Here is a 144,179-nt window from a genome sequence, read left to right on the forward strand (position 1 = left end):
AAAAGGAGCAAGCACTTGAGGTGGGTCATTCACACTGGACATAGCTGGCGGAGCGGGTGGATGTTCTGTGGTCATTCCTACATCCCCAGTGAAGGATGTGATTAATCGAGCCTCTTCCAGTTCTCTTCGGACTTTCCGTAGTCGTCGCTGTAGAGTAAGAGACCGGGTCATCCTCTCTCTCTCCTTCAAAGCTTCTTGTGCTCGCCTATCCAGTTCTTGTGCCCGTTCATCTATAGCTTGTTCCTCCTCAATCTGACGCTGTATCTCCTGCAGTTCTCCAAGTTTCCTCCTCTCATCGACCATGGCCGCCTGTTGTGGGGTGAGCTCCACCTGTTGGCTCCTGCGTGAGCTTCGGGAGCTTCCACTAGCATAAGTGGAGCTAGAAGAGAAGGCCGTCTTCGACCTTGGTGGTGGCTCACGCTTGTCGCTCTTGCCCCTGGATCTGCCAGGTCTCACATCTCTCAGGTGGATCGGAGCAGATGCTGGCTGTGTAGCTGGCTGTGGAGCGGGCAGTGGAGCGGGCAGGGGAGCGGGCAGTGGAGCGGGCTGAAGAGCTGCTGATTCAAGCTGGACATAGTCGTGGGTAACTTCATAGTCCTCTTCTTCTTCCTCCTCGACTGTCGTCTCTTCCTCCTCCACTCCTCGTTCCTCAGCGGCTGTGTTCTCTCTCAGCGTCTGATCAGGGTTTTCATGGTCATCCGCCTGGACATCAACAGCACCTGGGGGTGGAGGCGGCAGTACGGCTGCTTGGCTGTGACGAGGGAGGCTTTTGGGCTGGCTGGAGAGTTTCCCATCAGGATCCAGGAAGCCATAGCGGTCAGGTGGACGTCTCTCTCGTGTAGGTCTGGATACCGTCCCCTCACTTCTGGTTCCAGCTTGGGGGGCCTTCTCTGGCAACGTCAACTCTCTTGACTCCTTACCGTTGCCTGCCATGGTATCACTCACTCAGTATCCGGCTCGAAGGACCATTGAAGGAACTGTAGGGGTGATTTGGTTCAGGGAGAGTGAGTGTGGCGAGCAGACAGGGTCTCGGTCAGAAGACCCAAAGGGCAAGGATGCAATGAGGCAAGGAGAAGGCAGGGTTTAATGCAAGAACCAGTATTTATTTTCCCTTTTGGTCTTGATTATTTTGTGTGCTGCATGAGAAAACAAAGAAACAATACAACTACAATTAAATAACGAAGTGGTCAATCAAACAGAGAAACCAACAATCATGTGCAAATACACAATTCAGAACTAAACAGCAAAGGCAACGAACAAGCAACAATCATGTGTGAATACGCAATCCACAACTAAACAGCAAAGTAACAAACAATTCCCACATGGCTCCTAGCACATGTCTGAGAACAAAGGGATCAGCAAAACTACCACAAAGGCATACAAATGAAACAATAAACAATGAATTGACCACTCACGTTAACTTGAAGACGCACACTTCAGGATATGTGGAGGAAACTCAGGACACAGGGTTAAATTGGTGTGCTGGCAGGGAGTGCAAAGGATGAACTAAAGGGTGAGCAGGCTATTTATAGTCTCCGCCCCTTAGCTGGCAGGTGGAGTGGGATTCAGTTTGGCAGATTCACCATATTAGAAAGATAACTGAAAAAAAAGGACGAAAATCCAGGGAGTCTTTTCAAGCCCCTTCATCACCTATGGCTGGCACAAATGGCCTCTGCCGTTGATGCAATCCACCTTGATTTGACACCCTAGTGCCCCTAGGCGATTTTGTAATTTGATCGCTCTGATGGCGATATGAGATTCCAGTATACCATGTGTCTCCTTCTCTCATCTGATCTGCTGATAATGATGCTGAATCTTTATCTTTATCTCAACCTTAAGTTTAATGCATTACAGTACTTTGGAGAAGTTAAGTGTTGAAGGAGTTCAGGGAACTGGACAGAATCTGAATTTGCACAGCCTCATTTGTGAGAAACACATGTAGGGATTTTAAAGATGTGCATCTGATTTGAATCGGTATGTGTATGAAATGCAATCACAAGAGTCTTAAGTGCTTGAGCAGACACTATGAAAGCCATAATATGCATGTCACATTGGGGATGTACTCTTTTCTCTACAAATTAAGTAAATCAAGCTCTAAGTGTTAAACATGTAGTTGAATAATTTGATGTTATTTCCTCCTGCTTAAAAATTCATGTCCAATTTATTCTGCATGTTGACATTGGTCCATTAGTATTTGCTTCTTCAGTGGACTATTTTATTTACAGCTGGTGAACGATTACATGTCATTGAGTCAACGACTTATTCCATCCATTCTATAATTATTATACTGACTGTCTGTGTCACAAACAATGGCAAACTGATGTAAATATTTGTACATGTTAAGGTTTAGGTAACTGTCTCTACTTAAAGAAATCAAGAATGTCCACAGGAAACTGTCCAAAATAACAACAAAAATCTGACCACTGACTAAGAGAAAATAATTTAGAGAGGTAATTATCTAATACGAATTAGCACTGGGGATTTAGCTGGGGTTCTTACAGCAAGCAGACCAAGCAGGGTTAAATAAAAAAGGGATGAAGGGTGATTAGCGACAGGTGAAACTGATCAAAACAGAGCAGGTAATCACAAAGGGAGGAAACACGGCGACAATACAACCTGAAAAAGTTACTGGTGAGCATCTTACTCATGGAGACCAATAACTTTTTTGCCATCTCATTTTGCACGTAGTTTTTTTTATGGTGAGTTGCATCTCCATTAAGCAATGATGTATTAATATCCTGAAAGACTTACCAATTTATTATTTGAAAGCAGACAATAACCCGCCATCCCTGCCATGTTAGCATAGGCGGAGCCGCAAATTTCCGTCTCGTAAACGGTCGTCGCCTTTCAGAACGGTCGATGCCATTATGAACGGTCGATGGCATTATGAACGGTCGATGCCATTTTGAATGGTCGGTGCCTTATCCGAGCGACCGATCTTGAATTCCTAATGCTCGTGAAGTTTTCGTAACTTCTTGGAATTCTTAGAATTATGGGTATTCACATTTCTCGAAGAAGACAATCAACATGGCATATCTGCACTTTCCTTGTGGTTCGGAGTTTGATTCTCTATGTTTATTGCACTTATTGTAAGTCGCTTTGGATAAACGCCTCAGCCAAATGAAATGTAATGATGTTTTTTGTCTTCTTTATCACCCCATAATTAGTTTATATTGAAAGTGTTGTCTTGTACTGCGATGATCTCAGACTGTAGGGTTTTCTTAAATGATTGGCTGTAGCTGTATTGTGTGGCTGTGTCTCCAGGGATCACGTGAAAGTACCCTTTTTAATCACTCAAGTGAAACAAACTGGAGGGAAATGATGAAGAAATGCAAAAACATGACAGTAACACCAGTGCCTGCAGACATATGATTTCAACCAAAAAAAGAACATAATATGCCCTTGGCGGGGTGCCATCTGCATCCAAGGACAAGAGTTCCCTCCTGGGAGAAGCCTTTCTGCCGCAGCCTGCCCCTGTCCCCTCATTCATTACAAACTGTCAAAACAGCGCAGTGGAGGGGGGGTGGGGGGTTACATTTTAAAAGGAAAGAAGGATCTGACTGATGAGTGGAGATCGAAATCATGGTATTTCTTACAGAAAATACATTTGAATTTCTAACCTTCCTGTTTTTCACATCAACATTACTAGTCGTGAGGAGAGCATACCTCTATGCAACCTTTGAAAAGGATTGTATCATGTCCTATGTATGCTATATGATAACATAAAGATTTCTGCTCGGCAAATACAGGATCTGGTGCAGAGTCCAGAGATCAGATTCAATGATTGATGATAGGAAAAGCATCTGCAAGCTCCAATATGTGCAGCATTAATCCATCATAGCAATGCATACGTCTATACATAAATAAGAAAATCACAGATCACAGGCTATCAGAATACACATAGCAAAACAAATGTTAAACAAACTGGGCCATGGAGTTTGCCATGTTGGGGAATTTATTTGCTAAATTCTTAAAATACTCATTACATATTGCTCATTGAGAGAATAATAACATATCATTACTTAATCCTACACAATGCCCCATTTTGTCACCACCATTTTTTTAATTTTGAAAAATGTGAGACTTTGTTTGCACTGGGGACTGGAAAGTCACCAGTTCAAGTCCCCGAAAGACCAAGTGCTACCGTGGTGTCCCAAGGTGACCAAGGCACCGTTCCCTTCACTGCTCCCCGGGCAGCCCACTGCTCCTAACAATAGGATGCTCAAATGCAGAATTCTCGAATTTCCCCTCGAGGATTAATAAAAGTACATTACTTTCTTTATCTGAATAAAGGGTCCCCAGCACCTTTTTTATATGAAATTGATTGCCCATATTAGAGACAAACAAATTGATAGAGCATAGAAAGTTAAAGCTCAGATGGACCAGCAGCAAACATTGTATATTGTTTGTCATTGCTGATCTGTCTAAATCAGCATAGGTCTTTGGTAACGGCAATATTATGTATACAGTGTGTTATATTCATTGTTATATAATTATTTATTTTGAATTGTTTGTCCTTTGTCATTTGCAGATTAATAAGAATAAAGAGTATATTTGTCACCTGTGTGTACAAACTGTGCATGCTCTATCTGAAAAGACCACATCACATAAAGGCTAGCATGTTAGCTAGTTATACTGCTTAGACAGGAAATGACATACAAAAACAGAGGGTCAACCTAACAAACACATGACAAATGTCTCTCTTTGACTATTAATACCAAACCAAATAAAGCCATCTTCATTTATTGCAGGTCCACACTTACAAAGAGAGACAGAAGAGGATTCAAACAGCGGGAGAAACAAGCGGATATCAAGGCTTGTTCACTTCCGTCAGGTAAAAAATCAAGTACATTTATTTTTAAAAAGTCAATGTATTTGCAGTTTGATTCCAATAAATGGCAATACATCGTATACCGTTGGAAAGCCTGTTCATTTACCTTTGAAATGGTGCAACATTTGTGAAGAACATGCTTTTGTCGGATGAGCATGAGTATGTGGGTTGCGACCATGAAAGAATTGACAATCCCACAGCAGTGTGTGACCGGGTTGGTGACCAGCATGGGGAGGAGGTGCCAGGCTGTTGTGGCTGTGGATGGTTATGTCTGACACTACTGAGGCTGTTTGTTAAATGAATACATTGTTCAATTTCGAATATGTCTTGTTTCATCAGACTTCAATCATCCAATCAACCAAGAGTCAAAAGCAAAAACAGGCTGTTTGGCATATGCAGAGAGGTTTGCACATTTTTCATGGGCGTACTCCACATACTCAGCTCTGCTGCTCCTCCCACACATGCATGTTCCCCACAAATGGGGCACCATTTAAAATGGGAAATAAACACTCTTTCCAACGGTAAAAGATTTATTGCCAAAAACTATTCTTACAACAAAGAAATAATCTACCAAACATAAATGACTTTTGTATGTTTAGTCTTGCTGATTTGACATAAAACCACAGCGAAAAGACACAAGGTGAGACAGTACTCTGAAGAGGAGGGTGTATGTGAGCCCAAAGTTTCTTGTTGCTGCTGTTCTGTAAATCTGACTCTGAATGAGTCAGTGCCTCAACAGCCATGAACCTCCCCACTCATCACTGACTTCAGTCCGTGTGGGTATTTTATGTCATCACTTTGATATATTTAACACTGAGTTAAAAAGCAATCTTTAGTATCATGGATTGGGGATTTGCTCTAGTTATCACTTTTTCCACATCATGTTGAACTTTGAGAAGTTTGTTTGTGCCATTGAATTACAGCAAGCGCTCTACAGTAAACAGTTCTTACCTATTGGGAAATCATAGCTCATTAGCGATGTTTCACAATCCACTTTTATTTAGCTCTGTTTGTCTTTATTATAAACTGAACATGGATATGATTAACAATGAGACAAGACTCAGTGGAACAAATACATCTTTTTAAATACACTGTGTAACATTATTGTCCCCTTAGGGACGAGATAAAAGACTTGCTAGCTGGCAGTTAGCGTGTTTACAGCCTGGAGATATTCTCTCAGTCTTCTCATCTTGTCCCACATCCCAACTCTGGGCTTTACAGGAATGCTTGGATAAACTTCACTGTCCCACATTCAGTTTGACCAGGGCCTCGCATCACTGTTCACTCACCCATAAATAATTGCTCACTACTTCCTATCCTGATGACCAAATCAAAGATGTGTGTTACAAATAGCGGCATCAAATACAGTATATGCTTTATAAATTACATTCAAAACAAATGAGTAAAAGTTTTACAAAGGAAACTGTGTGTGTGTGTGTGTGTGTGTGTGTGTGTGTGTGTGTGTGTGTGTGTGTGTGTGTGTGTGTGTGTGTGTGTGTGTGTGTGTGTGTGTGTGTGTGTGTGTGTGTGTGTGTGTGCAAATTATATATATAAATTACAATAAAAAACAAGAAGCGTACTCACAGCAGTGCACTCATGTCACACCGATAATCTTGACATAGAAATGTTATATTTGGAGCCTTTAGCAATCACAAACACACACATAATTTTCTTGCACCATTAAACCACCCTCTCTGTGTCCCCTGACACACACACACATGCGTGTGCGCACACACACACACACACACACACACACACACACACACACACACACACACACACACACACACACACACACACACACACACACACAAACTATCTGATAAAGCCCACCATGTGTTTGAGGGATTAAGTTGTGGATCTCTCAAGGGGCCTGCCATACCATCTGTGCAAGAGCTGCCAGAGAACAACACACATACACAAACACACACAGTCACACACACATATATATTTATATATTTGCACTGTCAGTCCACTCATAATCACTTGATCCTTGACCACTTTAATTTACTTTGTGGGGACAAAACAACATCAGGTTGCATGTTGAATGCCCAACATCTACATTACTGTACATGTGCACATGTACTGAAAACTGCTCAGAAACACACACACACAGCAAGTACTTTTGTGTGTGTGTGTGTGTGTGTGTGTGTGTGTGTGTGTGTGTGTGTGTGTGTGTGTGTGTGTGTGTGTGTGTGTGTGTGTGTGTGTGTGTGTGTGTGTTGGGTGTGTGTGTGTGTGTGTGTGTGTGTGTGTGTGTGTGTGTGTGTGTGTGTGTGTGTGGTTTGACCTCAAGGCTGCTCTCAATTTATTTGTGCTGATGAAGGGGGGAGAGTGCATTTGATTTATTAATGCCTTTAAGAGAAATATTACATCTCTACCAGCAGAGCGCCAACTGTCCTGTAGCATAAATGAATGACTTGTGTGTGCCTTTATGTTAATGTGTGTGTTTTCATAAAAATACAGTTTATCATTCTTAGACAGGCACTATCCCATAGCCCACTGGATAGGACTTAATTAAGATGAGGGATTACTCTTTATTAGAAATAAAAACAGTGTAGACTGCACAACTATAAACTCAGAAACACGGATTTCCCTCGGACATCTGATTCCATAATTGCTGTTTATTGTGTGAGTTGTTTTAAAGAGTTGTGTCCTTACCCAAATGCTAGTTTTAATGTAACAATTTTTATGTTTCCTTTATTATATGCACCAAGTTGTCAAATTCTACAAAGCAAGCACTGTGATTCTCTGTTGATTTCAGAAGAGGGAGAGTGCCTGAATATTACCTTTACAGTATTTATTTTCTTCTTATAATTGACCTTTACCTGCATTTTGACCCCAATCCCCTAATTCCTGTCTAAGCTCCTGGTCCGCCAAAACATGGCTGGGACGTGACAAGGTGACATTACTTGGTAACCTGGTAAGGAGAAGTTGCACTGCTTATTGGCCGAGGGTTACAAACCCACATGGGGCCAAATGGCTCTATGTTGAAGTCCAGAAACGTCCTGAACATAGCAACATAAGAATTAAAGAATGTGTGTCTCTGCAGAGACGAACAGTTGAGTGAGTTAGGGAAAGAAAGGGTTTAATTTTAATTTTCTATATTTAGGTTTAAATATTATAGGCTATGATGATAAAAACACCAACCCTCGGATTGGTCCGTCTACATCTTGAGCCACAGCCGGTCAAAAAAACTAAAAATGCAGCAAAAAATATCACCATTCAGGTCAAACAGGATCTGGGACTGTTGTGTTTCATGATCGGACTCAGAGTCAATGTGCCATACAAACATCCACCAGCCATACTTCCACCCGCTTACCTTGACCACGCTTCAACTGGCCATCTGTGAGTTCTGGAGAATCAGAATTGGTTTTATTACCAAGTAGGTTTACACGTACAAGGAACTTGCTTTGGTATATATGGTGCATACAAAGACACAGAAAGAAGAATGCTTAGCACATAAATAATAAAAATATAACTATTATGAAAGCAATTTAAAAAAAAGTTTTTAAGACTATTATAACAAATGAAAAATAAAGACAATATTTACACAAAATCTAATTATGTGAGGTATAGTAAAATGTAAAAAAAGTAGGACCAACACTATATTCAAAGTGGAGAGCTTTGCATATTAAATAAAACGAGGTAGTGGAGGAGAAATGTGCAACATGTTGTGTAGGATTAACAATATTAAATAGAAACAAGATACTGTTTGCATGATGTGCATTAATGTAATGCATAATGTTTGGGGGTTGGATAAAATCAGTGTCAGTGGAATCACAGATCGGCCGGTAGTCCAAGGTGGCTGCCGATGACTTTATACATTCCTTTTATTTAGCATCATCATTTAAGTTGCTCACTTAGAGATGACAGTGCTTATCCAAACATTTGTTTCTTACTCGCCTAGTAAAGCTATCTTTGATAATACTCTACGAGATCAGATCAAGAGGTTGTGATACTGCTTTCCATGACTAGTGCTGCCGGAGCTCAACAAAACGACCCTCCTGAGGAAAAACAATATTTGCATTTCACAAGAGATATACACATTCTGCGTTTTATCTACATAATCAAGTCCACGTCAATGTACACGCCCCTTTTGGAACTACAGCTGGGCTCAGAGTCCGAAATAGACTATCTTTCACCCAGTGCCCTATCAAAAAAGCAGAATGAAGTATTAACAGAGCATATGATGTGTGTGGAGTTCAGAGTGGCTATACTGTAGCAGCAGCTGTGAATAAACAGCACCGCGTTCAGAGGCTCATAGGCTGCAGGTTCATCATTCTTTCTGCCTTCACATACTGCAGGGATTTCATGAAGTGAAGAAGCTTCCATACTTTAAAGCAGCTGTGGGCAGAACATGCTGTTAGAATCCCTCACATTCAGTCATAGATTAATGAAGACTGGTTTTACAAACTGTCCTGCTGTGCTGAATCTGACTGGAGAGTGTTTGAAACATTTGAAACCAGGCAAAACCGTGCCTGTGAGGTAACCACAGTGCTCCTTCAATGAGATAAAGAAAGACAGGAAGAAAGTCGGACAAGGATTAGGTTTGTACGGCAGGCTTTGGGAGAAACAGACATAATACATTATGCTTTTCAGGGTTTTTCCTTTGCTGTTGTCATGGGTCCTCACTCTTGACTCATGTATGCCTAGTTTGATGTGTTTTTTTATTTGTTTTTCTGCTTTCAGTATGAATGATGAGTGCTTGGTGTGTTGTTTGGGTTTTGTCTGTTTCCCCCCTTCCCCCCTCCTGTCTTCCATCCAGCTTCCACTCACCTGGTCCTAATCAACAATCAGCACACCTGCCCAGCAATCAAGACAGCTCCAGTATGTAAGCCTGCCGCAACAGCCAGTCTCTGCCGGATCGTTGCCATACATGGTTTGTTGTTACTAGTCCATTTGCCTTTTTGCCTTTTGCCTGCCTGCCTGCTGTATTTTCTAACACCAGCTCTCCGTGTTTTGTAGGGGAATCTGACAACCTGTTCCCTGCCTCCCTACAATTTACATCAGCCCACCTTTTGTTGAATAAAACCACTTACCATCCCACCATCTGCGTTTCCCAGTGTCTTCATCTTGTGTTCAGTTCAGAAGCCTGACACCTGTACTGGGTATAAGAGGTTTTAGTGCATGTAAATGGTCTGCAAAGGTTAAAATCCCTGTGTTCCCTCCAGAGGAAGTTTCTCTACAACACACTCCCTGCCTGAAACGCCTCCTTTGGAATCCTTTGGAATCTTGATAATCCCAAAGTAACATAACATTTATATTGGGTTACTGATTATGATTTTTTACAGGTCACTAGTAATTGTAATGGAATTCCTTTTGTAAGGAAACCCTCCCAGCCCTGGGAACACACACGCTCAGAAACACAGTATCACATGTTGAGTGTGTAATTGGTTAAGATAGGAGCTGGATGAGGGTCTTTGTGGCACCAGAGACCCCTGTAGCGAAAGCTTTCAGAAAGGGGAGGGGGGTGGCACTAATCCCCAATTTAGTCTTTGTACGTGTGTGGGTGTGGGTGTGTGTGTGCCCATGTGTGTTCACCTGCTGCATGTGTGGCCGTTAATTAATGTCACGTCTGTGTTTTTAAAAGGCCTACTGCTTACAAGTCATACATATTAAAGTTATCCTGTGTTTGTGTGTATGTTCATGCACATTTGTTTGTGTGTGTGTGTGTGTGTGTGTGTGTGTGTGTGTGTGTGTGTGTGTGTGTGTGTGTGTGTGTGTGTGTGTGTGTGTGTGTGTGTGTGTGTGTGTGTGTGTGTGTGTGTGTGTGTGTGTGTGTGTGTGTGCATGCGTGCGTTCGTGTGCAAGAGAGCCGTGTTGAGAAGCCCAGGGGAGCTGCAGTCAGATAGCGTCGTTGCTACAATACAACAAAACAAAAACAGCAGATAAAGCGTTTGCCTGGATTCTTCTCGACTGAAACATTGTCAACAGCTCTGAACTATCTATACCTCCAGGGATGGCCGGGGGGAGGCGGGGGGTATGGGGAATAAAATAAATAGAGAGGAAGAGGCTCTGCAAGATAAACATATGAGAACTTTGGTTTCAATTCCAACAGAGGGAATGAGAAACACAGAGAATAGGTCGCATTAATATTTAATTTACATTTTTGACAATATTGCTCTCAACTATTTGTTTTTCTTCCCTCACAGAAAATCTATCATTATTGTTAACTGTGTCTGGACGTGGTTAGCTAAGCATGAGATGGCTCCAACTTTATGGCTTAGCAGTAAAAGAATATATATATATATATATATATATATATATATATACACTTATGTAACTTTGTGATTTTAGTGTATTGCTGCCATAGTCATCATTTTCTATATCTTTTGTTGGTAAAACATTTTTTATATAGTTATGACTCATTATTTTAAATAACTAATATTTGACATCATTTAAATTTCCTTTTGTTTCGATTATTCGATTATTCTTGCTTTATGTTGCATTCAATTGCAAAACATTAGCATTTGTTCTCATGGCAGGCGAATGAAAATGCATACCAATATAACAGTACTGACTATTCAAAATGGCCTAACTACATACATATCATATTCATCTATAGTAGCAGATATGCTATGTAAGCTAAGTAAATAGTGTGGCTACAAGGCTAGCAATAGGGTAACCATCTACTAAGGATGCATGCCCTCCCCCCACCCCCAGGTGGATCAGTGGGGGTTAATCACTTCTTACTACTCTGCCCTCTGCCAACATGATGTGAATGAAGCATTAACAGGATTACAGGAGATCACTGTAAATGTTTTCATCTCACTGCTGTAAAGAAAGCAGATTTGATTTCTTTAAAGTTAGGAACCATTTTACTCTGTGATTTACCCTTAAATACATTCAGTATATAACAGGGTGTTGCAGTGATGACGTATTTTTTCTATATTGTGCAGGAAGTTCTGTGGCAAACACAAGTTTACTAACATGTTTTTTCAGCAGAATAATCTCCACATATTAACATTACTTGTGATTTTTGAACCGCAAATGCAGAAATAAAAAGCTAAAACTAGGCTATAAAACTAGTTCAACGGTCACATGACTGTGCATGGACACCGCCAAGCTAAAGGTTGCTAATGTTCGGCATGATGACGTTTAGTGTCATCACGCCGAATTGGTCACTTACCCTAACAAACCCCATTTTTATGACACATAGAAGCTTTGGACATTCCCAGATTTCATGGCGTATTTTATGTCGTATAACAAATCGTAACATTCTCGTAAACTAACTAACGTCAGACCTTATTTCAGGATTATAACTAAAACATGTTCAAGAGAAAAGGGAACCTTAAGTGCTAAAATGCTAAATAATTTCCGGGTTCTAGGATTCATTCCCGCATCTCTCTGTTAAATTCCAGCCAATGTATCAAATTGGAAATTTTGCGATCAAACCAAGTTAAAGACAAAGAGGACATTATCGGGAGAGGGTTGGATAAAAGTGCTGTGAGGGAGGGAGGGGGTGACGGAGGGGGTGAAGGGATGTATGAGAGGGATAGAGGCTGAGAGAAGGAGGGACTTAGTAGGGGAAAAAGATAAAGAGAGCTCAGAGGATACACACAGAAGAGAATGGAAGAGAGGGAAAAGGGCAGCTTAGAGCGTGCTTTGGTCAGACATGTGGAACTAACAGAGGGAGAAGTCACCGCGGAGAGACAGAAAGGAAATATTTGGACGTAGTCTCCTCAGCAGCAGCTCGAGGGACACTGAGCATCTGTGTGAGTAACTGTTCGGCTTTACACTGCTCTCACTGCTTGTTTGTGAGAAACTGAACAAAAGAGTACCAGAGTTCTTTAAACAGAGTGTCTGGCGTACTTGTGTGTTGCTTTGTTTCAAGTGTAGCCAAGTATCAAGGGTGTTCCTGAAGCGTGGGAGGTGGGACAGTAAGCCGGAGGGGGTTGGGGAGCGTCTCAGCGGCTCTCTTAAATCGATTAAAGAAGTGACAGCTAAAGAAGCAAGAGCTGCAACCGGGACATGCTGTGCATTCCTGAGCAGAAAGCCACATCTCTGTGTGGTTTTCTTTCATCACTTGATTGTGGAGCTTGATTGCAGGAAGTTCAGGCTTCATTGAGCTGTTAGGGTTAGTGGACAGGTGTAGTTAGAAAGGAGTGTGGCAGATTGTTGAACACACAAGTGAAGCAATCCTTTAATAGGGGAACTTTTACAAGAGGTCAATGACATATTTTTTTATTAAAACCTAAAAAGAGCATATGGTGTTTGTATTAAAGGATCAGATGTTCTCTCTCCTCTGTCAGCTGTTCTGTTCTGTAGGCTAATACTTTCAGAGTGAATCTATAGCCTACTGCCTGAATCTGCTTCATGGTTCCACTTTCTTTGGTTCATTTGTTCTGTTTTTAATTCAGCAGGTGAACCTATATGTTCATAAAATAGTGTGTGTGAGTTTAACTGTGTGTGTTCAACTAAAGCAGAGCATTCTCTGTCAGCTCAGATTGTATTCCTGCTTTTTAAACTGTAGTATGTGGTCTGTGTTTCAGTGTTGGTGTAAAGGCTGCTGACTGGATATGCTTTATGTAAGATATACAATCAATTTGGCTCCTAAATATCTTGGTTTCTTCTTTTCTAGGGTTTATTAACGAGCTAGTAGTTGAAACAGAATACAATTTAAAAGTAACTTTCCAAACCCTAATGATTACCGTTACTTACCATTAATGTAACAACCCTTTTCCTTTCATCCCACAGTCATTTACATTATTTGGAGAACTGAAGGGTGTAGCTTATCGGATTGCATTGCAATCATCATTATATTGATAACTATGGGTGTACAGTTTATGAGACTGATGGTTGCATAACATTACTTTTTTAATCACACACATGCCAGATGAGGAATTTTAATCTCCTTGCAGAAACATTGTGATTATCAGACAGTGTAACATTCACATTGTTCAGAGAGCGCTGTTCTGGATATTAATGCTGGAGTGGAGTTTGTCATTATGACATAACTCAATGATAAGAAAAATTGGATGAAACAATAAGGAACACAATGAATGAGTTGGCGGAAGAACAATATTTTATGATAATGTTAGATAAGGATGAGTGACTTTGAAAAATAACTCATTAGAATTTTTGTGACGGATATTGGAACTGTGATTCATAATATTAGATGGAATGATCATTGTTGAAACATTTTTCATATTATCATTGAATAAAAACAAAAACGATGACTGTGATTTATAAACAGGATCTGTGCCATAGAAGGAGTTCTCTATTTATTGAGTGTGTAGAATACTGTTTGTAGACTGGGACTTTTCTATTGCTCCACAATATTTGACTCAAATATTTTAACAAATCTCTTTAACAAATATGTGAATAATACACTAGTCTACTACTTTAATTATGGCACCTGATTAAGATTGGGTTGATTAAGCCTGCATCGCATATGTATTTATACTCATATGATAACATAATCCACAACATGGGATAACTATTACAGTGTTACAATACATACTAAAAAAATAAAGATGATTTAGGCAGCTTTTCTTTATAATATCTTTTTTTTTCCTATTAAGTTACATTGTTCCGTTTCATACATGGTTCATTTGAGTAAAAAACTGCCTTTTCTCTTATATTTATTTGCATTTCATTTGATATTCAGGTTTCCAAAACTAACAAAGTAGTTTAAACTAGTAAGTGCTAACTTTGATCACAGTGTTATATATTGAGGTAAAACCATTTGTATTGTTTTATTGAGTTGAACGGAAGTTTTCACAGTGTTAAGAATTCAGATCTATCATCAAACATCAACAAACCATAACGACAGCATTCGACTGAGCATTACAACTATGGTTAGGGACCCTAGTTGTATACTTAGCCGAATGCTGTCGATATGGTATTTTAAAAGAAATGACCCATAACTATGCAGGGTCACATATAAAAGACTTATGCTGGGATGCCTCCCTATTGACTGCTGCCATGATGGAGTCTAACGTAGCTTCCACATTGTGTTTGAATGTGTGTTCAGTAGAAGTCTCTCTTGGATTATACGGTATGCAGTTACACCTTTGACAAACAAGGTTGCACACTGAAGAAATGTCTCTTGCCTGAAAGTCTACTTCATAAAACCTCAGAACTGGAGCGTGGTGTAGATGGACAACATTAACAATTTGAAACTTCTTTAATCTGAATGGAGTTACATATCAAATACATATCAAGTGGCTCTGCCCTGATCTCTAACAGCAGCTGGTCTTAGGTAAAGGATTTAGGTATCGGAGGATTGACCTCATTAGATAACCTTACTATGATTAAAGCTACGTGTAGATGTTGTTCACCGAGGCGGACTGGATATCAAATGTATTCGACTATATTTCAGAAATGCTGTTTTTTTAACAAACATTATGCCATATGGGATTGTTGGACATGTGCATACATTCAGCCCAATACTGTGACAGCCTGTACCATAATCAGATAAAGCAAGTCCTCTTGGTTTAGCAATCAAGGTACGTTTCCATTCATCATGAGCAAATGGAGTTAGCTTAGCGGTCATTGAAGTAGATCTGCTCCTACAGACAGATCCACTATCATCGTCATCGTTGATCCCATCATTTGGGATTTGTTAATCAAACTACCATTTCCAAAGTCACAAATGTTAAGCTAATACACACTCACAGTGGGAGCATGATAGCTGTCTTGAGTAATGAATCAATGCTAATGTGATAAATGGCATGCACAGGCTCAGGAATTACAAATGAAAAGCAGGCTGTTCAAATCAACACATGTAAATTGAAAGTCACCTGCCAGGTTTTCAATTAGTATTGTCATGTCTATCTGATAAATCATTACTTCTGATGCTCTTCTGTAACTATTACAAGTATTAGAATGTTTACTTTTGTTTATTGACATAAGTCATGATATCATCTGCATAGGAGTTACATTGTAATGTGCCGTCGGAAAGTAGATCAGGGTTGAAATCAGGGTTGCGGTCAAACCCATGTCTTTACCTTATCACTATAACTTAACCTCAGTAAGCTGTTAAAAGGTGAACAACAGTGAAAAAATATCCTTCATAACCGAGGTTAATGGAATTCAAAGAAAATGTAATAGTGTCTCCTAATGGTTGCTTGAAATCATCCCCCTCCTGTCCACTTGTATTAATCAACATGAATCCCAATACAATAAATAAAACGTTATGCAATATGTACATAATCTATCACTGTGCAAATCACCATTCAAACATGTAAAGAATTAAGAAGCACAACACATGTCAATAGTAACCACTGTAAAATGTTGACCTTATTTGATCCTCTTACAGTAATCAAAATTGAGAATTTGAACGCTACCCTGGTCTCTGCAGGTGAGGTATATGTATAGCTCATGCTTTGAACATAAGGGTATCATGTTAAAACGAGACACACTTTGCTGACATGAAGCTGGAATAACACATTTCCCATTATGGGATGCAACTATTGGTCTTACATTCAAAGAACTAACACATAAATGTGAGTCTCCATCTGGAATGGACAGAAATAAAAGTACAACTGCATTTCGCTTCTGATTCAAATGTAGACGCATGGGAAGTGCCTCGGTTTTCTCTCTTTAAGATCGCTGCTACGGTAACTTCCGTGTCGTGTCAATCCTGGTGAGGAATTCATGCTGCAATGACCAGAAACATCTTATCTTTGCCTCAAATCTGTCCTCGAAATGTCTGCATACATACATTCATGATGCATACTAAATCATTAATTATGCAGTTTATTCTGTACAGTGCTAATGGCCACCAGAGAGAAAGTTAGACACAATAATAAACTGTGGGTCAAAAGATGTATGTGCTCCATAACGTACACTCTGATAAAATACAGTACATTGTGTATCTTATTATCTAGAGTACTCTCTTGTATTGTAAATACCCTGGTCACTTCATGCTCCGGTGGAGCATCCAGATGTGAACAGCAGTGATGTTGCTGCTAATACAGCAGTGTTTGCCCTCAGCAAAAGAGGAACACAGATGCGGTCATTCATAATGGATTCGAGGGTAAAATCTTACCTAATCCCCTCTCAAAGCACACCTCTAAGCACATGTCTAATCACTATTCCACACGCCAATGAAAGTTAAGTAAAGCGCACACAAACGCAACAATCCTTTTTTTCCATGCTAAAGAACCAGTAGGGTTTTAATTTGACAGTTCATTTTGGATAACAGTATTGCAAAAACAATAAAAAAGGAAATGTGTTTTTATTGTCCCTTTTCATCTGGTATCAGCAGATTCCCTGTCCACAGGGGCTGTGGAAGGATACAGATTAACGTAATAAAAGTTACAATAGATAATGTGCAGCGAGGCAGCCATTTATGAAAAAAATAGGACTGCCCGATGGCAGAACTGATCAAGGTTTTCTGTAACTCTCCAAGTCTGTTCACATTGTCTTTTCCATGAATCAGTCTTTAAACACTGCCAGAGCCCATACCCTGTTCCTGTTAGTGTTTACTTCCTGTCTGTCTTCTTCTCTGATGTCCAGCGCTCTGTCTTTAAACCTCTTTTGTTTTCTTGACTGGGGACGGTTTAGCCATCATGAATTCAACGTTTTGTGAAAGAAATAGCAGACAACTTCATGTCGAAATTAAGCAGTCAGGATAGAGTGTTCAACAGGTCCTGTTTCTAAATCTCACGGAAAGTGCATACGTGTTATTATACAATTGTAATGAAACTAGAATGGCATTTTGAGAGCACAGACCTCCCTTAAGCCCGATGGTGTGTTTCTCAAATTGGAAAGTTGATGATCTGCCTGTGCTGTGTTCATGAGCTGTTAGTCCTGATGCAGATTATGCTATAAAGATGTGTTGTATCCTACTCGATTGTTCTGAGCGTGCAAACAACAAATGGAAAGTGGCCTCTTAGTTGTAGTTGTTCCAACCTGAGGGATGTTACTTGCTGGCAGATGTGGAAGAAGTACTCAGATTATTAACTTAAGTAAAAGCAGCAATACTATTGTGTAAACATACTCAGTTACAAATCCTGCAATCACAATTATACTTAAGTAAAAATACAAAAGAATAAGCAGGAAAATATACTCTAAGTACCAAGTGTAAAAGTAGTCATTATGCAGAATTATCTTAATGGTGCACTTGGGATTTGGGATGTTGCAGTGGGGTTTATTTGAATTACTTTATACACTACTGGGTAGCTTAACCTATAATTATATATGATCATTTATTTATATGTTGTAAACTGAAAACAGGTGAAAAATAAAAATACCCAAGTAGAAAAAAGGCCCCTATATTTTCACTTTAAGAACAGTATTTGAGTAAATATACCTGGATACATTTCACAATCTCTGGGTGGCAAACACAAAGGTAGAACATTGTTCAAGTTTTAAGACACCTTCTGAATTGAATTAAAGAAAAGGTGTGAACACATACCATATCAGGAGGTGTTTTTGATTTGAGGCCCCAGGATTATCATTTTGAGTTGTTGCTGCCACACAATGTTTGGGAAAAAAGGACAATAAAGAAATAAAGATGTGTTGAATTACTCTTGCTATCGTTAAATACAGGATGGTAAAACATTGGCAGAGTTTCTGTGCAGCTCCGACTGGAGCCGCTCTTCTTGTTCCACCTCAGTGGATGATTGATGACTTCTGGGTTCTGGGATTTGCACCTGTCTCCCCCTGCTGTCTCCGTGTCTCCCCCGTCCTTCCCTCTGCATGCTCTGCTTTCCCTCCTTCTGTTCAGTTGCTTTATTGTCTTTATTAAATATTGATGAAATTACATTATCAGTGCAATGTATCAAAATTAGATTTCCAAGTTTGAACGTAATGACTTCTGTAGGTTCCACCAGCAAGATAACTCCCTACTATTGTAACAGTATGTTGGTGTGAAGATGTCAAAGAATACACAGTTTGTTCTAAAACATTAGTTGTGTGCCCAGCAGTTTTGTGGATGTGGAGGCACTGGCTAGTATCAGAGACAGATTTGATGGGATATGAACCCCATAGAGCTAGCTTAAATTCGCCACTCAATTGGGAGCTTTCACAATTACAAGCCCATTGGTTCGGCTTTGTGACGGTTCATATTTCCAGGCCCATTAACGGTTAAAATGCAAATTCATTTACACAATTTTTACTTATTAAAAACTTGTGAAAATACATTTTGCATGGTCTTACCCTTACTTTGAAAATGAAGTCCAGTGGCTTATCCCTGTGGAAAAAGATATCTGTGACGTTATTGTGGAAGTATTCTTTATTCTTAGAGAGTAACACCATGCTCTTGTTTCCTGCACTCTGTACAGTTTTATGACATTTTCCAATACTTGGCCTTTAAATATTTTATTAGAGAGAGGACAAACTTATTGTAGGATAGAACAAATAGAGTGTAAAGAGGTAAAGAGCCGGGTCTTGGACTCAGACTATCTGCCCGGCCTCTCCCGGAATATGACATTTTTGCACACACTTCACTGATTTACAGTTATTCCTTTGTGGTTTAACTACTGTCGTCTTGATCGGTGTGTTAACAATAAAAAACACTTTTTAAACCGTATTAAACACCTGTCCTCAAACACACACACGTACACACACAAACCATATATCTTTACGGTATACAGTATACAATATCTGGCCTTCTGACAATGACTAGCTTTTCCTTGGACACAATCACTGCCAACTGCAGTCTCAGTGAACTACCATTGCACCCCATTAATGTAATCAATATTTATTTTATTTTATTTGATATGTTCGTATGTAGTCTATGATGATGCATTTTGTGGACTTCAAATTATTTAAAAAATGTAAATTATTATTCTGGTTTCAAGTTTCAGGTTGTGTATTTCTCTGTTTCTCAAGCTAATTACTGTTTCATTTACATTAGTATATTTGTTATATAAGATATACAAAAGTAATGACACAGAAATTAATAAATATTTTCACCATATGTTGTCATGCATTTAAAGACTACTTCATTACTTTTAGCAAATTATTTAAACATAATCTGCATAATCACAATACTGCAGTTTGATCAATATTAGCCATTTCCACTACTGATGTTTGTTTTACTTGGAGAAAGAATCTGTTTATGGTATGGTGTTCCCAGGGTCTGTCTAATATTGTATTCATGAATTATGTATTAGCTTTCTTCAAAACAAGATAAGCTCCTTTAATCAGATTATTCCAATTCAATTAACCAATAAAAACAGGTTTCCTCTTCACTGGGTAATTTCCTGAAAACACAATTGGAAAATAATAACTATATGCCGTATCTTCAGTCTTTATAAGAGCCTGTGAAAGGGTGAAGACATATTTTTACCGTCAACCTGTCCAGAAAACATCATGTATTTGATGGCCTGGGCAAAATATTAAACCGTGTCTCTGAATACATTTTTTCTGTGTGGCCCTGCAAGTGAGCGTGAGGAGAAATCATGGCAGACATACAGAGCTGTGTTCAATGGCCACAACCCCTGAATGCCAAGCATGGTCCACTGGGAGAAACCGCGCTGGTGACTGCAGTCGTGTCTGCACGTTTGCCTTTTGTCTCTTTTTGTTTGAATTTTTTCCAGGAGTCTCTTTCCATCCATCATGTCTCCTGTTGGCACTTCACACCCGTACAGCTCCTGTTGAGTCGTTTTTGAGCTGAATTATTAATATAACCATATGTTAATATCTTTAACGATTAGACCTTTGTTTTGTTAGCTTTATGTGTATTTTATATTAGAATGCCCTCTCATCATGGGCAACGTAAGAGGACTGGCTAATGAAATGGACAAGCTAGCAGAGTTGGCTAGGAATCAGACAGACAAGCTAACGGTGTTAGCAAGGAGTCGTATGCAATATCTGGAGTGTATTTTAGTGTGCTTAACAATGAACCTGAGTCTTCATCAAATCTTCAATATGAGCCTATGAATTAATAAGTATTTTTGATTGATTGATTGATAGCAACCACGCTCAGTCCGCCCACAACATTGATGCTGCATCCAATTATCTCTAAACTCCCTACAGTAAGTGTCTGTTCACTGTTGTCTGAGGTACATGGGTGCTGTCGGAGATGTTGGCCATACCAAACTGAAAAACACAGTTTGAATAATTTAATATGATGGCCATAACACAAACCTAGGATTGCTGAATTATCCATGAAACTATTGTGTTTCTATGTCGAGGAACATTGAGCAGAATAAGAGAATACAACTTTGAAATGAAAATCAACAGAAGAGGCAACATCTTCTGAGACAAACCGTTGTGGACTGGAAGTCTAAATGCTTCAATCATGTAAAAACATACTACTCATGCACAAGGTACTTCATGCTATGGTGACCATGTTTAGGTATTTATAAGATGTATAGGTTGTGAAACATTGAGCAGTTGTCGGAATGTACCGTGTGTGATGGTGCTCTGAAACATAATATAAAATATAAATATAGACTGGAATGAAATAACAAAAATATACAGAGTGTCTTCTCAGGTGTATACACTCGTTTTTTTCTGGAGCTCTCACACACACAAACACACACACACACACACACACACACACACACACACACACACACACACACACACACACACACACACACACACACACACACACACTTTACTATTTTTTGTGCTGTGTCTTAGCTAAAAAGTTCTAAATTGCTGCCATGGTTTCGTGTGCGGCTGCTCATCCTGAATCAGTGTGACGCTGTCTGGATCTTTAAATATCACAGCAAAGAAACTGGGCCTAAATACCCCTGCTACTATAGCACCACACACAGACACACACACACAGTGTACGCTAGCTTAGCTAACTGAGTTATTAGTCTTATAATTTGTTACAGTCTATCGTGTGTTAAGTAAAACTTACTTTTATATAAATCATGCAACAATGTTAACAGGGTTGGGAGGGTTGCTTTAAAAATGTATTCTGTTACAACTACTAGTAACCTGTGAACAAATGTAATCAGTAACCTACTATAAATAAATAACAATAAGATGTTTTCATGACAACAAACAATGTTAGTTAAAAACGCCCTATTAAACTTTTTGGGGTTTTCCCTTCCTGTAGTGTGTTAGGTTTATATGTTTCTGTGCATCTAAATAGTTTGCAAAGGCTTTAATCCCTGTGTTTCCTCCAGAGGGAGCTTCCCCCCCCCCTTTTTGAAACACCTCCATTGGACCCCTTTGTTTACTTCCGTAACATAGTGCCATCACTACGTAACACTCCATGCTTCTAGTAGCTAGTGCGTTAATATGTTATACGTGATAGGCTAAGGGGCGGGACATCTCTAAGCGGTTGACCAATCACAACAGAGCCGGCCAGCTAACCAATCAGAGCAGATTGGGCTCTGGTTTCAGACAGAGGGTGAAAAGAGTTGCTGCAGCACAGGCAGTATGAGAAACATAAAGAGCTTTCTGAACATTAAAGCATGGAGACATGTCCATGGCACATTTATTACTATAAGCTCTCAAAGTGATCCTCACTTGACCAACTTTGTAATATTTTTATTTTGATAATGTCAAAATCTGACTGTTTTAACTTTTAATGTTAACTAAAAATCTAAACTTGACCTTAAAAAAAGTTGGCATTTTACTTGTGGAAATGGCACCAACTCTTAAAAATCTTCATTATAAACTGCTAATGTCCTCCCTGTGGGCCTGGGATTATTCCATCATAATTTCCTCAGTAGAGTGAACAGGCTCCTCGGCTCCTGGTGTCTCCTGGATGTGTGATTGGCAGGATCATTAATTAGCTTCTTAGTGTTAAGTGGTGCATGGAATATTACCGCAGACACCTGTCCATTTGGAAACAGTTTCCCCATAAAAAGTCCAAGCAGCTCATCCCAAGTGACAATTTCATCACAATCAAATATATTAGGTTGACTGTTTTGGGTTCCTCACGTTTGTATGGTTTAAAATAGTTTTGTGGTTTTTAATTTGATTTGTATATTTACCATGAATGGATAAACATTGGGTGGATGAATGACTTAATTCTGCTCAAAGGGAGCATAGGCATGTCTTTATAGAGCACATTGTTGTAAATACATGCATATTTTCTCTGATAAAATGCAAGACACACTTAATTATATCATAATACAAATATTTGCTTGGAAGCCAGTAGAACAACCTGCCTGAAAGTTCTAGGACATCGAAATTTGCAAGTAGGTTATCCACTCTGAAGTACTCCTCCACTCGCATTGTCCTTTAAAATGATTTTATTACTGTGTGAGGTTATTCGCCTGACTAGGTTAAAGGCTCTGTGGAGAACACACACACAGACACAGACATACACACACACACACACACACACACACACACACACACACACACACACACACACACACACACACACACACACACACACACACACACACACACACACACACACACACACACAGGCAGTTTCACCGTCTCTTGTTCCAAGGAGCACTGATCCATGATGTTCTGCCTGTGTGATGCTGTAAGGGGCAGCAGAGCACACAAAGTTCCTCCATGACCTTACACACAGCAGTGAAGATTCTTCACGACAGCTTTCTGTCTTTTTTTCTGTACTAATCTTTGATTTGAAGAAATCAGAAATGTTTTATTTCGCTGTGGGGAAATTTCAATTTGTACAGCAAAGAGTAAAGTGCAGATTAAGACAAAATTAAACATAATAGACCCACATATGTTAAAGAAATGCAATAACATGTTAATTAAAGGGGTCCTGGGACATGTCTCCATGCTTTAGAGTTCAGAAAGCTCTTTATGTTTCTCATACTGCCTGTGCTGCAGCACCTCTTTTCACCCTCCGTCTGAAACCAGAGCCCAGTCTGCTCTGATTGGTTTGCTGGCCAGCTCTGTTGTGATTGGTCAATCGCTGAGAGATGTCCTGTCCCCTCAGCCTCTAATGGAAGCCAATAGAAGGGCGAGTGTTATGTAGTAATGTCACAATGTTACAGAAGTAAACAAAGCAGTCCAGTGGAGTCCTCAAAACACTCATTGTCAAAAACCCGGTATACAGTAGGACCCATTTAATGCTTTAAACATGTTGTTATATTCTGTAAAGTATTTCATATTCCCTGGTGTTGGGATCTATTGAATAAATAAACTTGCCATATCTTCAGAGGTAGATCGTTGTTGAAAACATTTTTCTTTGAAATATTTGTGTTCTTTTTTTTTGTTGTAATTTAAATGAAACCAAACAATTTCCCAAGTAGATATCTACTCTTGGCCCTCAAAAGGTCCATGAACAGTTGTTCCTATGAAAAGGAGCCAGCAAAGATCCAGTCTGTGGCCAGATTACAGATAATATTGATGTTTCTGTTGATAAAAAGTGCTCACTTTGAATCTTTGTTCATGTGATAAGATTTCTTTGTCCCAAGGTCAATTATGAACTTTCACATTCAACATTGTCTTCTCTTCAACTTTAGGTGTCTGAGCTCAGGACTGAGAAGACAAGGTGCTTATCTGGGTTTCACAAGAACAAACCAAAGACGTTTGACTTCAAACACAAGTACATCAACTCCTTACTCCGACTTATCGCTTCAGCAAGGACGATGTAACAACAGATCCCTTTCAACAAATTGGGTCGGACTGGAATTGAAGCACTTCGTTAATGCCAACCTTCAGAACATATCCACTTTTGGATGCATGTCCATTTCTATGCTCGAAGTAGCCAGATTTTTAAAGATTTTACTAGCTTTTTTACCTGTGATATTCCCTGATGATCACAAGGGAATATGTCTTCCTGTTTCTGGTGGGCTACTGTTTCCTGTTGGACTACAGCTCCCCAACCCCCATGCAAGCTGCGCTCCAGAGCAGAACTAAGCCTGGAGCGATGTCAGCTAGGTGGGGTGACGGAGGTAAGAGAGTGAGGGCATCTTTGAGGGACGTTCCATCTCTGGAAGACATGACCAGGCTGAGGAGACATGGGAGGTGGAAGCTCCAGCGGAACAAGAGAGGATGGGTGTGGAACCAGTTCTTCATACTGGAGGAGTACATGGGGTCTGACCCACAGTATGTTGGAAAGGTAAGTGCAATTTGTACTTTTTAACATGTGGTGTTTTTTCTAACAGCCTTGATTTGAGTGGGACTTGAAAACTGAAGGGATCATTTAGGTAGAGGATAATGTGCAGTGAGCAGTCATTAATCAAAAAGACCACCGACCGGGTGATCAGGAACCCGACATGAAGCATGCATCGTGCTACTCAACTGCTTATCACACGGTTACATACTAAATCAACCAACGACTCCACGCACAATGTTGATTTAAATTGATTTTATTTCTTCTGGTAAGAAAACAAATGGTCCATTCCACTTCACAGTGTCTTTTCCATCAACCAGTCTTTAAACACTGCCAGAGCCCATACCGTGTTCCTGTTAGATTTGACTTCCAGTCCGTCTTCTTCTGTTGATTCCTCTGATGTCCAGCGCCCTGTCATTTAACCTCTTTCCTTTTCTTGCGCTTTCAGTTTTTTCTTTTCTGGGGACAATTTAGCAGCAGACGTTAAATTTACCAGACCTCTTTCTCTGAATTGATATGACTATACATACTTCCTTGAACCTCCCTAGCAACGGTTTGCCTCCCTTGCAGCGGTCTGTTTCTGAAAAGTCCAAATTGGCAAATCAGAATCTAGTATTCAGCTAAGCCGTTTAATAAAGGTGGATATTAGTAGAGATTTAAGATGATTACCAAGACAAACCATCCTACATATTGTAGTAACACACCTGAAAGGAAACTCTTTAGTGGGAATAATGTCAGAGTATCATACTGTCATAGGACTAAACTAATACACTGTAAAATAAACTGATGGTTGATTGAGAATGGCATAAATGAGAATCTGTGCTATACCAGTGGTGCAGTGACAGATTAGATTCAATTTAATTGTCATTGCACAACAAAATGCAGTTTGCATCCAACCAGAAACTGCACAGCGTACATCAAATGCATGAGGTTACAGTATATTCACATATCAGGTTCACAGTAGCAAAAGGGGGGCAATACACAGACACATTTCTATAAATAAAGCCTATATAGATAGGGTGCAGGAGTATGAAATTAGTGGTGGGCAAGTGCTGTAGTTCCAAGGTCATGGCTGGGGTTACTGTGGGGTGGAAAACACTTTCCTGAGCTTGCTGGTGTGGCATCCGAGGCTCCTTCAATTTTGTATTTCAAGAACTTTATTGTCATTGTAAAGGTTCAACATGTTTCTGTGCTGCTGGTCCCGTAGGTGCAACATACTGGATATACATTTAAAATTACAAATAGGACAAAAGGAATGAAACAACCCTTAAATGCTAGTAATAGAGAGACATAACAAGATGAGAATACATCAATATTTACAGCTCCTCCCTGATGGAAGGAAGGCAAACAGTCTGTAGTTGGGTTGTGAAGGGTCCTTGATGATGTCACAGACCGGGTACACGATGGCAGGAAGCGGTTAACCAATAATGTGTTGGGCGGTTTTCAGCAGCCGTTGCAGGTCTTTCCTGTCAGCTACCAAATCACAGCGAGATACGTTGGTGAGAATGCTCTCGATGGTGCAGCGAGAAAAAGTTGTTCAGGATATGAGGAAAGATGGGGTTTTCTTTAGCCTCCTCAGAAGGTGATGTTGTTCATTTTCAACCAGACAGGAGGTGTTGAGGGACCAAGGAAGATCCTCAGAGATATGAACGCCAAGGAATAGAGACCTGTTTCACCAGTCCCATTTATGTGCAGTAAAATGTTGGAGGATTGACCTGATTGTGAATATTCATAATTGAATAACTTGCCTAGCAGCTCTGTCTGTAAGAGTCTGAATTTGGTCTGAGGGAAGATTAATGACTGATCTGTCATTGTTATGGTTTGGTGGAAGGTTCCTAAAGTGGCTCTGGCCGATTGTAGAAACTTTCTGATGTTCTGATCCAGAAGGGTGGTGTTACCTCGTTCACTGTCGTTGAGGCAGAATAATAATATCCCTTTATGAAGTTCAGGAGATGTTGGGGTGTTGTTCCTGATTATATGGATGGCATGGAGTGAGTTAACCCCCAGGTAGCTGTCAACCTGAACTTGTTTGTCCTGAATTGGTGGAAGGCGGGGGATGTTAGAGTCCCCACAATAAGGATTTGGTCAAAAAGACCAATTTACTATTTTGTCTCCCTGATGTTCATGGCGTGTGAATAATTTGGTGGGTGGGAGGTTGAAATCCTCTATTGTCAAGGATCTGGAGCGTCCTGGGTTGGATTCTTGGTTGTTGACTTTTAAATTTGAGTCTCCGTTTGCTTCTCTGTTGTCTTCTGGTCTGGTGTTGGTTGAGTTTCTGGTGGTTCTATATGGCAGTAGGGAGGGTAGGTGGGTTCGGGTCTTGGGACAGTGTTTATGTTGGTGAGCAGTACCCAGGGTGGAGCATTAGGTAACAGCATTAGGTAATTTATGGACCACTGCTAGTGAGACCCTTATCCTTAATCAGCCAGGACAGAAGCATTTTTTTCTGATCATTTAACCAGAAATTAGAAGGAAAATTTGTATTTAATTTTATAACTTTTATTTGTGCAGAGCTGCTGCTGATCAATAAAGGCACTCTCTGCCAAAAAAAATATCTTCAAAAAAAGAGGGATATCGGCACACTAATAGAAACAGCATAACTCCTACCTCAGTGTCTGGCAGCCATGTGACCAGGCCAGAACTGGCCATCAGGAGGTTAGGTGGCCCGCTGGCCTGAGGATTCTTTTTTGTTAGGTCTTGTGTCTGATATGATGTGACGGTCCTGCCAACCGATCATACATTAAAGCCCTTGAAAATAATATGATACAGTACAGTACCGGTACTTTTTGTCTCTGTGTGTCATTCAAGTTTGGCACGATGTGTGTGTGGTGTGTGAGAGAGAGAGCACACGATTAAGGGATTGAGACTCAAACATTTGCAAGGCACACCTTATTATGATTATTAAAGTTAGAAAAAATAACAGAATAAATAGAACCAGTATGAAATCATTCCAATGTACATTATAGGAGAGTAAAACAAAATACAGTTTAAAGGATGAGTTGTTAGTGAAATGAGATTGGATGAAAAGAAAACCATTTAATTTGGTTAAATGAGATAAGACAGACTTTAAAACTTGTTTACTGCTGCCTCAGAGAGGAGCAGGGGGAGAGAGGAGGGAGAGAGGAGAGGAGGGAGAGGAGGGAGAGAGAGGAGAGAGAGGAGGTAGAGAAGAGAGGTTAGGAGAAACATTGAGGATCCCAGACACACTCACAACTCTAACTGTGTGATAAATAAACACGTTTATGTAATTCAATGTAATGTTCATGTATTATTGTCTATAGTACAGTATGTTATTGATTATGGCCATATTCAAACAATTGTTTGATTATTGCAGATCTTTTCATATGGGTGTTTAGAGGTGTACCCCGTAGAGCTAGTCTCTTAATTTTGCCCTCAAAGTGCACCAGATTGACGCATTTAACTCCTGGGGGTTCATGCCCCCACCTAAAACATGTTCACATGGATCGGATACTAAATCCATTTGCACACCTTTTTTATATATTAATTTATGTCAATATGTTTTTATTTTGGTAGTAGAACCAAGGACCAGCACAGGGAGACTGGCAGGTAAAAGGCAAACAGTAGGGCAAGTTATTGAGTGAGATTTGAATATTGTAGGGCTACCACTATGGGCATCAACACTGTAATTATTGAAGATTCAACCAGCAAAACACCCAAAAAGCTGGTATTGGCCTGGCTGGGTTCATAATCCCCATCCTGACTTGATGTCCCAGAGAGGTCACTGAGAGGAGACGGAGAGACTTCTGTTAGGTCAATGAACACTGTTAAGAGTTAGCTCTGAAAAAGAAACAACAGCTAAACTAATACTTCAGGAAGCTTCATTGGATTGCTTCTATTTTGACTGCAATCCTTTCTCAGTTCTTCACTGTTGGTGCTTTATTCAGGTCAGGACCTGGAGCCAGACTTCACGTGGTGAGCCTCACACATCAATATTTTAATCAACACCAGACCAGAAGTGTCCTGTATGATCATGAGATGAGTCTTATGGATTGAAAAAAATCGTGTATAACTGCCCATGTGAGTCATAGGTTAAAGTGATTGAGCTGCTTATCCAGGCATGAGTCCAACATGAAAAACCACCCTCAGATTATTATATTGGTATATTTGTGTGTCTGAACTATACCAAACCAACATACCAATGTTACCTGTGATGAGAGTGGAGTTGTCCGTGGTGCTGAAACTTGGGAAAAGTACCCCTTTTCCCCAGAAATCTGTTCAGTTATGGTTCAGTGCTGGGGCTAGCTTGGTTCTGAATTGAATAAACTTGCTAACCGCTTAGGAACGAGTTTGCTTTTCCACTGACCGGAGCCCTGTAGGAGCCATCCCATGACATCATCATTAATGTTGCAACGCCAGCGGGAATATCGCTCACAATAACAACGATGGCGGACTGAGTCGGAGTGACGTGGCTGATTGTTAGCCACTATGATTTAGCTGCATTTACAGACTGCTGGAGTGGGAGGTCACTTGTGTTCCAATGGTGTATATCTTACTGTCTCCTAACAGTCACTGCCACTGGATGTCCCACCAGTCATGTGATATTATGTGATATAATGGTATTTCAGCATAAATTGACAATATTGGGCAACATGGTGCCGTTTCTAAAGGCTAACAGCGCTGAAACCACTTTGGTTGAAAAGGGATTCAAGGGATGGATAAAAAGCTCTGATTTAAGATGATGGGGACTTTCACTGAAAGAGACTTACTTTTTCATGAGGCAATAAATAATAAAGTGTGTGCCTATCTGACCTCCTCAGTCTCAGATCATGATGCTGCTTTCTCACATCAGTGTGTGACATCACCGTACATTTAGCTCTAGTAGCTTTCGTGTCATTGTACATTACGCTCACAGTTACATCGTCATTATGAATCAATAATGAATTAATACTCAGTACATGCTTGTCCCAGCTTATCATTTTGTAGCTATTGCTAATAATGTTCCATGTGGTGGATCAGCTCCTTGTCACTGTGATATCAAACTGGGAGAGAATCCTCCCATAATGTGATTGGGAAACTGTAAAACTGACACGTAGAAATATCTGTCACAAACTTCCACAATTGTGCAGATTGAGGCAGCAGAGATTATCTGTTGTTACTCCTAAGGAAGAACCAGGCTCTGGAAATCAATAAGAAGGACAATTCTGGGGTTGTGTCCACATGTTTAAATGCACTTATTGTGGTTTTATATTAAAGTACCAACTAATAAAATGTAATCTAATGCTCCATGCTTCCTATAATGCAACATGAAAGCATCATTTAATACATAAGTATTAGTGGTGAAAGGTTATTAAGTATATTTAATCAAACACTGTATTTAAAGAGGCCTTTTATGACCATTTTTCAGTCTTATTTGCAAAAAAAGGGCCCCTTTAAGTACAGTGACTTGTACTCTACTTGAGTATTTCCATTTTATGCTACTGATCTCCTTCCTTTTTATTTAATATTAACAATATCAGTTCCTTGGGATGATTATGTTATTATTAAAAACTATAAATCACGTGATACCTACCAGTACAAAAGTTCTAAAAGTTAGCTCCAACTTTACTAGATGCTGTTTAAAATGATGAACACATTAATGCATCACTCATTTTAATCCAGTGATATAGTAAATAATACTTCATAAATCGACATTTTTCCGAAAAAGTTCTCCAAGATTTGATATTTGAAGTTCATTTACCAATTTAAAAAATCATTTTTACTTTTCAAATGTTAAATGCAGCACTTTGACTTGTAACAGAATATTTCTACACTAAAGTTTTACTACTTTTACTTAGGCCAAAGTACTTGGTTAGTAGTAATTTCTACAACAAACATCTCTGAGCTCCCTGGTGCTACCACAGACTCGTGAAAGGCTGTCAGACGTAGTAAACTAGCTCCACCCTGCACCCAGGGTAATCTGCTGCTGGTGCTAATAGAAAAGCTCACAGCTTGATGAGAAGCGGGGGGGCTACGTGGAAGAAGGGTGGCAGGAGAATAAGATGACCTTCCTCAACTCTGGGTTTTCGTGCTTAAACCTCTGTTGGACCTGAGGAGGCAGCTGGTTCAGAAGATTATGGACTCAACACATCAAGTCCTATCAATTACCCATTTCCTGTATCAGGCAAACAGGCCACCCGAGGTGATCCACTGCCCCGCTCCACCTGGAGCTCAATCTGTCTGAGATGATGGAGTGATGCAGGGTTTTCAATTAGATTTTAGAATATTGCAGAAAATAAGCTCCGTGGCAAACACAGGTGTATGATACTGACATGTTTTATTCAAAAAGATATTATATTAACACCACGTTATGAGTTTTTGAAGCGTAAATTGCCAGAAGTGAAAAGCTAACTTTTGGCTATAAGGGAAATGCATCATGGTGGCATTGCTGCGAGTCACCAACGCTAAGCCAAAGGCGGCTAATGTTTGTTGGGTGACGTTTAGTTTGTTAAGTCACCCTTTGAGTATAGTTGATATATATAGACACAAACACATAGGCCCGGCCCTGACCAATGTGCTGCCCTAGGCAAGATTTTAATCATGTCCCGTCACTACCCCCCAGAGGTTGAGGTGGAACCTCCCTGGATTTCTCTCCTCACTGGTCATCTGTCACAATAAAAGGTTATTCTTTTAGCAGAATGCAGCAAGCAGGAAAGAGTGTGTGTGTGTGTGTGTGTGTGTGTGTGTGTGTGTGTGTGTGTGTGTGTGTGTGTGTGTGTGTGTGTGTGTGTGTGTGTGTGTGTGTGTGTGTGTGTGTGTGTGTGTGTGTGTGTGTGTGTGTGTGTGATCCGTGTTCTCCTGCCCAAAATGAAATTCCTATCCTTGATCAGTTTTGTTCAAGGTAAGATTTGGCATTATTTCTCAGTAAGGTTTAAAGTAAATGATGTGTGTGTGTGTTGTGTTTCCACTTGTGTGTGTGTATTATTATATATATATATATATATATATATATATATATATAAAACAACTTAAAATGGAATAAATCTCTCATTTTTCTTTCTTTATATAATCAGCCTATAAAGTCTTCTTTGCCTTGCAGATACATCTTTTGCCGCTATGGTTCTCTGAAGAGTCTTTAGCAAAGACAACAGATGCTGCAAATTACAATAATTCATTTTGAACTTATCAAAGCTTTAAAGGCCTACTGAAGTGCAGCACTACACACCACGCAGTCGAATAGTACATATACAACTGAATAACATATATCATTGCAACCCGTGTCATTGCGGTCGAATTAACAGAGTAATTAATTATTTAAAATTGCGTGTCAGGAAATCCCTGAAAATGTTCTTGTCTGAGACCCTTGGGGGCGGAGCTCCGTCCTGACCTCACAAGTGTAACTACAAGTTTGGCGTCCATTGTTGCCGGTGTGTTTCGTCGTGATTTGCTTTGTCCATTCTAGGCTAAAATGACGAAAATCGTGAGTGGGAATCGATGCATTGTGGCCTTCTGCAGCTAATATTCATTTAATCCACATGTGTCTAATCTATATATATCTATAATTGACTGTTGTATTGGTCATTGACATTATTATTACTATTTGTTAATAAATGGACTCCTTTCAGTTTCACTATGCCAATGGCACGATTGTCTACTGGTTGTGCATTATCGTGGGTCCCAAAGGGTATAACAACTTAGCAATACGTATTTGATTGGTTTAAACAACGTTTCTACACATGATGCTGTTTGGGCGCTGTATCTCGCCCCAGGCAGGCTGCAGTGCTTAGGACTCTTAGGGCTGGGAGGCAGTTTAGAATCTTGGTGACTGATGTCGCCCAAGGCAGTAGACGGGTTAAAGAAAACAATAACAATAACAGGCCAGGGTCAAAAGGAATACTCATTACCATTCTGTATTTTGTAGGCGATCTATATCGTGGTCTATCCCTCCACCGGCTCCATCGTCCTCACCACTGTCGCTGTCACTCCCAGCGTCTGACACTGCTGGCTCAAACATATATGGTTGGACCCCCAGTGGCTCTACCACGTCGATTTCTCCATCTGATGACGGCTCAGGGGCATCAGAGAGCTCACTGATGCTTTCATCGTGTTCAGCACCAACAGAAACAGACACATTTTCGCTGAAATCACTGGTACTGCTAGCCATGGTTGCAACACCGGTACAGACTGTTTTGAGAAGGTCCTCACCGGCTGATAAAAATCGTTTTTTCGTGTCAATTATTCTGCTTGTACGTGCTCCCCAAAAATAAAAGAAATGTCACCAAACGATCAAGTAATATACATAGAACTGAACTGCTATCCCCATGTAAGTAAAAGAAAAAGGTTTCAGTAGGCCTTTAAATAAACAACATATGTTCTATTTTGAAATGAGTATATAGTAGTTGATGTTTTATTGTAACTGGTTTCTGCTGTATTTGGAGCGTTAGAAGCTACATGATTTATTGTCTGTCCTTCTCTGTTTTTCCCCTGCTGCAGCTCCACTCAGACATGGACCATGGAGACAGCGCAGTGAAGTACACTCTGTCAGGAGAGGGAGCGGGGAACATCTTCACCATTGATCAGATCACAGGAGATATACATGCCCTGGTGGGGCTGGACAGGTCAGTACCAGTCTATAATGATAACAATGCAGTAATCATGTAGGAAATGAAGTGGGGCAGTAATGAGTGTCAAACCAAGAAATGAGTCAGCATTTAACCACCTCTGGTTCCCTCATCTCAAAGTCAATGGTTTTTGAAAGTGGTTAAACTGAAGTAATGTTCGTGTTTTGTTCTACGACATAAAATATTCTGTAATTACTCCACTTGTCAATGTTCAAATTTTCCATGTGTCATACTGTACAAACAGTGGCTTAATGACACTACTACATCATCACGCCAAACATGAGCTTCCTTTAGCTTGGCGGTGGTTACATGAAGTCATCTCACAGTGATGTATAGCCTAACTTTAGCTATTTACATATGCAGATTGCATTTGTGCTTAAAAAATCACTAAGTGGTGTTAATAAGAGGAGTTTCTGCTAATCATAACGTGTAAAATATCATATCAACATGTGTTGCGCACTTACCATTTCCCACGATCCAATGGAAAAAGACCACTGTTTTTTGTCAGGGTCGTCCTTTTTTTAATTTTCAAATTGTATTATACATACTGAAAGACAAGGATATGGGTCACACACATCACATACAGAACAGGACAATAACATGAGGGGTACAGGGGTACATTTCATGCAAGCACATGGCGTTGTATTAATACATGATTTACTTCATAAAATAGATATACTTTCATTATTTCATCATTATTATATTATTATTATAAAAGAAAACAATTATAAAAAATAAACAGAAAATATTTTCTATTTAATTCACCTACTCATTAATTTTATTTTATTTCATTTTTTATTGAAGAATATAAAACAGAACCCTTGTGATCCTAACATCAGGGTCCGCCTTCAAAAATAAATCATCACTGCACCACTCCATGCTGTACCTATGGAGAGGTCCCTTTTACAACCCTGCTTCAAACATACAAACTATCCCTTTAATTCAAGCAGACCATCATCATCGGAACGTTATTGCTCCGAATAAAGAGAACGCTGTCTAGAAGAGAGAAGTGTTACTTATTTATAAGTTATATTACTTATAAACGTTTGAACAGAATGGGAACTGTGTCATTGCCATCTTCCCCTTGTAGTCATATATTTTCTCTTGACTACAGAGATCAACAATAGGTGGAAATATTATTTACACACACAAAAGAAAACTGTATCCAATATAATGTACAAGATCTATGTTAGCACTTTGGGAAAAAAAAACGTTCCATAATTCACGCAAACATAGCACTCCGTATCATCCGTCAGAAAGCTGCATCTGCTTCAACGTCTTTTCACCCAGCAACGTCCTGCATTGGCCAATCAGATGTGTGCAAGTACACTTTCCTAGTACATCACTTATGTATTGTAATGTAAAAGCAGAGTTGAACAGTTACCTTACGCATTTCGCTGAATTTGCTTTCCAAAATTGTGTTAGTTTCACAAAATGTTTTAGTTAGTCGTCAGTGTCAATGCTATACCATTTTCTGCAGGTCAAGCATTACATATGCAGAATAAAACATAGGAACAAAGTATTTGCCCTTCTTTCTCACTTTTTGTGTCCTATACTGTAACATAAACTATATTTATTGCAGCTCATTAATTAAAGTCTGTCTATCTATCTATCTATCTATCTATGGCAGTATGCTGAAATTAAACTCATGCTCCATTTAAGTGGGCTGAATAATATGTGATACCGGTAACATGACGTCTCTGTGTGTTATTAATAACATGTCAGTGGAGCCTCTGCACGGCCCTGTGACCTGCTGTATATGAACGAGTCTCTATGGCAGTGTTAGCTCACCTTGTTATTGGTGTGTTAACGGGGATTTGCTGACAAGCTTTCTAAAAGCCGGCGATTCCACAGAGGACAGAGGCTGCAGATCTCCAACACTCTGCCACGAGTCTCTCAACTTCTCAGGGTTCAAGCAGCAGACCCAGAGAAAGTGACCTTCTGTTGCTTTGTCCTGCGCGCACTCCTGTCTTTCTCTGTTCCTTTCTCTGAGCCTGCAGCTCTGCATTGTGAGCCTGCAGCTCTGCATTGTGAGCCTGCAGCTCTGCATTCTGATCCTGCAGCTCTGCATTGTGAGCCTGCAGCTCTGCATTGTGAATCTGTTCCTGCAGCCCTCTTAACCAATAGTTAACAGGCTTACTGAGTTACTATTCTACCCTCACAATTGTTTCTCTGGTGTCGGAATGTCTTGTGATGTTTGTGAATTCTTAGAAACAAAACACCACATCATTTCGGGTTAAAATGTGTTGTAACTGCGTTACTGAGAATTGTAACAGGTATTATATTACCCACATTTCAGAAGTAATAATGCGTTACTGTAACTCTGTTACTTTTGTAACGCATTACACCCAACACTGGTGACTAGCATGTGTATGATGTATAGCTCACCTTGCCATTTTTCACATTGAGGTCATTTAGCCAGCTGGTTTAGTAAAGCTAACATCAGCACTTGTTAATAGAGCATTCTTTGGTGTAATAACTGTCGACAGCTGCTGCATAATTTATGATCAGGAGTAGAGGCAGCAAACGCACACAGTGCATTCTCAAATGACCAAGTCATCTCTTGTCAGTTTCCTTAATTACTGTTTTAAAGGGTTGAAATTAAAGTCCCGACACACACATGGGTAACAATAATTACATTTCGGTAACGTAAGTGTGTTACATGGGTAATTATTGTTACCCATGTGTGTGTTAGTGGCGTTAGTTTTTAGTGCTCAAAGTCTGTCTATTCGACATGTCAACACTGGTGCATTAATGAAATATGTGATATTTCACAGGGAGGATAAGTCCTACTACACACTGAAGGCCCAGGCTGTTGACATGCACACAGGCCTCCCTCTGGAGCCACAGTCCGAGTTCATCATCAAGGTGCAGGATATCAATGACAACGAGCCACGGTTCACCGACGGTCCCTACAGCGCCAGTGTCCCCGAGATGTCTCCAACAGGTGGGACATGAAGCGTCTCTTAACATATGTTACCTAATCATCTGCATAAAAAGACAATTAATGATGTGAGTCAATGTCAAAATGGAAGGAGTGTAACTAACTGCTCTTACTGGGTATAGCAACCAAGCTTCAAATAAATGATGTCGCTTGGAGGGTAAACATGGCTCATTACTGTGGTGTGTTCCAGAAAATAGACTGTGCCACTGTTAATGTTTCACTATTTTAAAGTTACCAATTACAAATGTGTGGGGTGTGAGCCTCTGAAATGTCTGTTGTCCTCTGCTGTTATCGTTTGTGTTTACTTCCTGTCTTCTGTTGATTTCTCTGACATCCTTTACTGGGGACAGTTTAGCCATCATGAATCCAATGTGTCGTACTCTCCACAAATACACAAATGAATATTTAATGAGTATCCCACTGTGTTTTCTGTTGTCCACAGCTGATGTTAAATTAACCAGACCTCTTTCTGGGGTTTGATATGACTAAGCATAGTGCAGCCATCTGCTAAGGAGGAAATAACAGACCTCTGGATTGTCCACATTGACCAATCAGAATCAAGTATTCAACTTAGATGTGCAACAAGCTAAATGATTCCAGTAAGTTATTGAGAGTAAATCATGTTGACCGTTTTCTCAAATCTGACTCGCAGATTTCTTTATTAAACACTAAAATCAAAAGTGGCCTGGAGAAATTCAAAAAGTACCAAAACACATTAGCATTCATGTCCTGGGGCCAGCAAATGTCCACAGAGACTTTCATAGAAATCTGAACATCGCTGTGCAAACGTAAAAAAACATTTGACACTAGAGGAAGTGGAAGCTTTAGCTGTTGTCAGCATACATTTTTGCAATAGTAGCATTAGATTAAAGGTAAGAGGGTCACCATGAGCATTAGAGTTTATTCCTTGAGTCATGAATAGAATACACGTCATGGAATCTGGCGGGTATTAGTTGTGGTATAATACTTTAGAATGTGTTAGATGGAATAAAGAGATGACATCATCATCCTTAGGGATCAACATTGTGAACAATGAAAAATTGGTACCACTTTACAATAAGACTACTCTCAGAAAGGATTCATAAAGGTTTTATAATTAGGTTATTTATTAGGTTGTAAACACTTTATTAATTATTAAGAACCATTTATAACATAGTTTTCACACATCAACACTAAGCCTTATATTGGCTACCTAGCTTACTCCGTCTTCTTCATCAGCCAGCATCCTGTATCTGTTGCTCACTGAGTTGATTCTCCCCCCAAGCTTATTAATGATTTATAAAGTGTTCACAGCCTACTAAATAAATAAATTAAAAACTATTCGTAAACCCTTTATAAGGGTAGTCTAGTAGTAGTAGTAGTGGTACTGAAAAATCTAATTGCACAACATTTGAAAATGGATGGAATTTTTCATTTTAGAAGTGTAATTAAATTATTAAAGAACATTAGTAATAATTACATGTTGAAACAAACTGTAATCTGAGCAATTGTTAAAAAGTGAAAAGATTAAAAAAAAGAAATGTCAATCTGAATTTGGTTTGTTCGACAAAAAATCATAGGACAGAATTGTACTTCCTTAGGGTTAGGGTTACTAGTTAAAGAGGGTGAATTAAGTTATATCTGCTACACACACACACACACACACACACACACACACACACACACACACACACACACACACACACACACACACACACACACACACACACACACACACACACACACACACAGTGCACTAAGCCAGACTTAGTGGTCCATCTGTCTGCTAAATGCCATTACTGAGAGGTAATTTAACAGTCAATGTCTTTAGGCTCTAAGCTGTTAATGCTTCAGCTGAGACCCAAAGTGCTCTAAGAGAACAGAGTGTCACCCCAGTGTGTCTCTGTTGCAGTAACATACAGCAACAAACTTTATACCGGATTAGCTAAGGTAGCAAACAGAACACATATCCATAAAATAGAAAACATAATCCGATGAGGAAACCTCTGTTAAGAGATGCAGACAGCCATATTTCTCTTTTCCTGACCAGTAAAGACATCATGAACACAAGGTATTTTTGCTAGTAATAATTAAAAAGATCTGCCAATAGTGAAAATTTGCTTGGTAAGATTTATGAGGATACTGAGATGAATTAGCGGAGAAAACTTATGTTGAACTATTTTTTTTTCCAGGATCAGGAAATGTTGCGTTAGAAAATAAGCACAAATGCTCAAAGGTTTTCTGATGTTAGTTGGGGGTTTTGCAATAAATATGTAAAGGAAAAAATGTTTCTTCTGATGAACAACTGAAAATAAGAGCCTTTAACAAGATACATAACATACATTGTCCAGAAACAAGACCCTATATCTCACTGCATTGTTACTTCTTAAGGTATTATGTCTTATATCAAGTGTAAAGACATATTCTGACTAGATATTACACAAATACAATTGGCAAGTTTTCAAGTTTCTGTTATATTATATATATTTTAATATTTTATAATGAGCCTCATGCTGCACAGGTTCAATTATTTTGTTTGTGTCAAAGGCTGATGCATTTGGAAAATCCTACAGTATGCTAGCTGTAGCTACAGCTCTATGCTGTTTCTTAAAAAAACAGCCAACCAATTAAAAGATAATAATATTGATAAACCCAGTGAAGCTTTGTACAGATGCTCCTGCAGTATATTTGTTAATGTGTGTCTGTCATGTCCAGAAAGACTATTTAAGTTCTATCAGTTAAATTACTTTTTGTCCTGTCTTGTCCCATGTCTTGTTTTGAAAAGTAAGTCTCCCTCTCGTTTCAGGTCGCTGTGCTCCCTGCCTCGGTGTGTCACCTGCGCTTGTGATTGTCTGCCCCGCCCTGATTGTTTCCACCTGTGTCCCCCTATCTTATCTTATCTGTTTGATGCCTACGCACCAGCGTATTCCACGTCCCAGTAGCCTTTTGCAGTGGCTTGCATTTATTTCTAGTTCTCCTCGAAAAAGTGATTTTGTTTTGTGATCCAGTTTAGTTTGGAGTGATTTTGAGTTCTTTTACTGTGTTCAGTAAAATACTTTTTTCTTGAAGACCTACCGTGTCCGAGTTTTGCATTTGGGTTCATGCCTCAGAGTTCGCTCCTTGACAGTGTCAGTCTGATTCCATAATTAAGGCTTAATTATTGAAAACCTGTATGCTAATATACTCAAGTTTCTTTGGTGTTATTAAAGTTTGAAATGAGTTTGAAGATCACAGGAGCCCTGTAAAGATGGCATTTACTTTGTGCTTTACTAAAAGGAACTCATTATCTTTAAATAGCAATAATTGTAGGTGTTATGAATTAAAAATAGAAAAAAAACTTTTGCTTTTTCTCATGAAAATAAGAAACATATTTTCTGATCTCGTAAAATAGTTTCCCTGAGATTATAACCTTGTTTTCTCGTGTTTCATTACAAAGATGTATTTGTCTGTTCTGTTAAAAATGGAAACATATGAGTGTGTCTGTGTGTGTGCTTGTAGGAACCTATGTGACACAGGTGACAGCCACAGATGCCGATGACCCCACGTATGGTAACAGTGCCCGCATCGTGTACAGCATCCTTCATGGCCAGCCTTACTTCGCTGTGGACCCTAAGACAGGTAAGAGATGTTAACACTTGGACATTCAATTTTCATGACAAACCCGGTTAGTCAAACAGTTGTGTAACAGATATGTGACTTGAGCGTGAACCCACAGCTCACACTCTCAGCTGTCAAAGCATAGACACCCCGGGTCAGGGTGCTGAGAGGGGCTCCCAATTCTAAAACACGTTCAGAAGTGCACACTTATATAATATTTAAATCCTTATAGGCTAACATTTGTAGAAGTTGCTATAAGCAGAAACCAGAGCTATTTCCCTCTCCATTCATTTGACGGAGCCCAGACCGGCCATGATGGGAGTCATGCTAACTGGCCTATATCCATCCGTCCGTCCGTCCATCCATCCATCCATCCATTCATCCATCCATTCACAACCGCCTATCTGGAACGGGGTATGGAGGTAGCAGTTCCAGCAGGGGGTCCCAAACTTCCCTTTCCCTGGCTACGTTAACCAGCTCTGACTTGGGGATTCCAAGGTGGTCCCAGGCCAGAGTGGAGATGTATTCCCCCCACCTGGTCCTCGTTAAGTCATTAAGTGTTTGTGATGTTGTCAGTTTCCAACCACTGCTCCTCCAGAGAGATTTTCCAAACTTTCTTTCGCTAAACACCGAACAACTTAAACTCAGCTAGCTTCAACCCTTGTGCCGGGACTCTCTGAGCAGCACTGCTGGGTCCAACCTCTGTAACAGCAGAAAGAGAAAGTTCTGATGGTCCAGGATTAGCAAATACATGGTATAGAAAAGGTCCCAGTGCCCCAATAACACTGAGCTTGGACCCCCCTGATAATGTCATGTGTGATACAGTTGCAGTAAAGATGGCTTTAACTTGAGCCGCAGTTTACAATAATGTGTTTTGTCTAGTTTTAAATAATATCTTAACCTGGGTCTAAAGGATATTTCCCTTTCAGATGGATTTCTGACTTGATATAGTTATCCACATTTAATCAAGTTCAAAACTAGAAAATGTAAAGCACCACAGTTCACCTTTCTAACAACTGAATCAAAGCAAGGTATCTTTCCTATAAACTTTTCCAAGTCCTTCACCTTGCTTTGAATACTTAAGGACACTATCAGTTGTCTGCCCTTCATCTGTATATTTAACCGTCCTTGCCTTAATCACACCATTCTTTTACTCTTCAAATGACTTCTCCTGATTGTGGGACTCCATGGCAGTTTAGTCCTGATCAAAGGCTGCGAATAGAGAGGCAGGGGGCATTTAAGCCTAATTAGAGCTTGATTAAACAAAGTATAACACTGTGTCCTAATGAAGGTCAGAATCCAAAGTGTATGTCTATCCTTCTATATGGAAGGCCACTTCATCATAACAATCATAAGGTGTACTCGTTTTAAACCTCTCCTCTTCCTCCAGGAGTGATCAGGACATCTCTTGCCAACATGGACCGGGAGGTGAAAGGGGAGTACCAGGTTCTCCTCCAGGCCAAGGACATGGGAGGTCAGCTGGGGGGGCTGGCCTCCACTACCACCATCAACGTCACCCTTGGCGACGTCAACGACAACCCGCCTCGCTTCGCTAAGAGTAAGAGCCTCTGAACATGAGTCTGATGGTTGGCTGTTAGGTGGATGAAAGGTCGATGATTGTTGTGTCTGATTAGATGATTGAATCAAATCAGACTTCAGGTTCTTTCTTGAGTAGGTCTTAATTTATTTTTCACCCTTTCCCCTCTCTTCTTCCATCTCCTCAGGTATTTTCCACCTGCGGGTGCCAGAGTCTGCGTCAGTTGGCTCAGCAGTCGGAGGGATTCGAGCCTATGATCAGGATGCTGGTGCCAATGCAGAGGTGGATTATACCATTGTTCCAGGAGAAGAGGGCAACATGTTTGACATCATCTCTAGTGGCCAAAGTCAAGAGGGAATTGTGGTCTTGAAAAAGGTACTTTTGTTTTTTTGTCATTGACTGTACATTAGCTGCTTTTGAAACAAATACATTTTACCAAAAACCTTAAATAATGTTTATTTCCAAATCACTAATACCATATGGACACCTCAGTAGCACTTGGTCTTTCAGGGACTTGAACCAGTGACCTTTCGGTTCCCAAGCCAAGTCCCTATGGACTTCACCACCACTGCCCACAATACCCACATTGTTGCCAAACATTGTCAGTTTTTCAGATAATATACATCAGGGGATAGTACTTGTGCGACAGTGGATAACTACTTACGACTACTACAGCTGGTACACGTTAGGCTAAATGTAGGTAGATGAGCGGTGTACATCTCCAGCTCCTGGCAAATGCCACTGAAACGCAGTGGCAAACAATTAACCATGTCACTCTGGAGAACAGTGTAAAGTTGGAGAAGTTGTTCTTCAAGGAAATCATGCTCGCAAGAATAAGATCTACATGAGCACAGCTCCGGACAAAGGGAATGGTACAGAGGTAGAGCATCCTCCATGATATACACGATATACATGATACGCAGTATGCACACCTTATATTTATACATCAAATACATAGTTCATCATATCATTGCTTCATTTTTGTGTTTTGAATTATTTGAAAGGGTGGAACTCTTCAGCACTTCAAGTCGCCGCCACAAAGGGGCCCCATACTTTCATGTAAATATCTATTCTATCCCTCATCTTATAACATACTCTTTCATAGGAGGAGATTTTTGCTATTTCATCCATCCATTCCTTAAGGGATATATCCCCTTTATTTTCCAGTGTCGCAACACTATCCTACATCCAGTAATAAGGGCTATTCTGCACCATGAGATCTGGTAGGCATTCAGACCACTTTCCTACAGTACCATACCTAGCATGCAAAGCATTGGTCCCTGTACCAGAGAGGAAGCCATCACCGTATTAATGAAGGCAATAATCTTTGACCATAAGATATCAATCATGGGGCATGAGTACAACATGTGTAGGAGAGTGCCACATACAGCATCACATCTCCAACACAAGTCTGAGTCTCTGAGTCCTATCCGTGCCATTTTACTTGGGGTCCAGTATGTTCTATTGATGATTTTATAATTAAGCAGACGTGTCTGCATTTCCCTTGAAACTTTAAACCATGACCCGATAATTTCCCCCCATGTTTCACCAGTTATCTCTTCCCCTATGTCCTTCTCCGAGCATCTCTTAAGGCCTGCAAATTTGGGTGCATGAGACTCTCTCAGAAGGTTATAAAAGCATGATGTTTTAGTTGTTAAGTGCCAACCTCTTTCTAGCCTGTCCTGTATCTCTGTTTTTGAAATAAGTGGTAATTGTCTAAGGCGTGTCAGGATACAACTCCGTAGCTGCAGATACTTCCAAAAATCCCTACTTGGGAGTCTATACTTTTTCCTTAATAGTTCGAAGGACATATATTGATCTCCATCAAATAGATCCCCAATATAAACAATTCCCAACTTCAACCACCCAGGTATTTTAAAATGTGTGTTATGCCACAATGATGTTTTATAAGTAAAAGCAGGGTTTGAGCCCGTGATCTTGTGTGCGGTTCTCCATGTTTCCTGTGAAAGGGCGAGAACTGGGTTATCATAAGGGGTGACCCCATTTATTTGCGTAATAAAAGCATGGATAGGGTGAGGGTTTAAAATAGGGCTGAACGATTATTTTGGCTTTAAAAAGGAAGATGCTGCGCAACGTCAGGTATTGTGCAGATTCACGATTGTAATCACGATTGATTTATTGCTTGTCTTTGTTGAAAAATACATGAGAAGAGGACCTTGAAAAAATAATCGCATATTAAATCACAATTGCAATATTGAGTAAAAAAATCGCAATTAGTTCAGAAAAAAAATCGTTCAGCCGTAGTTTAAAAGGTGTCTCTCAATTAGGGCTGAACGATTTTGGAAAATGGAAAATTGCGATTTTTTTCCTCAATATTGCAATTGTGATTTAATATGCGACTATAGGCTGATATAGCCAGGCTACCGACATCCTTCCTCCAAGCTTCTCCACCGTGCTCTGTAGTTCTTCCAGACCCAGTTTCATACTGCTCACATCTGCTGCAATCCCTCTTGGGAGGCGGTTGATGCTAGCAAGTTCAGATTTGGTGTCGTCGGCACGTGTTGCCTGTCCGCCTACTTGAGCTTCCATCTCTGTCGGGCTCTTCTTTACATTTGTTGATGGTCGAGGTGGATTTTGCTTCGGTTCCTGCGACATCCTGGCTTATGACACTATCTGAAACTGTTTTAGCAAAATTTGGTCAAGTGTTATAACTGGCATGGGGGCAGAGTAGCTCAGCGGAGCCGAGCAAAGGGCTAAGCAGCCATGTTGGTCACTCTCTTCACCGGAAGTCATCATAAACATGACTTAGCTACAGAGCTTATTTTTAAAGATATGCCAGAATCCAATGGCAAAATCCCATTGTTTTTTATGGAGGGAGGCCTTGAGCTGTTACCTCTCAGGTTGGCCTAGGAATACGTTATCCCTGCACTACTCTTATGTAAACACTGACGTCATGACGTAGCTACTATTATTCAGTAAAAAAGGCTATCTGGGTCTTAAGTGGTTCAGAAAATGAACCAACTGCAACAAAACGAGCACCAGCAAGAAGTTAGAAAGCAACTTATTTCAGTGGCAAAGGGCTAAACGGTAATCAATTACAAAACTGACATTGTTTGATGGATGTGTCGTGTGTTTTCTACCCTGATAAATATGTCACCAAATAGCAAACAAGAACCAAAGTCAACTTTTGCAAACACCAGCATTTGGTTACTGATCTGAGGATTTGGAGGAATGTGCTGATGTGGCTGTGATCCCATTCTTCCTCTTAGCCTTCCATTTTACCAAGCGTTTATGATAAATAACGCCTTATACAGTCATGCATGTAAACATAAAAACGTCTTTATTTTCAGCCATTGGAATTTCAGGCTGTTATAAGTAGGAAGAAAAAGGAAGGGAAAAGAAAGAGAGGGAGTAGAGGGGCATTAGAAGGAAAACAAAGAAAGGGGGAAATAATTTGGCTTTTTTTTCCTAAACTGGAACATATGACACTTGCCCCAGGAGGATCACAGCAGTTTAAAAACAAAATCAGAACTCTCGTTCTGTCAAAAGGAGTCAACTGAGTACTGAAGAAAACTTTATCGTAGCTAATACTTCGTCCAGAGGGAAACCACGTCTCACTTACCCACACACACACACGTCACATCAAATCAAACACTTCAACATAGAGAGGAGAGGCTTTTTATCTCAGACTGTCCTCTAAATCAGACTGACACCTCCGAGTCTGTCTCAGCACAATACTGCTAACTGCTTTTCTTATTTTTGAAATCCATGAATCTGTAGTTCTCAGTACATTTTGTGTCTGCCCATTGTTTGAAACAAAGAGGCATCTGTCAAGGTTAAGTTCCTTAAAATTAGACGTGCTGAATAATATATGTGCTAAGCTAGCACACGTTGCCTTCAGACAGTGATGGTGGTAGTGTATAAAAACAGTCGGTTCAACTTCGCATTCAGTATCATTTCTCGTGTGTATGAGCAAAGTGAGGGGGAATGTTTAAAGTCAAGCCTTTGGATGAGATGCTGTTCCTCTGAATGCATGATTACATTTCTGACAGGGTAGACTAGGGACAAGGATGAGCATATTAAACATAAGCTAAAGTTATTTGACTAACTCGGTTAAGCCTTCATGTGATCCGCAATTTGGTGAGAACAGCTAGTTAGCTTTTTCAAGGGTTATCTCCTCTGCCAGCTTGCGCTGTTTCATACAGCTGTTATCTGATTGGTTGCGCAACAAAAGGTCAATGTCAATTAAGGTCAAAGATTAAGTAATTTGATGATTGAGTGTAGTAATTTGTGGTGATTTCCATTGGTTCTCGACGCTGTCTCCTCAGAAACACACCGGAGATGTCAGCACAGAGCAGATTGACTGGTCATATGAAGGCAGCTTTAGTCTCTCTGTCTCAGCAGGATTAATGAAACCTTTTGAGAGATATTCATGGAACCTGATGAAAGAATTAAGGAAGGACCAATTAAAATGTGGAAACAGATCTGATTTGTGGCGGCGGGGGCTGGCTGCACTCAAACTGTGTTTGGATTTTGTGAACACTGCAACTTTGTGTCGGGGTTGGGCAATTTAGCCGAATATCCAATCTCTTTAACAAATTTAAAACAGCCTGAACCCAATTCATCCTTTGAAATGTTATACAAATCCAACTAACTAACCAGCCAACTTCATCTCTTAAACATTTAGAAGATTAGTTTACTTGGTTATTTAAGACTTTGTTTAGAGAAACCATATGTCATTAAAGAGCCAGCTTGTTTTATTTAAATATCTAGCTCTACTGTTTGGACTTCATTGGCATGAAATGATTTACCCTTTACAGGTTCTGTACTTGAACTCCTCCTACAGATTTAATCTGACCGCCTCTTGAGACCTTTAAGATCAAAAGCGAGGGGGGGGCTGCTGGAGCTCAAATTGCTGAATCAGTTAATGCTGGTTCTGTTAGAAAGCTGTCAGAAAACACAGAGCTCCACAGTTTGTTCCGTATGGGAGACCGGTCAGGGTGCCCATGCTGACCCCTTCATGGAGATGGTATTCCCTGATGGCAGTGGCCTCTCTCAGCAGGTTGAGGAACACAACAACGAGTTCAAGGTGTTGACTTGGCCTCCAAATTCCCCGGATCTCAATCCATTGAGCATCTGTGAGATGTGCTGTTTAAACAAGTTTGAGGACTTACAGGATCTGCTTCTAACGTCCTGGTGCCAGATACCACAGCACACCTTCAGAGGTCTAGTGGAGTCCATGCCTCGATGGGTCAGGGCTGTTTTGGTAGGGATACCTACGCAATATTAGGAAGGTGGTCATAGTGTTTTGGCTGATCGGTGTATGCTACCTACTTGCAACACAAAGTGTTGATAAATCCTTACAAATGCTATAGAATGTAGTATCCATATGCTTATTGTTGATACGTGTTTCCAGTACTTGTAACATCATCATATTCAACTCATTAATGTTCATATATTTGCATGTTTTGTGCTCCCAAATACATATCCTCCAAACATTTGTGCAAGCTTCCATACAAAAGTGTAGGGTCTTCAGGAAGACATGCACACATGCTAGTTATTTCTACATTATCTGTCAGTAGAGGCGGTTGAAAGAGGGGTGTTTGTGGGAAACTACAATATGTGTGTTTCCCACAGGGCTGCTAGGAGTGGATGAAAGGCTGAGTCATGTGTGTTTGTGTGGGCTGCAGACGTGTTGGAAATGATTTATTTTGTCTCTCTGGTAGAATACCTTGCAATACAAAAGCCTGGTGCTTGCCTTATAGTGAATTCCTCCACTTTAAGTAGAAGCGTCAGTAAATCCAGGAGATCCACATGCTCGTATGTTTGGTAAACTATGTGCGTAGGTTTGAGTATCATGAGACAAACTGAGTGTGATATGTGTATGAATGTCTTTGTACATTTGGCAGCTACATTTACATATCAAAGTGTCTCCTGCATGTTTCTCCTGTGCACTCACACAGAGAATTCATGAGGAAGAATGGAAATCAACTTCCGTGTGTCCAAATCAAATAGTGTACTTGGACATCAATAACCAACACTGCCTTTTGATGTGTCTTCTGGGAGGGCTTAATATGTGAAGATGCAGTCATGGTTGCTATGCAGGAATAAGGCAGGATATCCAAGACTAATGCTTGAAATGCAGGAATAAATATATGGTTATGGTGTGTCGATGAGTAGAATTCTTCGATGGTGTCTTGAGGCCTTTTTGTCAACATTTTGTTTTACTTACAGATGGTTAGATTTAATTTTCTATAACTATCGTTTTGTCATCATTGCATTATCTTTTTTATCGATTTTTGGCCGGAAAAGAGCCTGGTTGTTCAAAAGGTCATCCCTGTGGACAAACAACGTCTATCTCAGATGTGCTCTGTGTATGTTTGTGCCTCAATATTCACATTTTTCATTTAGAATTCAAGATGGTTAGCAATACTGTCACTTATTTGTGAAACTCGTACACCTTTTCTCATAACCCCTAGTAAACCATGTAATGTGTAAAATGATTCCACATATTCCTCATATATTTTCCAAAATCAGACTTTTATTAAAGATATTACAGTTAAAAGGGTGGGGTTTTCTTTTTTGTTTGGCAAAATTCTCTATGTGGGGCACTGTTTCACTTCACACTTTGACTTTTTTTTTTATACTTGGATATAAAAAAACATGGTATATTTGACTGACTGTATATTGAATATTTTACATAAATGTATCTGTATTCTCTGTAATTTTGGAGTAACCTGGCAAAAAGAATTTCCTTCGGAATGAATAAAGTTCTATCTAAACTAATCTAATCTATATCCACATTATACTGTATATGCAGCAACATTATCTAAAATCGAGTGCTTGCTTCAGTCCTCCATTTGTGTCTACACAGGATCTGTTCAGCACGGTATTGATTGTGGCTCCCACACATTTGTCTGCTCTCATAGCCCAACAGAGTGATTGTAGCAACATGCATACAGATGAAGAAAATAAACTTAAAAGGTAAAAAAAAAAGTGTAAAGGATGAGTAAAACACACGGCATTGACAGCTGGATTCTGTTTGTGTTTCTGCAGACTCTTGACTTTGAGACCAAGAAGTCCTACACCTTCAAGGTGGAGGCGTCCAACGCACAGCTGGACCCCCGTTTCCTCCACCTGGGGCCCTTCAGGGACTCGGCGACAGTCAAGGTGAATGTCCTGGACGTGGATGAGCCTCCTGTGTTCATCCAGCCATCCTACTCTCTGGAGGCTTACGAGGACACTCCTCCAGGAACCATCATCGGGTCGGTGACGGCTCAGGACCTGGACGCCAGCAGCAGTGCCGTCAGGTAATAAACAAGTACACAAGAAAACAAAAACAGGGTCACATTAAGAGGATTTACATTCAGTATTATGTGAAGCGGGCCAATCAATTGAAAAAAATAATGATTTAATTGCAATAATAATCTCTGATTGATCATGATTAATCACAAGTTTAAGTACTAGTATTTACTTGTATTTTTGGGGATAATAAACTTTATTTTTTTGTATTCTTTCAAAACATAATTACATGGGCTTTCACATAAAACAGATCACTGTTAAAATCATACACTGGTATAAAACAACACAAAGAGCAATTTACCTCAAACTTAACTGAACTGAACAACAAGATCTAAACGTAAAAACACAGTACAACAGATAACAGAAAGACAATACAAAAAAGAGATGAAATGTTAAAAAAGATACATTAAAAAAATCACATAATAGCATTTAAAAAAAGTTAGTTTTATACAGTAATAATTATTAATGTCTGTTGTGCTGTTGTTGTGTAAATAATCTTAAAATAAACAGATGTTCAACCTGGTTTTTAATATACAAAATATACAACAGTGCTTTAATTAATGTCTTTGATGTGCTTTTACCTTCACTTTCAAAGCAGACATCTAGAAGTCAAACACAGTCTCATCACAGGGTTTGAAAAGTCTGGGAACTATTCACTCTCAGTACTAACATTTACAAATCCTTGAGAACTTTGTCTACTGAATACTTTCATGATCAAAGGCTCCAGAACAAATACTAAATGACAAAGTAATCTGAAAATCAATTGACTGTCTACAAAGGTTGCAGCAGAGAATGTCTTCAAGGACGGTTCTTCAATGTTGGTTACCCACGTTCAGAGGCCAATACACAACCTGTAACCGGTGTGTAAGGGGGATGAAAACACACCTGGAGCCTTAAAGAATGCTTTGGTTTTGCAACTGTATTGTATTTCTCAAGTTAAAGTTTGATAAAATGTGGGTCAGTTACGGCCATTAGTACTACAGATAGCTGTAATAAGCGTTCACAAGTGGATAAAAGCACCAACCAACACTGCCTTTTGATGTGTCTTCTGTGAGGGCTTAATATGTGAAGATGCAGTCATGGTTGCTATGCAGGAATAAGGCAGGATATCCAAGACTAATGCTTGAAATGCAGGAATAAATATATGGTTATGGTGTGTCGATGAGTAGAATTCTTCGATGGTGTCTTGAGGCCTTTTTGTCAACATTTTGTTTTACTTACAGATGGTTAGATTTAATTTTCTATAACTATCGTTTTGTCATCATTGCATTATCTTTTTTATCGATATTTGGCCGGAAAAGAGCCTGGTTGTTCAAAAGGTCATCCCTGTGGACAAACAACGTCTATCTCAGATGTGCTCTGTGTATGTTTGTGCCTCAATATTCACATTTAAAAGCACCAAACAGTCTATGTTTATCCCGTTGGGGTTGATTGTTTAAAAAAGTGACTAGAATTTCCAAATTCGCCACCATCTTCCAAGATGGCCACCATTTGCAGTCAAGTAAAACAGTATTTTAACCACCGGATCAATTTTGCTGATTTTGGTATCTAGTTTTATGTTATAGACTATGGGGAAGTCAAATGTACCATTGAGACACTTTTCCAGAGCTTTTCTTGTGTCATTTTAAACACAACATGTAAAAATGAAAACCCAACACACTGGATTATTGCAAAAAACATATTATAATGATTTTTAAACTCCTACAGGAAATTGTTTTTCTGTGTATGATCACACAGTATGATCCTTTATTCACATTAAATCTTAAATCATTTGTTAAAAGTCAAATTCAGTGCACCAACTGCATTGCATTTCTTCTAAATTATCTGCAGCACTAAGTTCAAAACTGAAACACAGAACAGCTGATGTGTTCATTTGTTGATTAAAGTCACTGTGCCCCACTGTAGGAGTGAGAGCATTTCTCTAATGCTGGCCCGTAATTCCTCTCCTGTTTCTTTTCCTGTTTCCCTTCCCTGGTTCCTTTCCCCTCTGCAGGTATTCCTTGGAGTGGCAGACAGAGTCCGACAGCTGTTTTGACATTGACACTGTCGAGGGAACCATTTCCACCAATGACAATCTTGACAGAGAGACAGCGGCTCAGCACATTATCACTGTAGTGGCCACCAAAGTCAGTAAGTATTCCACAGTACAAACATCCTGTATCTGACACAGCACCAGCTGCCAGAGCTCATCGTCCACAGAGGAAACCATGTGTTGTGTGACATGACATTATTCACTTTTTTTACATTAGCAGCACAATTTACCCTGGACTTCTCCATATGGGCCCGATAGAGTTTCACCTCTTATATTAGAGGTTGTATTATTTTAAAAGAAACTCACATGCAGTCTGAGAATTTAAATTCATACTTTGTGCTCTGAAGTGAGAGTTTAAAGAGGCCCTCGTTTGATGAACACTGGAAGAGAATACCAGGACAAGCGTAATGCATGCAGCATGAATCTTTAGCTTTCCCTCTTTAAAGAGACCCTTTTTATGTTATTTTCAGGTTTTCCATTTCCTGTTGTGTGCTATATAGGTTTGTGTGCATGTAATTGGTCTGTAAAGGCTAAACTCCCTGTGTTACCTCCAGAGGTGTCCTTTGTTCACTTCTGTAACAAAGTGACATCACTATGTAACCCTGCACTTCTACTTGCTATCCAACACATTGTAAGTGGCAGGGCATTTCCGTCACATCTCTAAGGGTTGCCCAATCCCATCAGAGCAGACCAGCTAACCAATCAGAGCAGACTGGGCTCTGGTTTCAGACAGAGGGAGAAAAGAGCTGCTGCAGCACAGGAAGTATGAGAAACATAAAGAGCTTTCTGAACATTAAAGCATGGAGACATGTCCCAGTAGAGACACTACATACTGATATGAACCTGAAAATGAGCACAATATGTCTTTTGTAATAGAATCGGTTAATATTTCATTATGTTTACCAAAAGTCTGATTTGAAACAGTTGAGTGATGTCACTGTTACTCAGACTTGTACATGAAGCAAAAGGTTTTACCTGTTTGTGAAGGCTTTATCTTTAGACATGAACATATTATTGCTAGACTGACAATTGTGTCTGATTTGTTCTATTCTATCTATTGTTCTATAAGTGGATGGAACATCATTGGAAAATACAGTCGTCAGAGTCCACAACACGGTCTTTTTAAATTTAGATTAAGGCTCCATGCACTTCAGGAAGGGGCTGGAATGACCTATAAACCAAGCTCTTTTGTGAACTTATATTACTGTATATTGTCAGTTTACATTTGATGTCTGATTAGTTTCTGGCTCCATCTAGTGGCCAGAACTGATGTTTGAAATGTAATGAGTGTGTTTGTCATATTCTGATAAATATATATATATAACCCTAACCCTAACTGAAACATTTCAAAAGGAATTTTAAGATTGTGTTCAGAAACTAGTGCCAGAACAGATGGGGCTGGAAGTAAAACAAAATGTCTTCATACAATTATGAGACGAACAAGATATTTTCGTCTTCCACTTGTGTAAAGTGTGTTTTTAGAATGTCAGGAAAAGCTTGTGCGTGGACCAAACTATTTCATTTAATATTTTTTGAAAATGTATCAAAATCATCGAAGCTGTTTTAAAAACAAAAAGATCCATCCTCTGGAGGGATGTGGATTTCGAGAGAAACAAACCATGTATCCATTTTCAAAAGTTAACATACTCATAACGCAGGTCAAATGTTATTGTTATATCATAGTATGTATTTCTTATCTCTGCTTACACTAATGAACATGTAAGCAGAAATTTGACACAGCTATTTGTGAACGAGCATATTTAAAGTGTTTTAAGGTATTTGGTGAGGCAATGATGCATGATGTTTTATGGTGTCATTATAGAGGAGGTTTTCAAAATATTAATCTCCAAAGTAACTTAGTTTTCAACTGCCAAATAAATGTAGTGGAGCAGAGGTACGATGTAGACATGCGAAAAAAAAACAACAATAACTAACACATTTATTCTTCAGAGTGAAATAATAATGTGCTGTTATTTATATGAGTAAGACTCTTGAGGCAGGCATTCATGTTATAATACTTCCTGTCATCATCTCCACACACACACACACACACACACACACACACACACACACACACACACACACACACACACACACACACACACACACACACACACACACACACACACACAGAGTAGTTTATATTTGCATTAGGAACCTTACAGACAGACTGGGTTTTAATTGCAGTGGGGACCGATTTAAACATCATCGCTTACTGGGACCTCCCTTTCTCACACACACACACACACACACACACACACACACACACACACACACACACACACACACACCCTCTCTGTAGCGTTTACTTGTGGATGAATGTGTGTCACTGACTCTGTACGCCCCCTGTTGCCCTCACAGGTAACCCCACGCTGTCCACTAAAATCCCGGTGACAGTGAACGTGCTGGACGTGAACGAGTTCCCTCCAGAGCTGGCCCTCCCCTCAAAGACATTTGTATGTGAAGACTCCAGAGTGGGACAGGTAAACTGCTGATAGACACACATGTGTTTATTGTTTGATAGTGAGGTGATATAGTCATAGTCTAGGTGTACATAACGGAATTGTATATCAAAACTTGACAACATCGACTTGTGTCAGCTGAGTGTGATGCAGCATGTTGTGTGTGAGCAGGTGATCCAGACGCTGAGCGCTTTGGACAGAGACCGGCCCCCCGTAGGACAGAGGTTCTTCTTCAAGGCCCCCAAAGAGCTGCGCAACAGGAACTTCACAGTGCGAGACTTTGGAAGTAAGTAAAAGTGTATTAATATTAAATGTAGTCATACATATATAATATATAAAGCATTCCAAAGGACTTTACATTAAAAGTCAGCATTCACCCATTCACCAGGGTTGGGAGGGGTACTTTAAAAATATAGTCCGTTAATAATAATAGTTACCTAGTAACCTAATGTACGGATCACTATATGAAAGTAATGCAACTTTTCATTATTTTTGCATTACTTCAATATAAAATGCAATCCAGATTAACAAGAGAAAATAAAAATCAGCAAGATGCTTTTAACTGTGTTATTTAAGACAACAGAACCATGTAACCTTAAAAAGTGTTTATTATATTTGTGTCTTATTATAAACTTTAATACATAATATATATTTAAACATTTTTAACTTGTGTAATGCTTGACACTGCTGCTGGAACAAAAATAAGTTCCCAATTTTAGGATAAATAAAGAATGTATCTAACTATCTCTAATATGTTGTTTTAGTTTAGCACATGATCTAAAAACTAATACAGTTTTCTTTTTTTTGTTTATGTAAGAAATCAGGTGTCCACATACTGCATAAATAAATATATGCAATCCTGTTAGTAATCCCGATTTTTTTTAACGTACCACTGATGTGTTTACGTCTTTTTCTTATGTAACTTTAATTACACTAACATAACCCAGTGTCCATGTAATCCATTACTCCCTGACCCTCTGCAGCGTGGTTATTTAAGGAATTAAGAGTCAGTGTCACGCGGCCCTGGGCCTTGTTCCTGCCTTGCCTGGTTAATTTGAGGTGTAGAAACCCCCGGTATAGTTTATTTCAATTAAACTCAGAGTCCTGCTTTTTCTCTGTCATGATAACAGAGATGTTACTGCAGAAACCAAAAGGAAAAACTTGGTGATCTTTAACATTTCCCCCATGCCCACTGGATGTGTTTCTGTTGCTCTGGCGCTGACATTTTCTGGTCCCCTGCAACACCTCACCAACAGGCACTGTTATATTTGTGATATTTGTGTGTGTTTGTACGTATACAGTCAGCATCATGTCTGATAGAGTCAGACACACCAGCCTGCAGCCACCAAGGGAACTGGAGTGTGTGTGTGTGTGTGTGTGTGTGTGTGTGTCTGTGTGTCTGTGTGGTGTGTGTGTGTGTGTGTGAGAGACAGGAACAAGGTGCCCTAATGGTCTCTACCTTGTCAGGCTGCATCTCCGTCCAGCGGGGTGCAGAATGTATCTTTTGTGACGGGTAAACACGCGCAATCTGTAGTTTGGAAAATAGAATCCTCTTTAAGGACCAAGTTCTCTGTTGTCATCATACAGGCTCCTGTATGTGTGTGGGTGGAGAGGGGGTGATCGTAATGCCATTAAAGAAGCTCCTTTATGTCACACAATGGTAGTATTTATAATTGCTTGCTGTGAAACTGCTACTGTCAAAGGTTTTTCTGAAGACAGATAAATTACACAGAAGCTGTTCACGAAACAGCATGTTTAATCAGATCCTCCAACTTCTCGCCTTTTATTTCCTCAGCTTTTATCGTGTCAATATAGAATTTTAACATTCTTAGTACTAAGGATGGCCAACAGCACAGAGTATAGCATTTTATTTTATACTGGCTCCTTGAACCCCGTGGAACAAGAGGCAGTGAGGGTAAACTTACATACAAATCCTGTAAATATGCCTTTTGGAGTCATTTTTGGGATTAAGTATCTTAACCAAGGCTTCAACATGTTGACTGCAGGGGCTGGGATCAACCGCTGACCCTTGATTGATAGTGCTCATTCGACCTCTAAGCCACATTTACTTCTGATGAAGCAATATGCCAAACCTGCTAACCACATTTCTTTTAGTCAGCACATTCTCAGTCATCTTAACATCTTCATAACCTTCATGCACACTCTGAGTGTGTGTTGACTGCTGGGAGGCATCAGCCTGACATTGAAACGGCGGAAAGTCAGTGAGGGGGAGTATTGACTTTCAGCTCTGAGAACCTTCTTTTAACCCCCAACTCACAGCCTGGCTCCTATAAATAATGTTTCTTATTACTGAATTGTTATAGGTGCATTATTAATCTCTCAATGATGTTTAACGGTGCCCTTTTGTGCTGATCTTCAGGTTCATATTTGTATTGTGTGCCTCTAGTTTGACATGTTTCCATGCTTTTATTTTCATAGAGGTCTTAATTTCAAATGTTCTGCACCTTAGCCAATCACGTACAATGTTTTGGAGAGGTAGCCAATAAAGGCACGAGTGATACAGAGTGATGTCACTGTAACTAAAGTAAACAAATTAGTCTAATGGAAGTGTTTCAGGCATTGGGGGAGAAACTCCCTCTGGAGGAAACTCAGTGATTTTAGCCTTTGTAGACCGTTAACATGAACTAAAACCGATGGAACACACTACAGGAGAGGGAAAACCCCCAAAAGCAAAATAGGGCCCCTTTAAATTGAACATGCTAGATGATCAGATATGCTACACCCATTAAGTTTCTCCTGGTATTCTCTTCCGGAGTTCATCAGATTTTTCAGATTTGGTGCTATCAGGGAACATGATGTGACATTCCCCTCTGTTGGTTTCCAGACAACACCGCTGGCATCGTGACTCGACGCACGGGCTTCCAGCGGCGGCTGCAGGAGGTTTATGTTCTCCCCGTGGTGGTGGAGGACAGCGGGTACCCTGCCCAGAGCAGCACCACCACCCTCACCATCCGAGTGTGCTCCTGCGGGGCCGGGGGCTCACTGCTCACCTGCTCCGCTGAGGCCGTCTTCCTGCCTGCGGGGCTCAGCACCGGAGCTCTGATGGCCATTCTGCTGTGTGTGGCTTTGCTGATTGGTAAGCTGAATTTATACTCTCACCTCATCAAAACTAAACACAAAAACACTGTCCATGTTGCTTAAACCAGCACATTATGTCACATATTTGACCATTTATCGCCAGCCCAGGATCAGTCTCTGATTTTGATGAGATGTATAATGTGCTTCTTTTGGGTCATTAATATTGTGTAACCCATATTTTGGTTGTAGTTGCTGACTGCTCCTTAAACTAAATGTAGTGTGTGCACAATACCTATATACAGAAGCATTATAATTTACTATCATAATTTACTTTCTAGTAAAACTGCTATGTGGATGATAGCTTTTTCAGTCATATTCAGGGTGCAAGGCCTTTTAAAAATAAAACATGTCTCTGTTTCTCAAAAACAAGTTCAGAGTTAAAGCACTCCAGAGGAAGTTGCCTGGTTTTCCAGCCAATACCTTGTATTCAGTTTGTACCAAGAAACTTGTATTATTTACCATTTGCCAAAGTTTTTCCACTTGAAGCGTGGTTTCTGTTTTATTTAGTTGTTTTTTGTATTTATGTGTTGAGTCGTTGCATTTGAGTCCCAGCCATTGTGTCACCATACTGAGTTGTAATTGTCGCTGATTAAGGCCCATATTGGTGGTTGTGGTTCCTTCAGTATCATGACCTGTCCTCAGCTTGGTCTTTCTGCAGACTTGACCAGAAGATGAATGGCTACAATGAGCAGGGAACTAATATGTTTCACCCGTTGATAAACCCCATCTGTAGCCTTCTAATCTGTTGAGTTATCCTCAACAGTGAACCTTATTTTGATCTTGTCAAAGAAGCCCTGCAATATTTGTCCAATTTTTTTCTGGTAGGTAGTGTCTCCACTTCGTTGTGGTGATTTACCTGAATAGGAAACACTAACATTTATGATGACCCTGCCTGTGTCTTTCTAAGGATGTGTAACACCTTTGCCAGATCAGGTTCTGACTATTCAAACTCAGCTTTTGGTAACAAAGAGTACTTCTCTTGCTATGCTTTGCGTCTTGCTCGGTTGTTGTGTACTTCTTCCCTACAACTGCAGTTGTCTCCTTTCTTTTCACCCATCAACTTAAGACACTTCAGGGGCACCCTCTGTCTCCTGGTCCTGTGGTGGTTTTCTACATTTCTTAGGCTGCATAACTTCTGTTGTAATGTTTCTCCCAACCTTTGTAACTCTGTGCTTTCCTGCTTCTGTTACATTTTTAGGTTTACTGCTGCCATCTCTTTCTCCTGTCAACTTGAGCACTTGAGAATATAATTCATATGTATTAATAGTTTCACCTTCTTTATATGGGCCTCAAATCTTTACAGCCCTAAGGTGTGAGCTTCTTCACCATAGGCCCAGCTTGAGTTGTTTGCAGGTACCATATCCAGGTCATGGTCTTACTGCGTCCAGCTGTATTGTCCTTGCTTTCCTTTTCCTCCTGGTTGCTCTCTGGCCACCTATTTGAGCTGTTCATCCTCTGTGAACTCTGTGTTGGAGTCTTCAAAAATTTGGTTTGATTTCTGGTTGTTCTTCCCTATCACCAAGGTCTTGCGATGTGAGTGTTGCCTGTATTTAGGTCATAGGTTATTTTTATCTTAATGTTTATTTCTAAAATTCACTAATAGCTTCACACTTTTAGATTAAATCATTAAACACATATTGTGTGCACTGTGTTGAGATTGTATTTTTATGTAACTTCCCCTGCAGTATTAGGGTTACTGAATAAATGCACATGATGAAACACTAGAGGGGGCCAACAACCAATCACACGCCTCTAATTATCAAAGGAAGGTGAGGAATTACAGTAATTTACTTTCGTCCTGCTATTACTGTTTCATTTTTTTGTTTGTTTTTCTGCCTCTGTTATGGGAAATTTAGTTACATAACAAGCTGTTCAACCACAGTGAAAACACACAGGGCCACGTATGCACAGCTCTCATTGTGTGTCTGCATTTGTTTCACATTTTGTGTGTGTGTTACAGTTCTTTATTCTGCTCGCACAACTGATTCACTGCAAGATGAAAGACGCATGTAGGTCTCTGCGTCAGTGTGTGTGTTTGTGTGTGTGTGTGTACTGACTGATAGCATGTCAGAAAAGAATCACCCCCCCCCCCCCCCCCCCCCCCCGCCCCCGTCCCCGAGGACATTTTGCTTTCTTTATTGCTGTCCTCTGTATTCAGGCAGGAAGGCTGAAAGGGGGCATAAAGGAGGATGGGCTAATAGCTGCTAACACATAACCATCCACCTTTTTCTCCTGCCTGACAGAGAGATTTCCTCACATTAATCAGGATGGCAATAGAGTGGTGCAGTAAGTCCTAACACCTGGAAATTAGTTAGCATTTTGACAATTACGGTTCCCTCGTCTCAAAGTCAATTTCTTTTTTTACTTGTGTGTTGTTAGAAGCCAGAAAGAAATTCTTTGGTTTTCACAAGCTGGAGAGTTTTCACATTTACGAAATATAAAACGAAAGTAAAATCTTCACTAATGATATCTTAGCTTCTGTGTCATAAAAACTGCCTTTACTAACAAGTGACCCAATAAACTACTAAATGTCATCACGCTGAAATGAGTCCACCTTTAGCGTGATACCATGCAACCTTGATGTAGTTGGTTTGTAGCATTACGTTAGCTTTTTAATTGAGGTTACGCTGAAAAAAAAAACACAAAGTGGTGTTGATATTATCCTGCTGAACAAACATTTATTTTCTGCAATTTACCAAAATCCATTGGAAATCCGATTGCTTTAGTCGAGACCTTGCGATATTACATTCCTACTACAAAAATACATCATCACTGAACCACTCTATAGAGCAGCATTTGTGTAATTACCCTAATGTGTGACTTAAATGAGAAATGCCAAAGCAGGTCGATGGAAAAGGTCCAAATGAACACGAAAAAAAAGAAACATTTTATTTTATACAACTTTGTGTCCGCCTGGGGAAAGACACCTCCTGTTTTATTAGCTTCATGTTAGCTTTGGTTACCTTCAGGACAAAAACACAAGAGCAGCAAAAAAACAAAAACATTTGCAGTGGTGTTTTAATATTTAATAGAGGAACATCAAAGCCAGACTGAAGCAATGTGTCTGTTAGTTTCATTAAAGATCACCTGTGGTTTATTTCTTAGTTATCAATACATTTTTTAGTCAAGGAGGAATTGTAATGCTCATTTCCATGCTTTAATGTTCAAAAAGCTCTTTATTTTTCTCATACTGTCTGTGCTGCAGCACCTCTTTTGTCCCTCTGTCTGAAACCAGAGCCCAGTCTGCTCTGATTGGTTAGCTGGCTGACTCTGCTGTGGTTGTTGAACCGCTTAGAGATGTCCCGCCCCTTTGCCTATCACGTACAATGTGTTGGAGCGCTAGTCAATAAGAGCACAATTCTTACATACTGATATCAATATTGTGATGGAAGTAAACACAGGAGTCCAATGGAGGCGTTTCAGGCAGTGTGTGGAAGAGAAACTCCGCAGGGATTTTTGCCTTTGCAGACCATTTACATGCACAAAAACCTGTAGAACACACTTCAGGAAAGAGAAACCCCAAAAGTATAATAGGGACTCTTTAATTAAATATAATAGATTTGTGGAAAATTACCACCATGATTCCCTTGATCCCAAACGTATATCTTAAAATGTGTTATTTTCGGTAATTAACATTTAAAAAACCCAAACATATTCAGCACAAAGTGATACAACAGAGAAAAAAAGCAGCAACTCCCCACATTGGGGAGGCTGGGATCAGCTGGGATCAGTGAAATGCCATTTGTGCTTAATAAATGACCTCAACAAATTGATCAATTCTCAAAATGCTTGTGAATTTACTGCACATTCAAGTAACATCAAGCATGAAGAAGAGACTAAAATAGCAGGCTACAGTTGTAAATCCACGACAGTTAAAACAGAATAAATTAAACTTGGACAGAAATGAAAGAGAAAAATGTAAAAGAGTTTTTAAAGCAGGGATTTAAAAGATGACTGGATGAATGTGGGCAGGCAGTTAAAGCTGATTAATTCATCTTTGGTTTTCTTTCAGGATTTTGACAAAGCTAGAAAGATCTTCTCTATGACTATATGGCAACGTTAAGGCTTATAAAGGCTCAAAGGGTTGAGGCCAGACTTGGCTGACCCTAAAAGACTTGTAATATGGCCATTAAAACCAATCCTTAAGTTAACAGGAGGCCAGTTTCTGGCCCTTAGTGTTAGTTAGAAGCTCTGCAGCTCTTTGGGTGACAGAGTTACAATAATCCAAGCGTAAAGAACTGAGCCAGACATGACCTTTTTCCAAACAATAGAGGAGGCAATGTTGATGTTGAGGTCCTAAGGGAAACATTACTGAAAAACCCTCTTACCTAACATTTAAAGATAGAATAGAATCAAATAGTATTTCAAAGACAATCTTATTAAACTTATACTTCTCCTTCTTCACCTACTAGGACTCTTTCACATTGCTGTATTATGTGTTGGTATTTCCTGTTAAAGCATTAATACTATGTTTATGCATAGCGTAGTCTGGTTTATTGAGCTTTACTTGTCCAATAAATAGTTTTCTGAGCTTTTAAATCAAGTGTTTTTAAGTTATTACAATGTGTAAGGCAAGCAACTGACATTTCCATTGCAAATGTGTGAATACTTTATTAAAAAAAACATATATTTGAATATTTACAGCAATGTTTGGAGCTGTGAGCTTGCTGGCTGTATGAAAGTGCCAGGTGTGCTAAAAAAAGACATTAAAAAATGTCCAAACTGCAAGTCTAACCATAGGGTGTTAAACAATCATTCCAATTTAAATGATGAGAGCCACAAATGTGTCGATAGCTAGGTAATTAGCTACCTTTCACTAGCTTCTTCGTTAAATAGGTAGCTAATGTAAGCTAGGTAACTAGGTAAATCGATTATGAACATTAGACAGACAGACAGACAGACAGACAGACAGACAGACAGACGCATTAGTATGCGGACTAGCTTATGTTTTGGTACTTTCGTAGCTCCTCAGAAGGGGCCATCTACACCAAGACATTAGAGAGTTATTAATATAAATGTCCTTATAAAATATATTAGGCCATTGTCCTATGTCATCATGCCTGTCACTAACAAAATATGGATATGTTACTGTAAAACCATCCAATCCCCGCAGTGTAGCTTACAATGGTCTTGGAAAAAAATGGTTGGTTACAACGTTCCTATTGCTAAACCGAAAGAACTTATACATAAGCATGTGAACACAGAAGTGGGAACAGGTTCAGGGTTACATAAAGAGAATCATGACTTACAGTATATAACCCCTCTGATTTTAATCGTACCAGGGCAATTACATTCTTGTACAAAACAAAACAACAAGCATTTAAAAAGTTAATTTAGGCATTATAACTAATTCACCAGCACAATGGTATGATTTGCTGGAAGTGAATATATCTGCACTTTTGTTGTTCAGAGTTTGAATCCTTATGGGTTTTGCACCTATTGTAAGTCGCTTTGGATAAAAGCTTCAGCCAAGTGAAATGTAATGTAATAATGAAAAAAGGATAGAAGATTAAACCGGCAATCCTCTGAATTTCAAGTTTGTTGTCACCTGTAAAAGTAAGATGAAGTAAAGCCTCTACTTTATTGTATAATTCCCTCCAGCTTTCCCAAATGTTCTCTTTTGTATTATGCACATCAAGAGAAAGATTATCTCCTATAGGCCCTCTTATTGTTGTTGCTTATTTGTCCAATCACTTGGCTGTTGTTCGTAAACATTATGAAACTATTGTCTTCAATCTTGGAAGCACAGCTCTGTGTTAACACGCTGTATAATCCAAAGAGTTATTGTAGATGAGTTTGTATTAGCTATACCCTCAGTCTGGGGCTCAGCTGATCAGAGTAGCTTGTTGCAAGACGCTATAGTACATATTCATTCTGTAGCTATCATTTCAGTCAGTAATTACACCATTGTACCTGCCAGCAATTGCAGTTATCCAGGATGGTGAAATTGCTGTAATGGTACAATGGTTAGCAGCCATCAGAGCAACAGATTACCCAGACTATCTGAAGCATTTCTTTAGTAACTGTGATGGATGATTGCAACACAGGGAGGAATCTGTTCTACTCTTCACCTTCCTCCCTGTGGCGTTTGTTTTACCAGCTGGTTAATTGCGTCTTTTAGAATCCTCCATGGGACTTCTTATTAAGATTGTGTTTCCTGATCACAACAATTAACTGAAATCATCCTACAATTCCTTTTTGCTGAGGTTGATGATGGTTAAAAGTGATATCCCAGTTCATACAGTATTAACCATATTAGATATATTATAGATAGATGTTTTTAAGGATAATAGAGGTGAAAGAAAATGTGTTCCCTGGGTATTTTAGACACTGTGGTCTTGAGGGACTGTGGTCATCTAGCATTTTGAACATTGTGGGTTTGACCCCAAACCTACAGTCAACATGCCAATGTATCCTTGAGCAAAAATATTTAATGCCAAATTACACCTGATGGCAAACAGTGTGTGTGTGTGGGGGTTTTCCTTTAAAAGATGTCCCCTTTGATGGCAGCCTTTGCCTCTGCTTGTATGTGTGTGTGTGTGTGTGTGTGTGTGTGTGTGTGTGTGTGTGTGTGTGTGTGTGTGTGTGTGTGTGTGTGTGTGTGTGTGTGTGTGTGTGTGTGTGTGTGTGTGTGTGTGTGTGTGTGACAGGAACAAGGTGCCTTAATGGTCTCTACCTTGTCAGGCTGCATCTCCGTCCAGCGGGGTGCAGAATGTATCTTTGGTGACGGGTAAACACGTGCAATCTGTAGTTTGGAAAATAGAATCCTCTTTAAGGACCAAGTTCTCTGTTGTCATCATACAGGCTCCTGTATGTGTGTGAGTGGAGAGGGGGTGATCGTAATGCCATTAAAGAAGCTCCTTTATGTCACACAATGGTAGTATTTATAATTGCTTGCTGTGAAACTGCTACTGTCAAAGGTTTTTCTGAAGACAGATAAATTACACAGAAGCTGTTCACGAAACAGCATGTTTAATCTGATCCTCCAACTTCTCGCCTTTTATTTCCTCAGCTTTTATCGTGTAAATATAGAATTTTAACATTCTTAGTACTAAGGATGGCCAACAGCCAGAGTATAGCATTTTATTTTATACTGGCTCCTTGAACCCTTGGAACAAGAGGCAGTGAGGGTAAACTTACATACAAATCCTGTAAATATGCCTTTTGGAGTCATTTTTGGGATTAAGCATCTTAACCAAGGCTTTACGGTTACGGTTTACGAATAGTTTATAATTAAATTATAATTAGGTTGTGAACACTTTAGAAATCATTAATAAGCTTTTATAAGACATGAGATGCCAAGAAACATCAAGATGGATGGGGGGAGAATCCGCTCAGTGAGCAACAGATACAGGATGCTGGCTGATGAAGAAGACGGAGAAAGCTAGGTAGCCAATATAAGGCTTAGTCATCTTGCCAAATAGTGAGCCTGTGTTGATGTATAAAAACTATGTTAGAACTGGTTTATAAATGTTTGTTAATGATTAATAAAGTGTTTACAGCCTCATTAATAACCTCATTACAAACCCCTTGAAACCTAATGATAAACCCTTTGAATCCTTTATAAGGGTAGTCTTATTGTAAAGTGGTACCATAAAATGTCTTGGTCGGAAACAGGAACTTGAAAAATTGAACCAGTGGTGCATATTAATGTCCAAAATAAGAGGTCTAATTCAAAAGAGACCTGAGATCTGTCAGTCTTTAAGATATTTATAAATGTAAAACATGTTTCAAGAAGAGCAGCAATACATGTGTTTTTCCTGAAGAGCACAGTTCAAAGTAATTAACAGCTCAGTCGAAAAAACACTTTATCACATTACAGATCACATGACAAGAGATTTTATTCAATAAGCTTATATATAGAGATGGCATCATTGGAACCCTTCAGACTGGAGGTTCAGGTCTCTGACAGCCCCATGCTTGGGAAGTAATAGATTACCTGTAACAGGATAACGTTATTAGGATACAATAAAAAGTGAACTGTATACCCTTACACTAACATAAAATAGAACGTGATCAGAATACTGTTCCTGTTTGGTTCATTTGTTCTTTTTTTTATTCAGTCCCCATATGTTCATAAAATTGTGTGTGTGAGCTTCACTGTATTTATTAAACTGAAATGGATCATTTTTTCTTAGCTCAGAATTGATTTCTGCTTTCTTGAAATGTAGTATCTGCTCATGTGGTTATCCCTTCTCATATCTTTTCTCATTGCATTTGATATTGAGGTTATTCAAAATAAACAGAAAGTAATCAGGTTAAATCATTCAGGTCACTTATTGTGCACAGAATTCTGAATGCAGCTTTACAAACGTAATGACTTACAAAGCTTATTTCAAATTTATATTTATTAAATTGAATGCAGTCTGTTGCTCAATCTAAAAGAGGCATCTTAGGACTTTACCTTGGGAAATCTTTACCGCATTTTTTTATTACATTCTGTTCTGATGCTTTATGACTAAATTACATATCACTATTTACAGGAATCGTAAAAAACATCAACAGACAAACAATATAAAAACCATGCAGCCCTTGTTCTTTTTATGGTGAGCTGTTTGGGGCCAGATGTATTCTGTTTCATATCTGCTTTGACTTTGAGTTGCAGCTGTATGTTTGTCTGCACAGCCTGGAGACATTTTTACCAAGCCAACAACTCTACTGCTCTCGAACATGAAATACCTCTCTTGATAAAACAGCGTTATTCTCCCATCTGCTGCTGATCCTGCTGAAGCTAACTAATGTATCATCTTATATTATCCTGGCCTTTTTATTTTACAGTATTTTTGTTTGTGAAGTTCTCTAGGAGGTGCTTTTTCATTTGCATTTTCATAACGAGAAATGTGCTGCTGTTCCAAAAACTATGCAAATATAAACACACAAATGTGCCAAAACACATACAAATGACAACTTCACAACATATAATTTAGCAGCATTGAGAAGCAGCTGATAGCACTGCATAAGCAGAATACTGCAAATTAAAAATGCGGCAGGAAGCTCATAACACAACAGAAACCAGGGGACACTAAAAAGTGATGCACATGACTGGATTGATGTTGATGTTTGGGGATTATAAAGTTGGCAAACTGTCACTGACATTTACCGGCTTATTTTAGCAATGTGATAGCATCATTCCTTTCGATATTAGTAGTTTACTGTATCTAGGTTTGCTAGCCCCGAATGTCAACAAGCGCTTTGGTCCCTGTCCAAGATATGTGCATCACATTTCATGTCCCCTGGGTTCTGTTGTGTTAAGAGCTTGCAGTGTTTTTTATTTTGAGCATTTCATTTATGAAGCATTTGAGTAAATGCTGCGCATGTTTATTCAAGTTGGTGAACATGTTTTTTCTTATGCTTGTGTATTTGTGTTTTTATATTTGCATTGTTTTGGAAGCTTCAGAGAGTTTCTCCTGATGGAAATGTTTCGGGCTGTTAAAGCGAGTTTGCACATGAGTATAATTGGCTTTTACCTGTGTCACAGAGGAAACAGTGCACAGATTTCCATTACGCAGACTGTGTCTTCTCATCTGAATTCCCCTCTGACCTGCTACAGGGCTTCTGTTATTAATTCTGGAACCGCATTCATTCCCTTTTACAATCCTCGGGTGTCCCATAGTATACATTTTTTCTTTCCTCAAGCAGCATGCTTCACAGAAAAGCCCTGATGCATGCACAACACAGTTTTCTATTAAGTCTCCCAAAGAGCTAAACATGCTGGAATGTCAATATACTCTAGTACATAACGGAAGCTTCCATTAACCCAGCTCCTAGTCTGCGCTATGACCTTGTTTGGTTTCTTTAGCGCACAACCCGAGGGGATGTTGTTGTGTTTCCTTCTCTGTGCACTGATCTGCCTCACAGATCGGATGACTGCTTTTATAATGGAGGGCAGAGGGGGGATGGACCTGTGTGGTGGAACTTGTTGTTGAATGTGAAGATATTCAAGTTAGACTTCAGTGAAAGATCGTTTGTATCACGCATTCTACTTTTCTGCAGTCCAATACACACTTTTCTAAAGATTATGTAAGACAGCAGAACAATTTGACCTTAGCAAAGAAGAAACCAAGATATTTGGAATAAAAAATGTGTCCTCTGCTCAGAGATTTTATTGATAGGAAAAGAGGGCTTTCATGAAGCATTTCCAGGCAGTAGCCTATACACCAACACTGAAACACATGAGCACATACTACATTTTAAGAAAGCAGAAATCAAATCTGAGCTAAGAAAAAATTATCCATTTCAGTTTAATAAACACAGTTAAGCTCACACACGATATGTTATGAACATATAGGTTCACCTGCTGAATTAAAAACAGAACAAATGAACCAAAGAAAGTGGAACCATGAAGCAGATTCAGGCAGTAGGCTATAGATTCACTCTGAAAGTATTAGCCTACAGAACAGAACAGCTGACAGAGGAGAGAGAACATCTGATCCTTTACTACAAACACTATATGATCATTTCAGTTCCAAATGCTTTGGAAATGTAACAGTAATCTCATTGCATTTTGTTTTATGCAACTGTATGGGATTACATTTACCTTTTTTCATACCCTGATGACTTGTACTGTTATATGTAATCGGTTTCTACACAAGCCTTATTATGATCCACAGTAAGGGCCCCCGTATTCTTTTGAGAAGTAGAGGGATCACAAAAAGCTACATTTAGAATTTGGAACATAACTTGACCTAACTTAACACAATACACTGCCTCATGGGAAATGTGGGCCATCACATTTTGGCTAGCGCTGACGACAAGTGCATCCAGCGTGTTTTCAGCTCCGCTTGTTGGAGCTCCAAATAAATTAAATCCTGGAGCTGTGGACTCAAGGAAGCCAAACACTAAGCTACAGAAGACAGTATATCTTAACAGCACACTCCAATACACTGTTTGCAGAATACACACAAATATTATTTAGTGCCTTTTTTTGGGTATCCTCTTGCATTAAGCACTTATTGCCAAAAATAAATAAATAATAATATAAATAAAGCAGCACGGAGGAAAGAGCACAGAGCCAAAGTATTTTTTACCACCCCTTTAGGTCTAAAACCTAGAATGACACTTTTTTTAGGACGTTTACTGTTAAACTTTTCACTGGCAGAAAAATAATGTAATCTAGTCAAATCTTGGTGCCTGATGTCTACCATAATAGAGTGGCAAAGTGTTTGGCCCCGTCCCTATTCCAATTTTTCGTTAAATAGGCTTTCCTGTATCGTGCAATATAGGTTTGTGTGCATGTAAATGGTCTGTAAAAGCTAAAATCCCTGTGTTCCCTCCAGAGTGAGTTTTCACTCCCACACATTACCACACATGCATTTCTATTGGCTAGCGCTCTATCACATTGTACGTGATAGGCTAAGGTGTGGGACATCTCTCAGCAGTTGACCAATCAAAACAGAGCCGGCCAGCTAACCAATCCTAGCAGACTGGGCTCTGGTTTCAGACAGAGGGTGAAAAGATGTGCTTGCAACACAGGCAGTATGAGAAAAATAGAGCTTTTTGAACATTAAAGCATCAAAACATGACCCAGTGGTGCAAAATTCAGATATGAACCTTAAAACGAACAAATGTCCTCTTTAATGTTATCCTTGATCTTTATAAACATGTTTACAAAATGACCTCCATTAATAATGATTTTAACGAGTTTTCAGATGAATAAGGTTTTGAATCAGAGCTGTCGTGTGAATTCATTGTGCTTTGTTGTTAAATCTTGGAACCAAAGCAATGTTTTGTTTGATTGAAAAGTTCTCTAAAGCCTCTACTGGAGTTGGCAGACATAAACAACAACTGGAGAGACTTGCTTAATTTTTGGCATGTATTTAAATGCTAAAACAAAATCCGAATGACTTTTACAAGATATGTGTTGGTATAATAGGTTCATCTTGGGAGATATGGAGAAACGTATTCAAGTTGTCAGAAATATTTGGAATTACCCCATCATATGATATCTTCCCTTATAGGGTTGTGTATTGATGTCAAAATGTGATGAAATGCATTAACAGGTAAGTTCAGAAACACAGCAGAACTTCACAGAATTCTAGGATGAAAGTGTTATCAATGTTTGGCCCCTGTGAGGAACTGAGAGACCTAAGACAGCAGAAGGGCCTTCTCTTCTTAACATCTTCAAAGCTGTTCACACTCACCTTAGGCTGTTTGTATCCTTAACATTTGGACTCCAACTGAGAGCAGACGAAATGATCCTGGATCTGTTGTGTCTTCTGGGGTTGAATAAATGTATAAATTGACCGTATAAATTCTGGAGCTTCTGGAAATTCTGGACGAGATATTTCCCAAAACCTTAAATACAGATATAGTACATATTTTACATCACTTCCTGTTATTGACTCCTAAGACAGTGTGTTGTTTTAACGAAATTAAACAATGGTTATACAACTGTACTGTTTTGATATCTGCAGCCAGTGTTTTTATCATGTTCTCAAATTTCCTTCAAGCTATTATCCCAAATCCCAAGTGAGGTTTTCAAAAATGTAACTTGTGATACAAAGAGATGCATACTCAATATATCTCAATATGATATATTCATATACATTCATACTGGCCATGTCAGGGGCACTTCAAAGTGTAAGTATGCTATAGCTGTAGGACCCACTGAACCCACCAAAGTCAGAAGTAGAACATTTTGAATTGAATAGAAATCGGGATGAAATTTGCCATGAATCTCTGTGACATATATAGGAAAAGGTTAAAAAAAATAGTCCCCACACACTATATATTGTGGATGAAAAAGTTTACTGCTCATGACGAACTGGAATAAGTTACCCATCGTCCTTTGAAGAGAATATGCAGAAGCATTTATTTGTTTATCATGGAGATGACAGACTGTGTAGCATGGGGATTACGCTGTGATAGTCTTTAATGTACATGTTTCACAATAAGTTTTATTCATACCATCTTTTGGGTATTGTACTAAACTGTATGTCAAATATTAACTACCTTTGATATGTATTGTTGTGTTTTGCAGTCATGGCAGCATTATACATGGGCCAGAGACGCCGCAAAGAGAAAGAGACTCTGATGACATCAAAAGAGGACATCCGCGATAATGTCATTCACTATGATGACGAAGGCGGCGGCGAGGCTGATACTCACGCATATGACATGGGCACTCTGCGCAACACACACTCACAGCGCACAAGCGCTCACAGCAGCATCTCCAAGAAGGAGAAGAGCGGCTACGGAGACGGGGTCCTGATGCATCTCAGCAGCCGCTGCGACAATGTACGGTCACCTGACATCCATCGTCAAACAGCCAGTGTCATCGCTGCTGTGAACAAGGCACCGCTCCCTCCCCGCGGCAAAGTGACTGCAGGCAATGCTGAAATGATCCGGGAGTTCATCGCACAGCGGTTGGAGGAGAGTGAGCAGGGTTACGCCGCCCCTCCTTATGATTCGCTGGCGACATACGCCTACGAAGGTAACGGCTCGGTGGCTGGCTCACTCAGCTCCATAGAAGAGTCCTGGGTTATTGACGATTCAGGGGAATTTAGCTCCCTTGGTGACTGGGCACAGCCGTTTAAAAACCTGGCTAGCATCATGGACACGCAGCCTTCTACTCTGACTGAGGAGAGTTGAGAGGAAGCTGCACAGCAAAGACAATTTGGGAGGCGGTGTGGGAATTAGCTTTCTTTTTTAAACGTGTTTTTTACTGTGACAGGCACTGTATTTATAGAATCTGTCTATACAAAGTTGTTGACTGGTTAGTTCGAGAATCTAGCTACAGGTGGGTGATAAGGTAAATGTGATAGCTCCTCAAAGTGCCTGAGGTACTATTTGTTTACATGTGTTAATTTATGTTACTTAATAAAAAACCTTCTGACGTTGGGATTTCAACATCAGATCATGAGGTCTCTTCATAACATTTCCTAACAATGATTGAATCAGAAACTCAAATGCAATGTTGGTCTTTGGTGATACCCTCAACACTTTCAACAACACCTCAATGAGGTTATTTGGGTTTCCCAATGAAATATAAACTTAACACAAAAAGGTTGGTAGCTTATTTCTTTGTTGTAACAATGCTTCTTTGCAATACATCTTATACTGTTGGAAAGCTCACCTGCTCACACACTGCTGTGGGACGGCATCCCATTTTTCAACCAGTATTTGTCCCAAGTCAGCCAACGTGGTTGTGTTGGTCACTCTGGCACGGACAGTGCGCCCCAGCTGATACACAAGTGTTCGATGGGGTTGAGGTCAGGACTACAGGCCCTTCCCTTCTCTCCACTCCTACTCTATCGGTGCAGCAATCAGTAAAGAGTTCTCCGCGTCTTCTCCAAACTGTGACCCTATGATTCAAGTTCCGTAAGCAGAATCTGGACTCATCGCTGAAGATAATGTTCCTCCACATGTTGAGGTTCCAGTAAGTGGGCCTGACAGTGAAGGGCAGTCAAGGCAGGCCTCCTGGCAGCCGTATGAGACCAGTGATTGGCTGCTGTTTGACATTGGCAGAGGATATTTGTCAAACTTTTCTTGGGGCCACATTCTCAGCTCTGCTACTCCTCCCACAAATGCATGTTCCTCACAAATGTGGCACCATTTGAAAGAAGAAAAAACTGGCTTTCCAACGGTATAAGATGTATTGCCAAAAAGCATTGTTTCATCAAAGAAATAAGCTACCAAATATTTCCTTACTTTTTGTGTTAAGTTTAGTTGTGCAGTGAGGATGTATTTTGGTAGACTGACCCAGAATTGAACAAAAAAGCAATGGGATTTGTCCATTAGATTTCGGTATACTGCAGGAAATAAGCAATGTGGCCAACAGTTGCTTATGGTACTCAACATATTTTGTTCAGCAGGATAATTTCCATATATCAACACCACTTTGTGAAGCATCAATGCACTTGGCCAGAAGTAAAAAGCTATCATGAGGCTATTAAAAAACTACATCAAGGTCGCTAGACTACACGTCACCACACCTAAGCGAAAGTGGGCTAATATTTAGTTACGTTTAGTAGTTATTTGTTTCACAACCGCCGTTTTAATGACTCATAGAAGCTTTGGACATTAACCATTGGGAGATTAACAGAAACATTTGTGTATCAAAAAGCTTGTGTTAACCACAGACCTTCATAAGTCATCTAACTACAAGGAATTCTGTTTGGAAAGGAGACAGGCAGAGAGTTCTTGCTGCGTCACATTGGTTGCACATTGGTCCTGATACTGAGCCACGTGTAGGTTTAAAAGGAATCTCAGACTCATGTCTGTAGGAGTTATTTCAATTATAAATGTCCACATACAGTACCATGTATTGCTTTTACAAGGCTGTACTCCTGTATATGGGAGAAATACCTTTGCTTCTTCTAACATATCAGGTCGTTAATGGTTAGCAAATGGTACAAAGGAAGATACAGTATACTTAAACTATGTGACTACATGAATGTGAGAATTCATGCTCACCCTAAAGATTGAAATGACCTAAGAAGCACAGTTTTGTGCAAAAACTAAACAAATGTAATTTCCCAACCAGCCTTCCAGATGCAAATTGAAGAAAAAACATTCAAGTAGTCCACAGTCCCTGAAAGGTTGTTAATGGCCAAGCAAGTCCTCCTCTCAGGACCCAGCTTACAGTTTCGTCTATCACAGGTAAGTAAAACACTATGATTACTGCATAACAGTAGTAACAATGTGAAACTATTTTTTTCAGTGCTGGGCAATGACTAACATTTTTAATGATTTTCTGCCATTGATTGCATTTTCATCCGCAAAATTCAGTAAGGAATTAGAAAGTTGTGTATTACACTTTAACCAAATGAGGTAGTTTTTAACAGCAGTAGTTTTTAACAGCAGTATTCCCTTAGCAGTTAAAATGTTTCTTGTTAATCAACTTAACCATTAATCAATGTAATCAAATCAAATCTAAAACCAAAGCTATCTGTCACTGCCAGGGCATTAACGTTTTATGAAGATTGTTATAGAAAAACAAGTGACCCTCAGTGATGAGAGAATTCAACTTTGCAGTGGTTACAGATAACTCTAGTTCTATCAACTCTTTAAAATGAGTTTAAAATGTCCATGTTAGAGTTGGGTACCTTTCTCCATGTTTCTGTCCCTGCCAGTTCTTCACTGTTTCGGTTCATGTAAGTGCTGCAGCAGTATTAGGCCCGCCCCAAATGCTCTCATTGGTTGAGATGCGTAATGACGCCCATCCTAAGCCAATACTGATCAACATCCCGCCCCTCCTGTGACCCATGGTTCGTCTGTATGTTAATGCATGATGCGTGAATACTTGTTGGCGTTGATGAATTAATGTGTTAATGCGATAATAATGCGCTAACTGGCCCAGCCCTTGTTTTTTTTCTTTAAGTAGTTGTATAGGAAGGTTTTAATTTCGAAAATTTGTATTTAGAGGAAACCACAGCTAGTTGCTGTTACTGTTCTACACTCATAATATAACGTTAAAGTAAGCGAAGACACATAAACTGACACTTCAAAAACAGGATCCGCAGTTAGATTAAAAATACAGTAGATGTTTTGTGTTGCCTAACTGCTCTGATTCAACACAATCAGATTGAAATAATTAGTTAGTTATTTGAGATAAATTCATACTTTTCTCTCTTGTACTCAAGTTTACAGATATCTAGATGCTTGTACCTTTCATGACTGTGAAAAGGTCTGTCAGGAGGATCTATTTGTGCTTAAGGAGTGTTTAAAACTCCCACCAGGGCCAAGACAGATAAAAAGAGTTTAACAGTTGGGAGACCGTGTTTGTCCTTCGGAAATTGGAAAATCAATATCTGTCTATGTGCATCAAATCCATCTTCTCCTCCTCGGCAGCTGTGATGGAAAATAGATTTTGTTGATTGCTACGGCGTAACACACAGCCTCAGACAGTAGAGCTGACCTTCACTTTATCAAGTCCTGATCCTGACTCTGACACTAGACAACAGAGGGGGCGTGGCGGGAAGGGGCCAATTCACACCCGGCTTCATTTGGATTTGGAAGGTAAATTACAATCGTTCCAATCAGAACAGCCAGGATGGGAAGACGTTGATATATGGCACGTGAGATCCCTCTTGATTGATATTGAATTTGGGAAATCCATTCACTTAATTGAGGAGTAACAGACGCACGAGGCACCCAGCTGCCCTCTGATGAGAAGGAGCTGTTCGGATTTGCCAGATATATGGGAGCTCTGGAATAATTATTTCTCCATTCTTAGGGAAAGATCTAAAAATAATTCCCCCGCTTTTGGTTTTGTGCTTATTGAGCAATCTCTTTCATGATGTGAAATGCTGCTGCAGAGCTTTAAGATGCACAAAAATAACCTTAGTTTACCTGAAAAGCAGGTCTTCCAGAAAGCACTACTTCACAGAAAGCAAAGTTCACAGAAGTTACGAATCAATGACTACCTCATTGATTCGTAACTCCTGTGAAGTACCTCAAACTAATTGCTGGAAACTTTGATCATGGCAACATCACTAAAAAGCAAGGCCGAATCAGTACCTTTTGGGACCCCTGGGCACTGAAAGCTCATGGGCAAAATAAACTATGTTATTAAAGCAAGAAGATGTTTTCCATCATAACAATCTACAGTATTATATTTCCAGAGCATAACACTTTTAAAATAGGAAATACTGTAACTGTAGGGCCATACCATTTTATCAAAAAAGAAGAAAAAAAGAAAAAGGAAATCTCTTGTCACTGAGGGCCCCCTTTTGTTCAACGGCCCCTGAGCACTTGCCCTGGTTGCCCATATGGTAGATCCAGCCCTGCTAAAAAGAAGGATGGTTTCAAAAAAAAATACACAAGCAGTCAGAGAAGGTGGAAAAAAACACCAATGTTTCAAATAACTCAACATTTCAAAGTTCTTGTGATCTTATTTGCAGTATAGACTATGAACAATCATAGGTCCACATGAAACACCGTTCAATAAGGGACAGGAGGGTTTGCCGATACTGTCACAGACCCCTTGCACAAGTATTTTGTATTTCGAGTCACGAGCTTCATTCGGAGTTATTGTGAAGAAGGGAATGGGAGGGAGTGCTAAGGGATGAGTGGAAGAGGTACACTATGAAGGAATTTGGGCTAATGAACAAAGGATGAGTAACAGATGTAGGGCACACATACAAAGATGATGGTGCCTGAGGGAGGAAGAGAAGGGAGCTCAGAAGGAGCGGGCAAGGACAGAACCCCCCCCCCCCCCCCCCATTTTTAGGGCTTGTAATAAAATTGTTTCAAAATATAGAAAAAACATGAATGAAATAAATTGATGACATACTTAGTTCAAGAGAGCTTCAAACACTTCATGGTTTAATATCAGCGATTTGATTGATCATCTGTACCCACACACACATTTAACAGATGGAACATTTTCATTTAGTTTCAGGTCCTGTTGTAAAACTTTAATTGCAATTATAGATTTATAATACCAAAGGTATTTTTTACAGTTTCAGAAATCCCTTGCTGTAGATGTGCTCAACAGATCATATCAGATGACATCATTACTCTTAATGGATCATAAGAAACATTGGGACATAATACCAGCAAACCAGACAGATGTCATCAGAATCTCAATCAGAATTCCTTTATTCATCAAATGTATGTTGTTACAGAAAAGAGGAGAACACAGTAATAAAGACATCTTTAAAACTGAATATAAGGTCTCTGTACCTTAAAGGTTAGGGTGAAGACCTGTCCTGTTTCTCAATTTGGACAATGCTCTTAGAACATTACATGCACACGTACTCAGTGCTTGAATTTCAACTTTTGCAGTGTTTCAAAAGCGTTAGCAAAATGACTGGAAGTAACAATCGAAATAAGATAAGATAAGATAAGATGTACCTTTATTAATCCCTGTGGGGAGATTCAAGTGTTTATGCAGCAACAGAGAAGAGGAAACAGTACAGGTTCACACAGGGATATGAAACACACATTTAAAATTGAAAAAGGAAAATTCTAAAAAAATATATACAGATAAACGGTTTTAAAACAAACTGTTAGAACAGAGAATGATAAGCGATGTGGGCATATACACATTTGAAGTCCTTATTGTTAAACATATACACATGTATGTGTGCAGAAGAAAAGTGCAGGCTTGATGTGCAGTCCGGGTTACTGTCAGTGGGTCACATGGTTAACCCCTTGTTGTGCAGCCTGATGGCTACAGGCACAAAGGAGTTTCCCAGGCGCTTAGTGCTGTGCCGAGGAGGGATGAGTCTGTGGCTGAACTTACTCCTCATCTTCACTAGCTCTGCATGGAGGGGGTGGGAGGGGTTATCCAGGATACTGTCCGGTTTCCTCCTCATCCTCCCCTCAGCCACCTCCTCCAGATTGTCCAGTTTAACTCCAACAAAAGAGCTAGCCTTCCTCATGAGCTCGTTCAGCCTGTCAGCATCCCTTTTGTTGGTGTTTCCCCCCCATGACATTACGGCAAAGAAGAGCACACTGGCCCCCACAGACTGGTAGAACGTCTGCAGCAGCCTCCTGCACACGTTGAAGGACCTGAGCCTCCTCAGGAAGAACAGCTTGCTAGAGGGTCAAGGGAGTCACATACAAGATCTTTGTGAGGCTGCAGGATCAGTCTCTCAAAGACCTTCATGACATGAGAAGTCAGAGCTACATGTTATTTTTTGTGGTGGCAAATCATAACATACTGTCACAGAGACACCTTTTAAAAATTGATGGTTTCTTTTCAACACCAGTGTAGTGATAATTGATCAAATTCAAGAAAAAAAACATACCTTTTTTATTTTTATGGTGCTGTGTTTACAGCAGCAATCACGGCTGGTTGCGTCACTTCTGTTAAGTGGCCAAGATGGCAATAGTTGAGTGTGAGCAGTATCTATAGTTTCACACTCAACCTTTTGATTTGATCGTTATGAGCACCCTGCTCCCCGATTACCTAATTGCCTAATTACCTACTTTGCATTAGGATGCACTTATGCACTCCAAGCAGCAAGTGTAAGTACAGAAGTATGCAAATTGAGACACAGCACTAGGCTTTATGTTATCTGTCCTAAAATAACTTCTGTTACAATTCTGTGCGCTAATTAAAATAGATTTCAGTTGACCAGTTTATATATTGGGATCTGATCTTGATGCAAGTTCAATTAAGATAATAAGAACTGACATTAATATTCATGTTGCTTTAAAGACTCCTAAAGATTTTATTGTAGGTACTAAACCATCATTTTTTTCAATAACATACTGTATCTCTGAAATAATTGATTTAGGCAGAGAGCGGAAGCTGTGTGGCTTATCATTTTTTTGTCTTAGTCAATATCAAGCCACAGTTATTGATTTTACTTTTTTATTTGAATTGTATAATGTCAGTCTTTTTTGCAAGAGAGGGGGGGCTCAGAATACTGGAATCGGTATTTTTGTATTCATTTTTCTCAACAATCAGACACAATTATCCTTGTTTTTGTATATTTGTTAAATCTTATAATGTCAGACTTTTTTGCTGTCCGTAAGGAAGAGAGTCGGAGTACATCAGGACACCAGGAACTGTATTTTTTTTACCTGTTTCTTTTCGTTTCATTTCAATTTAATATAGCAACTTCTAGGTAGACCAGTTTGAATAGGTATTTTCCTCCCCTGTAGGAGCCTCCCCTCCCTCTAGCTCTCTCAGAGTCTAATCCTCTTCATCTCTCCCACTCTGCTCTTCATCCCTCACATTCCCCACGTTTCTCACTCATTGGGCATCTTCTACCTCTTCTTTCTCAATTACCCTCCCTGCTTCTCACGCTGCTCTCCTTCTCTATCTTTCATCCACTTCTCACTCCTTATTTTAGTGAAGACACTGTAAATGTTTAAGCCTTCAATTTGATTAAATCCTCACAGTATCTGGGTTATTCTGGCCTGTAGTACTCAGGTGTAAATTTAACATGTAATGAGCTTTACACACAGTCAGTGAAGTGGGCATGTTTTAAATCTGATCCTTTGAAATAGTATTGTTTTATTTGGACACTGGTAACTGCTAACATTTGATAGTAATGGCATGGAACTAAAGATGCATCTTTTAATTCAAATTCAGATATTTGTCTGTTCTGGGAGCAGAAGCACACTATCCTGAGAATCATGGGAAATTCACTAAAGTAGAACCTCAGCTTATGCAGCACTGAACCTTTAAGGTTCCCTACCTGAATGCTTGACTGTATTATTTGGTGTATTCAGTATTCATTAGAGAAAACACCATTTATAACTCTACCCCCTTTTACTCCAAAATTTTAAATTTTGTGAAATACAACCTATGCAGTCTCTTCATTTCGTTATTCCAAACTATCCCAAGATTTGCAGTCAGGTTTGATGTCGTTTAGGACTTTGATATACCTGTATTGATCAGCCTAGATCAAAACTTGTTTTGCCTTTATTATATTTATCTGCAAACAGGTGGCTTGGTATTATATTCCCCAGAAAGCAGATTTCTGGTAGTACACCTTACAAGGAGTTTCCATTTCATGCATTCCTAACCTAACTCCTAATTGTTAAAACAGTTTTAAGATGGGGTAAGTGACTTAGAGCTTTGATTAATGTTTAACTTGTCTCTGGTGCTGGGTCCTGAGCCTTGTAATATACAACTATTCTTTCCAAGTATTTAGTAGGTAACATATATCCAATGTAATATAATTATTCCATTTTCATTTTAACTGCAGTATATAGCTGTTGCAAAGTTTATTTCTATAGTCGAATATCACACATTTTACATTTGTCTCAGTGGACTTTGTACAGAATATGAATACGACACCCTCTGTCCTTAGAGCCTCACATCAGACAAGGAAAAACTTCCAAAGAAACCCTACAGTTAATGGAGGACAATCTAAGTAACCTCGAGTAGAGCAACAGAGGAGGATCCCTCTCCCAGGACGGACAGACGTGCAATAGATCTCGTATGTAAATTAAAAAGATAATACATTTACAGCATAGGTAGTCCAAATGCTAGAAAATGCATCCGTCTATAAATAAGAAGACGATGGGTCCAGGTGGATGTCAACAATCCTGTGGGTGCCATTAAAGAAGTAGTAAGGTGAGCATCAGGCAGGACCACAGCAACAGGCACAGCAACAGGCACAGCCACGTTCATTTTTATTATTATTAATTTACAACATGTTCTTATGAACATTATGTGGTCATAACAGAAATGTGGGCTGACTTTACATTGAACTTGTGTGAGGCCAGCAGCAGCTAGTTCATTTAAAGCTGCAGTCACAGAATCAGCACTTCAGGAACAGGGCTGAAATAGAGGGGGATGAGGCATGCTACAATGGGGGATCTGTTTGGTATTTTGAGCAAAACACTTCAGAGATATGTTTTGTAGAGATATAGCCCTACAATATATGTTCAAATATAGTTTAATACGGGACCGTTAAGCATTTGTTTTAAATGATATGAGGCTGTGGTGTCCTCTGTCTCCGTCCTTGTGAGCATGTCTTGGTTTCGCTGTTGGCGTTTATTTATTGCCGTGTTTGTATATCTATTTATTAGCCTTTTTTTCTGTCTCAGGAGCCGCTTGTCCAATTACCGTGACAGCGTACTCAGCATACAATCTGAATCCACAGAGCAATGCCTCCCAGACGGACGTACAGTATCCTGCTGCTTCAGCAACAACAAGAACAATTGTGTTTGGCATAATGTACCCAATGATCTGAAAGGATGGTAAACGGATGGGAAATGGTGTTCAGCACTCCTTGCTGATTAGAAAATATGCATTTTATGTTTTTTGTAGCACTTCCACAGAGCTGAGGTGGACTGTGTGTGTGTGTGTGTGTGTGTGTGTGTGCGTGCGTGCGTGCGTGCGCGCGCGTGCGTGTGTGTGTGTCCGTTGAGTATGAGAGCTAAGGATGCTCCTATAAGTTGTAGACCCAGTGAAAACAGCTTTGAAACACAAATTATATCAAAGCGTTGGCGGACAGAGTGCTGATAGAGGATAATTCTACAAAGCCCCAGGCTACATTCAATAAGGGCATTCAATTAATTATTTATTCCTATAATATCTAGATCTCAAGGTTAGGGGAAACACTCCTACACATCTATGCTTCACATCCTTACTCTGCACCTTGACACCCCATTATAAAGGGCTCAAGACTTCCTGCATCACTGAACATTGGTAGTGGATTAAATAATGCACTGCAGAATCATCAAGTAAGACCATAATTGCTCGAGATTTTTATAATTCTTGACTGTTCACAAATTAGCTTCCAGGATTCGATTTCTGGAAACAAATCATGTGATGGTTTTACGCACGCCATCCGTTCTCTAAATTGAAACAGTGTCACAGCGGTGGGTAAGAAAGGCAACCCGGATGCTACACAAAAGAGGAAGGCAGGTAGCCTATAAACAACCAAAAATAAATGAAATTAAGAGGAGCAGGGAAGGTAAAACAAAAGAAAACAAAACAGTGAAACAAAACTAAGAATAAACCACATCGCGAAATTGACAACGAACTGATAGAGAACACAAGGGAAGACAGGTGTACTGTACAGTATATAAACCCAGCACTAATCACAAAGAAAGACACCGCTGGAGAGGGCAGGCAAAAAGAAAGGGGTAGCAGGTCAAAGTGTACAATCAAATAGGACAGGTGAAAATAAGTTTAAAAATAAAACAGGAAGCAAAATAACTCCAGGAGCATGACACACAGCTGATCTCCCATGACAATAAAAAAAGGACTGAATCACAAATAACAAAATGTTAAAAAGGCTCTTCCTTTCCTGTAGTGTGTTATATGGGTTTTGGTGCATGTAAATGGTCTGCAAAGACTAAAATCCCTGTGTTCCCTCCAGAGGGAGTTTCTCTCCAACATACTCCCCCCCTGCCTGAAACACCTCCATTGGACTCCTTTGTTTACTACCATTGCATAGTGACATCGCTATGTAACACTAGTGCCTCCACACCGAAAAACTGAAACGTTGACTTTAATTAAATGTATTATGTCAACATATTTCACGTAACTGTGTTAGGTTAGTTGAAAGCAATAATATTAGGTGTAATATAAATATTAAGTTCAATTTAATGTTTTTACTCTCAATTACCGAATCACATTATGTAAAATGGTTACTTTATAGGCTAAGGGGTGGGCTATCTCTAAGCAGTTGCCCAATCAGAGCAGAGCAAGCCAGCTAACCAATCAGAGCAGACTGGGCTCTGGTTTTAGGCAGAGGGTGAAAGGAGGTGAAAATTAGAGCTTGTAAACATGTCACAGTAGAGGCAAATAACACAAATATGAACCTGAAAATAAGTAGTACCTTCAATAAAGATAAGGCAGGGGTATTCAATTAGACCACAAAGACGGAACGTTTTCTCACCCAACGTTTCAGAATATTGTAATAACTTCTGATATGATTCAGAGGTTTGTATATCAAAGCAGCCAGTATTTGTGTCAATGTCTTTATGTAATGCAGTGCCTGCTGGGTATCTATCATTGCTGGGATGTAAAAGATACACATAAGAAAATGGTGGAAAAGCAAGGTCATGAAACAGTTATTTTCATGCCGGAGAACAGATGCTTCGTTATCTGGTAGTTACGCCACCCACATAGCTAAGGCACGAGTCCAATTACTCTCAGAGCGTCCTTTCATCTGTTGTGTTGAACTGACGGAAAGTGGCAAACAATGCATACTCCTCTGCAGAAGCAGCTGCAGCATGGTCATTAGATTCAGGTGGGTCTTCCTTCAACTGCAACCATGGCATATTCATTTTCCCTTCCTGGCAGATACAATATTCTGTGCTGCAGCAACTCTGCTTCATATGGACTGAAGTCTGTCAGGCTCCTGTAGGAAGTTATGAGATGAAATTTCTGGTGCAAAATTCAAGGTGATAATGTTGGGAAATGTTGGAATGAGGGAAACACATCTGCATAATCCTGTGGGCTTTCAGGCCATATGTCAAATGCTCATCCAGTTAATAATGAATGTTGCTCAGCCACCTTGAAATGAAAATACATTGGATTACAGAGGCCATTTGACTGGCTGTCTGTGGGTGTAGGTACAGACTCATAGTGTCAGCCATTCAATATTTCCTTATATCATTACAGGGCTCCTATAGCTCAAGGAAAGTTTGATTTAAGACGTTTAAAGAACTTTCTAATGCCACTCAGAATCACCATTTTTAACCAAATTGCAATATCCCAAAAATTGAATCCGCTCATGGCCACAAACAGTGTGGGTTCCATGATCCTGATCTGATGATTATTGCGAAAGGCATTCAGTAGATAATGAAACAATGTTACCTATGATCTTGAAATTTAAATTCCATCGCAGAAGACAAATGCCTTAACCTGTTCGTCCCAAAGCTTGTGGCTGTATCGACAACCACCACCGGGAAGAAAAGGGAGCTTCGTTCAGCTGCGAGTGAGACTACAAATGGAGTTCACTCCCTCGCGGTGTGGGAGTGGGTAGGGTGTGGTTTAGAATTGGGGCTTTATCTGGCATTAGCTCCTAACTGGCCCTGTAACTGCTTTGGTGGGAAAGGGGCAACACTTGAGGGGTTAACAGGAAGGAACTGTTAGGCACTAACACAAAAGATTCTCCACATTTGTGTTAGTTGGAAAGCCTTTACTTGTGAGTACTGTAACTTTTTTATCTGACTGAACAAATGCGCACGTGAATTAATACGTTTGGTTTAAAAACAGGTAAAAGCTGAGCCAAGCAAAATTTGTCTTTGTGCTTTGGTTTGTGCATATCAGAATCAGAATCAGAATACCTTTAATAGTCCCACAGAGGGGACATTTGCATTGTTACAGCAGAAAGAGCCAAAGACAGCTTGATGTTACAACCAAGACACATATATCATAGATGATATCATAGATGATATATGTAAGCAACATTTATCATCAAGATGTATGTGTGCTGTATATTTGGAGCAATCTGTAACTGAAGCATTTTTACTTTGTATTTTTTGGTTCACAATAATGAAATGGATGGAAAGAGAAGATTAAGAAGGACAAATTGAAACTTCCAAATGTCCCTCTCTGGTTTGATTCTTTAAATGTTGATTGTTAGCCATCTGTCAATGTATGCTTACATGGAACACACGCCCCAGGGAAGGACTAATTACCCATAATTAATTTAGTCACAGTGACGACCCCAGAGCCTGCTGGCTGTTGCCTGTGTGTGTGTGTGTGTGTGTGTGTGTGTGTGCGTGTGTGTGTGTGTGTGTGTGTGTGTGTGTGTGTGTGTGTGTGTGTGTGTGTGTGTGTGTGTGTGTGTGTGTGTGTGTGTGTGTGTGTGTGTGTGTGTGTGTGTTGCAAGTCCTTGGATGGGGTGGAGCTGAGGAGGCCAATCAGCCTAACTGGGGACACCTGGCCAGTGCCCCAGTATCTACTTAAGCCCAGCTGCCAGGAGTCACAGTGGCTCCATGACTCTCTCCCTGACTCTCACTTGGACACTCTCTCCTTCCCCTCACCCAGCCTGGGTCATTTTAAGTTTAATTTACGACTTTTAAAACAGCCAATAGCTACTTTCCTTACTATGGAGTTGGCAACACTGTCAGTGTTTGAGCCGTTTGAGGAGGCTTATTCTTCTTTAAGTAACAGTAATTGTTTGAGATATGATTTGGTGAAATATGCCTTTCTCAAGGCACATGAGCTGGTGCCTGAAGCGTATCTTCAACATTTTAGGAGTTGGATAAGAGGTTAGAAATCTCACCTGGAGTTTGCTGTGGATATTTCTACACATCTTGATCGTTAGTGTGCTGCAACTGAGGTTGACTCACATGAGGCTTTGAGGGAATTATTTATTCTGGAGTAATTCAAAAACTCTGTACCAGGGCACATCGCAGTCTATATCAGTGAGCGCAGTCACGCTGAAGTGCGGAGTACTATGTTTTGATGCATGGAGGGGGATATGCTGCTTTTCCAGGAGGAGGTACTGCAATGGGCTGCTTGATTCCTGCTGGTGGTTCAATACTTTTGTAATCTAATTCTAATTTGAGTAGTTATTTTACTATAACCTATTCTTGAGTAGTTTTTACAAAGTAGCTGTACTTTTACTTACACCATTTCTACTCAAGTGCTGGTGCTGGTCCCCATGCGAGCCCACCCAACAACAGCATGCAGGACAGATGTTGATGTGCGCTGACACAGAGTGTGTCTTCCCACCACTTTAGACATTTCTGGGCGCTGGCTGTCCGCCTGATCAGATGTCTCAATGACAGGAACCACAGTTGGAAAATTCTAATTCATTTTTTAAGCTTCACTAGCAAGGACCACGCCACAACAATATGAAGTTGCAGTAGATATGGTATGTAAGGGAAAGGGATGGCTGTGGCTCAGTGTGTTCAGATCATGGGAGCACGGTTATATCCCACCTTGACACCACAGCAGTCAATGAGGATAAGGCACTTAAGCCCTAAAGGCTCCTGTGGGGATTGTCCACAGTATTGAGTGTGATTTGTTTTGGGTAAAAGCGTTTAAAAAGTAAGAACTGAAGTCCAGGTAAAGGGAGACTGAGGGTGGGGGTTTCATCTGAGGCGCGTTTCTGGCCAATCTAAATAAAAGCCCCCCAGACAGGGTAGTATGCACCAGATTAAAAAGAAAGAGGTAAGGGAAGACAGAAAGAGAGGATATAGGGATGTAGTTATGAAGGGCAAGCACACCCTACACCATACCCCTAAACACTTTCACTCCTTTTGTGTGTTCGCTTTGAGGGTTCGCATCATAAAGTGCTGTTCCAAACCAACAAGTGGGAAGGGAGAGTGGGTTATCAAGCCCACTAACAGCAAGTCTGGATCAATCCTGAATTCACCTCCTGTAGTACCTGACACATTTTCTGTTAAACTGCACAAAACAAGATATATTTAGTATCATCACTCCAATGTTAACAACTTCATGGTTACCTTGTATTTATTTTACTTAGGATCAAAAACCTGTGTCTAGTCTAACAGGTAAACGTGTGCATTTTACGCCCATCGTTAAGCTATGAGTGTGACTACAGAAGGAGGTCATGGAGTGGGTAGGGGGAAGTTCGGAATTGGGCCGTAGGGTCCAAGGTAGGGAGGAAGGGATGTGGTAAGAGGGATGTACGGAGGTAGGGCTGAAAGGATTAGGTAGGGAGAAATGAATGGATAAAAGAAGGGAGTCGGATCGAAGGGATGTATGGTGGGAGGAATGAATGGATAGAAGGGTGGAATAAAGGGTTGTAGGGATGGGGGTAGGGAGGGATGAAGAGAAGCTGGGAGGCATATAGGGATGGGGGAAGGGAGGGATGAAGAGAAGCTGGGAGGGATGTAGGGAAGAAGGGACGAATGGATAAAAGAAGGGATGAAAGAAAGGGTCCAAAAGATCTAGGAAAGAAGGGATGAAGAAACATTTAGAGGGATTTAGGGAGGAAGGATGTGTGGGAAGGGGAATGGACGAAATTAAGGGAAAGGGAGAAATAGTTAACGTAATTTGTTTGGTTTTATTGATAGTAAATGGCAGCTTGAATTTTGAGATGACAATAAACTCAGTAATAAAACATTATATGAAAGCAATTATTTTTACTGTTAACAAATGGCATGCATCAATAAATTCCTGAATTAATTTTTAAAACATATCTTGTATTTTATCAGTGGTCATGTTGCTGAAATTCATGATATGTAAAATGGTAAAGTCATGCATGACACACCAGTCATGCAAGTTACTTAAAATAAGTTCTCGTAACGCTGTCATCAGGAACCATTGTTGCAAATGCTAAAGAGGAAGGAAAAACAATAGGTAATCAGATCTTTTCTTTTGTTTCTTCTTAAGTAGCTCACCAGTTTTTGGAGGACATATTTTAAATCTCTTCATGCTGGGCCTTCTCTGCTCTAAATTATATCTATGCCAGTCATGTTTGTTCCCACAATTAATTGATGTCAGACGGCAAAAAACCCCTCTTATTTAACCATTATTTTATCAACTTGCCCTACATGTATAGTCATTGTCACAGTTAATAAGCAGCTTTCATGATAAAATCTATTTGGGCTGGAATCTTTTTTCAAGTTTTGAGTTAAATTATTCAAGTAGCACAATACTAGGAAAGAAAATGAAATGTGGAGAAGGGACGTCAAGTTTGTGCAACACCCAAAGTGTCAGTTTGTAATTCAACTGACATGCCATCACATTAAAGCAGTGCGAAGAGTGACAGTTCATGGAAGGGAATGTTACAGGAGCGTTTCCATGTTCATAGGGTCCTATTTTCCCCCTGTTCAATATTGTGTTCAAGTTGGGTTTTTTTGGGTTAGGGTTAGTATTTATTCATCCTTCATTCCTCATTTCCATGTAATTTTACAACTAAAATCTGAATCATGATTATTAAAGATTATATACCTTACCAAGAGAAATACATAGTATTATTATTATACAATTGGATTTGTTGGATCTATAATCTTATATAATGTTAACCATGTTAGTATGTACCTACTGCTTATTATAGTCCATAATAAAGGTTTTCTTGACTGTCAGTCTGGAGTGGCAACACTGTTGCTCTCTTCAGGAAGGGAAAGAGCTAGCTGTCCCTGCCCTATGAGCCCAGTGTGCTCTGATTGGCCAGCTCGCCCACTCTGTTCTGATTGGTCAACAACCAGAGAGGCTCCGCCCCTGTCTAACAGAGTGTTTTCCCAGCCTTCCGGTTACAGCTGAGCATCACTTTATGTGTTACAATGACGGCGGTGCAGCCATATGTTTGAACCGGAGTCCGATCCTGGAAATGACACAGACCAACGTGATGGACCTGATCCACCATCCCACAGTAGACTGGAGCAGGCGGTTTCACAGTGGAAAGTTTTTATTTTGTATCGCTCTTTCATTTCAAATGTAATGTTAGAACTGAAAAAAAGGAGGAACAGCCTCGTCCTTCAGTACTGCACGCCTTGCATATCAGCATCAACCTGTGCAAGGTTTTTGAAGCTGTCGTCCGTGAAATGCCTGGCACACAGTACAGTATTTCGAACCGTTGAAGGAACAGTGTTCAAATTTTATTTCAACCACTGACTTTTTCGTGGTACTGCCTTCGGTAAGGCAAACAGAGGACATTTCCCCTCACATTTCAGGGCACAGTATTTTCTTTTCAGCCTTCCAAAATTAAATGGTCGGTTGGCAGGGGGTGTGCCTATTGGTCTATAGCTATGGGCGTGCCAACTTGCCGATTGGTGTCCAGATTTTGTGACGTCAATGGCTCCCGGAAGAAAAAATGGAAAAAGAAAAACCTACAACGAGGCGTGGGAGGGCAGCATAGACACGTCTTTTCTGCTTTCGAGTTTTACTCGCTACAGCGTGTACTTTGAGGGTTTGTGCCTTTGCAGACCGTTAACATGCAGAAAAAGCTACATAACACACGAAAGGACGGGTTATAACCGGAAAAGCATAATAGGGGACCTTTAACATAGTGGTCAAGAAATTCCACTATCTAGTAACTGCTGCAGTCGGATACAATTGGTCTTCCTGGAGTATTAAGAGGGGAACTGGCCATGAGTCAGGGGCCTAGTGGACCTTGGGTAGGAAGTAGAAATGTAATACAATAAACTATAAATACAAAAACTGAGATCCTAACAGTTCTTCCGGTAGGTAAAACTTGGTTCCCAGGTTAATGGTTTACGAATTGGGGGAGTATCTTTCTGCATTTTAATCTAGAAAAAGGTCAGGAGCTTTAATCGGCAGTGGTAGTTGGCGAGATCAGCCTGGAGTGTTTCCCTTTTGGTTGTTGAATGTGTTTGGGGTTGGGATGAAGGAAATACCTTTCTGGAAGAGTCTGAATTTAGTTAGTCCTAGTTGGAAGGTTGAGGAAAGATGAATGACTGATTTGCCATTTTGTCGAATAAGGATTTCTTGACTAGGTTTGAAAGACCAATTCACTTGTTTGTCCCCCTAATGTTCATGGCGTGTGAATAAATTGTGTGGTTGGGAGGTTTGAAATCCTCTATTGTCAAGGGTCTGGAGCTGCCCAGGTTGGATTCTTGGTTGTTATATTTGAGAGTCTGTTTGCTTCTCTGTTGTCTCCTGGTCGTGTGTTGGTTGAGTTTCCAGTAGTTCTATATGGTAGTAGGGAGCTGGGTTCAGTTCTTGGGAAGGTGATTATGTTGGTGAGTAGTATCCTGGGTAGTATAGCTGTAAGTTTCAGTCCGTGCCATTTTCCATGGCGACTTCGATTGGTATGAACTCTATTGGAGCATTGTCCATTTGATTGAGGTTGAGCAAAGGTGAAAGCGGGCTAGAGTTTTGAGAAATCTGATCCAGGTCTTGTCGAGATTTGTCAGTTACCGGGTGTTCAGTTTGAAGGGTTTCAAGATTCCTTCAAGACCATGGTTTGGCCCTATAGGACTGGTCGGTGATGGATGAGGTTTGTGGAATCAGAAGAGGTAATATGGGTCTGGTGTGGGGGGAAGAAGGCTGTCTGTGGGTTGAAGATTGGATGTATCTGGGCTGATCATAGGATGAGGAGACTATTTTGAACCTTTTGTAGGATCGTTTGCGGTTGTGAGGGTTTCTTGGTGGTCTTATAGGGAGAAGTTCTATTATGGATCTTCTGGGTTTGTGTGTGGTGATTGTTGGTGGAAGGTTGTTCTAGCTGAATGAGGATGAGGTGGTGCTGGAAGTGTTTTTCTTAATTCCCTGTGGGAAGTGTTCTGGTTGAAGGTTGATGGAGAGATTTGAATGCCTGGTTGGCCACGATCCTTTGCTACCTATTTGAAAGCTTGATCATGAATGTGTGGATACTTGGATATTATGCATTGGGTCACCACATTCCAGGCAACGTACCAATCCTCCTTGGTGAGTGTTGCCAGGATTTTCTTGATATCTGTGGTGGTTTGCTGATTATGTCTGTCCATGATTTGTAAGCCTGTTTGTAACCAGTTGGTCGCATTTCCAGCCAGGAGGTAGGAGATGTGATCCATCGAGTTGTATGGTCTGACCCTGCGATCCAGTTGTATTGTTTGAGTAAGAGATCTTGGAGTAGGCGCAATTGCTCTGATGGTTCGCTTGATATGTCCCCATAGATAGTGGGTACGTAAGAGCTTGAAGATCGCTCTAGTAAATTCCTTTTCCTGTTCCATAGTTTAAATGCAACTACATGTAGCTTTACCTTGTATTTTTTCTAAGTATACATTGTTCATGTTCAATGGCAAAATACCAACAATTAGTTGAGGTCAGCTATGCTAACGTTCTAGCAGCGGTTAGCCGTGGCTAATTTAGCATCTATCTAATAAAAAACACATTTTAATTTTATAATTTTACATAAAACTCTCCAAAAGTGTCTTTGAAAACCGTGGCAAAGAAAGTCACTTTTAGTATTATTTTTTCTAAATAATTTATAAACAGCTCCTCTGCAGAGTCTCTCTTGAAAAAACTGCACTGTCACTTCCTGCTAGACGGTAAAACCCAAGGGAGGGGCTTGACCTGGATTTGCCAGTTTAGTAAGCACTTAAGATGGACAGGTGATTTAACTTATCATACTAGTTTAAATACGTTCATGAAGAATAGTCTAAATCAAAATATCCTATATTGTCTAATGTTTATCTATATTTTGATTATTTAAGTGACTAATTATTAGATATTTAATTATGAATCATTGTTAATAAAACAAAATAATTATTTCTATTGTGTATTTAAACAAGGGAGTTAGTTACTCACTTATTAATACTTATTTACTACATTAAGTTTAGTCTTATTTCACAGTGTCTTAGAAACAGGGGGTTCCAGTTTGGTTTGATGAGACTTTTATCAGCAAATCAAACCAGGTGTTCTAAAACTGACCAAAAATAATTGTTTTAATCAAATTATAAACAAACTAGCTACTTGGAAACAAAAAACTATTTCATTAAATTAAATACTGAAGTCATACTGTATCATGCTATGTTTATTTTAAAACAGATGTTAGGTGGTATAGGCGTTACAAAATTATACAGTATATAGTGAGCAAGATTTCACCTAATGAAGCATTCAAGAGCGGATCTCATCCACCCCCGGGGCTTTGCCACTGTGGAGCTGTTTAACTACCTCAGTGACTTCCCCCCATGAGATTGGTATTGATCCCCCTTCATACTCCAGCTCCGCCTCTAACATAGAGGGCGGAGTTGTCGGCTTCAGGAGTTCCTCAAAGTGTTCCTTCCACCGCCCTAACACACTATCAGTTGAGGTTAACAGCGTCCCATCCTTAATGTACACAGCTTGGATGGTTCCCTGCTTCCCCCTCCTGAGGTGTCGGACGGTTTTCCAGAACAACTTTGGTGCCGACCGAAAGTCCTTCTCCATGGCTTCTCCGAACTTCTCCCACACACGCTGCTTTGCGTCGGCCATGGCTGAGGATGCTGTCCTTCGGGCCTGTCGATACCTTGCAAATGCGTCAGGAGTACCCAGGGATAAAATATCCCGGAAGGCCTCCTTCTTCAGTCGGACGGCTTTTTCGGGTTGTGCCCTGCCGGGCTCCGTGGCAAGCCCGGCACCAGGCCGCTCTCGAGAGTCAGCCTCTGGGCCTGGCTCCAGAAGGGGACCCCGGGCTTCCTCCGGGCTGGGTATCGTCGCTTTCATGTTTGTTTTTCATGAGGTCTGTTGAACCAATCTTAGTCTGGCCCCTTACCCGAGACCAATTTGCCATGGGAGACCCTACCAGGAACACAAGGTTCCAGACAACACAGCCCCCAGGTTCATCGGGGCACACAAACCTCTCCACCACGATAAGGTGCTGGTTCTCGGAAATTGTATGTATTCCACTAAACTTAAGTGGCTACATAATACCCTTCAGTAAAATGTCATTTAGTTTGATGAATTCTTGAGATGTGGCAAGTGTTTACATAATATGTTTCTATGGTAACAGTGGCTGGTGTTGTGACAGTGATTCTGCAGCACTGTTTTCCTGATCCGGAAACTTCCTATTATATATTTGTATTTATCTGGAAACCGCACGTGAAGCTGAGGAAAAACTTCTGACCCCCGGACCATCAGCACAGGTTCCCCTCAAGGCTGCGTTCATTCCCTCTTCTCTTCTCGGGTGACAACACCCTCGTCGGACTCATCTCTGGTGGTGACGAGTCCTCCCACATTCGGGAGATTGAACTTCTGGTGACTTGTGCAGCCAAAACTACTTGATGTGAAGAACCAACATAAACAAATGATGGTGTAATTTCAAGAGAATATACTACTTGTAATTATTTTTTGTATATTTCTATTATCTTGCTACATTCTTTTTCAACATTTGTGTTGTCTTCCCATCAACTGTACAACTCTTGTCCTGGTATGACTGTTAACAATTCCCCAAATCTTGGTAACACCTTTTAAGCCAACTTAATTCAAACTGTCAAAAACCTAATTACACAACTTTAAAAATAAGTTTAACTACAGAAATGTGTTGGATTTTCACAGACTGGTGAAATTGTAGTTGGGTTCTGTTTTAAAAACATAAAAAATGTTATAGGAAGCACATAATTACACCAGATGCTATTATTTTTAAATAAAACACATCATTAAATGAAAGTTGTGATCATAATGCTATTTTTGTGGCAATAAGATGAAATAACACCTTGTTCTGACAGAAACATTTTTTAGGAATGTGTCAAATTTGACCCAAAGACAACAGGAAGTTTAACCTAATTCTTCATGTTTTAATAGTTTTCATCGTATTGATCTTTGTTCAAAATAAATTCCTCCTACTTTGTACGCCACTTCTTTGTGTAAACCCAGTTGCATTTAACGTTATTCTGATTGTTTTTGTGAGAAAAAGCTGTGCCTCTTTATTTCATAGTTATAATTTAATGTTTGATTTAATAATGATTAGCTGTCACTGACAGCAAACACACAGCACGTCCCATAGTGAGCAACACAATAAAAATATCTTTTGACATCTAGTTTTTCTCTGTCAGCTGATCAATAGCCAAACTGCATGCCCCAGACTTTAAAGTTTATCTGTGCCTTCCAAAAATATTTTACATTTGCTGACCTTCCACCACTATGTTTTAAGATGTCACTTAAAGGTCTCGTATTATGCTCTTTTATGGCATATATTATAGGTCTCAAATATATATATATTTTTAAAACTGTTCGCTATCCCTCTGTTTCAGCCCCGTTTTCGAAAATGCTGACTGACTTTTCCTTTCATGCAAATGAGCTGAAGCTGGCCACGCCCCTTTGGAGCACATGCATATCTCTGATTAAACTCCATATTATGTTCCAAACCAGATCAAGCATTATTTCTGGAACACTTCTCAGTGTTTACCACTAGAACAGTGACACATTATATGTATAAAAAAAAAATCCCAGCCTAATCTGGATCATCTCGTTTGTACCCCCGTTTTTAGAAATGTGGGTAAGGAAGAAAAGAGAGAGGGTTGTATATTCTGACACTTTGTGAGTCTCCTTACACACAGGGGACACATATTTATTTATAAAAGACATCATAATAGGGGACCTTTAAGCCCAAACACACCTTGTATAGGGTGAGACTAAGGGCAGGTGATGGTCATAGTCAGAGGTGGAAGAAGTACTCAGATCTTGTACTTGAGTAAAGTAAAAGTACCAGAGTGTAGGAATACTCTGTCACAGTAAAAGTCCTGCATTGTAAATGTTCCTCCAGTGAAAGTAGAAAGTATTCTCATCTAAATGTACTTAAAGTAGAGACAGTAAAAGTAGTCATTGTTTGATTGGTCCATTTCAGAATAATATCTCTGATATGTTTTATAATGATTGATCATTAAAGTGTTCTCAGAGCTGGTAAAGGTGCAGCTAGTTTGAATGGCTTTGTATACTGCAGGGTAGCTGCTGGATTTACTGCAGGTGACCTGAAGTCTGATTTAAGTGACTTTGTGACTCCAAAAGACACGAACACCAGAAGAATTAAAGTGCTGAATATATTGCTGTCAGTCACTAGAATGTTTCCTCCCCACAGAGCTCATGATAACACATTGATAATGCAGGATAACAATTAATAAAACTGTCCAATGGATGTGTGTGACTCAATAACTAGTCAGTGTGTCACCAGGAGTGGGAAACCATTTTTAAAAAAAATAATTGTAATTGCAAAAGGCCATGTTTTATATTGTTTATTTATACTGTATATGTTAACATGCTTGCGTGTTTCGTAATACTTTTAATATATATATATATAAAATAGATTTGTCTTCTGTTCATCATTTATCACAACAGCTGCATCTGAGGCATGTATCCAAAATACATTGTTATAAAACATGTGCTATGAAAGGGCCATTGAAGATTTATATAGATAAATAGGTAGTCAATCATAAGATAAAGTAATGCTACAATTCACATTATCTACCTCCATCTACCTTCAACAATGTATCTGTGTCTGTGTGTGTTTCCATACAGTACATGTTTATCTGTGTTTATGCTTCTTAGTGTGTCCCTCTGCTCAGGGAAGAAAACGGTTACACTGGATGAGCATTACTAGCAGAAAAAATGCTTCGTGCCACACGTGGTAAGAGGCGTTGTGTCATTTTGTAGATATGTGATATATCGTGAAAATGTGAAAGTGTGAGCAAATCCTTTTCAATCCGGGGCCAGGAGGAGGGCAGATCCATGTTTTTTCTCTTTCCAGTTTATATTCTCCCAAATGCATTTGAAAGCCTGTGTTTGCCTCTCTGATTGTACTGCTGTGATGCTTGTATGAAGAATAAAGCCAACAGGCATCACCAGGAGCACCTTGGATAACATTGTTGATTCCAAAAAATGTTTGCTGAAACAAAGTGATCTCTGCACAATTCATGAATTACACTACAAATCCATTCAGAGAGGAATAAAGGGGAACATGAGCGAGACTCTGGAGACTTGATTCATGCAGATCTCTGACACAGATAACCAGTGTTTGCTAAAGAGTCCGTCAACCACTACATGCATTTAATGATGTTCTCTGTGCTGCATGCTCTTAGAATATTTCATATTTAACACATTGTGCTGTTCGTTCAGTTTACAACACATGAGCGCCATACTGTTCTCACCCGCAGTTCACAGGGATCCTATTCTCTGCCCGGTGACTATGCAAGCATTTCGATACAAAAATGATATCCATTTCCAGTATTATTTCATGTTTTGAAGATCATATACTAACTCATCTTCGAGTTTAAAGAGGCCCTATTATGCCTTTTGGGGGTTCCCTTTCCTGTAGTGTGTTCTATAGCTTTTTGTGCCTGTAAATGGTCTGCAAAGGCTAAAATCCCTGTGTTCCCTCCAGAGGGAGTTTCTCTCCCAGTAACCCCCCCACTGCCTGAAACACCTCCCTTGTCTCCTTCCGTAACATAGTGACATCACTATGTAACACATTGTACGTGATAGACAAAGGGACATCTCTAAGTGGTTGAGCAATCACAACAGAGTCGGCCAGCTAACCAATCAGAGCAGACTGGGCTCTGGTTTCAGACAGAGGGTGAAAAGAGGTGCTGCAGCACAGGCAGTATGAGAAAAATAAAGAGCTTCTTGAACATTAAAGCATGGAGACATGTCCCAGTAGAGTCAATGATGACCTAAAAATGAAAATAATAAGGCACTTTCTTATTTGTAAGCCTTACTTGTTCTGAGCAATTATTTGTTTAGTATAATGATACCAAATAGGACATCAGTGAGAAATAAATTGTGTTAAAAAAGATTATGCTTAAGCTACCCTTTATTTATAGAGATAAAGAGAGAGAGATGAGGATAAACAGAGAGAGAGAGTGTAAGCAAACTGCAGAAATAAGTGTACAGCCAATCACACCTTGCGTGTTTGTGTGTGTGTATGGCAACAGCAGCCAATCGAGGCAGGGTCTGCAAACTGGCAGAGAGAGAAAAAATATACATACAGGGAGAGGGTTCGAGAGGAAATTCAACAAAATAGCTGAATGGGAAGAGAGGAAGATAGGAGATGGAACAGAGGAGGAGGAGGAATGAAGAGAGAGGTGTTGGCAGAGTGAACAGAGGAGGGCTTTTATTCTCCATGCTACAGCACAGAGAGAGTCACAGAGAGGGAGGGAGACTCTAGCTTTCTGTCTCTCGCGAGCCGGGATCCAGAGCGAGGGAAACACAGACAGATGAGAGTAACACAGCGTGGGGAGGGGGAACATCCATCTGCACGAGGTAAAGACCATCACTCCTTCACCTTCTTTTCTCCCTCTTTCACATGTGCTTCAATGCTGAGACAATGCTATTTAGCTTCTGCAGATGTTTCTGTTTGTGTGAGAGGAAAAGTGTCTGCATATGTTAATGGTATACTTGTGTGTGTGTGAGGGAGATATGTGTTCATTTAATATGCATCATTTGCCTGTGTGTGTGTGTGTGTGTGTGTGTGTGTGTGTGTGTGTGTGTGTGTGTGTGTGTGTGTGTGTGTGTGTGTGTGTGTGTGTGTGTGTGTGTGTGTGTGTGTGTGTGTGGAGAATAATTAGTCAAGTGCTCTATGTGAAGAGGATATTCCTTATATGATTGCATTTCTTTATTACACACACACACACACACACACACGCACACAGAAACATACGGCCAGTGTTTGGCTGGTGTTTGACTCAGGGGAGCGCAGAGCTTAACAGATATCATTTTCATAGAGGACTGTGATCAATTCTCTGCAGTCTTGCATGCTGACCAGCAGCCAGATGAATGCAGATCATTTTTAAACATCCATCCTAATCTGTGGGTTAATTTAAGCCCATAAGTGTGATATTTTAAGCTTTTCGACAGAGATGGACGTTCCTCTGTGATGCAGAGGGAGTTAAATTGTGTAAATCCCTAAGCAGCTAATGTAGCCCAAATTAAAAGTTTAATAGAGCTGAGTTCATTTGATCATTATCTCAATTTGATGTTTGTTTCACTTCCAGCCTTTTGATCATGCTTTTGGTCATTTAACTGCTTTCTGAGAGATCATTGATCTGTCAAACCGTGTTGTTTATCAAGATTTTTATCTAGAATTCTTATGCAACACCTTTGGAATGATCGATTTTCTCATGGTGGCACTGTTCTCTGAGTTTGTTCAGCCATGAAGTGTGTCACTGGCACTTACTGGAAATTCTCACGCTGTGTTAATGGCCTTTGTTTTCCTCACCTGCAGAGAGAGCTAGCTATAATACACCTTGTTCGCAAGTAAATGTCGAAACGTTCTCCAAATGTACCGGTTATAACGAGAAATTGGCTGGTGTGTTTATTTCAGCACTCACATCAATACAACAGTCCTAATCCTCGCCCGTTAACAGCTTTCACTTTCTCTTTCCAACACAAATCCTAATTTCACTTAACAATTTGCCATCCCATTAGTATTGAGGCCTTCAGGTTGGAGTGTACTTTAAAGGTGAAGGTTTATACAATGCAATGTTCGCCTTGGGGTGTCAGTAAGAACTCTCAAGATTCCTCTTCACTGATTTTCATTTCAACACAACATCACAGTATTACAGCTTATTAGGCGTGTGTATGTGTGTGGTCTAGAGCAAAGAGTAACAGGTCATATCTTAATTAAATATCTAATTATAGACAATAAGAATCAATTTTCTATTAGCTTATGCTACAACTATTTTTTGCATATTAGGCTAATCAGGTTAGCAGAAAAGTTGTAATAAACAGGTAAAAATATACAGGACAGACATAACACAGATTGTAAAGAGGCAATTTAAGAGGCTTATTGTCATCTAAACATAACATATTGGAAAGTAAGCAGTTTAACTAGAGAAAACTACAGCTGAAAGTGTGCTAACATTTGCATATTTACCCTAGCTTAGTCTGTACAACCGCCTTAGGTAGCAAACTAAAAGGCCATTGAGCGGGGTCCCGCTTCCAACGGTGTATCCACCTCTCTTCATACACCAATTATATTCCTGATTTCGAACTGCGCAGTTTCATGTTCTTACTTGCCCAGATGAGCTTTCTGCCAGGATAGGGCATGTTTTCCCATGTCAACAGCCTTTCCAACACTGAGTATTAAGTTATCTTCTGTGAAACATAAACTTCTTTCGTGCTTTTAACTCCAAAAGTCTCCCAGTCTTGTCTTTGTCAGTCGTGTTTTTTCGAGAAAATTCGACAATACTTGCAAGACCAGGTGAACATTCCAGTTCTGAAATCTAGTGGTTCGATTTGCAAAAACATGTCTTATCCTCATAGGATTACTCCCGCTTACCTTAGTGGTTTGTGGTTTTACACGAATGTTCTGACATGAACTTGATAAAGGTGATCACTCAACATTAAATCTTGTGCCAATATCAGTTAAAGTTCTAATTTGACCAATAATCTGTTTCATGACTGAATAACTTCCTTACCATTTATGTGACATTTGCAACAAATGCTTCCAAGACTAATACATCAGAATAATAAGTCACTGATTTGGCTAAGTCTATGCTAAAACAATGCTAAGCCTACAGCCATGCTAGCAGCTCTGAGGCTGTTTACGTACTGGACACACAGTGCTGATTTGAGCAAAATGCTAACATTATGCTCACATGGCATTATGCTCACAATTACAATGCTAATGTACTTGGCTGATAACAATTGTTCACATTACCTAACTGAGCCTGATTTGATAATATTGCTGGTCCTAATATATGTTGGTGAGCAGTGCTAAAAAAGGTACAGCTGAGGCTGATTGGAATCTTTTAAAATTGTTTAACAAAGCACTGAACGGAGTGAAATCCTGACCTGTTGGTGGCACTGTTCTTTGGAATTAAGTAATTGTGATACATCTTTTAGGTGACAACCCTCCCATCCACACACTTTTCAGATGGCACAGTGTCAAACACATTACTTTTTATATTATTAATATTTTAACTATTTAACCCTTACAACACCTCCTAAAAATGGAGATCGTTATCTCCATATTAAAAAAATACCAAGGTCAAACACTGTTGGCTGGACTACTTATTCCATGGCCTGGTCCTTAAGATACATCCTCTCGGAGCAATGAATGGCATTCCAATCAATATCTGATTAAATATCTCAGTGGTGGACTAAAACAGAGATTTTGCCTTCCAAGGAGCCATGCTGCCAGCTTTTGGGATATTAGATTCATTAGTGAAAGATATAATGACATAAACTGTACTTAGATTCTAATATTGATACCACTGCTACAGAAAAACAAATGTGTGAAACCATATTGAAACATGTTTAGCATCTCAATGAGATAAAGCACGAAAATAAAAACCATAAATGTCTCAGAGCAGACCCAGAGTGAGCTGTTGGACTTGTCTGTTTCCATCAGAGGTCTTACAGATATAAAAAGAGTGCAATGACAGAAAGTGTCATGTGGTCTCCATCCGGCTCAGATTGTGTTGCCCGGTGGACACAGCAGCATTGAATAAACATGTCAGCCCTGACGCATACATTCAGAGCATATAAGTTTTGTAATGGCATATGTGCTCATAGGGTTTCTTTACTTATGAATTGATTGATTTTTTTTTTTATTACATGGACTTGCTGACTGATTTTTACAAATTGATATGTACAATTAAGAGCCAGAGCAGTCGGACTATTGTTAACATGTCTCTTCATTTCAGCCTATCATAAAGAACAATTTTATGCATTTGAACTCCAATTGAATAAATTCACCACTTTATTGACCATCGACAGAATATTTTAACACATCACATCAGTCATATTTTGACTATGTTGAAGTTAGCCCAACATTAATCAAGATTGTAAAGAGATGTTAAGTACTTTAGGAAAAAATACCAATTATAAATGGATTCTTGACCTGGTCTTTGGCATTAAATGCCATTTCTTTATCCTGAAATAAATAAATAACTCTGAACTCCTAAACATTGTCCTCTATGCCCTTGTGGTACAAGGCAATGTCACATTCACATCGATGGGGACAAAGCCCCGCTATCAAGACGTGAAAAAATATATATATCAATCCTCGACAATTCTCTTTTATCTTCACCACCACACATGTGGAAATTCCAAGTCCTTCAAAGAGCTGCCCTTTCAGAACAATACAGAATCGTTTTCAGAAAAAAAAACAAAAAACGTTTTTTAAAAGGATAACCAACTGTGTGCCCTCCAAAACTGTTACGAAGAATGTATCCCATTTGTGATATGACAGCACTCTGGTATTTTGGTTCGGTTTAGGCATTAAAATGCTGTTTGGTTTAGAAAAGCATCAAGGTTTCGTAAAAGTAAACATATTGTCGAAGATATTGTCGATTAGACAATTCACTTGCTGTACCTACTTGATTTGTGCAGAGGAAATGTACATAACACTATATTTATCAAGACAACAGAAAAACACGGAGAAAGTGTTGAGTCAGCAGTTACAGCAAACAGCATGCACGCCTCTTATTGAAATAACATAGAACAGGGGAAATTAGAAGTCCAGTTCTTATTTATTCTTTGTTATATTGTGTATTATTTTATATAACCTTATTGTCACAGGAAAGTGGAGCAGGGTGGACCCAAATGCAGGAGAAGGGTGGAACAGAAAATGCCTTTTATATCAGGTTATCCAGGCAAGGCAAACTGAACCTCACTTCCTGTTGCATGACATACAACGATATACTATAATCTGATAAAGACTAGCAGAAAACCAAATGGCAGTTGAAGTAATGAGGGAATAAAGTCCAGGTGTAGAGGAGGTCAGCTGGTTTCAGTGCAAATGGAGACCAGGTGGAACTAATGAGGCCAGGACTGACAATCAAACAGGCGGGAAAACACAGTTGAGTAGTTCAGGGAGGTCTTCTTTTACGCTGACTCTGGAAGGTGGCTTTAAAAGGGCTTCCTCTCCAGAAAGCCAATGGTTTTTCAATTGGATTTTGTACAGTGATGGGCAAGTTACTTCCAAAATGTAAGACAGTACGTATAACTTATGACTGTCTTTTTAAAGTAATAAGATACATTACATTATTCCTGTCTCTGAACTGTACCACTTTTGTGTTACTTTGAGTTACTTTCTCCAAAATAACTGCTAAAGCATGGCTTTAAATGCTAAAATGTAATTTATTGTAGCTCATTAATTAAAGATATCTATCTATCTGGCAGTATGCTGAAATTAAACTCATGCTCCGTTTAAGTGGGCTGAATAATATGTGATACCGGTAACATGACGTCTCTGTGTGTTATTAATAACATGTTAGTGGAGCCTCTGCACGGCCCTGTGACCTGCTGTATATGAACGAGTCTCTGTGGCAACGTTAGCTCACCTTGTCATTGGTGTGTGAACGGGGATTTGGCTGACGGTTTCTAAAAGCCGGCGATTCCACAGAGGACTGAGGCTGCAGATCTTCAACACTCTGCCACGAGTCTCTCAACTTCTCAGGGTTCAAGCAGCTGACCGAGAGAAAGTTACCTTCTGTTGCTTTGTCCTGCGCGCACTCCTGTCTTTCTTTGTTCTTTTCTCTGAGCGTGCAGCTCTGCATTGTGAGCCTGCAGCTCTGCATTGTGAATCTGTTCCTGCAGCCCTCTTAACCAACAGTAAACAGGCTTACTGAGTTACTATTCTACTGTAGTGAAGGTAATATACATAATTCACCTCCTTCTTAAGTGTGGTTCTACACACTGTTGTTTCATGCCTGTAAGTATGACCGTTGGTTTATGCTTGAAAGTACAACTGTAAAAAGGGATCGTGGTCCCTTTAATTAATCTGTGTTTACGATGACGTGGAGCCCCATGCTTGTTGGTTTACAGGACAGCGCCATCTTGTTTTGTTATAACTTTGACTGTGTGATTAAACGAGACACGCATTCGTGTGCTCAACTGTAATGAACGTCTCCTGCGTTTCAATACGATCTCCACACTACCCTCATAATTATTTCTCTGGTGTCGGAATGTGTCGCGATGTTTGTCAATTCTTAGAAACAAAACACCAAATCATTTCGGGTTAAAATGTGTTGTTACTGCGTTACTGGGAATTGTAACGGGTATTATATTACCCACATTTCAGAAGTAATGCGTTATATTACTGCGTTACAGCTAAAGGTAATACATTACTGTAACTGTTACTTTTGTAACGCGTTACACCCAACACTGATTTTGTAATATTACTGAAAATAAGCTCTGTCGCGAACCAACATTTATTATACTTGCAGATTTTGTTCAACAGGATAATCTCCACATATTCACACCACTGTTATAATTGCCAAAGCGTAACTGCAATCACTAGAGGTAAAACGCTAAGCTATAAACTAAATACATCGCGGTTGCTAAGGCTAATGGTGGCTAATGTCTCAACGGGCTCATTTTTAGCAACCATCGTATTTAAGACATTAAGAAACTTCAGACATTGGGGTATTTACTAACATATTTATGTTGTGGAACAAATGGTTAACATCTCTTAGGCTTGTGTTTACCACAGATCTTATTTCAGGCATGAATAATTCTGCGTAACAGGCGTAATGAAAGTGCTATTATGCTAACCCATTTCAGGGTTTTTTTCGATTAGCGATAACGTGTGACAAATGATACTTTGATTCTTTTGTATTCTATCAGGGACACATTTTGTTTTTCAATGTTAGATGATCAGCAAGTACCAAACGAAAATACACAGAGGCTTCATTTGAGCTGCTACTGCCTCACGTTGAAGGCTCATTTTAGCATATTTTCATAAGCCATTTACCCATCATTCATTGCAGAGAGTTTGTTGAGAAGTAATTATGGATGATGCACATGTCATTTGGTGGTTCATGAAGCTAGCTAATAATATCCTAGACTTCTGATCTGTAGTCAGATGTGTCATAGTCTATTACCTATAAATGTGCTTTGGCTGCAGCTTTTAAAACTGCGGGGAAAAAGGAGTATGTTTAAAGAACAACATCAAAGCAGCTCAGCACTGCTGCTGTGACCCGGATTAAAACATGGGTTTCTGCAGCCACAATGCAGAGCACTAACTCCTATACTGTATGGTCATGGCTAATTTGCTTACTGAGTTCTTAAAGTAAAGCAAGATGCAGATTGAGAAAACTTCATAATGAAACAGGAAAAAAATTAACTAAAAACTATCAGGGGTTTGTGTATGGGTAGAATAATAAAGGTTTACAATGACTTCTGCTCAAATGCATGTGTAGTATCTGTGGACGATTTAACGGCCAATAAGGATAGTTGAAATGTTCACTTACTGTGAAAGTGTGTAATCCTGGAACAGAGGGCATTAGTGGCCCCTGTAGGTTTCAATCTCTGAGGTAAAGACTGCAAAATAGTTTTGCCTGGAAGAGTGGGGTTATGACTGAAAGCTCACAAAACTCACTTGGCAGACCTATCAGACCTACATTGCACTTCTGCAACTTGAAGTAGTGTTCCCCCTGGCAACAAAGTGAACTATTTAACCTAACCCTCTGTGCTGCTAAGACTTGGCATTTGCAGTGATATACTCGCCTTGAACTGAATGTCACACATTCCCGTTCTAGTGGTTGTTTTGCTACATTGGGCATCATCAGAATGTTAAATCCGTCTCATGACCTATGTGCTGTCAAACCCAGCATCCCTTTTATTCTATGCGAATTGTGAAAGAGAGTAAAACTGTGGAAGAGATACTGGGATCTGTATGCACTATTCTGCATTATTTCAAAATCAGACAGTTTCGGACAGTTCTACTGCTTTAGTTGACTACCATCCAACCCTTAATCCCTCAACCATTCTAGCCATGTATCTCTCCATCCGTCTCTTCTAAGGAAGGTCTTTAATGCTGAAATAGCAGCACTGTGCTGTACATTCCCTTCCTAAAGAACATATACTCTTATTGATGAAGAAAAAGTACAGTCTACTGCTACATTGACAAATGACAAAATGTCAGGAGGCATTCAATCTAGCAGGAGACATATTTACACTCAGTAATTGCTCAAGGAAATTGTCAGAGCCAACTTCATACTTCCTCTAATGGCATATTGTTTGTTATATGGAACATTGCCTGAGGAAATTCTTTTATTTAGCAAGTTTACATAACACCAACAAGTTGAATGATTACATTAATACACTGAATTAATTCCCCTTGTGTGCTGCTACAACCTTATTTGGTTTGGTTTGACCAGTAGCTAATAGTGGCTAATATAGATAGTATTAGCTAATTAGTATAAATGTGCAATCGCCCTTTAACTCTTGTCTTGATTCAAAGTTGTTTAATTTGTCTTTAAAGGCATTAAGTGTCAATTATAGTGTATTGATGAATGAAAGTTATTATGAAATGTGATGGACAAAAAAGCACAAATGCATTCTATGTCACAGTAACTTTTTGAAAGGGCCACCAGCCTGATACAGCCCGGCTTTCCTCTGTAACATTGTACAGGCACTTTGCATTTTATAACTAAGAGCTTAGGGGCTTAAAGACCACTTCTTACTCCAAGCATTCTGTTGGAATCAGATAAAGGTTAAGTAGCACACAAGCAATGATGACTATTGTGTTGTAGCTGTGCAATGAGTTCCTGTACTGCTGTGCCATTTATAGAAAACACAGCAGGACCTCAGATGATAAGAATTTTTCCAGAGCTGTATAGCAATACTAGACATAATTTATTTAATAAAATAAAATAATATGTTAATGGTTCCCTGAGTGAACGGCAGAATAAATGACCCTGTAATTTATAAATAGAAAGCACATGAAATAGAAGTTAACCCGTGTGTACAATGTCAGCTTTGAATTGAAATTGTATGCTTTCCAGTCCGTGTACCTCAAAATGTTCCTTCACAAACATAAGCAGCAGAAAGATATGGCTATACATAGACATTGAAAAGGTGAATATATAAAATTGCAATTTATGTGAAAGAAGATAATTAAAAAAGCACAATACGAAGGCTATATTATTTTAAAAGTTGTTTCACTAAAATATATAAGTCTTAAAGTGCATCAATTAGATCTGCATTTGTTGTTATAAGTTTTATAATATGTTATTCATTTCATTTTTTTAAATTTCATTTGACATTTTACTTATTTCTCTTATTTTATTTTTTTATTGCTCATTCTAACTGTTTATGTTTATATAATGCACTACATTTTACTTTATCTCTATCATTTTTTGATTCATTCTACAATGGAACAATTGTCACAAAAAAAAAAAAGTTCTAGCTGGGAGTATTAGAGTATTTCTGATTCAGATTCTTATCTAATTGTTCATAATAGGCCGATATGACTCAATGTTCAAATTATTAAATAACCCGAAAGAGAGAATTGGAACATTTCAAGTAATATTAGTCACACTGTTGTTGAGAGCACAATAAAAATAAATACAGAAAAAGTCAATAAATAACAATTAAATGCAATTAAAAAAGTTACTGCTGTCATGATCTCAGTTTGGGTTTGTTGTTTTATTTTGAAATGTATTTTGTCCTTGTGTCTTTACTTCTGTCCTCTCTGTATACTTTCCTGTTTTATTGTCCAACTCTTTACATCTGCTAACCCCTCTGTGTTGCATGCCCTCCCCAGCTGTGTCTTTTCTTGGTGATTAGTCGTGTGTGTTCTGGCAGTTTGTCGTCATCGTTTCCTCGGTTTGGTTCCTGGTTTCCTGTATTATTCTTGTTTATTCCCTCGTCTGCCATCCTGTGTCCTCCAAGTCCTCGTTGCTTGTTTTTGTTTGCTACTTTTCCTTTAGTTTGACCTTGCCTGCTCCTCTAATTTTGAATGATTGGTTATTAAGGATTCAAACAGACCAATGGATGGGAATGTAGTGAGTTTTTGAGTATGTTCAACATATAAGTGGAACAGAAGCTACAAGCGCATCACAAGTTCAGCCAACTTCCACGTGAGCCAAACATTAGAGTGAATCTGATAATATCCAGATATCACCAACATCATCAACACGATGGACACGACAAACATTTGCATAATAGCAACAACATTATTTCTGGGATTTACATACATCATCGAGCAAAAATAGTGCAAGAAAGAGATGATGGACATAACATAATGGCAAGTCAGTATTCAAGTCACAGCCAATGCCTTCCTTCAGAGGTCTGCAGTGTATTCCTCTCCAATTACCATCATAATTAGCAACATTGGATGCTAATCCATGGCTAATTGGTCTTGATAGATATCCAGAAACCAAAAGAAATTGTAGCTACAGCCTCTGCCCTTGGACTGGAGCATGAGGGCAGCTAGTTACTTCCATTATATCTGAGTGTTTAAAGTATTTAGTCAATGGAACACATCCCTTCAGAAGAAGTTTGTTGTTTCAAGTACAGTCAAACTCAAATAGGTCACAAAACAGTTTTATTTGATTTCACTCAATTTAATTAGTTATTCCCTTTAAGTGTTACTATAAATAACATCCGGCTTTGTTAGAAGCATAGAAGGTATCAAATTATGTGGCATGCGGGATAATTGGATGATTTCCAATCAGAGGTTCTACGGTTTGATTCCCGCCATCTGCAGTCAACATGTCTGAGTGTCTTTGGGCAACATACTTAACCCTGAAATGATCCTGCATGTCTACAGTTTTTAAGTGTTGTTTTTTTAAATAACAAGTAATGTAGGGCGTGGCTATGGCGCGGATCTGAGCGGTCGCATATATTCTTTCTCCGTCAAAATCGGTTAAATTGACCAGTATCCTGTGTAAAAAGCGAACAAACGCCTTTATTAACCCAAGTTAAGTGTATCTTAGACCGTGATATGCCGACCAGACAACCTAAAACAGCCTCGGGCCACCAGAAAAAGTCTCAGAACAAGGCCGACCGACCTGAAGAAACAGAGGATGATGCTAACAAGCTAGCTACCCGTACTCTGGAGGCGGTGGACATTCTGGAAGCATCACAGCTCTGAAGGACGACTTCGGCACCAAATTTGACGGGGTTATGACTGCAATAAACGGGATCAAATCGGATATCAAAGACTTCTCAGGGAGACTGGGACAGGCAGAAGATCGGATTGGTGAGGTAGAAGACGATATCGCTGTCCATAATACTAAAATAGCCGCGCTGGAGAAACAGGTGTCTGAACTCACCTACAAAATGGATGACCTGGAAAATAGGAACCGCCGCTCAAATCTCAGGCTGGTGAATCTCCCGGAGAAAGTTGAAAAGGGCAACCCAGTTGCTTTTCTGGAAAAGTGGCTACCTGAAGCCCTGGGCCCGGACACTTTTCCGACTCCGCTGAATATTGAAAGGGCTCACAGGCTACCGGGCGCGCCGCGCTCCTCCGCTCTCCGAGTCATGCAGGCCGCCAGGAACAAGGGCAGGATCATGTACGAAGACCACCATGTCATGCTTTTTCAAGACCTGTCTACAGATCTTCACAAGAAAAGGAGGCTCTTCGATGATGTTAAACAACGCCTGAGAGCTCTGAAGATCGATTACGGATTTATCTACCCCGCCAAATTCAGAGTGTTTCACGAGGGTAAACCCCACCTGTTCGCTGACCCTTCAAGCGTGGACTCGTTTATAAAGAAGCTGGACACATAGCTGGCTGGTCACCTTGTGTGTGATGAACAGTCTCGGTGACGACAGCAGAGGATGTGGACACTCGACCTGAACTGAACTTTGATTTGGAGCTATCATAAATAAGGGAAGGTAAAGTACTTTGTTTTATGTAGGCTGTAACGCTGCTTTCCTATGGCTTTTGCCGATGTTTTTGTTTGTTATGATGGCGGGTTGCGTCCCGATTTACTTTTACTTTTATTTTATTGTCGGAGACTTGTACATATATTTACAATAATTTAAATCATTGTACACCTGGCTCCGTGCGAAAGGCGGTGCAGGTGATCACCGGGTCGCAGCCTTAACTGTATCACCCTCTGCTGAGTCACTGTAAACTAACGTGGTCTTATACCCACACAACAGCCAGATACACATGCACACTTTATTGTTCGTTTATCGCCTTATACCGATTATATCCGGAGGGCTGGTTTATTTTGTGACACGCCGGTTCCTGTCTGCTCCTCTTTATTAGTGGATCAGTGAGCTCCTAGTTCGCTCCCAATGTTGCGAGGGAAGACTCGTCGTGCCGTTTGGGGAGACTACTCGGGGATTAATTTAAGGGTTATAAATGTAACGTTACATTATTTTCCAAGACATCAGATAACCACATGCGTTCTATTAAAAACAGGCACATCAGTGTTTATTTCTATCCCGTCTATGACGGGGCTTGTACCACCAGGGCTGGACTGGCATCTGAAAAGGGCCCGGGCACTTTTGATCACCCAAGGGCCAAGCGCCATTTTTATATATATATATATATATATATATATATATACAGAGAGAGAGAGAGGCCTATATACGATGTCTGGAAGCATATACTAAAGAAGATTGTATGTTTGTGCAGTTTCAACAATTGAAATGAAGTGCATCAGCCTACATTAAAGAGCCCACATGAAAAAATTCACTACTCACAAAAACCTTCTTATTGGGGGAGATGGTCACCGTGTCAAAATGTCCGTTTCATGAAGTGTTTGACAAAGAAACGCTGCTAGAGATGTATTTTTTATGGTTTATTGAAATATATACTATATACACAATTAGAAATAAGACTTACGGTGTCAGAGAGAGAGAGAGAGAGGGAGAGAGAGAGAGAGAAAGAGAGAGAGAGAGATGCAAAGACAGGCAAAGGAAAGAAAGAGAACTGCAATTGGTGCTCTGATGATACCCAGAGGGAGACAGAAAGCAGAGGCGAGGTCAGATATGCTAGATCCATTGCGTACTCCATTTGAAATACAATAAGCTAATATAGAAAACTAGTAAACCCACAAAGGAAAAAGGAGAAAATGGGAACTCCATATCAGGTTAAGGCAACTCTTCAAATAATGTATTTGGCCCTTCATTCATCATTTTATGACATTGACTTGCTGTTGCATTTTCTGCAGTAAAACCCCCATACAGTGTATAGAGCTCCTGCAGATGATGTCATATATGCTGGTCACGTGACGAGATACGACAGGGGCAGCCATTTTGGCAGTCATCGCGGCAGTAAATTGACAGGCACTGGCAGACTGTCAAGGATGGTGGATAACTGCTGTGCACCAGGTTGCACAAATAGGCGTGGGAAAAAGAAAGGTGTATCGTATTATCGCATTCCTAAAGACGCGGAGAGGAGGGAGAAGTGGATTGGAGCGATTAAAAGAGCCAGGAGCCTTCAGAAAAAGACTGAAAGATGGGACCCCCCGGCCGTTGGCTTTCGCTTATGCAGTGATCACTTCATATCAGGTGGGTGAAGGAATACAGTACAATGCTACAAAAAGTTTCTGGTCAGTTTAATTAAATTTAATTAGTTTAATTTAAGAAGTAGCACCCAGTTATTATAGCTAACGGACACTGTGATGTCCCTTTTTAACTCAACAAGTGTGGCTCTGGCGCAGCCTAGCCAGTTAGCAAGTTAGCTTGTAGCAAGCTAGTGGTAAACAAATAAAGGTAAAAAACGCCAGCCACTTTGGTTGAGTACGATCAAAAATACAAACTAGCAAGTTACAGATGCACTGCAGTAGCTATCCAAGCTAAAAAACATGCTAACGTGACACTTCCGTAGCTAGCCAAGCTAATAAACAAACAATGCTAACGTGACACTGCCTATCAAACTGGAATAATTTAATACTTACCCTTGCAGTGATGATGCCGAAGTTTTTGGATGTAAGACTCCACAGTTGAATGTTGTTTACGAAGCCGGACTGACACCATTTGTAAGCCTCCAAGCTTTTGTACGCTCTGAGGGAGTCTCCTGAGTACACTGATGGAAAGCTTACAAGATAGCTGTGGATGTCTGCGTAGCGCAAGTCGGGTACATCGTCTTCAGAGCAGGAGGTTATGCTCTTGAAAAGCACACCGGGTGAATTATATGGGTCGCTTATATTTAATCTCTCTAATTTTGTACTATAAAGCCGAATTTCACTTGAATTAAAATGAGAAGTATACTCGCTCGGTAAGAAAACACTGGCACCGGTGGTCATGTTGACTGCCAAAATGGTGGCTCCCAACCAAAAGTCACGTGACCGCAGGAGCTCTATATGGTTATTATTGACAAAAACAGAGTAGTGCTCACAACATTTATGCATGTTGGAGCTGTGGCTGTGAATAAACATGAATGATTTTATTTAGCACACTGTAGAGGGCTGTTTGCTGTTGAGATGTGTAACACTTACAGATGCTTGTGAAATCCACACCACTCGGAACACACCAACTGGAACATCCCTTAGGAAAAGGGCAGCCTTAAAGAGAAATGTTTGGACAAACATTAACATGAGTGATACTAATAGCAGTATAACAGGAATAATGACCAAAAGAAATAGTTACACAACAGTCTTATATACATACCGCTTAAGACACTGCTGAATGGCCCTCTGATGATCCTCAAGAACAAACACAGCTAGGCAACTGAAACTGAAGATCATGAACTGGACCAACTGTGAGCAGCAAGGGCATTCTGAGGGGAGAGTAAAACAATTATCAGATTATTTTAGATCAAGAATTGATGAGATCAACTATTTTAATAATATATATTATTTTATTATAAATCTTACCTTACAAAAGCATTTTCTTCATCAATTCACTTTTCTCTGCAACTCTGTCAATCACTGAATCAGTGTCAAGCGACACAAGGACATCCTTCTCAGTGGCCATCAGCATGAAGGCTTCCAGTTTACTGGTAGACAGACTGTTCCTCAGTCTGTTTTTGATGTAGCGGAGAGTTGAAAAAGAGCGCTCACAGGCTACCTGAGTTACTGACAGGGTTAGTAAAAATTTGTATGCCAACCCAAGAAGGGGGTATGCGCGAGTCAACATGTTGAACCTGAGAAGGATTTTGTAGCAGCACACAGGGCACTCTTTGCAAGAAACACATGTTTTGCTTCTTATGTCCAGCTCTTCTTGTTCATCGGATGGAATCTCCTCAACTGTTCTGGCTGAGTATTCATCTAAGGGTGATTGTACCAGCCTGTCCCATTGCTGTGCCAAGTTTCTTAACTCAACTTGTAGATTGGCTACTGTTGCTGCGCTGTTATGAACAACTAGGCATTTGCTGAGCTCTGTGAGTGCAGATTCAGGGAGAGTGCTGGTGTGGATCAGGTGGAAGTTTTTTGGGTGTAGAAGAGATAAATCTGCATACATCGTTCCATGGGTCAAGAACCTTCTGTGTAGGACCTCAATGGTTGAATCCAAAATCTGATTATGGACATTGACCTCGTAAGCCTTCTCCGAGTCACTAAGGCTTTCATCTTGGGCCATCTCACCTGGTAAGACCTTCTTGCGTCTCATCCTTTTCTAGGGCAGTGCGGCCTCCATTTCCAAATCTAGCTCCTCTAGCTTCTCCAACTGTTCATTTGCCCAGTGCACAAAAGTGTCAGCTGCATCTTTCACAGCAGAAAAATCTCTGGCAATCTTTTTCATGGCATCTTGGGTTGTGGTGACCATTCTGTGTGCAGAGAGGATGTCCATTCCCTCTGTCTGTAGGTATTTGGAGAGGGGTGAGGTGAGCTCAAATATTCGGAGAAACAACTGAGCTGTTAGCACTGTTTCATAGCGCAGCAAACCGTCTCGGTATCCTCTGGCTTTGTTTCGCGCATTTGATGGAAGTGTCTTGAGATCCATTATGCCAGCGAGTGTGGACACCACTTCAACAAAAAGGCTGTCATCGGGTCTTTGAAAGTTTCCAAAAACCTTCTTCAGGGCATCGTGTTTGGCCCACCATCTTGTCTGTCCAATTGGGGAAATTCGTTTGTGCCTCTTGTCCTGGCTCTGCTTCTCCCACACACTCACTCGTGTGTATGACTCCCTAATGAACACACCAATGTCATTTAGGAGCTCAAAAAGTGAACCACTTTCAATGACAGATTGTGTGGTGTCGCACAACACGAGGTTCAAGACATGAGCATAGCACCACACATGTTGATGCGCTGGGTATGAAGAAGCCATTAATGCTGAGAAGCCTCTGTATTTGCCCTGCATATTAGAGGCTCCATCGGTTGAGTTGCCGATGCACAGGCCCATGTCCACTTTCAGACGCTGAAGAACTTCGGTCAGCAGAGTCACAAATGACTGTCCAGTTGTTGAGCTGCATGGTACGACAGCAACAAGCCTTTCGTGGACAGTGTCTGTGACATATCTCAATATCACAGAGCACTGTTCTTTTCCAGAGACATCTTGGGTGGTGTCAAGCTGCACAGAAAACATCCCAGCTTTTGTGATGTCTGCGGAAATCTTCTCCTCAATTAAATTCTTGATAGCATCAATTACAGAATTCACTGTCGTTTTGGACAGGAGGGTTACTAAAGCGCCTCTGCCTTGGGTGCCGGAAGCATGGATCTGCTTGCTTTTGTTGATAATGTTGCTGAGGTGCTCTTTTAAGCAAACATCATATTTCCCCAACAATATGATCAGCTCTAGAAAATTGCCATGGTCGAGACTGTCCATGCCCAAGAGATAAGCCGCCTCATTGTGCTCACTCCTGCAGCTGAGCCCTCTCTTCCCAATTATCTTCACGACCTCCACCACACGCTCCAACACCTGGCGTCTCTTCTTGACCAGCTCGCAGTGTCCTGCCAGTTGACTTCCCTCAAGAAGGTGGCCGATGTTCGCTCTAGAGCAGTTCAACAGATATGCCTCTGCACACTGCCGATGGGCCATGCTTCTCTCGTGCTCCTCCGCTCTTATGCCTCCAGTCGGTCATGCCTCGAATAAAGACACTGGGGTCATTTGGCTTGCTATAAGCAAGGCAAACAAAACCAAAAAGACTATGGCGTTGGGCACAGTAGGTCAGCCACTTCCATGCCTTGTCGTCTGTTCGATTGAAGAGCCTCTGAACAAGAGGGTTTGTGGCATTCTGTTGAGGGTGGAATTCAAAAAATTCCTGCATCTTTGAAAAATGAGGGCGGCGAAAGAAGTCTGTCGCTTGCTCATCTCCCTGGGACTCTTCCACTCCCATTTCAACGTTCTGATTTGGCTTTAAACACAACAATATAAGTTGGAAACCAAATCTAGTCAGAGCGATATTTGACACCAAAGCTAAGGCACCACACACACACACACACACACACACTACTGTATGTTTTAAGTCTTACTGAATAAAATTAAACCTGTAGTAATAATTTCCTTGGTTAAATGTTTTTATACTTTCAGCTTAAAATTGCTCCAATCCACATACTGTTAGTGAGCTTACTGAATGGAATGTTAACACACACACACACCCCCCCCCCACCAAAACGTTTCTAGTTGTCTAGGCATAAACTGTAATGCAACTTGAGACAGATCAAAAGAGCGTAAGCTAGTCATTATGTCTAACAGTGGGTTTTTTTCGGACACTCGTCATTTTTTTCACCACAGCAAAACCAAGTGACCGCTTCTTATTGCTTAGGCTTCCAACACAACTTGTTAAAGTTCCGTGTACAATACGCCTTGAAACATCCAACTGCGTTGTCTCAACCATGAAGAAATTGAAACATCCATTGCTTTAATGCTTTCCAGAACACAACGTGGTGAATGGTAGGATAGCCTATCCATGACCACCACAGGAAAATGCAACTCATAAAGACACGATTAAAATATCAGATACACATTGCCAACAACAAAGCTAATATTAATACCATGTTTTTACATGTCATGCAAATTGGAGTGAGCGCGTAGCTATCAGCTATCAGCTATTCCTAAACAGTAGCACGGCTAGTCAGCTTCTTACCTATCCATCTACCGTGCAAATAGGCAGAAAACTTAAGATAATACGAGATGTCTTGATAATGACGTGGCATGCCATTACAAAAATACATTTTGTATAAAATCACAGTTGCACAAGACACGACAAGCAGTAGAGTAGAAATAAGATATTGGTTGGATTTGAGAAAGTGAAAGGGGGGATGCCATAACTAACACGCACTAGCAATTACAAGACACAGCACATGTCGTCCTTGTGACAGCTGACAGCTCAAGACAAATGGAAGATTTCTATAAGCTGTCAAAACAATACAAGAAAGGTGTACGAAAATAAATCGGTACATATTTGTGACTGATTTGAGAGAGTGGGGGCGACACATTTAGTCTTAGTTTCAGGCAATAAATGGGAAAAACGCCGAAGCAGTGAATAGCTAATCTGCCTAGCTAGCTAGGGTATTTCTAGACGGGACGGCACTAGCATAACTTCAAACACATCACATGACCTTGTAACAGCTCGACAAATGGAAGATTTATATATGCTGGCGCAACATTACAAGAGAAGTGCATGAAAATATATCAAATGGGTACATGTTTGTGACTGATTTGATAAAGTCAGGATGACAACTTGGTCTCGGTTTCAGGCAATAAATGGGAAACGAAACGCCGAAGCGGTGAATAGCTACACTGCATTGGCTAGTATAGCTAGCGGGTGTGTTGAGCTGAATTCTAACCTCAATCTCTCCCTGCTGGGTCACGTCTCGTGACTCTCGTCTCTCCGTCTCCTCCTCCTCTGGTTCCCCGGCTCGAACCACCATCTCCTCCGCCTCCTCCTCCTCTACATTCTCCACCACCTGTGCGCTCGTTGTCGTTGTACCGGCGGCCCCACCGCCCGAACCCGAGGTTGAGCTGCCTGGTTCCCCATCATCTCCCACGGCCCCAGCAGCAGCCCCACTACCCGAACCTGAAGTCGAGCTTGTGCTTTTGAATAAGTCGGTGATTTTTGCACATTTTGCTGCGTCGTCTTTACGTTTTTTGACAGGGTGGAGTGGAGTTACTTACTTGATGTGCTTTCTCGATTTGGGTTTGGCAACTACTTCCGAAAATGGTTGAAATACTGTATACTGACCCTATGGCAGAAGTCGCAACCAACTATATAGTATCACCTCCTTTCAAGCTCTCCAGAGGTACCCGTCAGGGGTGCCCTCTTTCACCAATGCTGTTTGTCGTGGCCATGGAACCTTTCGCTATAGCGGTGAGATCACACCCCTCAATATCAGGTATCAAAGTAGTGGACTTAGAACATCGCATCTCAATGTATGCCGATGATACCCTTCTGTTTCTAACAGACCTAAAGAATTGAATTCGCAATCTAACTAATTTAATCGACACTTTTGGAAAGTTCTCAGGCTTTAAAGTAAACAAAACAAAATCTTCTATCATGTTTGTGAATAAGCAGGAGAGATTAAATCCAGTCATAAACCATCCTTTTAATAATGCGGTGAATGGATTCAAATATCTTGGTATTAATGTTACCCCAACCACAGTGGACTTAGTATCCTGTAACTATGAACCTATGATGACTTTGATAACTGAATCTATGAATAGTTGGTCATCTATGCCAATCTCTCTTTTGGGACGTATAAATGTGATCAAGATAAGTGTACTCCCTAAATTTCTATATCTTTTTCAAGCTGTCCCTCTACCCCCACCACCACAGTTCTTTTTAAAAATGAAGCAACTATTTACAAAGTTTATTTGGAACAATAGACGGTCAAGGCTGCGATTCTCACTCCTCTATTTGCCATATGAGAGAGGAGGGTTACAATTACCCAATTTACAATGGTATTTTTGGGCTGCCCAGGTTAGGGCAGCAATGTTCTGGTTCTCAGCTGAGCCTATGTCACCATGGGTACAAATTGAAAGTACTTGTACAAAGGGCTTGCTGCATGACACTTATTTATACTCTGCGCCTGTCAAAAAATTAAAAAAAGCTCACTGATAACCCGGTTGTGAGAAACACAATTAGTATCTGGCATGAAGTACAATTATTTCTAGGTGAAACAGCTTTTCTTTCATGTTTTTCACCAATATGGGGAAACGACAGCTTTTCTCCCTGCAAAAATGACCTGGGCTTTAAATTGTGGGCAACAAAGGGCATTTATAAAATCCTGAATCTATACAGTGATAACAAACTTTTGTCATTTGAAGAACTTAAAAATAAATATGACATACCTCAGAAACAATAATTAATATTTACAGCTACGAAGCTTCATTTATACGCAGACACATTCTGATGTACAACCTCCTTTATCCATATTAGAACATGTGTCGGTGAATAACGGTATCGGCAGGGGTCAAATATCCTTACTTAATAACATACTGGTGAAAAACCATAAAGACTCCACTGAACATAAGAGAGCTCAATGGATAGGAGACTTGCAAGAAGATATCTCTGAGGGGGAATGGGGTGAGGTATGTTCAAGTGCTCATCTCCTAACAATAAATACTCATCTCAAACTGATTCAGTACAACTGGATTATGAGGGTTTACATTACTCCAGTTAGACTGAATAAGACGAATCCAAATATTCCCGATATCTGTGTCAAATGCAATTTAGAAAAAGGCACTTTATTTCACTGCCAGTGGAGTTGTCCTGAGATACAAAAGTTCTGGAATGAAATCATAAGAATGATTTCTAAAATTACCTTAAATCCAATCCCCAATTGCCCTAAACTTTGTATTCTGAATCTGTACCCAAAGGACTGTTTGTTAAACAGCAAAGAGAAGAAAATGACAGATTTATGTCTATTACAAGCAAGACGTTTGATCTCTCTCTGTTGGAAGGATGTAAAGAGCCCTTCTGTTGGCCGCTGGCTTAAAGAGTTGTCTGCATGCCTTGTCCTTGAAAAATTAACATACACAGTGAAAAAGAAATCAGCCAAATTCTATGAGGTTTGGACTCCCTTTCTTACATTCCTGGAGAATTGTGATCTTGGGGAAGTTTTGGAGACTTGAGAGTGGTATATCCATAGTGAATACTGAATGTATAATAACTTTGATGTCTACACACAACCATATTGTGTCCAGCACCTATCTTATGTCTTTTGTGTAATGTTATAAGCCTGTATGTGCGTTGCATTTTTTATCTTATTTAAATTATAATTATTATTTAATTCATTTTAATCTATCTTCCTTTGTTAGTTCTGTTTATTTTCCCTTAGGGAGGGGGAGGGGGGATTTACATTATTAATGTTGATGTTTAACTTTTTGCTATAATGTACCATTGTGGATTGTCGATTTCTACAAACATCTGAAAATCAATAAATACATGTTCAAAAAAAACAAAACAAGTAATGTAACGTAATAGGTTCGTGCCTGCAGTTCCACTGAGTTATTCCATATGAACTAGCTAGCTTTTTTCTGCCACATTTGTTAGGAACATTCATTTGTGGGAGGAGCCCTTGAAAAATGTGACAGATCTCCTCTGCCAATGCCAAGCTGTTTAGCATATTTTTTTTACAAAGACTGGAAAGTTCTCAAAACTCAAGCTATTGCAAGGTATGTTTATGGTAAGGTTAGAGTATGTTACTTCCCGTCACCTGTTCTTCTGGAAGTAAACCATGAAGTGCTGAATATTCTAATATTAACAATTCACTGGGCTAAAATTGCAGAGCCCTTCCTCCGACAGAGTTATAAATGTGACTTACACATTTTTATATGGCCTTTCTCCTCTCATTGAAATGTAGTATTACATGGACACTAAGTGCACATGGCTTGTCCTCTTATTAGTACCCATTAGGTTCTTAAAGCTTCAAATGGAACTTCATGTACAGAAAGGGCCGCTTGGCACCGGAACTGTCAAATTCATTCATGTTTTTGCAGTAATTCAGTGGTCTCAACAGCACTCAGACAGACAGGATAGCATGCATTAATAATTCAATTAATCTATTTTTAATGTTTTTATACCGTAGCCTCCAAAGGAAAGTGTTAGATACAATGAAGGCGCTTAATACATACGGTATAGCAACTTTGTTTATCTTCACCACCATGGACTTTTCTTTTCTTGGCCTTAAGGTATCATTTATAGTTTGAACCACATAATATTTACAAGAAAAAGTCAATTGTGTGTATATTTACATGGACAGGAACAAATAAACAACAAACTGTAATTAATTATATGAAGAATAATGTACTCAAGCAAAAAGAGATGCTCCCTTAATCCTTGCATGTCCACAATACATTTGTGCCAAGTTATGTATTCTCTCTCTCTTCTTATAAATATTTAATTTTGAATCATTCACTATCTTCCCACAAAACAGAAGAAAAGGAATCTTTTCAGCACAGAACATTTATCATGTTCATGTGGCTTGCTTGTAGATGAGGTTGGGGCAGCTGGCAGGTAGGGTTTAGAATGAAGGTAATGCATATGAATCTTGCAGGTTTATTTGCAGCACGTAGTCAATAAGGACCGGAAATACAAAACTTGCCAAACAAAACTGCATGCTAGCTTGATTGTTAAAGCTGCATTGTTCAGCTGTCATGCCCGCACAATGTTTGACAGGAAAATGTGAAGCTTTTTGTTAGTTCCTGTCATCTTTCACATTGGATGGCTGTTTGTCCTGCCTGTCAAACTTTTGCTGTGGTGAATCACTTCTGGGCTGCATTGTATAGACAGTGGCTGCTAGTCAGTCCCATGGTGAAAACTCTGAGGCTGTAGAGATAAAGTGGGTCGTGACATGAGAGTGGCTTTGCTAACGTGAACATCTTTATTTGCAATAACTCATTTAGTAACACTAGGAGCTATTTTGGGACTCAAATACCATATAACAATTGAGTTCAGATATTCATTTAAACAATTTCCCAGTTTAGGATGAATAAACTGATTCTGATTCTGATTCATATTTTCAAGACGATGTGTGTGACTTGGGTGATCTTCTGACCGACTACCGAGAACAACAAATTTCGGGCAAACATCCCATTTCTTCAAGGTTGAATCCTTGAAATTGTACTCTGCTTGAATTTAACACAATGACCTGGTTGCATCAGTTTGTAGTTAATATAACTCCTCAAGACTTTGGTCAACCCCAAGCCTTGAGACTAACCCTAACTATGACCCTAACCCTAATTCTCTCAAATAGTTACAATGCGAAGAAGCACATAATTGTTTCTTCATCATTCTTTATTATTTAAAATCTGAAATGCAACAGCACACTTTGAGTTCTTGGTATTTGTGACTCACTCTTCCTCACAGCCACTGTTTGGAAAAACAACTGTCTATCTTAGTCATTCATGCTAATCTTTAGCTAAATTATTCATGTGGTTTAACGTCTTGCTGAATAACCAAAATGTATAAAACATATTTTAAGACCTGGATAATTTTGCTTTGACATAACAGGAATCATATCTGACATCTTGAACATTACTTTGACAAGCAAAACATGGTGTATTGTAAACAAGTTAACCTTGTGCTTCTCTCCATCACAGCCAAATAGAAATGATGTAAATTGCAAGTTTAGCACACTTATTACGAAAAAGGACAAAACATTGTTTGACCAAACACTCCCATATGTTTCATTTTTGGAAAGAAATTACAGATATGTCCTGTTCAAACTGCCAATCTGCATTGCACCTAAAGAATAACAGCCTTAAGAATATACAGTATATCCAAACTTGGTGTTTTACAAAACAGTTATTTGTTTTTTTGTTTATTTAAAGAACTTTGCTGTTTTTTGGTACTTGAAAACCTTTGTTCATGGATTTCCTTTTCTCTGTTTCAGGAATTGAACACATTTTGATGAGTCTTCAATGCAACAATCAGCTTTTGACATGTTGCTTTTAAGAAAAAGGACTTCAGCTTTTGGCAAGAGTGGATATTAAGTTGTTGAGGTTTACCATGGACGTTACTACAAGTATATGGACGCAGAGTATCTATTTTCATTTTTGAGCCTTGGTTCTCACCTGTTCACCTCACAATGTCGGAGGGAAGAAAAAAGCAACATCTTTAGAAACACCTCTTCTTTTCCACACAAAGTTAAAAGTCAAGATCAAGATTATGGATTTATTTTGATTTCTTTGAGGGAACTGTACAAAATGAATCTTTTGACCGGACCACGTGGACACAGGCTACACTTGAGTGTATTTGTGGGTGTGTGCTTTTGCACCCACAGTGGATTGACACAGTGAAAGTGAGAGAGGACAATTTTCCGGACCGTTCTTTCTTTACAATGAGAGTTCCAGTCAGTGGGTCTGCAATTTCCTGTTTTTGTCCTCTGGTCTTCCTCTGTGTTGTCGCACAGAGTTCTTATGGAACCCGTGTCGATTTGAGCCCCCACACTAACCCCAACAAAAGCCTGTTCCCTTATCCACGGCTAAAGTCAATACCTGAACCAACCCTTTTGCCTAGCTCCAGTTCTGAAAAAAGTATGTCTCCACTGAATCCCAGTCCGCTCTTGAGCTCACACAAAGATCTCAAGACCAAGTCACAGGTAAAGCCAAGGCTTGACACAATGTCCTTTCTTACTGACAACCATAGGGCCAACACAAACGTTCCACTTGCAATCTCCCCGGACACATCAACCTCAAACAATAGATCCACGCTACAGCATGGATCTAGAGAACAGAGTTCTAATTCAAGGCTGGGGTTCGTAGAACTTTTTAATTCTAATCAATTGGAAAGAAATAATTTAAACATTCCCAAGAAATCTTCCAAATTCTTCCCTAAAACCAATCCAAAACCTTGGTTTGGAGAGCTGTTACAGTCAAAGCCAAAAGCATTCTCCAGCTTTAAGGTAGTAACTAAGACCAATTCTCAGTCATTTCTCAACACTGCCGTAACTTTATTATCTAGTCCTAATCAAAAGTCTGACTTGTCTAGTACAATGAACCCGAGAACCTACTACAATGCCAGTCCAGCATCATTGTCCAATCCTAAATCAGAATTTCGACGTTCAAAAATAAATACAAATGCCAAATCCGACTCCAAAGTCTCAATCCCAGACTCAAGAGGAGCAATCAGACTAAAGAAGAACGAGACCCAGATGTTGGAGAATGACAAAGATTCCAAACATCGACCTAAAAAAAGCTGGATCTGGAACCAGTTTTTTGTTCTGGAAGAACATATCGGACCTGAACCTCAGTACGTTGGAAAGGTAAGAAGTCTTTAAAGTTGTTCTTCCAATTCAGTTAAAAGATCCACATAATCCTCAGTGTTCCCAAACCTCTTCCCTTAAGTTGGTCCTTATTTAATGCCATTTTTATGGAATAATTACCTGATTGATGATCTACATTTTTTTTTCATGAAACAATTATCATCTTAGGAACAAAATGCAATCTCTTCTGTCTGTGTGTGCAATTACAGCCATATTAAGCCCTTGCTGTTCTGTGAGCCTGCAATGAGCTTTTTGAACCATTCAAAATGCAGTTGTTGAAAGGACAATTATATAAATGAGATTTAAAAAAATGTAACTCTCTCATTGTGGCTTTCGGGTGGCAAAGGAGTCACAAACACTTTTCAAATCCTCACAGCCAAGCAACTGGACATTAGTTTGCAACCTAACATTGTTCTCTCTTATTTCTCACAATTATGAACAACAACATTTCCATAGTGATCCCTTTTGTGGGAATCAGGTTTTATGTCGGGAATATTGGGACGACACAAAGCAGGAAGCAAATGAGTTGGTAAGGTTGAAAGGCAGTTTACTTTATCATTGTTCAAAGACAAGGTCGGCAACAGTTAAGCAGTCAGTTAAGGCTAACTAATTAAAAGCTTATCAGCAAGCAGGAAGATTCAACAAGGGTTATGAGGCAGTCTAGATAATGAGTAAAGCTAGGGGACTGAGGAGCAGATGTACGGGTGGGTTCTCAACATGTGACTGAGGAATGGTGGGTGAACAACTGCTGGAAAAGATGAGTAGGGTCGGGACCATCAGGTTATAAATGATTCCAAAATCTCTACTTAAAGTAGAACAAGAGAAAATTAGCTTGGTAAGATTTCTTGAAATAAGATGGGATATTTAGATGAATCAGATCTTGTAAACGTATGTTTAACTATATTTTACCAGGATCAGAAAATGTTGTTGGCAGAAATGCTCCAAAGTGTTCTGGTTGTGATGTTAGTTGGTGATTGTGTGATGTGTTTTCTAAAATCAAATAAGATGGTTATCCATCTTTTACAAATACCACAGCAGCTTAAAGAAAAAGACTCATCTGAGATACTACTCAAAATAAGATGTGTTCAGGATAAAAAGATACTTAAGAAGCATTGTCCTAAAAACAAGACCCTAAATCTCATTACATTGTTACTTCTTAAGTTACCATGTCCTATGTCAATTATAGAGACATATTCTGACTAGAAATTCAACACTTGGCGGGGTTGTGGGATATAACACAAAATTCCATGTTGTCAGGCATCCACTTAGGGTTCAGACCCATTCGTTTCCTCTCTGGAGCTCAGGTGTGTTCGACAAACTGAGGCAACTCTTTTTAAATCAAAATGGTGCAGTATAGACGCTGCAATGGAATCTGTTGTATCAGAGAGTATTTTAGAAGCATTTCCTGTTGAAAGAGTTTGATTAACAGATTGTTCTTCTAATCACCAGCAGAATATTTGTATAAATACAAACAGTTTCAAATGACAGCTTCTCAGATGGTCCTTCTAAAAAAAAAACAGGTCCCAAGTTTGCTTTGTCGAAGTTTCCTTGGACAACAAATGTAACCCCAAAGGAAAACAATGGTCAGCACAAGCCAGAACTTGCATGCTAGCCTGCTGCCATCAGAAGGTGTATGATTGGGTTGATGGCAATTTATGAACAATTTATGAACACAATATCATCCCCTTAACTGGAAATATTGGGAATCCGTCCAGTTTTTTATGCATCATCAATCAGCTACATTAGCATTTATTTCAAGTAGTGTTTCTGTCCACTTCAAACCAAGATATCAAATTTTCACTCTTTTTTTAGCTCTGTTTTTATAAAATATCTGTCTCTCAATAGCTCTGCTATGTCTCTGTCTGCTTGCTGAGGAGGATGGAGTGTATCTAGAGCTTTTTCAGCGAGAACGGCTTGTTATGGCTGAAAAATAATGCTAGCTAGGAGAGTGAACTAAAAACTAAAAGATCTAGGACAGCTTAACAATGAGCAGAAACTCCCTGTGGATCTCTATAGATCCAACAGGAGCTACAGATTCAGAAAGACAGTGACCTACATCACTTTGTCACATTTTACACTGTCACTCTGTCAATTATATTACAATTACTGATGACACCTTCTTTAAGGAGGAGTATGTACGCCTTTACCACCTGTTAGTTACAAACTGTGATGAGTTTTTCTTCCTTTTTTCCTCTTATCTTTAAAATTACAGACATTTTGGAACCCCAATTTCTCTTGTTCCAGGGACAAAGATCCTCGTAGCTCTATTTATAACTCTCATCTGTACAGCGTGGCGGAGCAGTTGAACACCCCGTTACTTTTCCTTCAACAAAACATTGGCAGAGTTTTAATGTGAGAGAGTGGAAATCAAAATCCCTGTTGGATCTTTATTTGTTACCCCATTAATATCTGTTTTACTAACATTACCACTTTTATACGCTGTCAATCATTCCCTTGAGGAGTATGCTAAGCCTCAGATTTATTTAGAAATGTGCACCAAAATTCAATAGTTTTATTGACAGTAACATTAAATGTGCTGATTATTGAAGTTATATACTGTGTATGACAGTGGTGTAAGAAGTAGTATACTTAAGTAAAATTAATAATACTGCATCAAAGCAAAAGTCCTGCAATACCAAGTATTAGCTGCAAAATATACCTAAGCTGCACATCTAAAAGTCTTTGTTATCAAATGTTTTGGGAATAATAAATATTATATCACTGGATTATAATCATTGATGCTTTAATGTGTTCATTGTTTTAATTTTGCTACTGGTAAATGAAAAATAACTAGATTTTTAATGCTGCCAGTTAACTCCCATCATAATGTATTAGGTGATTTAACTTTTGAAATAGTCAAATGAAGCTGCAAATGTAACTAGTAACTTATCTTGTCAAATAAAACTACAATATTTGCTTCCAAATTGTAGTAGAATAGAAGTGAGAATGTTCTTATTAAATACTCGAGTACATTACAAGTACCTCATACTGTACTTAAGTATAGTACCTAGTTACTTTGCCCCTGATGACAGAAGTACAATTTGGGGTACAAATATCGTACTTGTGTTCGTTCCAATTCCGTAATCATTTTCTCTTCTGGTGTGGCCATACTGTGGTTTAATAGAAACACATTAAAATTTGGTTTCTATAATTGAAGTTCAGGATTCAAGAACCTGACTCCCCAGCAACAGCCCTGGAGAACACAATTTGTCAGGCTTGGCCATGTATATGTGCAAACAGGTTTCTAAAGGGCTTTTTACAAATATGTAGACAGGGTAAGAAACAGCAAGATGGATAGGAAGAGAGGTTATTACACAGAATAGTTTCTTCCTCTTTTTGAAATATTTACTCGACTTTAACTAACACATCGCAGCCTTTGGGGTCTGAAGAGGTCAGTGTAAATCACTGTTCAGTTGTCTGTCTGTGTAGCATGAAGCAGCTTCTTCTGTAAAAACACATGGTTCCTAAATGAGGTCGGGTTTAGGGAAGAAGTGTGGTTACTGACCTGCTGCATGTGTGCACAAGGAACACGACTCTCTGTGGACTTTAAGTAGAGTGTCACTTAAATTGCATGTGAGTGCTCTGTCTGTGGGGATTCCCTCCTTTTCTTCCTGCTGGCTGTCCACTAGCTGCTGTTTAATAATACATTTCCTGTATGTCTGGAACAGATGGAATGGAGTTGGCAGACGGCCAATCAACTATTGAGTTTTTCTTTAAAAAGTGAAAGCATACATAATACAGAAGTACACATTCTACATCTGGAGTTTGGGATTTTAGTTGGCAGTGCATGGATATAAAGTAATCTGGTTTATCCTCAACACCTATACACATAAAAACAATTTAAGGTCAGCTGGAGCTGAACAAACATTACACAATACTGCCTGTGCTGCAGCACCTCTGTAGTGGCCGATTATGCTTAACAAACAGTTCAAAGGCCACTTAGCCTGCGGTGCGAATTCGAGTATTGACTCCCATAATCCTAATAAATCCAGATACCTTCATCGTTCCATTCAAAGTGCTTTAATCCAAGGTTTTAATTAATCCGTTGGCAGCCCACTGCCGACTTGAGATTTCTGCTCAGCACAAAAGAAATGAATACTAACAAAAAACCAACAGGCGTGCGGACGCGCGCTGTCAAAAAGGTTTTCGATTTCCCTTCCAGACATCCTGCTGGGTCATGCTGGCAGCGTCATTTATACCTGTGCATAACAGTCTGCTTTCTATAAATGATAACAAAAATATAAACTTTGAGCAGTCCATAAACAAAACAACGACGGCTCGCCCAAAAGTCCGGTGAACTCCAGCCAAACTCAACCTATACCAGCTAGCTTAGCCATGAACATCGCATCGGTTAAAGCGGACATACTCGCCTCCCTAAAGGCAGACATTTCTTCCGTAATAAGAGCGGAGTTGAAGAGTACCCTGGCAGATGATTTTGAAGCGTTAAGGAACGAAATGCAGGCGGTGAGAGCTGAAATTGCTAACAGCACAACCGCCAATCCACACCGAAATTGAGTGCGTTAAAGCTGATGTGAAAGCCGTGGAGAATGGGTTGTCAACATGGTCGGACGAAGTTGTAACTGTAGAAACTACGGTAACAGACCTCCGGAAGCAAGTGTGTGAGGACATGGAGGGGAGGATGAGGAGGGGAAATATCTGGATTATGGGGGTTGAGGAGCCTAGCTCTCCCGTGGCAGTTTCCAAACTTCTTACGGAGGTTTTCCGGCTGGACAAAGAGGTTCGGATTGAACGCTCACACTTCAGTTTGACACAGAGAAAGCCGGGAGACAAGCCGCGCGTAATCATCGCAAAACTACACAACGACGGAGATGCCATGGATATCCTGAGACTATTCCCAGACTACAGCTAACGTAGCTAAGGCCAGAGCAGCCTTCACAGACATCAGGAAGATGCTTCGAAACAGACGGGGTGTCCGTTTTTGGAATACTTTTTCCTGCCAGATTCCGGATCTCCCACAACAACGAGGAGAAAGAGTTCTTGGATGCTGCGAAGGCCATGGACTATGTAAAAAACAATGTCATCCCAGCGACTGAGATGGAGACTTGATCGTATACATCCTTATTTCACAGGTGAACTTGGACTGGGAATCGTAGGGTCGCCAGTTCAACACCCCAAACAGACTTGAAATATGGAAAGTGGACTGCTACTTGGAGAGGTCCCAGTTCACCTCCTAGGCCCTACTGTGGTGCCCTTGAGTAAGGCACCGGACACCTCCAATCCCCCCTCCCCATTACTTCCCGGGCGCTGCACAATAGCTGCCCACTGCTCCTAGTACTTTATATAATTTATAATTACTTGGACTACTGAGACGCTATGGTTAGGTGTCGTTATCTTTGTTGTACTTTATTACGTGATCCTGCAGGGCCTGAGCGGCCAAGCAATAACTTTATTTGTTCTGTTAAGTTTTGCATCCTAGCAAAGACGAGCACTGCTAAAACCTGCTCACACAGCTGCACGTTCTGAGCTGCAGCTTGGGACCTTGTCCCAAAGGTCTGTGTAGAGGCAGGGATGGGTTTTCTCACTTGTCACTTGGGGTAATAGGTGTGTGTGTGTGGGCGGAGCTATGTATGTGTGTGTGGCTGTGGGTGTGTGTCACTGGGGCTGATTGATTGCCTAATGAATACCACCTGCATCTACCGGGGAATCTGTTTTGTTTGAGACAGGGAGAGAGGAGGCAGGGTGCTGACATTTCTGTTGACCGCTAAACCGCTACACTCTTTCCACCATATAGTCCAGTACAGCAAGTCACTCAACAATAAAATGTATGTTAGCATGTATGTTTTATTGCAAGGGAAATAAAAACATGTTCAACTGCAGTACGGCTTCAAGTTTCCTCCTTGGATTCAGCGTGTCAGGCAGAGGCCTGTGTTCCCCTCTCTGTGACTACTTTAGCGCTTGATAGTCACTGAACAGTCTGTTTAGACACTAATGGCAGAATTTTTGCTATCTATGATCTTGTGTTCAGTACCTGTTCGGACCCCACTGTTCCCCAGGGATCCTGCATCATATAAGGTTTTAAGTTCATCCATAAATATTCCTTTTTATTTTTATTTATTTTTTACTCTCTCTTTCTTATTTTGTGCAGACACCCCACCTTCACCCCATTGCCCCCATCCAAACATACTGCAAATATCTGCCCCCATACACCCATCCACTTTCCCTTGAATGAATACACACTTGATATTGTATACCACGCCCCACTCCCAATTTCCTTCTCTCCATCTGCCTTCCCTCTTCGTTGCCCCAATCGTAGCCAAATGAAATACTCTTTCCAATTCAAAATTTGAGTCATGGGGACACTTAAGGTTATAAGCTATAATGTCAAAGGCCTTCATAAACATATAATACGGGAAGAAAATCCTTGGTCAACTAAAGAGAGCTAACTGCCAAATAGCATTCCTGCAGGAGACCCATCTATCGGAAATCGAACATGAAAAACTGAAAAAATCCTGGGCAGATAAAGTGTTCTATTCATCACATCAATCAGGTACAAAAAGAATTAATCTCTTTTTTACGCCCAAAGCAGAGTTACATAGGGTCGAGGAAATACAGATCTTACCAATTACTATACCTGACCATGCACCTCTTGCTTTATCATGGGATATAGGTCACAGGTCACCGACCAAACAGTGGAGACTGAATGCATCACTTTTGAACAATAAGGAATTTATCAGTGAACATTGAATTGAATAATTACTTAGATACAAATGTTTTACCCAAAATATCACCTCTCATTCTATGGGACTGTGCCAAGGCATATGTTAGGGGTCGCATTATTTCATTTACAAGCGCAAAGAAAAAGAGAAGGGAAGCAAAACAGCGTGAACTAGAAGACTAAATAAGACAGCTTGAGCAACAACATAAAGGAACACCAACCTCCAATCTACTTAGCGCTCTTAAACTAACACTTAGGAACCTGAATAGCCTACTCTCCGAAAGATCGAGGGCAATTTAAGGTTTACAAAACAAAAATATTATGAAAATGGTAACAGGGCAAGCAGATTGTTAGCATTAAGCCTTAAAAAGCAGCATTCTTCTAATATAGCACAGAAAATAAAGTCTGACAATGCAATACTTACCAAACCTGATGAAATGTCTGATTCCTTTTCAAAATTGTATCAGTCCCTATATAAAAACACAGATACCTGCACAGATGATAAAGGAATGACACAATTTCTAAATGAGATCAAATTAAAAGAGCTCTCTGAACCCATGGCGAAAGAGCTAGACGAACCAATTAGGGAACAAGAAATACAAGATGTCATCTCTACACTGAAAACACAATAAAAGTCCTGGACCGGACGGGTATATCAATGAGTTTTATAAAAAGTTTAAAGAGACATTATCACCTTTACTGCTAAGAGCTTACCAACATGCGTTACAATCCGGAACCCTGGCTCCCTCTTGGAGGGATGCGACGATTGTCGTAATACACAAGGAAGGCAAAGATCCTGCCACGTGCCAATCATATAGGCCCATATCACTGTTAAATACAGACCTACGCATACTAACAGCCATGCTAGCAAGGCGCGTCAATAGAATTATCACAGAAATGATCCACCCTGATCCGACCGGGTTTATAAAGGGAAGATACTACGGGGATAATATCAGAAGATTACTAAATCTAATGACTCATCCAAAAGTCAGGGAAGAAGAAACAATGATACTGTCTCTTGATGCACAGAAGGCATTTGACCGCGTATCCTGGCCATATTTATTTCAATCTCTGAAACAACTCCAATTCGGCCCCAATTTCATTAAGTGGATAAAAACGTTGTACTCTAACCCACTACTGTTAATGTAAATGGGTCAGTATCTGACGTGGATGCAGACATGGCTGCTCTCTATTGCCCCTGCTATTCGATATCAGTATTGAACCATTGGCACAGTTAATCAGAGACAACTATGACATAAAGGGACTAACAACAATTGATGAAGAACATAAGTTTTCATTGTACGCAGATGATGTGCTCTTATACCTAACAGATCCGGCAACATTAATTCCACACTTAAAAGACCTAATTCTAAGATATGGATATTTCTCAGGCTATAAAGTAAACGTGGATAAAACAATGGCAATGGACTTGGGGGGACGAATTCCACAAACTGTAAAACTCCAGAGTGGGTTCAACTGGCCTAAACATGGCATTAAATACCTGGGTATACAAATTCCCCCTTCGTTAAAAAGTATATATGATGTAAATTACAAAAGCATAATCCAGAACATCAGTAAGGATTTAGATCGGTGGACAATACTTCCCCTGTCTCTGCTGGGCCGTATCGAGACTGCACGTATGAACGTGTTGCCAAGGCTTCTCTATCCATTTCAAATGTTACCTGTGGACATCCCTAAATCTACATTTGACAAGTTAGACAGGCTCCTTTCAAGATTTATATGGCAGAAAAAGCGACCAAGAATTAGACTTAAAACCTTACAATTATCCAAGTTACATGGAGGGCTCAAACTTCCGAATCTAAGATATTATTTTTGGGCTGCACAGTTAAAACCTTTAACAACATGGATCCAGGATCTTTCATGTACACGATGGCTTAATATTGAGAAAACTTTGTGTGTGAGACCCTTGGAGACATTACCTTTCCTAGACACCCCCTTAAGGGAAATTCCAATGGGTGAATGGACTAGAGTCACACTTAACATTACGAGGAAACTAAAATCATCATTTGGACTACCTAGAGCAGGGGTGCCCAACCAGTCGATCGCGGTCTACCAGTCGATCGCGAGAAAATGTTGTGTGTAGGCTATCCTCCTACTGTTGTGTTAAATAGGCCTACATTAAAACTTCCAACTTAAAACATCTTAAATAGGCACAATGAACTGCTGATCGCGTGAAGCAGTGTGTAGATTTGTACAGCTGTATTAAGGTAGATCAGGCATAATCACAGAAAAAATCTCACGCGTTTCTTTCTATCTGCACGCGCATGGTATGGTTGCTAGGTTCTAACTAAGGACTCGGAAGGGTGCGAGAATCTTGACTAGAGCGAGTGGATACTACCATGGTGGCAGAAGCTAAAACATCTAAAACTTGTGGGAGTGGGAGGAGGATTACTTTTTTGTGTATTCGAATGCCAAGTCCATCTGTCTTATCTGCAATGCAAATGTGGCTTTACCAAAGAAAGGGAATTTGGAGCGGCATTTCAAGACGGTCCACAAGAGCTACGATACAAACTTCCCAGCTAAATCACCACTGCGCGCCCGAAAAGTCAAGGAATTGAAAAGTCAGCAAACAGCACAACAGTCCATTTTTACCAGGCCCAATACCACGAGTAAGGCTGCAACCATAGCTTCTTATGGTGTCTGTCGTGTTCTTGCAAAAGGAAAGAAATCTTTCAAGGATGGTGAGATTGTGAAAGAAGCGTTCATGGAAGCCGCAGATACGCTTTTTGCCGATTTTAAAAATCGAAAGGAGATTGTGTCTGCTATTCAGGATGTGCAGCTATCAAGAAATTCTGTTACACGGCGATGCGAGGTAATGGCGGAGGATGTTGAACAGCAATTGAGGAATGATGTTGACACATGTGAGTGTTTTTCTCTGCAATTCGATGAACCCACTGATGCTGTGGATGTGGCTCAGATATGTGTGTTCATTAGAATGGATTTTGACAATATGAGTGTAAAAGAAGAGCTGCTGACCATTTTGCCTTTGAAAGGGCACACAAGAGGCACAGATATGTTTCAGGTTTTTATGGAATGTGTTAGTAAGAGCAAGTTGCCCCTCTTCAAACTCGTCTCCATTACAACCGATGGGGCTCCAGCAAAGAATGGACGTACTGCTGGGTTCATTGGATTGTGCAAACAGTCTGAATCTTTCCCAGATTTCCTGAATTACCATTGTATAATTCACCAGCAAGGGTTGTGCAGGAAGACTTTAAATATGAAAGACGTGATGGATGTGGCTAACAAGATTGCCTGTTCTGTTCGGGCCAGGAGTCTGCAGAGGTGATTATTCCGTGCGCAACTGGAGGAGACCGGTGCAGAACACACAGATCTGCTGCTGCACACAGACGTAAGGTGGCTCAGCAGAGGTACATTTCTGGAACGGTTTTCTGAATTGTTGCCCGAAATTAAAGAATTTCTGAAACGTTCAAACCATGCTGAGTATGCACAGCTAGAAGACAGTCAGTGGCTCTTGGATTTAGCCTTTCTTACTGATCTGACTGACAAGCTCAATAACTTGAATCTAGAGCTGCAGGGTAAGAACAAACACATCATCAACATGAGCAGCTCCATGAACACCTTTTAAAAGCAAGTTACAGCTGCTATCAAGCAGGTTGCAACAGTGAGATCTGCGGAACTTTCCACACATGGACACAGAACTTAAGCGTCAGGGCAAAGACTGTGCGGAGCTTGAGAGTGCACGTTATGATGATCAAGTGCAAAGCATCTTGTCAGAATTTGACAGGCGCTTTACTGACTTTGCATCCATTGAGCCTGTTGTCAGGTTTCTCAGTTTTCCATTTGGGGAGAATATAGATGTGGATTGTATAACGTCCAAAGTGGCATCACTCTTCAACCTGGATAGCGGTGCTATTGAGAATGAGATCCTCACACTAAATAATGACATTGAGCTCAAATCAAGAGCTACACCTGACACAAATGTCCAATTCTGGAATCTAATGCAAAGAGAAGTACCCCAACCTCAGACAAACTGCAAAGAATTTGACTGCACTTTTTGGATCAACATATTTGTGTTTTCACATATGAAAATCATTAAGTCAAAATACAGATCCACCATGACTGATGACCACCTTGCGGCCTGCTTACGGCTGGCACTCAGCTCCTACTGTCCGGACTATGAGAGACTAGCTTCCTCCTCTCAGTGCCAGAAGTCCCACTAAGGTAGAGAACCACTTTTCCAACTTGAATGAGGCATTGTATTAATTGGGTTGTATGTTGTTGTGTTGTTACGGGCCAGTCCTAGGCCTTCTTGTGCTTATTCTTTGCACGACGTACATTTACTTCAATAATGTATTATTATTGTTAAAACTTGATCTTTGTGTCAGAACATTGTGTTATTATATAGGTGCACTATTAATTGTGGCTACGCTATGGCTTTCGATATGGCTTGGTAGATCTCGACACACTATCAACTTTAAAAGTAAATCTTGGTTCAAAAAAGGTTGGGCACCCCTGACCTACAGCAATCTCAGCACTTTCCAATATCGGGTTTATAAAGGATTTTGTACCCTCCCGTATAGATGCAGGATTTAGACAATGGTCAGCAAAGGGACTCACTAATCTATACCAACTCCATAAGGACGGATACCTAAAATCATTTGATCAGTTAAAAGAGGAATTCGAACTTCCCGCCACCGACTTTCTTAGATATTTACAATTGAGGAACTTTCTGACCAAACATAAAGAATGGAATAAAATCTTGGTCCCCTTACAAACAGGAAATGGAGATAAGAGAGTTATATGCCATCTTTACCAAATATTTTTAGACATGACTGAATAATACACTACAGATAAAAACCAAATGGGAAACTGAAATGAATACAGACATACCACAGGATGTGTGGGAAGAAATATGTACTGAAGCACATCTAGTTACCAACTGTAGTTCATGGAGGGAATTTAAATGGAAGGTAATTACAAGATTTTTCCGGACTCCAGAATTAGTGGCTCAAATGGGCCCAACAACTTCAAATAAATGTTGGCGGAATTGTGGTGCGCAAATAGGTAACCATACCCATATCTTTTGGACATGCCCTAAACTAAGAACGTTCTGGGATGATGTGTTTGAGGCCCTTAATGAAGTGTTTATTCAACAATTCATAAAGGATCCAAAGGTTGCATTATTAGGAGTTATACCTGGAGGCATCGATGGAAGAGCGAGGAAATATCTTTTCCAAATACTGCTAACAGCAGCAATTAAATGTATCACAATTAAGTGGCTAAAACCTGACCCCCCAACATACAATCCATGGACTGAGAAGGTGCAGGAAATCTATCAGATGGAACAAATAACATATTCTTTGAGACTTCAAACAGATATATTTATTAGAAGATGGAACCCTGCCATTACTACACGAATACAGTGAATTGATCCAAATCTCCCCACACCTTCTGGATCATAACAGTATCTACGCCCTCCCAACCCACAATGTCTGTAGAGGCATAGGTTTTGGCAAAGGAGTACACACATTAACACACAAGTCCTCCGTCCACCCCCTTCTGCACGTTTTATTTCTGTATTTCCTTATACAGTGGTATGCAAAAGTTTGGGCACCCCTCTGAGATTTCATGACAATTTGCTTTTCCTTTATAATAGAAGATCACAGCAACAACATTTGTTTTCCTACAAAGATGTAGACGTTTTAGTGTTTTCCAGACCAAAATTCTTAGGGTAGCATTACATAGTTTTATTATAATAAAATAAAATGCAAAAAATGGGATGTGCAAAAGTTTGGGCACCCTTATAAATAGCATTCATTTCAACACCTGTACGGATTTATAGCTGACAGGTTGCTGCACAAAATTGCTTTGATTAGCTCATTAGACCTTCAATTACAAAGACAGGTGGAACCAATCATGAAAAAGGCTATTTAACATAGGTAATAGCTGGCTGTGCCTGGCCTAGGTTCTTTCTTAGGGAGTGGCAAGATGGGGACCTCAAAACAACTCTCCACTGACCTGAAAGCTAAGATAATCCAACATTATAAATTAGGAGAAGGGTACAAAAAATTATCTGACAGGTTTAAACTGTCTGTCTCCACAGTCAGAAACGTAGTTGTGAAATGGAAGGCCACAGGAACAGTCCGTGTGAAGGAAAGATGTGGTAGGCCGACAAAAATAGGGGAAAGGCACAGGCGAAGGATGGTGAAAATGGTCACAGAGAAGCCACAGACCACCTCCAGAGAACTACAACAACATCTGGCTGCTGATGGTGTAGTTGTTCACCGTTCCACAATCCAGCGTACTTTGCACCAGGAAGAGCTCATTGGAAGGGTGATGTGCAAAAAGCCTTTCCTGAGTGTTAATCACAAGAAGAGTCGCATGAGGTATGCAAAAGCACATCTGGACAAGCCAGAAGCATTTTGGAACAAAATACTGTGGTCAGATGAGACCAAGATTGAGTTATTTGGTCATAACATGAACAGGTATGCATGGCGAAAAAAACACACTGCATTCAATGAAAAGAACTTGTTGCCCACTGTAAAATTTGGTGGAGGATCTATCATGTTATGGGGCTGTGTGGCTAGCACAGGTACTGGAAAACTTGTTAAAGTTGAGGGCCACATGAATTCCTTACAGTACCAGGAGATTCTTGACAAGAATGTTCTAGAGTCAGTCACAAAGTTGAAGCTACGCCGGGGTTGGATTTTTCAGCAGGACAATGATCCTAAGCACCGATCAAAATCCACCAAGGAATTCATGCAGAAGCACAGGTACAATGTTCTGGAATGGCCATCCCAGTCCCCAGACCTTAACATCATTGAAAATGTATGGATTTATTTGAAGAAGGCTGTCCATGCACGGAGGCCAAGAAACCTGACTGAACTGGAGACGTTTTGTGTGGAAGAATGGGCCAAAATACCACCTGCCAGGCTTAAGGGACTTGTCTGTGCTACAGGAGGCGTCTACAGGCTATATATATATATATATATTTATATATATTTCTTCATTTATTTAACTTGATTTCTTTATATAATTATATTTACTTTAAATGTATTTACTCTTCTTCTCTCAATTTCTTAATCGTTCTCTACTTGTATAAAATATGCTGATACAGTTGTTGAAAAAATGGAAAAACAATATGCAAAAGTGTGAATATGTTTGTATAAGCTGCTGGAACTGAAATAAAACTAAGTTAAAAAAACAAAAAACTTATGGCTAATAATTAGTACATTTACACCCTTACAAACAACCTTTGCATTTACTTATGGGGGAGGAATCCACCTACCTTTGGCATAGCTTTCCAATAAAACAAACTCAATCTATACGTTTTCATAGTCTTTAAAGGGTAGGGATTCGACATACACCTTGTAATGTATTGTACCTCAGTACAAACTCAAGTGTCCTTTTCACACCCTCTGTCTGAAACCAGAGCCCAGGCTGCTCTGATTGGTTAGCTGGTCAACTGCTTAGAGATGTCCCGCCCCTTAGCCTATCACGTACAATGTGTTGGAGCACTAGCCAATAGAAGTGGTATTTTTACAGAAGTAAACAAAGGAGTCCAATGGAGGTGTTTCAGGCAGAGAAACACAGGGATTTCAACCATTTGCAGACCATTTACTACATGCACACTACAGGAAAGGGTAAACCCCAGAAAGCACAATAGGGATTCTATTAATAGAAAAAAAAATGTAAAGGTACTTGAAAAGTTACAGAAAACCATGATCACAGTTTGCGTCGTTGGTGCGCAGTGGAAAGGACTATTTCTTTCTTAGCGTTCAGTTATTATGCTCCAAATATCTGGAACAAACTCCCAGAACCCTGCAGGGCCGCTGCTACTCTTACTACTTTTACATCCAGGCTGAAAACATTTCTTTTTGCCGCTGCTTTTAATTGAACTGTTCTGATCTAACACTGCACTGTGACTTTTATTCATGTATTTTATACCTGTTGTGTTTATTTAATTATCTTTGCTCTTAAATGACTGTTTTTAAATGCCTTTCTATAATGTGTTTCTGCTGCACTATTTTTTAACGCTCTTAATGTCTTTCATGTTTGTAAAGCACTTTGAATTGCCTTGTGTTGAAAGGTGCTATATAAACAAACTTGCCTTCCTTTGCCTTGCCTTAGTAAAAGCAATCTGATCTCATCCACATTATAAAATGATATTACAGCAATATTGTGAGTCAAGGCGTTGGTTTATTTAGTATGTAGCTGTGTTATAAGCTGGATAACTAGGTGAGCAGGATCCTGACGCGAGGTTTGAATGGGGTTTTAAGTTGCTGTATAAGAAGCTAGAACCAAAGCACACTTGTGCGGGCAGAAGCTGATACTGCTCTTAGATGGAGAAGATCAGGTGCGCGTGGATTATCATCATGCTACTATCATGGAACAGCTTTACCTCTGTGTGTTCATTAACAGTGCGGGGGCTGTAGTGGTGGACCAGTCCAGTGTCCAGTTGGGATGCATGAATGCGGTGAGGCTGATGTAATCTGCTCTGACAGAGACTTTCCGTGACATTGACACAGCACTCCTTATGAAGGTGAGGACTTTACCCTGGGGGCTTTTAGGGCGTATGCGTGTGTTAGTGTGTGAGGGCTATGTTATGTGGCTGGCTCACTGATGTGCTTAAGGTGCAAAAAAGCACACATGGAGACAGCGCCGGTGTGCACACACACTCTGAGCTCCCTGGGGCGAACTGAGTCACTGCAGGGTACTGTGACAGCTGAGCTTTTTCTCCCTGTGATGAAGCCTCGCTTTCTATCGATCGCTCTGAGCATAACAACAGGGAGGTGGAAGAACAGACCCACACACACACAGGAGCACAGAAACGTATATACTGTGCATCGACGCTGACTGATGGAGACCAGTTCTGCTCAGAGGAAATGCGATAGAAAAGCCCAGGTGAGGTTAAAAAGAATAGCATAGAGGACAAAAGAGGAGAGCCAATTTAAAAATAGGACTTAAGAGGTAGGATTTGAGGCAAATTTAGGAGAAAAGGAGAACAAGAATGAGGGAAAGTAGTTGAACCCAAGCTCTTATCTTAACCCTAACCCTAAGTCAAAGTCAAAAGTCAAGTCAAAGTCTACTTTATTGTCAAAGTCTCCACATGTGTTATACATATAGAACATTGAAATACCGTTTCTGGCAGTCCCACAGTGTGAATATAAACAAGAACATATAACATAAAAAGATAAGAGCTTAGGAAAAAAAAGGGCGAGTAAAAAGGGGGTATACTCAAAAAAACCTAAGTAATATATACATATGTTAGACACAATCAACAGTTTGACAATAGTGTAAGTAGTGCTTTAGTGCAAAAAATACTTTGTGCAAAGTACAAACAATAAGCCAGCTAAATATCTATAACTATGCCATCAATTTAGAACAACAGATTGCATGTAATCTCATCATAAACCATGTCCAAAAAATCACAAGAATGCAAGAATGTTTAATGCAAAAATATTAAGTTTAAATCAAAAATTGGTTAAGTTCAACTTTATATATTACTTTCAACTACCCGAATACAATGAAGTGCCATTTTTTGACATAATACAATTAAGTGTCATTTTTTGACATAATACAATTAAGTGTCATTTTTCCCTTCCCTTCACTTCCAAAGTCTCGCCCCACCAGACATCAATAATGACTTTTTTTTTTAGGCAAACTCAATAGCCACTTCCTCACTATGTGCCACAAGTTGGTGAGCTAGTGCGTGCCAAGCCCAGTGACTTTTGAAATTGTTGCATGGGGTTATCACACCTCAGTGGGGCTATCACTGGGACACTTTCCAGGTGCTAATGGCCCACCGATTGCCCATGGGCAAAGTAAAAGGCTAAAAGCGGCCTGAGGCGTTGTCAAATGTCTTGAGCCGTGCTAAACTTGCTTTGTGCAGGGAGACTGGTGCAGCAATTTCTCATTCACTGAAGAATGATGTGAAAATAAAAATGTACAACCCACGTTCATATTCTCTCCTCAATTTCAGGGCAGAGGATGAATAAAAAATAAGTTAAAAGATTAACATCCCCTTTATTAAATTCAGTTCTTTACTCTGATGTTATTTTACAATTACACAAATAGGTCTGACACACACATACCAATGCACGTACAGGACCTATAGTCATGCAATAGTGGAGAGGTGTGAGAGTGAAGAGGCTGCCAGTGTTCCAGTGCCCAGAAGTAGGTGGGGGTTCGGTGCCTTGTTCAAGGACATCAAGGCAGACCCCAGGAGGTGAACTAGAACTTCTCCAGCTACCAGGACACGCTTCATATAGATGGTCTGATAGGGACTCAAACCGGCAACCCTTTGTGCCCCAGCCAAAGCTCTACGGACAGTTTAAACTGACAGGCACACCAGCAGTATCTGTAGCGGTATTATGAGGTTTTCAAAAGGTTATCAATAGTCAGTGTATATCAGTGTAACAGTGAAGGCACCCCCTCAGTTTGGAGAAACAGACAGGATTACAGCATAGCAGGTACAGCTGGTGATGGGGGCAGCAGCAAAATGTAATTTAGCCACCTACATTTTCTTTTAGAAACACTTTATTATGAGTAATTTCGCAGCTTTATTTCAAAGCACAGATTTTCCCAAGTGAGATTATAAAAAGAATGATGTAGACTGTATTCCCTTGATTACATAAAAAACTTTCTTTGGTTCATTTGTTGTGTGTGATCTTAATTGTGTGTCCTAAACTAAAAAAGGAGCATTTTCTGTCAGCTCAGATTTTATTTCTGCTTTTTTAAACTGTAGTATGTGTTTCAGTGTTGGTGTATATACTACTGCCTCGACATGCTGAATGGAAGGCAGCTTTTCATGTACATCTCTGTCTCTGAGCAAGGACACATTTTTGTTATTTATTTTCTCTTTATTTAGTTGAATTGCATTTAATCTTGAGGTACTGAAAGTAATGAAAAGTAATCTGATTGCATTACTTTTATAGTTTGATACTCAGATTTGCTAACTGATTTTTACAGGTAACTAGTAATTGTAACGGATGACATCTTTTGAGTAACCGCCCAACCCTGGCAGGTACCACAGTGACAATAATGTTTCCTCTTTAGAGGAAAGATAGAGGGTTTAATATCATTATGTATGAATAGAAATGACATCCTGGGGCCTTTGAGTGTAAAGGTTAGCATTTACCAGCCTGTTAAAATATACTGCTGTGGCCTGCCTGCCTCTGGGTGTCTGTGGGAGGATTTATTTAAACAACCACACAGAAACTGGAGCCTTTGTATCTTATTGCCCCTCAAAGACTCACTAGCAGGCTGGCCTTACCTCAGGCCCTGGGAAGCAATAAGGAAATTAAGGACTTTTGGATTTGAAAATATGAACATTTGAAGGTGCTCTTATTTATTATATGTGCTAACTGAAGAAATCCAGGAGGGTACCTGGCTCTATAATGTGTGAGGACAAGTAAGGAAATAACAAGATGGGATGGTCTACCTGGACAATCTATCTTCATTTATTACATTTAATTCTTTCAAGTTTCAGAGGTCTGCTAAGCAAAATAACGATTGTTGCTAAAGATCAAGGGAGAGAAGGAAAGAGGTGAAAAGACGGAGCGCTGGACGTCAGATAAATCAACAGAAGAAGGCAGACAGGAAGTTAACACTAACAGGAACACGGGCTGGGCTCTGGTAGTATTTAAGGACTTGTTAGTGTAAAAGAAACTGTGAACAGACTCCGACAGTTACAGAAAACATCGATCAGTGCTGCCATTCATTTTAAATGAAGATGTTGTTGTCGCAGTTCCAGCCGTTGGTGAGCCGTGGAACAGAGGGTTTTTTAGTTTTTCAGAACAATCAATTTCAAGTCAATCGTATCATTTCAATTAATATTGGGGGTCAAGTCGTTAGTTTGTTTAGTATGTGGCTGCTTAATAAGCTTGATGTGCAGCAAGACAGTGATTGAGATTCTCAGGATCCCTCTGCGATCCGTGATCACCCTGTCGGGTTTTGTTTGTTTTTTTCAACAATGACCACCTTATCACATTATCCCTTACTTTACACGGATTACTTATATAGTCGATTTCTGATTGGAAATTTCGGACATTAGGAGTACCAGTAAAGAGAGAGTGAACAAATGGAGTGATGACGGTGTACATCAGCACTGTGAACAGCAACTCAGAAGAAAACTGTCTCACATTTACTCAATATTTTTTAATTCTCTACCTTCCTGCCCTGCTCTCCCCTTACTCGACGTCATCTCCTTTCATCATCCCTTCTCCCTCTCCTCTCACTTCACCTTCACTCTCCTCCTTTGCCTTTCATCTTCCCAGCGTTCCTTTCATTCTGCTGCTCTCTCACCTTCTCATCATCTGCCCAACACTCCCTTTCCTGTCCTTGTCTCCACCTCTACTCTCTTCACAATTTCTCATCTCCCATTTCTTTGCTTTCTGTGTTTAGTGCTCCTACACTGAACACACAGCTCTTTTTTTTTCTAGTAAAGGTTAAATATATGCAATGGTATAGAGTGTTGCTTTAGGTACCAAATGATTCCAATGCAGTAGGCTGGTCAGTATTATGGATCCATTGGTAATAATACTTATCCATGGTGGCCGATAGGTACAAAACATTTCCATTTGGAGAAAAACGCTGCGGTTTCGAAAATGATTCAAATAAAAAAATGAAATGTGCCAAAACGCATGCAAATAAAGAAACGTCTTCAACAACTTGACAACACATGCGCAGCAGTTACAAAAAGGGCAGCACTAACAAACACTAAAAATACAAAACCTGTATAATAACTGTATCTTTTTGTCGGTATATTTAAAACGATTAGGTTAGCTAAATTAGCCAGCTAGCTTACAGCAGATCTGCAATAATATCCGAAGGAATCATCTTGATCACATCGTTAAAATTATCCAATAGAACTAATTTAAAGTTTCCAAGTTTCCATATAGCTTCAACTTTCTTTGAAGTTCGGAAGTTCGGTTCTTTCGGACAACAACGAAATTGAGTGCCAACCAGTCAGTGCATCCATTCCAACAATAGGCTATATTATATTATACAAAATAAACTGAATATGTTAAAAAAGTATATGTTAAAAAGACACACAAACACAAGTGAAAGAAAGACGAGGCCCGACGCGCCTGGGTAGACTCGGAATGGCGGTACTAAACTGTCAGAATAGGGGCATGTCGTTATAGGGGGATGTCGGAATGGAGGTTGCACCCCAGCCTTACATAAACTTTGTAGCCTAACGTTAGCTTAAAAAATTATAAAAGTAGTGCCAGTGCTTCCCACAGATCGTATTTCCTGCAATATTCCGAAACCCAATGGAAAAAAATCCCATTGTTTAAAAAAAACAAAAAAACACTTCAACTACTACAAGTGCTAAACAAAGACATGATCTATTGGTCTCTCACGAGGAAATAATGTGTTGTTACCTGGTTTATTAGTGATAAAAGGGAGAGAAATTATATTTTGCAGGTTCATGTAACTCCACTAACATGAGAAAGTATGCACAACACGGTTAGTCCATAGGAGGAAACATGACCTATAATACAATCATCGTTACTACATTAACTACTAACCATTACCCCATACTGCTTTACTGTGTCATAAGCACGCGTACACACACACACACACACACACACACACACACACACACACACACACACACACACACACACACACACACACACACACACACGCACACACACACCCTGGGAGTGATGGTATCAGATGGCTGCAGCACTGCTGTAGAATTGACCTTTCCATCAAGCACTGCACTGTAATTTGGGGTTAGTGCAGCGGAGGAAACAGAAGGTTTCTTCTCATCAGAATCTGCAGTCACAGTGTCACGTGTTTGCAGTAGCTGGTTTTGGAGGAGGGGGAGGAATAGTCAGCTTGCTGCATTTTAGAGAGCTCAGTTTAAATTGCATTACCAATGCTGTAGTGTCGCCTCTAAAATGCAACGCTATCACTAGAGAAAAAGGTTAGTACTGGAAGTTTCTGAGATCTGTGGCAGCAATTTGAAATATTTATGCATTGCAGGTTACGAAAGGTTTGTGATCCAGGGAATTTACTATGGCTTACATATGGTAATATGTGCCTGTGTTTCTCATCGCACTGTGACTGTTGTTGTGGTCTGAGGAAATAACAGCATAATTCATAAATGAAATGCACTCATTCAGTGTCAATCTACACCATTTAAATCAAGAATTCATGAAATGATTTATGGACCTGGATATAATACAGCGAACAGTGGCCATATATTAATTTTATTGGCCACTTGCACTATAGGAATTGAACAGATTACAGGAATTAGCAGGACCTTCAGATCTTCACTCATTAGCATAAGTAATATTGTTTTTACAGCTTTAAAGGAGATGGTTGTCTGTGAAGCAATATAATATTACAGTGTAAACACAAACTGAAACGATCAGAATCAGGCGAAGGTTGTGAACACATACAAGACATGTTAATCAGTTTTTTCATATATTGAATGTACACATAACAGTTAAGGGGAAATAAAAACTTACTTTATGAACATAAGTAGCATGAAAAATAGATGTACATATATAAGTTGTATTTACATATTTATAAAAATGTGCCAATGACTAACAACAAAAATAACATTTCAATACAAAGTGCAAAGGAAAAAAAGGCTGGATATACGTGATGAGGATGCTTATGTACTGAATGTGCTTAAACATGTCTATACAGTATACAGTGTGAAGGATCGCTATAGAGAGTGACAGTGCATGATGATATGTCCATGTTTTGTAAAGATATAGTCTATACTGGTAGCAGTGGATGTGTTGATGTTATATTGAGTGTATTGATTAGCAGAAGGGGGAGGGTGGAACAGGTTTTGTCCAGAGAAGAGTGGTCTTCAGTGACGTTTCCTCACCAATGCATGAATCCTGAAAACAGCAATGTTTTTCTGAAGTCCTAAACTTCTGTTATAGTCTGTTTGTTTCTTGTTTAGAGACAGATTGGATTATTGGGTGGGTCAGAAGCTCATGAGGAAGGTTGAACATCCCAATCAGGACAATCATCTTCTCCTGGGATGTTTTCTGATGGCGTATGTTTAAAGTCATGATAAGGCATGTACGGTCTCCCAAAACATAGAGAAACATTATTAATATAGAAAGAAAAAGGAAAATAGTACAAAAAAGTGCTAAGTATAAAAAAAGCGAATAGTCAGGCCTGATAAATAATTATAGACATTCAGGAGGTATTTGGAAATGTATTTAAAAAAACAAAAAGACAGATGTATAACATATTAGATGTTTGTAATGTAAAGCAATTTATAAAAATAAGACGATGAAAAATGTAAAGCTTAAGTATGACTTGTTTGGGAACTGTTGGGAATATTAGATGCACATTTGTTTTATTTTGTGTAATTATTAACTGCAAAAGGGAAAGTGTAATTAGCATCATTCTTTCAAAGGGTTTTTATTGGTTATTTGATCTTTTTTAAATGTTTATTTGAGTAAAAAGTGCCCAGGGAGCAGTGTAGGGAACTGTGCCTTGCTCAGGAACACCTTGGAATGACTTGGTCTTTCGGGGACTGGAACCGTTGACCAGCCAAGTCCCTATTGTTTTCGCCACCAACGCGGTGTCCGCAAGATCCTGGTAGACGGTGGACTCCAGATACCTGACAGTCTGCTCAGCACACTGTGTTCTTCAAAACTCTGAAGTGGGCCACTATTCTAGGGAACTTCCTGGAGCTATGTCTATAATTTTAAGAGCTCCATGTTGTTCTGAGGGCCCCAGGTTGTTCAACATCCTGTGGGTTTGCAGAATCCATCCTGCAAACTCCAGAAGTTTAGCAGACAGTTCTCATCAAGTGCAGTCGGAGGTGTTGGCTGTAGTATTCCTTTAAACTCATCTGTAAACTTTAAGTGTTCATCTTGTCTCGGATTGAGCTCACTTACCTGCTGTGTTAGAGACTTTGATTTATCACCTCACAGTCAGAAGGGATTTCCCATGAGTCACCTTGCTGAAAATAGAATTACATCAGCACAGGATATAATGTTTGAATTAGTAGGCCTGGGCTTCTCTCTGTGAGACCAGCTTTGTGAGTTAGAGAGGTTATATGGTCACGCCCAAATCATAGAAAGATACAGAGTATTTGGGACTGGAGACTAAAGGAAATAAGATATGTAAACACTATTAATTAAACCTCTCCAACCCAAACACACTGGTTAGTTAAAACTTGATATTCTGCTTTTATATGTTTTATTTGAAGGAGATGACCGTTTCTGTCATAGCCTCTTTCCCAACGTGCTTTTTAATAACTGAGCTATGTGACCATTACTGTGGTGAGATACATTAGAATTGTTGCTATAATAGTGTGTGTCTGATTTAATCATAAAACCGTTTAATTGTAACTCATCTGTACACTTACTGTACATTTCCCTATCTGTATCTGCTATTTAACTGTACAGAAGAGAAAAGATCTAATAGGCCTCAGTAAGGGTCAGGGGGAGGGGCCCCCAGGGTGTTATGCTCATTGACATTTGGTGGACAACAGCATTTTTGTCTTTTACAGTATATTCTTAAATCGTTATGATAAGGGAAACAATGACACAATCCAAATACACCTAAAATGGTTGTCCATCCAAATCTTTTTTGTATCTCGCTATAAAATAAGATAAATGTTCCGTATGTCCCGTGTGGTTCTACTGATCATTCTCTCCAACAAATCAGGGGTCTGCAGTGTTTTTACTCCACCTTTCAGTATAAGCTCAACTTGCTTTGCACTCTGACTGAAGTGGGACTCAAACATACCATCTTCGTTTCCACTCCCACATATGGTCATGAAGGATGGGTCAGGACAGAAAGAACAAACTTGCGGATACAATCGGCCAAAATGGGTTTTCTCCAGAGGGCAGCTCCTATCTCCCTAATGGATAAAGTTAGAAGTTCAGTCACCGGGGAGAGACTTAAAATAAAGCCACTGAAAGGAACCAGTTAAGGTGGTTCCGTCACCTAGCAAGAGGGAGGTGATCAAGGCACGTCAGCTGGGAGGAGAACAAGGGGCAGACCAGGACCAGGTGGATGTATTGTATCTCCAGGCTGACCTGCGAGCGCCTTGGAATGTGGCCAGGGAAGTTTGCAGCCTTCTGCTGGAACTGCTTCCCAAGCGACCCGACTCTGGATAAAAATGGCTCCTATATTGCTAATGTTGATTTAGGCTCTAAATTACCTGAGAATACTATGAAATGTTACATTATTCTATATGTACTGTTATATAGTTAGCACTATTTTTTCAAAGAAACCTGTCAAAAAATGAACAAAGAATAGTAGAACGCACAAGATGGAAAACAACAGCTTGATTCCCTCCAGCAGTTTTTAAGATGTAAACTCTCTGTTTAGGAATAATTTGTGTTGGGTTATTTTTTATTAACACAAAAATGACAGCTTCCTCTTCCTCTTCATTGAAAGACTTTGAAAAAGGTCCAAAATCCCAAATCAAAAAGCATAAAAGCAGAAACATCCCTTAATTAACTTTAAACTTCAACCCTTAAAGCAGGGGTGTCCAAACTACGGCCCGGGGGCCAAATGCGGCCCGCAGACAATTTTGAATCGGCCCTCTGCAAATTCTAAAAGTATAATGGAATATGGCCCACAAATTAAACTTTCGCTTGTCTTATATTGTACTTCTCAAATATATATGTTCAAATATATTAATGAGCCTAAAGAGAGACGGGATGTAGGCTGTTTTTTTCTGAAAGCTTTTTCAAGTATCGCGCATTATTCACCTACATTTGATTTGTTTTGCTAACTTATAACTTAACTTTTGAGACAATATTCACCTCTATAAGTGGCCCAGCTCTCCGTATATTTTTCTGTATGTGGCCCTCTGTGAAAAAAGTTTGGACACCCCTGGTCTAACCTTAGCAACATGAAGAAAGTCCTGCCGAAATACTATCAGCACGTCAGCTGCCCCACGCGCGGTGGAAATACACTGGACCATGTTTACACTCCTTTCCGGCATGGATATAAAGCCCTCCCCCGCCCCCCCTTCGGCAAGTCAGACCACATATCTCTTCTTCTGCTCCCCGTTTACCGGCAGAGACTGAAGAGGGACCGACCTGTGACAAGGACAGTGCAGCGTTGGTCCGAGCAGTCTGACTCTGCTCTCCGCCACTGCTTTGGCATCACGGAGTGGTGTGTGTTTGAGGAGGACGATATAAACACACACACTGACGCGGTCATTTGCTACATCGGCAAATGCATCGATGACGTCGTGCCGCGGATTACTGTACGGACATTCCCAAATGAGAAGCCCTGGATAAACGGCGAGGTCCGAGCTAAACTTAAAGCACGGGCCATCGCGCACAGCGGCGGTGATTTGGATGAGTACAGGAATTCCAGGTATGCACTCCGGAGAGCTATTAGCAGTGCGAAAAGACAATACAGGGACAAGGTGGAGTCGAACTACAAGGGCTCCAACGCCAGAAATATGTGGTCTGGACTAAAAACAATAACAGACTACAAAAGGACAACGAGTGGTGCTGAGGAAGTGTCTGCATCTCTCCCAGATGAACTGAACACATTTTATGCACGCTTTGAGAAGCCCCCGGCTGTGGAGGCACCAAAGGCCCAGGATCCCTGCTCACTGGTTTTAACCAGTGCAGATGTGTGTAGATCTCTGAAAAGGATCAACGCACACAGGGCTCCGGGACCTGATGGCATCCCTGGCCGTGCTCTCAAGGTGTGTGCAGTTCAGCTGGCAGATGTGTTCACAGACATTTTCAATAGGTCACTGCTCCAGTCTGTAGTCCCCACATGCTTTAAAGAGTCCATCATTGTCCCTGTCCCCAAAAAGACAAAACCCATCTGCCTCAATGACTACCGCCCAGTT

At 40.0% G+C, this 144,179-nt stretch overlaps 2 protein-coding genes and 1 long non-coding RNA gene across 3 annotated transcripts in view; 2 read left to right on the top strand and 1 right to left on the bottom strand.

The window, feature by feature from the left end:
* Positions 1 to 1,082: 1,082 nt before the first annotated feature.
* On the bottom strand, positions 1,083 to 1,629 carry LOC134865589 (uncharacterized). The gene is made up of 2 exons (XR_010165974.1): positions 1,416 to 1,629; positions 1,083 to 1,136 (listed from the first exon to the last, which is right to left on the bottom strand). It is a non-coding gene; the product is annotated as an uncharacterized LOC134865589 (long non-coding RNA).
* Positions 1,630 to 12,362: 10,733 nt separating this feature from the next.
* Positions 12,363 to 69,962, top strand: LOC134866653 (cadherin-12-like). Its single transcript, XM_063886926.1, has 13 exons — positions 12,363 to 12,549; positions 24,151 to 24,749; positions 33,174 to 33,298; positions 36,079 to 36,248; positions 39,723 to 39,842; positions 41,212 to 41,379; positions 41,546 to 41,733; positions 48,376 to 48,629; positions 50,615 to 50,751; positions 53,015 to 53,136; positions 53,287 to 53,401; positions 55,961 to 56,212; positions 69,194 to 69,962. The coding sequence occupies exons 2-13, from the start codon at positions 24,444 to 24,446 to the stop codon at positions 69,802 to 69,804; spliced, it is 2,568 nt and encodes an 855-aa protein (XP_063742996.1). The 5' UTR covers positions 12,363 to 12,549; positions 24,151 to 24,443; the 3' UTR covers positions 69,805 to 69,962.
* Positions 69,963 to 118,228: 48,266 nt separating this feature from the next.
* LOC134866094 (cadherin-18-like) overlaps positions 118,229 to 144,179 on the top strand; it is a 93,566-nt gene continuing 67,615 nt past the window's right edge. The window contains exon 1 of the mRNA XM_063886044.1: positions 118,229 to 118,698. Within this exon, the coding sequence (XP_063742114.1) occupies positions 118,429 to 118,698 (270 nt within the window). The 5' untranslated portion in view covers positions 118,229 to 118,428. The remainder of the gene's footprint in view (positions 118,699 to 144,179) is intronic.

Source organism: Eleginops maclovinus, chromosome 6, assembly GCF_036324505.1.
Source record: "Eleginops maclovinus isolate JMC-PN-2008 ecotype Puerto Natales chromosome 6, JC_Emac_rtc_rv5, whole genome shotgun sequence".
NCBI classification, from domain to species: domain Eukaryota; kingdom Metazoa; phylum Chordata; class Actinopteri; order Perciformes; family Eleginopidae; genus Eleginops; species Eleginops maclovinus.

What these genes read in the sequence shown, in the direction of transcription:
- LOC134866653 (XM_063886926.1), top strand. Translation starts at nt 24,444, where the DNA reads ATGATCACAAGGGAATATGTCTTCCTGTTTCTGGTGGGCTACTGTTTC. An exon ending in GAATTGTGGTCTTGAAAAAG is followed by an intron (nt 41,734 to 48,375) that starts GTACTTTTGTTT and finishes GTGTTTCTGCAG; the next exon opens with ACTCTTGACTTTGAGACCAA. An exon ending in TGTAGTGGCCACCAAAGTCA is followed by an intron (nt 50,752 to 53,014) that starts GTAAGTATTCCA and finishes TTGCCCTCACAG; the next exon opens with GTAACCCCACGCTGTCCACT.